General features: G+C 39.4%; 2 protein-coding genes across 3 annotated transcripts; one reads left to right on the top strand and one right to left on the bottom strand.

Moving 5' to 3' along the window:
- Window positions 1-11,111: 11,111 nt before the first annotated feature.
- On the top strand, window positions 11,112-13,789 carry LOC140235839 (uncharacterized). The gene is made up of 2 exons (XM_072315837.1): window positions 11,112-11,282; window positions 11,378-13,789. Exons 1-2 carry the CDS (start codon window positions 11,112-11,114, stop codon window positions 13,787-13,789), a joined length of 2,583 nt encoding a protein of 860 aa, XP_072171938.1.
- Window positions 13,790-24,170: 10,381 nt separating this feature from the next.
- On the bottom strand, window positions 24,171-99,329 carry LOC140235672 (uncharacterized). 2 transcript variants are annotated; one of them, XM_072315690.1, is made up of 19 exons: window positions 98,923-99,329; window positions 93,172-93,615; window positions 91,603-91,701; window positions 78,513-78,626; window positions 76,620-76,727; window positions 69,985-70,107; window positions 69,425-69,505; window positions 67,037-67,123; window positions 60,114-60,412; window positions 59,083-59,291; window positions 53,143-53,413; window positions 47,093-47,506; window positions 44,527-44,784; window positions 40,667-40,804; window positions 39,399-39,657; window positions 35,905-36,180; window positions 33,411-33,638; window positions 30,516-30,647; window positions 24,171-27,194 (listed from the first exon to the last, which is right to left on the bottom strand). In XM_072315690.1, the coding sequence occupies exons 1-19, from the start codon at window positions 99,263-99,265 to the stop codon at window positions 26,845-26,847; spliced, it is 4,233 nt and encodes a 1,410-aa protein (XP_072171791.1). In that variant the 5' UTR covers window positions 99,266-99,329; the 3' UTR covers window positions 24,171-26,844. The 2 variants fall into 2 exon arrangements, with proteins under 2 accessions (XP_072171791.1, XP_072171792.1); XM_072315691.1 differs by lacking the exon at window positions 47,093-47,506.
- Between the last annotated feature and the right edge of the window lie 31,041 nt (window positions 99,330-130,370).

The following is a 130,370-nucleotide window of genomic DNA, read 5'->3' as shown; positions in this document are numbered from 1 at the left end:
CGATAAGTTTGTGAGAAATGAAAACGTAGAACAGATGTGGCATATCTTCAAATGTAGAGTAAAAGAGGTTTGTGATCGTCATGCTCCCTACATCACTATAAAAAGAAAGTCTAAAGGGTCACCATGGATAACGAATGAGTATTTGAGTATAGCATGTGATCGTGATTATTTTAAGCGCAAATATGATAAGCATAAAAGTTTGCATTATTGGGAAAAGTATAGAAATATGAGAAATGCAGCAAATGTTCTGAACAAGAAACTGAAACAAAATTATTATAAAAATTCATGTAATAAGAATTGTGATATGAAATCATCATGGAGAGTATTGAAACAATTGTTGCCTAAAAAAGATTGTAGTTCTGAAATTAAGATTGTTTTGAATAATGAAATTAGAGAAGAGAAAGAAAAAGTCACTGAACTTTTTAATAAAGTTTTTAATAATGAACAAAATGAAATTTTAGGTAATACGGACACCCGAAATTTTAATGCAAATGCATTAAAGACGTTACATCAGACTGAACATGTATTTAACCCTATTCTAACTGGGCTATTTGAGACCAAGTTTTTACTGGGGGGGTCAATTTGACCCCCCCCTTCAGATCTCGGCCGCCGATCGCGCGATCGCCGCAAAATTTTGCCTGAAGATAGAGCCGGATGTCAACTACAAGATTACATGGTCATACAATAGAAAAATGTTGATTTCATATTTTTTAATAAATTAATTATGCAAATTGACGCATGAAATCATATATTCACCTATAACTCCATCAAAAAGACTGAAGGATTATTAAATTTTTGTGTCAGAGTTCCTCAAGACACATCAAACAATTTTCTTGTAAAAAAATAGCGCAATCAAAATCATTTTCTTTTGTCTTTTATTGTTTTGTTAATTTCTTATGTATTTCATTGTTTTTTCGATCTTTTGTTTTCTATTGTTTTTTCGATCTTTTGTTTTCTATTGTTTTTTTGCCAAAATTTGTTGGAGGCACTTTTTCAAGCTTACCTACATTAGAATTGATTTATTTCAATGGTTAAAAGTTGAAATAATCTAATTTATATCAATTAAACAAAAAAACACAGTTTGCATTGGATTTGCACACGAAATCATGAATTCGAGCGGTTTTCGGGTTGACATGCATATGCAAAACATTGCATAACTTCAGAACGGTGTACCCGGACGTCGCAAATTTGGTCTCAAAATATGCGGGAGACTTCAATGAAAAAATTCATGAAACGACGCGGCAAAATCTTTGCGCGTTGCGGAATCGTGGCGCGAAACGTCGAGGGGGGGTCAATTTGACCCCCCCCCCCCAGTTAGAATAGGGTTAAAGGGTGTGTACAGTTCTGGTTGAGGTGAGGATTTAGCTTTTAACGTTTTGCGAGATATTCAGAAACCACTCTATGAGATGGCAAAGAGCATGCAATTCTAAGGGGTATCAAAAGTTTATTTGATGAAAATCGGTTTTGAAATGGCTGAGATATCCAAAAACAAGGGGAAATAAAGAGATCCTAATATGTTGTGGCCTGTCGCCTTTTATTATTATCACTTTTTTGATATCTCAGCCATTTGAAAACCAATTTTCATCAAATAAACGTTGAATCCTTCTTAAAATTACATGCTCTTTCATATTTCATAAGAGGTTTCTCATTATCTCACTTAAGAATGTTCAAAACATGAATCCCCACCTCAACCAGTACTGTACAGTCCCTTTAAGTTTGTTGAACTCAAGGAAGAATTTGTATTAGAGGAACTGTCTCATCTTGATACGTCTAAAGCAGTTGGAGTTGATGACATACCTCCAAGGTTGCTTAGAATAGCTGCTCCTTACATAGCTGGCGCTTTAACAAAGCTGTTTAATTGTTCATTAGAACATGGCTGTTTTCCGAGCGAGTTTAAGATAGCAAAAATAACTCCTATTCACAAAGGAGGAAATCGAATGCAACTAGGTAATTATAGACCCATCTCCGTGCTGCCAATATTGTCCAAAATTCTTGAGAAAGCTGTGCATACGCAATTATATACAGCTGTACATACCTGAACGAACAATCAATGTTAAGCGAATTTCAATCAGGATTTAGACCTGGTCATTCAACTGTCACATGTTTAACCCATATAGTAGAGAAAGTTCTTGACAATATGGACAAAGGCAGAGTCACAGGTGCCGTTTTCCTAGATTTGAAAAGGGCCTTTGATCTTATACCTCATCATTTGATCTTTCAAAAAATGTTATGTTACGGCATTAATGGAGTTGAATTGGCGTGGTTTAAGTCATACTTCTTAAATAGGCAACATTGTACTAGTATACAAGGAACCATGAGTAACTATCAGTGAGATCTGGTGTACCACAAGGTTCCATTTTGGGACCGCTGATATTTTGTTTGTACGTCAATGATATTTGTAATCTAAATCTCCATCCAGAGACAAATATCTCTCTGTATGCAGATGACACGGCATTGTTTAATCAGGCAAAGGATCAACAATCATATGAAAACAATCTGCAAAAAGATTTCAATAATGTAGTTCAATGGTTACAATGCAATGGTATGTGCTTAAATGCAACCAAAAAAAAAAAACAAAACGATACTTTTTGGCTGTAGGAGAAAAACTCAAAATGCTGACATTTCCATCAAATACAATAGCAATCTGTTAGAATCAGTAGATAAAATCAAGTACCTTGGTGTTACGATTGACAAGCATTTACTATGGTCTTCACACATACATGATATCGTAAAAAAAGGTATCAAATACGATTGTTTGTATTTGACGAGTTCAGCATTATTTATCCAAGAGACTTTTAAGAAAGTTATATTACTCGTTGATACTGCCGCATATAGATTATTGTAACTCTAAAGCAAACATCACAAAATTGCAAAAGTTACAAAATAGGTATGCACGATTAACATCACATGCAGATTATTCCACCATACAAAGCAACCTTATCAGTATTTTGAATTGGCAAACAGTGCAACAAAGGATTAAATACCAAGTGTTTGATGGTTTTTAAAATATTGAATAATATAGCCCCAATATATTTGAATTCATGTCTTAGTAAACGACCAGTATATTATTTTACACGATATGCTATTAATAGTCCCTCATTTATTCCAAGATGTAAGACAGATTTTAAGGTTCGCACCTTAGCAGTTACCGGAGCAAAACTGTTCAACAAACTACCGTTATTCGTTCAAAACTGTAAATCTTTGCAGTGTTACGTGTTTTAAACAGCAACTTCGGATTTTATTATTTTTAGCTCACCTGAGCCAAAGGCTCAAGTGAGCTATTGCGATCGACCTTCGTCCGGCGTCCGTTGTCCGTCGTGCGTAAACTTTTTACATTTTCATCTTCTTCTTGAAAACCCCAAGACCAATTTTCATCAAACTTGCCAGGTAGCATCCCTAGGGGGTTAGGAACTCAATTTGTTAAAATGGGCACCATGCCCCACCCAGGGGGCCCCAGGGGGGCCCAAACCCCCCAAAATTAAGGAATCTGTAAAAATCATCTTCTCTAGAACCAGAAGTGATAGAGCTAAGTTAATACTATGAGTTAGTACATTGATGACTGTAGTTTAAAGTTTGTTCATGGCAGAATCAGGGGTGCCCCCCTTGCGACCCAGGGGAGGGGGGTGGGGAGGGGTCCTAATAGGGCTTAAATTGTACATTTTCATCTTGCTCTTGAGAACCCCATGACCCATTTTCACCAAACTTGGCAGGTAGCATCCCTAGGGGGTTAGGATCTCATTTCGTTAAAATGGGCACCATGCCCCACCCAGGGGGGGCCCAAACCCCCCCCCCCAAAAAAAAAAAAAAAAAATGAAGGAATCTTTAAAAATCTTCTCTAGAATTAGAAGTTATAGAGCTAAGATAATACTATGAGTGAGTACATTAATGACTGTAGTTTCAAGTTTGTTCATAGCAGATCCAGGGGTGCCCCTCTTGGGGGTTGGGGGGGGGGGGGCGTGGGAAGGTCCAAATAGGGGCCTGAATTGTACAGTTTCATCTTCTTCCTGAAAACCTCATGATGGATTTTCGTCAAACTTGGCAGGTAGCATCCCTAGGGGGTCAGGATCTCAATTTATCAAAGTGGGCACCATGCCCCACCCAGTGGGCCCCAGGGGGCCCCAATCCCCCCAAATTAAGGAATCTTAAAAAATTTGGGCCCTTATTGTACATTTTCATCTTCTACTTAAGAATGCCTGGTCAAATTTTAGTATAGAGCTGTGAATAATTTAGATTTATAGTGACTGCGTGAAAGGTGAACTTGCGATACTCAGGTGAGCGCTAGACCCGCGGGTCTCTTATTGTTGCTTTAAGGTCCAGGGTAAGGTGGCATGGAAATCACACATACCATATAGGTTATTTCTGTGACCCTGCACGGGAAGGAGTGCGGGTACCTCTTTTGTTTGTTTGTTTGTTTGTTTGTTTATTTATTATACCCCCGCCAAACGAAGTTTGAAGGGGGTATATAGGAATCAGCGGACAGTCGGGCGGTCGGTCCGTTGCAAATCTTGCGTCGCGAACTACTTCCTCAGTTTTCAAGCGATTCCCATAAAACTTGGCACAGATGTGTGCCTTGGGTTGTAGATGTGCAAGACGTATTTTTTGACAGTACCCAAAAGTACGTTGCCATGGTAACGGCATATTATGGGCAAAAATGGGTACAAATCTTGCGTCGCGAACTCCTCCCACAGTTTTTGATCAATTTTTATGAAATTAGGTACAGATGTTCATCTGAATATGTTAATGTGCAAGACACATATTTCTGCAGTGGCAAAAAGTGCATTGCCATGGTAACGGCATGTTATTGGTAAAATATAGGGCAAAATGCTTCATGGCAAAACTGCTTCATCAGTGTTCTTCCAATTCTCAAGGAATTCATATTGAATGTTTGTCTTAGGATATAGGTCAGCATGACACATTTCTTGACAGTGACAAAAAGTATGTTGCCATGGTAACAGCTCACATATTATGAGCCAAAATGATGGAAAATTTTGTGTTGCAAACTACTTCCTCAGTTTTTGCCCAATTTCCATGAAACTTGGTACAGATGTGTGCCTTTGGTTGTAGATGTGCAAGACGCATTTTTTGACAGTACCCGAAAGTACGTTGCCATGGTAACAGCATATTAATGGCAGAAGATCAAGGAAAGATCTTGCGGATTTAACTACTTCCTCAGTTTTCTGACCAAAGCTTATGAAATGTGGCACACACCTTGATCTTGGTGGGAAGATGTGGAAGACGTATTTTTCGGACGTGTCGGAAGCTGCGTTGCCATGGTAACGGCATATAAATGGCAGAAGATCAAGGAAAGATCTTGCGGATTGAACAACTTCCTCTCTATTCGACTGAAGCTCATGAAATGTGGCACACACATTGGTCTTGGTGGGAAGATGTACAAGACATATTTTTTGGACGTGTCGGAAGCTGCGTTGCCATGGTAACGGCATATTAATGGCGGAAGATCAAGGAAAGGTCTTGTGGATTGAACTACTTCCTCAATTTTTGACAAAAGCTTATGAAATGTGGCACACACAATAGTCTTGGTGGGAAGATGTGCAAGACATATTTTTTGGACGTATCGGAAGCTGCGTTGCCATGGTAACGGCATTTAAATGGCAGAAGATCAAGGAAAGATCTTGCGGATTGAACTACTTCCTCTGTATTCGACTGAAGCTCATGAAATGTGGCACACACATTGGTCTTGGAGCGAAGAAGTGCAACGCATATTTTTCGACGTGTCAGAAACTGTGTTGCAATGTTGACAACATTTTAATAGCAATAAATCTGGAAAAACCCTTGCAGATTGAACTACTTCCATCGTGACATCAAATTATTGCAGTAAATCTTGGAAAAATCTTGAGTAGCAGCTCGAGGTACTTTCTCATCTTCTTTCTTAGGTGTTGCCATGGTAATGGTATTTGTTGTCCCCGCCGAACGAGTTCGAGCAGGGGACTATGAAACGGGCTCCGTACGTGTGTGTGTCCGTACGTCCGTGCGTCCGTCCGTGCGTCCGTGTGTGATCAAAATGTTCAATTTGCTACTTCTCTGTCATTTATGAGCCAATTTTGATTCTGTTTGCTTTATATGATAGCACTACATGGGAGCTTTAAAACTTCTACACAGAATTTCAGTTGTGACCTTTGACCTTGACCTTTGACCTATATTGTACATTTTGCTACAAAATGCTACTCCTTCGCCATTTCTAACCCGATTTCGATTCCGTTTGCTTTATATGATGGCACTAGGTGAGGGCTTCAAAACTTCTACACAGAATTTTCACCTTTGACTTCTTTGACCTTTGACCTTGATTTTTGACCTATATTGTACATTTTGCTACAAAATGCTACTCCGCCATTTCTAACCCGATTTCGATTCCATTTGCTTTATGTGATAGTACTAGGTGAGGGCTTCAAAACTTCTACACAGAATTTTGACCTTTGTCTTCTTTGACCTTTGACCTTGATTTTTGACCTATATTGTACATTGGCTACAAAATGCTACTCCTTCGCCATTTCTAACCCAATTTCGATTCCATTTGCTTTATGTGATGGCACTAGGTGAGGGCTTCAAAACTTCTACACAGAAATTTGACCTTTGACTTCTTTGACCTTTGACCTTGATTTTTTACCTATATTGCACATTTTGTTACAAAATGCTACTTCCGGCGGGGACATATATTACGCACCGCGTAATTTCTACTTTTCCTTGTTTTTTGTTTGCTTTTTCCATTCATGTTATGACACCATTCAAGTTATCTGCATCTTCAATGGCAGTTTTCGTATGTTTCCTATTGTTAAAGTATCCATATCTAGCAAAATAAGAACTTTGATTAAAAGAATTCATGAACACTTTGTTTTTTGCTAATTTACCCATTCTGTAAAGGTGCGATCACACATCGCCGGTTTAGATGGCGGTTCATGGCGGTTCTCGAACCGCCGTGAACCGTGTCCCAATGATGGCGGAAAGCACTTTGACTACGTTCTCAACACGTTTTGAACACGGAGCAAACGCGGATTGGCGCGGTAGTAACACGTATCGTCCCGGAAGGTGGAGGAGTCCATACCAAGCCCATGTAGTTGGATGCAATCAGAGCCCTTTCACTTGTCCTCAATGGGTTTCAACTATGAGCGTTTTGCTTTGTTAGGTAAACATAATTTTAAAGAAATTATGAAACGTTGTAACCACCTGTGTTTTACAGATTGATATAAGTGATGCAACAACCAATTACCTTCAAGTTTCAATGTGACTTTTCTCTTTCTCTTTTAATTCTTAAAATAACCGTATTAACTGTCATTAAAAAGACATACCTATCAAAGCAGAATCCAAAATAGTTTCCAAAGTTTCCTGTTCATTTGTAGGTTTATTTATCAAGTGATGTACAAGTATACTTGCTTGTTTCAACATCTCTCTTTTTTTATTCTTTCTTAATTAAGTTTTCACATAATTATTTGGCGTGTTCAATTTAAGATCTTGTTGCTTGTTTATCCATGTTTTCACAAAATTGCTCCTTCTTATCTTTCAGAGCTTCTTGTGAAATATGAGCCTAGGAGAGTTCCTAAATCGTAAGGGGAATCTGTATAGGTTACCCTCGATCCATTACGACAAACTACTATAGATGGCAAACGTGGTTAATGCCGCCCCAGAACTGTGGAACAGCATCCCAAGTGATAGAACATGCAAATTCCATCAATAAGTCCAAAATGTTTTTAAATACTTAACTGTTAAAATAGTAACATAGTGATTGTAGATGATGATTTATGCAACATGTTACTGTTTCTGAAATTACCTTTTCCTGTTTATCTTTTTGTTCCCCCTCTAAAGCGCATAGAGACCTTGCCAAAGGTATTATGCGCTATAGACCGGTAATAATGATGATATAATAATGATATCTTTAACAGCAGTCAATAAAAAAGACATATTATGTACATTATACATTATCAAAGAAGCATATTATAGTGTTTTTTCAAGTTTCAACATTGCTTTTCCCTCTACTCTTTTAAGTTTCACTATATCTGTATCAACATGTCTTACAAAAATGGCATACATAATCACGAAAGCAGAACCTAACATATTTACATTATAAGTCTTCTGTGTGTTTCACACGTTGCTGGCCATCTTAAAAGCTGTTAAGCTTTGATAAAATTATGAACTTACCTTTTAATGTAAATGATGTACTATATTCAACATACCTAACAACTTTTTGAACATTAAACTTTATTTGTTACTGTATATGTGTTAAAGAAGTAAGGAAACTGTAGCATTCAATATATTTGCCCGATCTTGCATTATGGGTTCATCTTTGCGTTTATCTCCATTTTTTACTGCTCCGCCACGAAGTGTCGCCGGAGCCATTATTCTCTTTTAAGTTCATTGTTTCTTTTCGCTTGAAAATTATGGCGGTGTTAATACGGTATTATCACGGATCCTGCGGTGCAAACACGGAGGATGCCGTTCTTAACACGATGAATGGCGATGTGAACACGGTCCATTTCAAACCGCCAAGACCGCCACGAAAAATTAAGCATGTTTAATTTTTCTGGCGGTTCCCCGCGGTTCCCCGCGGTTCTCGGGGTTCATGGCGGATGGGTGACGGATGACCACGGTTTGTGTACGGTGTAAACACGGTCTTTGGCGGAGCACGGCGATTTGCTGAACCGCCATGAACCGCCATCTAAACCGGCGATGTGTGATTGCACCTTTAGATTAAGCAAATTCCACATTTTCAACATTTGCTCATGTTGTCATACAACAAATTTCAAAAACAATTCAGGAGAATAATCACTTGCCCCCTGATGGTACATGCAGATGGTTTGAATAAACCATGCATCCTCGTCGCGGTGTCGGTAACATAATGCATTTATTGTATATCCCTGCTATTTCTTTTGCAATCCACATCTCACCTTCTGGTCTGCCTTTTACTGCACGTGTATTTTGATGTGTATAGCACATGATGAGCACATCTACGTATACACAGAATTAAAGAATGTTGTTGGTGCTAATTGTCATATAGGAACTAGATGCATTATGTCTAAATGGTCAGGTTTTATGTGCATGATGTTCTGTGTTTCACTTAGTTTGGTTTGCAATTTTACTTCAGACTGCTTTTCATTGCATGTTGAAAAATGTTTAGTTTAGCTTCTCTGAAGTAGAAGAGATTTTGAGTTATTATATTTTGAATGTTTCAGGAACCAGGAATGCATTTGTTGTTTCATTTAAATGCCCTCATGGTTCCCCTGAAAGTGACAGTGACCTTGATTTCAGTAATGTTTCGGTTATAGGTAATATTGCTGTGAGGTCGTCATCAATGGACTAGAACAATGCCAAAGAAAAATAAACGGAAGCCAAGCCACAGGACTGTCTGTGTAAGGAAGAAAGAGAACAGTCAAACACAAAGACAATCAAATCTGACCGATAAACAGGATTGGCTGAAAGGTTATACCATTCCAAAGTTAGCATCCAAGCAGAAAGAAAGCACTACCAGTTCAGTGCAAAAAGAAGACACAGAACATTTAATAACAGTGAACTGGACACATGAAACAGACAGAAATGCAAGAGAGATGAACGTTTGAGACGCCAAAAAGGAGACAGAATACGTAAAGAAAACCAACGTAAGGAACCTTGCTACAGATTACAAAGAAACAAAAGGGAACGAGAGACACAGAAAAGGAAACGTGAGTCTTCAGTGTTCCGGATAGCAAGAAATGAAAGAGAGAGAGAACCAAAAAGAAAGAAAAGGGAATCAGCAGATGTCAGACAAAGTAGAAATGAAAGAGAACGAGAGGCACAGAATAGGAAGCGGGAGTCCTCTGACGTCAGGCTAGCAAGAAATGAAAGAGAGAGGGAACCAAAAAGAAAGAAAAGGGAATCAGTAGATGTCAGACAAAGCAGAAATGAAAGAGAACAAAAGGCACAAAAGAGGAAGCGGGAGTCCTCTGAAGTCAGGCTAGCAAGAAATGAAAGAGAGAGGGAACCAAAAAGAAAGAAAAGGGAATCAGTAGATGTCAGACAAAGCAGAAATGAAAGAGAACGAGAAGCACAGAATAGGAAGCGGAAGTCCTCTGAAGTCAGGCTAGCAAGAAATGAAAGAGAGGGGGAACCAAAAAGAAAGAAAAGGGAATCAGTAGATGTCAGACAAAGCAGAAATGAAAGAGAACGAGAAGCACAGAGTAGGAAGCGGGAGTCCTCTGAAGTCAGGCTAGCAAGAAATGAAAGAGAACGAAAGGCACAAAAAAAGAAAAGATGTGATTTTGAAAAATCGGTCATCAACTTTAAAAGAGAAATTAGAAGTGGTCCATGTTTTATTTGCACTATATGCAACAGACTTCTGTATAGAACATCTGTCAAGATATACAAGAGCACTACTTTTCCAGAGTCAAACTTGAGAACAGGCAAAATATCATTTGATGGTAAAGAGTATGTGTGCATGTCCTGTCATCAGTCAGTGAAAGCAAAGAAGATGCCACCACTTGCTGTAGCTAACGGCCTGCAACTGGATGAGATTCCCCAGCAACTAGCAGAGCTCAACTCTCTTGAAAGTGTTTTTGTTGCAAGACGAATCCCATTTATGAAAATACTAGCTCTTCCACGTGGCCGACAAAAAGCAATTCATGGGTGCGTAGTAAATGTTCCCATTGAACCGGAACAGCTGGCATCAGTGTTGCCTCAGGTCCCAACTTCTGAAACCTTCATTACGGTCAAAGTGAAGAGAAAACTGACTTACAGAGGACATGTATTTGCACAAACTGTCCGTCCCAGAAAAGTAAGAAATGCTGTGCGTATCATAAAAGAAGATCTTCAGAATCCCCTGTATGCTGATGTCATAATTAATAATGACTGGATTGATGAAAGTATGCAGCAAAATCAAGGACTGTGGGAATCTCTTACAGGTGAAGGAAATGATTTTTCACCAGACCAACAAAATCAACGTGATACACAGTAAGAAACAGTGGTAGACCCAAGACATGAAGTAGTTACAGGAGAACTTGTCCAGCAGGTTGACAAAGAGCAGGAGGAAAATTTAATCCAGAAAAGTGTTTCTGAAGAAGAAAATCAAAACACAAGAGAAGAAGAAAGTAAAAAGTCTGTAGCCAGTGCTTTTGTTAAGGACAGACGAGATGCAAGAGATTCAGTGTTGGAGAAAGATACCCCTGAAGAAGGAACTGCAGAAGTTGAGCAAGAGGAAGAAGATGAAAGATCCAAGTTTAGTGGACTGCCACTTGACTCTTGTATTCAACCAAAAGACTTTGTTGCAGATGGTCAGACACTACACATTGCACCAGGAGAAGGTAAAAAGCCACAAAGCTTTTTTACTGATACTCATGCAGAAGAGTTGAGTTTCCCTCAATTGTTCCCGAAAGGACGATTTGGGTTTTCATACCAGAGGCAGAAGAAATTGTCACTGAAAAAGTACTTTCAAGCTAGAATATTTAATTGTGACAGAAGATTTGCCCAGAACATTGATTATATCTTCTACGCACAATACAGAGCTGAAGCTCAAGAAGTTGGAGATAGCATTAGTTTGAGTCTACGAAAAGGAAAATCACAAAGTGTCACTGCAGGGGAAGTGAAAGAGAAATGCATTGCGAGAGATGATCTGGGGATCTACTTCCTTCACAAGATCAGAGGATCTCCAGCATATTTCAATAAGCTCTTCTATGATCTTCATGGCATGATCAGACAGCTCGGACCATGCACGTGGTTCATAACTCTCTCCACTGCAGACCTGAAATGGCCAGATTTGGCTCAAGTTATTGCCAAGCAACAAGGTAAAACTGTCACCGATGAAGATGTCAAAGCTTTGTCATGGGAAGAGAAGTGTAGATATCTGCGATCAGACCCTGTTACAGCTGCAAGGCATTTTGACTCGAGGGTTCAACATTTCTTCAAGTATATTCTTATGAACAAGCAACTTAACCCTCTTGGCGAAATAGTGGATTATAAGTACCGAATCGAGTATCAACACAGGGGATCACCACATGTGCACATGCTCGCCTGGGTTAAAAATGCCCCTACTTTTGAGGAGAATGATGAAAATGAAATCAAAGAGTTCATCGAAGGCAAGATGTCCTGTCAATATCCAGACGATGATCCTGAAATGTCTAATCTGCTACACCTCGTACAACGACACACCCACTCACAAGCCTGCAACAAAAATGGGAAGTCATTTCATTTTCCAAGACCACCACTTAATCAAACTGTTGTCTTCAAGCCCCTGGAATCAATACCAACGGAAGGGGAGAAGAAAGTGTTCACTAATGCTTTGACGGCTGTCCTCGATCAGTTGAAAGATGTGAATCAACAAACTACTTTGGATGATGTGCTGAGGAAATGCAATGTCTCTGAAGAAACGTACCTGAAAGCCCTCCACTGGAAACAAACTAAAGGAGGACAACCTGCAGTTCTTCTGAAAAGGACACCATACGAATGCAATGTCAATAACTACAATTTCATGCTAATGAAGAGCTGGGAGGCCAACTTGGATGTACAGTTCGTAACAAATGTATACTCATGTGTCATGTATCTTGCCTCCTATATCTCAAAACCGGAAAAGACATTGGGAGATGTACTAAAAGCAGTGAGTAAAAGTTCTAAGCATCTAGGAACAAAACAAACCATGAAGAATGTGGCACATAAATTCCTGACACATAGGGAAGTGAGTGCCCAAGAAGCCACATACAGACTGCTGTCATTACCTTTGACCCGTGGCTCCAGACAAGTAGTCTTTGTCCCTACTGATCTACCTCAAAACAGAACTCGACTTCTCAAGCCAATGGCTATCATCAACACCATGAATGATGAGGATCCAGATGTGTTCCAGACTGGTCTTGTGGAAAAATATGCTGCTAGACCAGACGAATTGGAGGGCTTGTGTCTGGCAGACTTTGCTGCAAAATACAAGACATACCAACAGAGTAAGGGAAGTGACGAGGAAGATGACCATACTGATGAGAAAGAACGTGACCATCTATCTGCAATCATCAAATTGCAGGATAATATGGGAAATATGAGTAAAAGAGGTACACCAGCCATCATCCGAAGTCATCAGTGGTCCTTAAAGAAACAATCTGAAGAGTACTATCATTCCCAGTTGATGCTGTACTTCCCTTGGCGAAATGAGATACAAGATCTGTTCCAGGATTCATACAAACAGAGCTATGAGGCTAAGTATGAAGACTTGAAAAGGAACAAAGAGATGTATGAACATCATGCTGAAGAACTTGCTGATGTATTGGAAGACATTGAACAAAATGGAATTCCAGAGGACAGTTGGGTGAATGTAGCCCCACAAACTGAACAAGCCAGAATGGAGGAACAAATGGAAGGCAGGCAGACAGATGAAAGTTTACACAATGCATTTGACACAGAAGCTACTAATACTGCTCAAGCTGACACTGGCAGTGTTCCACATGAATATGATGTATCAACAGAGGTTGTCATCCAGGATGAATGGATAAAGATAATCATGTCACTAAATCCCAAACAATATGAGCTGCACAACTTCATTGTAAACTGGTCATCAGCAGTAGCTTTGTCAAGAAAAGAAAAGCCGCTCCATATCTTCCTGACAGGTGGAGCTGGAGTAGGCAAATCCTTCCTCGTCAGAACAATTGTACAGAAAATCAAACGTATGTTTGCAAGAAGTGGGAAAGACAGAGACGGGCACATCTTGGTCTGTGCACCAACAGGCGCAGCTGCGTACAACATAGCCGGGCATACCTGCCATGCAGCCTTTAAACTTCCAATCCAAAAAAGGAAAGATGATGATTACATTCCTCTACTACAGAAAAACTAGCTTCAATGAAAGAAGCTCTTCAAGACACAAAAGTGGTGATAATTGATGAAATATCAATGGTCAGTGCTGACATGTTGCTAACTATACACAGGCAGTTATGTGATGTCATGGGCAGCAATGAACCATTTGGTGGAGTCTCTATTCTGGCCGTTTGAGATTTAATGCAGCTGCCTGCAGTGGCGCAAAGGCCAATTTACATGCCTCCTGATGATGAGATTGCAGCAGTGTATGGTTCCTTTGGACGTCTCATTTCAAAGTCATCGAATTGACAGAAATCCAAAGACAGAAGGATGACCAAGACTTTGCACATCTCCTCAATAGAGTGCGCATTGGAAAGCAAACTGAGAAAGACATTGCTGTCCTGCAATCAAGACAAACCTCCAAATCAGCAACCGAGTACCCTGTGGATGTAACACACATGTTCGTGTCCAATAAAATGAAGGATGAACACAACAGTCGAATGCTGGAAAAACTACCTAGTCAGAAATTTAGCTTCATGGCTGTTGATTCAAAGAGAGATGTACAAACACAGAGAATTGAAACACCACAGTTCTTTCAAAATGCTGGTGGGCTTTCAGCACAATTAACAGTTGGAGTAGGAGCAAGAGTAGTTCTAACGAAGAATATTGATGTTTCTGATGCATCATTCAAACCGAACAAGCGCGCCGGAACACTTCTGGTTTTGGGGGGGCAAAATCTCAACGGGGGCACATTGTGACGATGTGAGATCCTCGGCGCGTGAGCGAAGCGAATGAGCGGGGGGGGGGGGTGGAAAGGGGGATACCCCTCCCCCCCCCCCCCCCCCCCACTGTAGGGAGCTTTTGTAAAACAGGGTACAAAAGTCGCGTTTATAGACCAAATTTCTAAGGAATTAAACATGGTGAAAATAATCAGTGCGAAGGACTGTGATTATCACATACGGGAGTACATAATAATGTGATGGTGTGAGATCCTCGGCGAGGGAGCGAAGTGACCGAGCAGGGGGAGGGTGTGGGAGGGGGGATACCCCCTCCCACGGTGGGGACTTTTTGTAAAAACAGAGTATAAAAGTCGCGTTTATAGAGAATTAAAGCAAATTTCTGGGGAATTAACATGTTGAAAAAATCAGTTGGAAGGACTATGATCATAACATACGGGAGTACATTAATAATGTGATGGTGCGAGATCTTCGGCGAGGGAGCGAAGCGACCGAGCGGGGAGAGGGTGTGGGAGGGGGGATACCCCCTCCCACGGTAGGGACTTTTTGTAAAAACAGAGTATAAAAGTCGCCTTTATAGAACATTTAAAAGCAAATTTCTATGGAATTAACATATTGAAAAAAATCAGTTGGAAGGACCATGATCTTAACATACGGGGGTATATTATGTGATGTTGTGAGATCCTCGTCGAGGGAGCGAAGCGACCGAGCGGGGGAGGGTGTGGGAGGGGGATACCCCCTCGCACGGTAGGGACTTTTTGTAAAAACAGAGTATAAAAGTCGCTTTTATAGAGCGAGCCACTTTCACTTTGCAATTTATCTGAAATGTACTCATTAAAAGCTTAAACGTGATCGCATCGTTCGAACAATGAAAAATATTCTTATACTACTAGAAAGCAAAGAAGAAAATGAATAACATACGGGGGTATATTATGTGATGTTGTGAGATCCTCGTCGAGGGAGCGAAGCGACCGAGCGGGGGAGGGTGTGGGAGGGGGATACCCCCTCCCACGGTAGGGACTTTTTGTAAAAACAGAGTATAAAAGTCGCTTTTATAGAGCGAGCCACTTTCACTTTGCAATTTATCTGAAATGTACTCATTAAAAGCTTAAACGTGATCGCATCGTTCGAACAATGAAAAATATTCTTATACTACTAGAAAGCAAAGAAGAAAATGAATAACATACGGGGGTATATTATGTGATGTTGTGAGATCCTCGTCGAGGGAGCGAAGCGACCGAGCGGGGGAGGGTGTGGGAGGGGGATACCCCCTCCCACGGTAGGGACTTTTTGTAAAAACAGAGTATAAAAGTCGCTTTTATAGAGCGAGCCACTTTCACTTTGCAATTTATCTGAAATGTACTCATTAAAAGCTTAAACGTGATCGCATCGTTCGAACAATGAAAAATATTCTTATACTACTAGAAAGCAAAGAAGAAAATGAAATATGTAAGGTTTACTAAAGGTATGTTTCAGCGGGCACACTCGAGGACACGAGGCTACCATCTATGCACAAAATTTACTCATAAGTTATTATTAGTGTATAGATACAATAATGTATGTTGTTAGTGCACTTTCGCCCCGTTAGGGGCGAAAAATTTTGCATTTTCAGTTAGGAAATTACAACATTTAGACAAGAAATATGCCTTTATTGTTCATTTTGGTCTTTAAATCAGTGATTAATTATTTGTTACAGGGGGCACTTTGGGGGGCAAAAACTCGTTTTGCCCCCCCAACATTTTGTTTGGGGGGGCAAGTGCCACCCCTGCCCCCCCGCTTCCGGCGCCCTTGAAACCGAAGTACATTCTAGTAAAGTTTGATGATGAGAGAGTGGGGAAGAATTGCAGATTTGCTTCAAAGGGAATCTTGCCTGATGAAGATTCAACACCTATTCCAACTGTGGAAGCTCCTGTATACCTGAGCAAAAGATCCTCCACAGTCACTTCAAAAAGAATCCAATTTCCTCTGGCCCTTGCTTGGGGAGTGACTATTCACAAGGAACAGGGGAAGACAGAGGAGTCTGTTGTGGTGTCATGCAGTGGCCGCTTCATGCATGGCCAATTCTACACTGCTATTTGCAGAACAAAAGACATAAGTGGTCTCCATTTCCTAGGTGAATTGACAGCAGACAAGGTGAAGGTAAACAGAGAGTCTCTCAAAGAGATGGAAAGAATTCAAACGGAATCTCCATTTACACCTCAAGTTCCTCTGTACACATCCAAGAATTCAAGAATCCAAGAAGTGTATTTCAAAATGCAGAGTGTGAACATCAATTCAATCAAACCTCATGCTGCCTGCTTCTTTCAAGAAGTCCACGCTCAAGACCAACACATTATGTGCTTTCAAGTAACTTGGCTTACGCCAGAAGATTCAGAGCCTCAGATAAACAATTTCAGTAGTATCCGAAATAAACAAGACAAGCTTCCGGGGACATAGGCATGGTGGTTTACTCATGTACATACGCCATGACCTTAAAGTAGTCAAACACTTCCACAATGAGGACATCAACTTGGAGCACCAAATGGTACTTCTCACTCATGTACAAGATGACAATTTCAGAATTGTAATCATCTCGCTCTACAACAACCCACGAACATCATCACGTTCTTTCATGCGCAACTTTGAAATTCTCCTTCAGAGAGTGCCAGAGAATATTCCAGCTTTCATATGTGGAGATTTCAACATCGACTTATCATGTACAAGAAAATGCAAGACAAACTTGATCAAGCTCACAAGCTACTATATGGATTCCCTCAGTTTGTACACCAGACCACCCACTGTAGAGGAGGAGTTCTTGATCTTCTGTTCATGAATCGATGCTTTCAAGACACTGATGTGCTCAGCATAATACCATCATTCTACTCAGACCACATGACAGTGTCTCTGGCTGTTCCCTTCCTTTCCATGATGCAGAAAATGTAACAGACAATATCAGACTCTTTTGAGAATTTCAACATTGATCATGAAGACAGGACTTTATGTTTGTATGGATTTGGAATTCAACAGTCACAGATAATTTGTCTGATCAAGAAATTTGTCTAATGAATGCTCCTGTGAAGAACCTGAAATTCTTCTGACATTATTAAAGAAAAAAATGGAAGGGAGCAAGAGCCCAGAAGAAAAAACTAAGCATCAAGGCAAAACATAACTATACAGCAAGCTCTGAGAACAAGAATCAAAACTAATTTTGCAAGAGCCCTAGAAAAAATATGAGACACAAGCTCTCAAAATGGTGTCAAGATTTACAGAGATTCAAAGCCAAGCGGATAGAAAGAAGCCACAAGCTTTCAAGAAAACATGAGCTCAAAAGGAGATAACAGGAATCATTAGACAGGCAATAAATGAATCAGGAATCAACTAGAAAGAAATCACCAGAATCAGTACATTGATCATCAAAAGCCACAAACTGCTCCTCAATGTTGAAGCAAAAACTCTGGTAAGATTACAACTTTTTGACGAGTACCAATACACATTAACCTCTGTTATTGCATGTATTCTGTTTTTGAAATAATTATCTCAGTGTGTGTTATGCCATGTCATATACTGTCTTCATGTCTTCATGCCATGTCATATACTGTTTGTGACAAACTTGTCATTTTGATATTTTGCCAATTTTGTGAAAATGTAATCACACATTGTCCACATGTACTTTAGACCAATTAGGAGAATCATGCATTATGGCGGGGGCATACCAGTCGCCTTAGCGACATTTCTAGTTTTGTCTATAGCGGTGCCTTGATCATTTTGATTTACCCGTATTTGCATGTTGAAGGTGACTTCCCCATAGCACTTTGTTTTAGATGTGTGACATTTTTGTTTTGTTTTTAATCTTGCTATTTTATACACGCACATGAATAACTTATTGTACTGTTATTATTGTGTATAACACGCGAGCACGTGTATGTGTGTACGTACAGCGTAGGCGCACAGGTACTCACGGAGGTCTCACCTTCCCGCTTGTGTGTGTGCATCCCCCATACAGGCACGCTATGTATCATGCATGAGTTCGCTCTGCATTTATTGGAAGTGGAGTGTAAGAAAGTATGGGACGATGTATGAGTGAGTGTGTGTGTGTGTGTGTGTGTGCGCGCGCATGTGTGTGTGTACATGTGTGTGTGCGCACGGATGTGTGTGTCCATGTGTGTGTGTCTATGTAAATGTGTGTATGTGTGTGTGTGTGTGTGTGTGTGTGTGTAACGGTATACATGTGTGCGTTAGATTTTCGGGTTGGTGCACCAACGTGTCTGCGCCAAGTGGCCTGCATTGTGTGTGCGTACGTAGGCGTGTGAGTTTGTAATTATTATTATTTTTTTTTGGGGGGGGGGGGGAGGGGGATGGGTTATTTCACTTTTATTCTATGTAAAGAAATATATCTATTGAGATGATTTTATTTCATTTTGATTGTGCTGTATTATGATAAGTATTCATGTGTGTAGATTTTAATGTTTTACTGTTCAATAATGTATGAAGGTTAACTTTGTGTTACGATGAATGTTTAATGTACTTTTATCATGGGCAGGGCTCTCTGGAAGAGCAGGACCTGCTGGTCTTGATGAGACTACCCTGTGGAAATAAAACTGAAATAGATAAATAAAAAAATATCGTTCAATTCTGTAATAACAATTCGTTTTTATAACAATTACTTAAAATGAGCAATTATTCATATTCAGACAGATACAAAGCCAAACTGATCTCTACGAACTTGATTTCATCCTAATTTCAATTTACATTATTGTGTTGGTCTTGTCAGGAAAAGCATAGTCAAGTTTTTAATCAAAAATGAGAACTGAAGTTTGTTGCAGATTTTTCTGCTCTATGATAAAAGAATAGGGCAATAAGGAAAAAAAAAAAATCTTTTTTGATTTTTCCATAAAAAAGCAACAAGTGATGGCATTTAAAGAAATGGTACAGTTTCGGTTGAGGTGATCTAGAATGAGGCTTTTGGATTTGCAACGTTTTCAAATTATGATTTATCTTTTTTTTCTATAGATAACTAGAAACCTCTCATGAAATATGAAAGAGCATAATTGTAAAAGGAATTCAAAGTTTATTTCTTGGAAATCTGTTACACTGCATTAAAATGGCTGAGACATCCGAAACAAGCATATACAATATACTGATTTCTTCATCACAACATTCGCCTGTTATGTGGCATAAGACCCACCACATACAGAGAGATGAAATCGGTAGAGCATCAGCATGGACTAACCACATCAATCAGATAAGCAAAAAAGTAGAAATTACGCGGTGAGTAATATATGTCCCCGCCGAAAGTAGCATTTTGTAGCAAAATGTACAATATAGGTCAAAAATCACGGTCAAAGGTCAAAGAAGTCAAAGGTCAAAATTCTGTGTAGAAGTTTTGAAGCCCTCACCTAGTGCCATCACATAAAGCAAACGGAATCAAAATCAGATTAGAAATGGCGGAGTAGCATTTTGTAGCCAATGTACAATATAGGTCAAAAATCAAGGTCAAGGTCAAAGAAGTCAAAGGTCAAAATTCTGTGGAAAAGTTTTGAAGCCCTCACCTAGTGCCATCACATAAAGCAAATGGAATCGAAATCGGGTTAGAAATGGCGAAGGAGTAGCATTTTGTAGCAAAATGTACAATACAGGTCAAAAATCGAGGTCAAAGGTCACAGAAGTCAAAGGTCAAAACTCTGTGTAGAAGTTTTGGAGCCCTCACCTAGTGCCATCACATAAAGCAAACAGAATCGAAATCAAATCGGGTTAGAAATGGCGAATGAGTAGCATTTCGTAGCCAATGTACAATATAGGTCAAAAATCAAGGTCAAAGGTCAAAGAAGTCAAAGGTCAAAATTCTGTGCACAAGTTTTGAAACCCTCACCTAGTGCCATCACATAAAGCAAATGGAATCAAAATCGGGTTAGAAATGGCGAAGGAGTAGCATTTTGTAGCCAATGTACAATATAGGTCAAAAATCAAGGTCAAAGAAGTCAAAATTCTGTGTAGAAGTTTTGAAGCCATCACCTAGTGCCATCACATAAAGCAAACGGAATCGAAATCGGGTTAGAAATGGCGAAGGAGTAGCATTTTGTAGCAAAATGTACAATATAGGTCAAAAATCAAGGTCAAAGGTCAAAGAAGTCAAAGGTTAAATTCTGTGAAGAAGTTTTAAAGCCCTCACCTAGTGCCATCACATAAAGCAAACAGAATTGAAATCGGGTTAGAAATGGCGAAGGAGTAGCATTTTGTAGCAAAATGTACATTATAGGTCAAAGGTCAAGGTCAAAGGTCACAACTGAAATTCTGTGTAGAAGTTTCAAAGCTCCCATGTAGTGCTATCATATAAAGCAAACAGAATAATGATTGGCTCATAAATTACAGAGAAGTAGCAAACTGAACATTTTGATCACACACGGACGCACACACATACACACACACAGACACACACACACGTACGGAGCCCGTTTCATAGTCCCCTGCTCAAACTCGTTCGGCGGGGACAATAAAGCGATCTGAATAAAAAGTGTGACCCAACTTTTATAAGAATCACTTTGTTTTGCTTGATTTTCCGATATCTCAGCTGTTCTAAAACCAATTCTAATTCTACATTTCAATTCAATAAGCTTTGAATACCTCTTAGACATGAATGCTCTTTAAAATGTTATGGAGCAGTTTCTAAGTACAGTGTATGTCTCAAAAAGTTAGAAGCCGAGTCCCTCACTTCAACTCATACAATACGATCACCTTACAAAGAACCTTCTTCTTCTTAAGTGCCGTCTTCAGTCCGAAGCTTGGCGACTATGGACCTCCAATCTGTTCTGTTCATGGCCGCCTTACTACAATGTACATTGTATGTACATGCGGCCACACTCTTTCCTGTCCACTCCTTTACGTTGTTACACCACACACTGTGCTGGCGTCCTCTGCATCTTCCAAGTCTCCTGCCTTCTATAATCCCTTCCAGTACACTTTTTTGGATGTTCTGATTTCTTTTAACATGGCCAAAATATTTTAGTTTTCTTGAGTTAATGTCTTTCATCAAGGTTTTTGTGACATTCATATTATTATCTAGAACATCTGAACATCTAGAACATCTAGAACATCCCGTCTGACCATGATATGTATGGCCCAGGCGTCTAAATATCCACATCTCGAATGCAGCCAGCCTTTTCATATCGTCCAAGTACAATGTCCATGTTTCACAAAAAAGGAGAGTTGAATGCACGGAACAGTTTACTAGTCTGTGCGACTGTACGATATGAAAAACCAAAATGTGTTTGTCCTAGTGAAATAAGGCATGCGAACTTACATTAATAAAGCTGACCTTAGTTCTTGTGAGGCCGCTAATAGCATCGAATGCCTTTTAGGCATTGTTTCAGTGATCAGTGTTGAAAGAGAGGAAAGAAAGTGCTAACGAGGGCAGTTGGCTCTTTAGGTTGGTTTCCTCCCTAAAAACAAACCAAACAAACTAACTGCATTATCTTCTTTCCTCCAACACGTCATGTTAACTAATGATTGCCGAAAGCTAGAAAACTGGCGTCAGACAAGGAAGGGCATGCAAATTGTATGCATAGATCGACTACGTTACCATAATGCACACTACAGTAATCAGTAAAATAAAATGTACAAAGTGTATGCTGGACGCCACTCTTCCCGGACAGTGATTTTTCTCTCTTCCTCTATAATGATGTGACTTTTGAAAAATGAAAAATAGAAATATCTCATAACTCACATCAAAATATGGTTACAAGTCATGCCAACAAGCAGTGGAAATAAACAGTCTGGCAAGAAGCAAACGACATCATGCATTTGTGTTCCAATCATTGTAGAAAGAAAGCGCCTATTGCCGTTCCAAGGTGGGGTTTTCCTTTTAACGGATGGTACAGTTTTGGTTTGGATTAGGGTTCAAGGTTTCCAACATGTTTGCGTTTGTGTGTGTGTGTGTGTTTTTCCGTGTGAGATCATGACAAACCACTTGTGAAATATGAAACTAAGAACATGTAATTCCTAAAGGAATTCAATACATATCTATTTGATGAAAACTGGTCTCGACATGTTTGTGATATCCAAACAAAGCGAGCCTTATTAAAGTGAAAACTAAGTTCTGGTAAGGGCTTGAGAACCCGTCTGGCACCATTTCATATTTGCTTGCAATATATCGAAAGAGTCTACAAAGAAACTTACCTGGCTGACGCGGTTTGCCGGAATGATGAGTCGTTTTGGAGTATTTTGGGAAAAATAATAAAAGTCGGTAAACCGACTTTTATTCCAGAAGGCTCCAGACTAACTCGGTCTCAGGGAAAACTCGACCCTATTTCAGACAATTTACACACAGTTCGTGATCGCCATGTTCATCAGTACTCTATAATACTACGGGCACCGGCCAAACGAGGCCTTACTGAGCAGACAGGAAAGTGCGTGCTAATCCTGTACAAAACAAATGGACAGCACGCGGTCCTCAAGCCTACTAGCAAAGACGCTTTATAATACGCACATCACCTCAGTTGCTGAGACGCGCGGTCTTTGAAGTTTTTGTTGTTGTTTATCAATTGTCTTTGATTGTTTTTAGAGGTGCTTGAGAGGCGCACACTAATTTTGCATGCGCGCCAAAGAGGTTTTTGATGCGCGTGTTGTAACAACTCGGACCATTACTGCGAGTAGCCAGAACGCTACAATGTAGTTTATACAGGCCGCTCCCGTATGCATAGTACTGTACAATCCAGAGGGAAAACCAGTAGCAGTACAGCTCATCCCGCCGTCAAGCAAAGCGAGGCCGAGTTATCCCCGAGTCCGAGTCTAGCCTGACCCCGTTCGGGTAAGTTCCGAGACTGAAAGTTTTTGGCCAATATATCCCATTTTCGTCCTTACCCATCGAATATCTTGTTATTACAGCGTTATTCCGCACATTTCCTAGGCATACGTTCACATTTTGGAGCAAAATTTGACAACTTTTGCAGGCATACCAGAACTTTGTTTGGGCTTTAAATGCAACAGGCCACGACAAAACAATCGCATTGTTTTATGCTCTCTTAGGATATCCCAGTCATTTCAAAACTGATTTTCATTCAATGAACTTTCAATTCCCCTATAAGCTCTATGGCCCGAATTCACGAAGGTGGTACAAATGAAACCATGGTTTAAACCATAGACAAAAACCATGGAGCGCCAAGTGTCACACGGAATATTTCGTTACAAAATCAGTCATTTTGTCGACAAAATGACCGTTTCGTTAACAAAATTATCATTTCGTGGCTGGAGGAAATGTTAATTTAGTTACAAAATGTTATTTCGTTACAATATAATTATTTCATCGGTGAAATGATTGATTTCGTAACAAAATATTCCATGCGACACTTGGCGCTCCATGGCTTTTGTCCATGGTTTAAACCATGGTTTCATTTGTACCACCTTTGAGAATTCGGGCCTATTAGTCTGACCAGACGCCGTGCGAATTATACAGCGACTGGGCTGTGTATAGTTACGGGTATTAAGCCGTTAAACATTATTTTCAGTCATAACGAAATTCCAGTTACAACAAAGTAAATATTCAGGCTGCAACATTATCCGGTCTATGCTTTGCATTTATTATTTGTTCTGCGTTAATGAAATTTCAGTATATATACTGTAATGAAAGAAAACTGTTTGTTATAACGAGAGTCCACTGTACTATTGTTATACATTTACACACAAAATAAACCACCATTGGCCAATTGGTCGTAGATTATCAAAAAACTGAACAGCTTTATTACACATCATACTCAAAGTTCATGTTGAATATACAATGTATTTAGACATCACTAAAAACAAAAGAAAACAAAACAAAACAAATGATCCGAGTGCATAAGAAGTGTGTGTGAATGTCCTCAAACTAGTTGGTCAATGCAGCTCTATCCCCCTGAACCCTGTCACATGTTCAGGATATTGAAACTTGTTCTACACACTTTTAACACAAAATAATAAAATGCAAACAAATGAAGAGTTTGTTTGCAAAAACCGATAAGTCCATATTTGTCAAATGGAGATATTTGCGATTAAAGGTAAAGAAAAATAAAGAGAATAATAAGAAAATTTTTGCTTCTTTTGACCATAACTTCAAAAATATACCTTTATATGTAGTGACCAATATATCATTTAAAAGGTATTATTTTGTACTTTATGACAGAGACTGTACTTCAAAATCTTCAAAAATGGACTTATCGGTTTTTGCAAACAAGCTCTTCAAATATTGGCAACTATGAAAAAGGAGCGGAAGCTACAGAGGGAACCCATCACTTCTGCATATTAATTAATTGCTATATCAAATCTTCCATTTCAACTGTCTCTAGATAACTAACTCGTGAAGTCTCATGGCATGGTTTTTATGGGTGAATAAAGATAAGTGTTTCTAACAAAAAGAGTTTCCACACACTGGTCGATATCAAGTTCTGAGCTCAGTTCAGTGCCTATAATTGAGCTCTGACACCGAAGGTCACCCTAATGCAAGCAATATTGATCGCAATTATCGATCTCCAACACCATGTGTAATCATCACCCCACCATGAAATCAGTGGGATCGAGCTGGAAATTGTACAGCAAGAAAAAGCGATGGAGCGTAGTTGAATGTTATAATGTACTCAGAGATATGGTTAAGTTGAAGTTTGGTTTAACCCGAACTAGGCCGGGGGGGGGGGGCCTCCGAGGCCCCCGCTCGACGTTTCGCGCAATGTATCACTAACGCGAAAAGCTAATGCCGCGACGTTCCATGACTTTTTTCTTTTGAGTCTCCGGACACTAAAAAGAATATTTACACAAAAAACGCGCCCATTTTGAGCTTTATTTAGTGATTTATACCAAATTGTCTGATTTCATGCATCATTATGCATAAATTAGCATAATTAAGCATAAATAATAACTTTTTAAAAATTTAACTTCGTGGTACTTTAGATTACATCATAGGCAATGTGTGTGCGAATTTTCGTCGCGATCGCCTGGGAGGCCCCCCTAAATAGCCCGGCCTAGTTAGGGTTAAGACACATACAATTTAATGATGATGAAAATTAACACAAATTTCGCTCCTTCTCCACAACACAATCTTCATTTTGCTCGCGGGTTAAGATCTATATATGTCCCAATGGCTGGACTGTTAAGCATAGGTGCCATGGGTGGCCTAGCACTGACCTTACATGTAAAATGTGCATTGTATTTATGTGGGTCTTGCACATACACCAGTTTAGCATCATTGACTCCCACGCCAAACTTGAAATGACAAATACGATAACGTAAATCCCTAGAGGCAAGAATAAGCCAAAGGGGAAAACGCTGATAAATTGCCAACACATACAGTGGAGCTTAGGTCAGCACACATCATTCAACACTGAGCGTAGCAGCAGCAACCGGAATTACATCATAATTATGTGGTCAACCTGGTAACACTGACTGATTTCAGATTAAGGTTCAATTTTAATGCCAGAGTTAGCTCTGAAATAGCACTAGCACTAGCAACGAATTTTAAATCATCCACTGTAACTAAGGTCGATCACAATACGGAGAACTTACATCAGATCCGTTCGAATACACTTGACAAATAATGTCAAATAAAGGGGATACATGTGGATGTTTAAGTTCAATAAGCGGGGAGAACAAAAAGACATATCAAGCATTTAGGGCCTACCTGTGGCCCACTCAAATCTTCTGAAAATCCTTCTGCAAGGCATCATGTGAACTGGGAGCTCATGCATAAGTTGTCCTGAATTATTTGTCTTCTTTTAAGAACGATTGATATGAATTACAGACTTCCCTCAGCTGAGGTGAGTTCAAAATGCATGAAATATTGTTTTTTCGAAACAAACTGACCACATAGGAGAATTGTTCAAATGGATTCACGAATCTCCAAAGGAAGATGCCCAAAGACCAGCCTATGCAGTGTCATACACAGTACAGATTTGACGTGTTAATATGTACCACACATCAATGGACTCAAACAGCCAGGACCGAACATACAGGGACTTTTCCAAGGCAGGGCCTAAAACTGTGATGCATCATTACAATGTACAGCAATGATTGCCTTCCGGCTCGGTGTAGATATTCAAGATGTCGACAATGTCATCCACTAGGGGGAGGGAGCCAAGGCTGATGTTCAAAGATACGGGCAAGAAGCAAGACACTGCGCCCACGATGGGAGACCCAGAAAGGCCATCACATACTCACTGCCCATTTCGGTCAATAAGATTTTGGTCTATGGAAAGATGTGAGAGATTCTCTTAGTCATCCCGCTGCATTAGGCAGTCAGTCTTGAAGGCACTGCTGGTGTCTGGTACGGAACACACAGGTAGCTCCATGCAGCATTTGCCACAGCACGGATCACTGGTGCTTACAGTACATCACTGGGTTTATTTCTTGGCGTCAAAGCCTATTACCTTTCACCGCGGCGCAGTGTGTCTAATCTCCTGGAGAGGGCCTTCAACTTGTGCCCGAGTTTTTGTGGGTCTCTTAAAACCTCCCTGCCATCAAATTCCTCGAACCCCCTGTGCTCTCTGCAGGGCAAGTAGCTGAACAGTGCCGATCCCTGATTTCCGTGGACGAACGACTCGACATCTTTCTTGTACAAAATCTCTGCTCTTTTCCGGCACGGAGTCTTTAGGATGGAGGCAGGCCCATCGCCACTGAACATTTCACCCAAAACATGACCACAAGGGCCACTCACCTTGGCCAACTGCTCTGCATGTTTGTCTGTCACCTTTCCGTAGTAGGACTTCACTGTTCCTGCAAATAATGAAAAGTGAATATACTTTGCTGGGCTAACATGTCGACTACTTCCAAACAGTTATGTTTAATGCAGGGTAGTACAGTCAACTTTGCTTTGGTCAACCTTGCATGATTGTACTAATAATAATATAAATTCATACTGCACCAAATCCCCTCTGTAAAGTCAGTCAAACGTCAAACTCAGGGAAAAAATGCCAATGGTGGTCGCTGTAGAGCAGCGGCCTCTTCGTAAGAGTACTCAAAGCGCATACACACAGTCAAATAATTGCCAAAGTCTAAGGTTTTTTTCGAGTTCTCTTCTCTTTGCTATTATGGCAGGTTTTTTTCCCCCCCTATAGAAAGCATGCAGATGATTATGACTGGTTGAGCTGGCTCCATGGGTGTTTGGTAGGGGTGTTACTCTCATTGAGTGACAGTTTTAGTTATTTATGAATTCATTTTCTTCTCTCTATCTTTCTCTCTTTCTCTCTCTCTCTCTCCCTCTCGCAGTTATCTTTTGTCAATTGTCCAAATATAATGAAGTTAAAATGAAATGTTGTAAGGGAATATGGTTAACATGGAAATTTAAAATTCATACATTGTTCATCAATAACTGTATGCATTTTTATATACAGTAAGGTTTTGATGTCTGCAGCCATTTCAGAGCTGACATACATATGCAATGTATATCATTTTTTTCCTATTTTTTTAGTAAAGTAGAAAATGATTTGATATTTGTGAATACGCAAGATTGGTACAGTAGTTGCACTTATCTTAAATCAACACTTACAAAGAAATAGCTGTGTGTTGTTTTTGTTTTTGTTTTTTTATGTATGCCTTTTAATGAAATTTGTATTTTTTTTTAAATATACATTGTAAGCAGACTGTTTTGGGTGCACCAAGTGGGTTGGGGAGGATGGCCTGAGGGCCCAAGTCATTTAGTTGGCTCATTCCAGACCCGGGCTGCCCAACCTGGTGCACCCTTACCACTCCAGTGTATGTTTTGATTTTGAGAAGTGTAATATGATGCTTGTCTTGAAGGTCGAATAAATTATAATAATAATAACAATAATTATTCTCCTGACTTAAAATTCTGAAAGTTGAAACTATTTCATCAGTCCACATGGACTCAACTTGGATTAAGGGTAACTGTGCATACAAAAGCACTTCAAATTGAAGTTTGATAGTGTCACAAAATTGCCTAGAGCACCCCTCTCACTGTAATGGATCAGTCCAGGGCTGTGTACTGGAGTGTGCACTGGAGTGTGTACCGTACTGAAGGCATAGGTTATGTGTTAAAGTACACAGGTCATGAGTGTGTGTGTGCCTGACCCAGCAGTGTCAGGTCAGTACAAAGTTTAGTGCAAGTGCACTTGTCTTGAGATTGTTTTGAGAACGTTTATTTTATATATATTTTGAAAAATATTTTGTTTATGATAAGTGCAAAAAAAAAATTTAATGTGGTGTCTAAAAATAAAATAATGAATTGTTTGGTGTGAAATATTCGAGTTTTGAATGCAAGGCCAAAAATTATAACAACAACAACAACTTGTCTTGAGAGTGTGCCTGGGGATTGTCATGGGGTGAAGGCTGAATTTTGCCACAGTGCTGTTTTGGATGCAATACTGTTTACTGTACTTCTCTCTCGCTCTGTATTTGAATCGACATACACTGCAGCTGTATTGGAGCTGATCCTCCTTGATTAAACGCACTGGAACGGTATGTACCCTGACTGTTGACTCATTTTCTGATGTCTTGACCTAAATAATAAGTGCATGTAGTGGGTGCTCATTGTTGGTGGCTGCTCTGATGAGCGAGGGTGTGAGGTGACCATGAATGAGTGAACGATGAGCTGAGGTGCCTGCCAGCCATATACTTTGACGAGTATCCCGATTGAGTTGATGAAAATACTCAGTAATAACAAAGAGGCAAATTTGTTAAGGCAAAATAGGAAGCGCTCTTGCACAAGAATTATGTTATGATTTTAAATGAAAACTACCATGAACAAAACTGCTGTTTTGGATACTTGGACGTTTCAGATTTTCATTTCAGAACAACTATTCAAGAAATATAAGCAATATCTGAAAAAAAAAAATAACGAGGTGAGAACTTGGGATTTTGAAAATTAATGAGTATGTGCAGATTCTACAGAAATTTAGCTTTCCAGACTATTCCATTCTCCAACACCAGAATGGTGTTCCCTTAAGCATGGATATGATAGCTCAGCTAATTTGGCATGTATATTGATATTCTGGAATATTTGGATGTAAATGAATCAATCGAGATGTGGTTGATGCTTAAAGCAATGTTTGCCCAATTTTCCAATAAACACAGGTTGCAAATCTTGTTCTGAAATCAGTGCTTTTTATCATATTCCAATGAAAATCTAGCATTTGGAAGTTTATGATTTCCAATCCTGTCCCAAAAGTGCTATGATCAGACGAAGTAAAAAATGATGTCATCAAGCCGTGCTGAGGGGCAAAAACTGTACACGGGAGCCCAATGTCCACACAGGCAAGCACATAAGCATTACATCCCACGTCCCTTGATAGGCAGGCAGGTAAACTATACACTATCGTGCATGTGTGAGAGCTTTATGCTGAATACAGAGTGTCAAAAAGATTCAGGGTTTTTTTTTGCCCCTCTGGCAACTGTCACTTGACAGGGTGCACGTCATGAGACAGACACCCATGAATCATACAGCCCACGAATCATACAACCCACAAATCATACAGCCCATTAGCTCGACACTGAAGTGACAGGGGCCATGGGACCAACACATAAAAGGATGTGTACAGTTCAGGTCGAGGTGAGGATTTAGCTTTTAACGTTTTGCGAGAAATTTAGAAACCACTCTATGAGATGTCAAAGAGCATGCAATTCTAAAGAGTATCAAAAGTTTATATGAAGAAAATCGGTTTTGAAATGGCTGAGATATCCAAAAACAAGGTGAAATAAAGAGATCCTAATAAAGTTGTGGCCTGTCGCCCATTATTATTGTCACTTTTTTGGATATCTCAACCATTTCAAAACCAATTTTCATCAAATGAATGTTGAATCCTTCTTAAAATTACATAATCTTTCATATTTCAAAAGAGGTTTCTCATTATCTCACTTAATAATGTTCAAAACATGAATCCCTTATCTCAACCAGTACTGTACAGTCCCTTTAAGCCCCATGTTGTATCTGTCGAATTGGTGGGCTGTTTTTACCTTGTGACGAACTCATGGGCTGTATGACTCATGGAACTGTTTTCATGTCAATCTCATGGGCTGTATGACTTGTGGGTGTCGGTCTAGTGGGGTGGCACATTTGACATCACGGAACCCCGTCCCTACCTTTGTAGTCCCTGCTGATTTGCTTAGAGACATAGTCCATTCCAAAGTTTCCTTTGCGTCGTCCATTGATGTTTACCACCCTGTTCCAGATCAAGCTCTGAATGATGTTTTTTGGAGCGAATCCTCCGACACCTGAAACACCAAGGAAGACGATGCATGTTATACAACACTGAGAAACAATGCAGCTATCCAATTGGTTGATTGCAAATCATGTGACATTGAGATAAAAGTACCATCACACGCTGTGGCTGTCAGCCATGCAATTTTGTTTGAGCAAAATGGATAACACATGTTTACCATTGCACAGCTCAGATGTTACAATATTTGCCACGCGCACGAAAATAATTACAAGCAAACGCTAGCAAGCGCAAACCTTTGTCACTCATTTATGTAAACAACTTCAACCTATCGGTTTTGTGGACGTGCACATACATACACACATACACTTGACGGCTGATGTGACTATAAACTCACCATTCACAAAAATGGTTGCCATTTTTGTGCTAAACTCACGAATCTGCGGGAACCACGTCCCCTGACGGTCTGAGGTGTTGTATAAAACAAATAGTGTATGGTCTTGACTTGTGCAAAGGAGCAAGATTTCACACTCCGTAAAAGATGAGGAGCACTATTCAACTCAGCTTCACCTCTATATGCTTTGATCTTTCACCTCGTGCAAAATCTTGTACCATCGCACTTGTGACCATTTACTATTCTTTTATACTATTTTAAACATAATCAAAGTCTTGAAAAAATAATCTCTGTCATCTTTATTATGTCAGTTATGAAAATACAGTGCACTTCCATTATAACGACTGTGGCTATAATGAAATTTCCGGTTATAATAAAATTCAGCCTCCAACATTATCCACTCTATGTTTTTTTTTTTTTTTTTTTATATAGTGATCCGAGTATCCTCTCGGATCACCTTCTCTATCTGTACTGATTCTTTGTTTTTCTTCTTCTTTACTTCTCCTCAAAAGTTGTGCAGAGGTTAGCTCAGAAAGTCCCCTGCCTATCAATTTCAAACTTATACCATATATCATGTATGGTGTCCAAAAGACGACAGATCTAGTAAAATCATTGTGATAAGTCGACCGTGATGTCATAGTGATGTCACGGTCGACGGCATTATATTTATTCATTTGTGTGGGTATTACCAAATTTTTACAAAACGTCAGAAAACTGGCAGTGCCAAGGACTTTTTATAACAGGACTCCATTGTTTTAATAATTGCTCACAAAATTCAGCCTTGTTTCTCTGAATTGCTGGCTATTTCATCTGATAAAGTGCACTCTCGTTATAACAGAGTTTTTGGAAATGATGGCTTTCTTTACACCATTATATTGAAATTTCAATACAGCTAAACATAAAAGCCCAGTAGATGATAATGTTTGTGCCTAAATTCTTACTTTGTTGTATCGAGAATTTCATTATACTAGTAACTGTGTCTGTTATAACAGAAGCGCACTGTAACTGAACATGCAAGTACACATACAAAATTTTGAATTCTTTGCATGTTAATATATCACAGGGCAAATCCAGTCCACATATTAGTTGATCTGATAAGAATAAGTAAAATATTATGAGTTAAACACAGTAGAATTTTGATTGAAATCGGATAAAACATAAGGAAATGATGACATTTTGAGATTTTGCAAGTTTTTCAGCAAACAGTTCTTCAACAGCTGATATGAAAAATGCAATGGCAGAGTGAGCATGTCATCCCCTCACAACTTACCATAATACAACCTGTAGTTGAACATATTAAAGTGAAATTTCCCATTTTTCATTCAAACACAATTATGCCCGAGGCTTAAATCGTGGTTTATCTATTAACTGATCTTCACTAATCTATAGTTATTCAACCAGGAATAACATGTTTCAGATTTAAATGACAGAAAAATTGAACTTTCATCAATTTTTTTTTATTTTTTTTTTTTGTAAATGATCAGTGGAAAATTGTGAGGTTATGACATGGTTAGCTCACTCATTTGCTCACTGTTAAAGAACTGTTTTGGAGAAATTGCTAAGACTTCAGAATGTCATAACTTCCTTATTTTTCATCCAATTTCAGTCAAATTTTTACTGCTGACCTCATAAGTTTTTACTCTTTTTCATTAGATAAACTTATATTTTGACTGGATTTCCCCTTTAACCCTAACCAGGATGGGCTTTTTTTGGGTGTTCTGTTGTTGATTCAACCCCCCCCCCCCCCGAGATCTCCGCCGTCGATCGCGCAATCGCCATGAAATTTGGCATGTGCATTACCTGTGGCGTAATCTACCAACTATACAAAAAGAAATGAAATTTTTTGTCATAATAATAAATTATGCTAATATATGCATAAAATCATACATTTTGCTCTAAATCAGAAATTAAAGCTCCTGGAATCCTACTTTTTGGTGAAAACATTCTTTGTAGCATTCCTAACAATGTACTTGAAAAAAAAAAAAATTGGTATCGAAATCAATTTCTAGTGTATTTTGTTTTTTAAATTTCTTATGTATTTACTTGTTTTTTCGACCTTTTGTTTTATCATTTCTTTTCCACAAAATTTGTGACAGAACCTATTTCAAGCATAATTATGCTAAAATTAATTAGTTTCAGCCTATGAAAGTGAAAATAATCATATCTTTATGAATAAGGAAACTCCATTTGCAGAGATTTTATACACAAAAATCATGTTTTTGAGCCATTTTCGGTGTGACAGGCATGTATAAAACATCGTGCAGCGTCGTAACGAAATGGAGTTAAAAGATGCGCGAGACTTGAAAGTAAAAAGTCAGCGAACGGCGCAATCAAAAAGTTTCAGGTGACAGAGCAGTCGCGAAAAATGTCATTGTGTACCCCCTCCCCCCCCCCCCCTTTTATAGAGATTTTTGCTGGACTCACATGCGAGGAAGTAATGTGCATTGGCGAGATAGTCTGGATGCCTTCTTGACCAGAACGACAGGAGGTCAATTTTCCAGTCTTCGACCATGACCGGTCCATTTCCAGTCCGCACAGCGGCTTGTCTGGCCAGATGGCGCAGACCCTCCAGAGTAAGGGCCCTACTGTGGTTCAGCACATGGTCATCGTTCTCGGCATCGAGGGCGCACTCCTCTCCACAGTACCATTTCTCTAAAAAAACAAAACAAAACAAAAATAATTCTACCGTATGTCAAAAAATATTATAATGGGACCCTCTGCAATGATAACTTTAAAAATAGTAAACCAATCGAAATACAATTTCAGGACATGAAACCATACATGTAAGTCATTGCCCACATCTTACAGAAAAGCCAATTCGATTTGCTTCAGTGGTCAAAGAGAAATGAGCAATTTTGTAGAGCATGTCGGGATATCTCTTCCCTCCAAGTTTTGTCTGTTGTGTTCACACACAAATATAGAGCATCCAAGTGCTAAACTTGGAAGAATCAGACTCATGACATGCTGTGACCACTTAACCAAATTGAATGGGGTTTCCTGCAAAATAGAGCTAAGATGTTATATTCTAATACCCAAGAGTAGCATTTAGACAGTTTAATCATATTGGGTGTTATCAATGCAAAAATCTGATCATAATTTTTTGCAGGAACATACTGTATAGTAATTCAGTGAAAAGTGAAATATATTTTACCAAATAGCATCACACAATATCAGGGATTTTTCATATATGGGCAGCTGCACAGGTTGAACAAAGTCTGACATGTATGATACATTTAGTAATATGCTAACAACAAAAGCAAGATAGACCCCGTTTACAGTGCTGGGCCGGGCTCGGCCGCGGCTCGGTCGCGGCCGAGCCCGGCCTCAATTGCGCGGCCGAGCCTCGCAATTTTGTCCGTTTACACTGCTGGGCTCGGCCGCGCTTTTAATTCAAACCTTTCAATATTTTGTCGTAGTGGCGCTCTGCTTGTAAACAAACGCAATTTGGTATAGCCTGGTTTTCAGACCCTTTGCCAACTGGATTCCGTGGCGACAAAGTCGCCGTTCGGGCAAAGGCCTTTGCCGAAGGAAAAATCCTTTGCAGGACAAAACCACCTTAAACTATACTAGTGTTCCACGTTGAGGGGGGTAATATCGTGAATAGCGAAATAGTACGGGGAGAGGGTCTGGAAGCCAGACTAAAATTGGCCGCGCATTTGGCCCAGTTTGCGTTTACACCAAGAAGAGGCCAGGCTCGGCCGCGGCTCGGCTGCGGCCGAGACCACCTCTAGAGTGAGGCCAAATGCGAGGCCAATTTTGGCCTCGCATTTGGCCTTTTGTGCGTTTACACTGAAGCGGGGCTGGGCTCGGCCGCGGCTCGGCCGCGGCCGAGCCTCGCACTGTAAACGGGATCTAATAATATTGACCTTAATGACTAAATGCTGCATTAGCTGTACATTGTATGTACTGTATGTTCCACATTTATTACTACAATCAGTCTTGCTTAAATCACCAGTCTCTATGGAAAAAGAGAGTGGTAAAATGAGCTGCGTGGCGGGGGTCTGCGCTCTCGTGAGTGCTTCTCTAGTTCATATTGCAAAGAGGAGGGTGCATAACCTGATGAAGTGATTCCGCCTCACATCAAACTGGACCCTACGGAAGACCAGCTATTGCTGCTGACTATGGGCTATCCAGTCATCTTCTCAGGTGGCAAAAAGAAATAAAATAAACAAACAAACAAACAAATGAATACATTTATTAACTAGAAAAGCACTCTGAGAGCGCAGACCTCCGCCAAGCAGCTACACTGTACTTTCCACCGATGATCTTGCTCTTCCCAAAGAGATTTTTCTCCTCTCCACCACTGGGGTAAAGCTCTTTGGGCTCCTCCATAGAGATCAGTGATTTCCACCCATAGGTGTACATGCTGAAAAATTGCTTGATTTCCCAATATAGAACCCTTTTATACGTCATAAACCCTCAGCTGCGTGGCACCCCTCGCCCTTGCAGAAACTACAGCACGCACTTTAGTGCGCATTTGAAAACCTCAAAAATGTGCAGCTTGAACTCCCAAGTTCATTGACCCTACCTGTCAAAATATTAAAATCCTTCATAGATTCCCCCCAAATTCACGGATCACTACCAAAATTTTATCATTTGTTACTTGTGTCATTCTCAAACTTTCCTGTAAGTTTCATCCAAATCCGTTCGCTACTTTTTGAGTTACTTTGCACACGGACAAACAAACAAACAATGAAACAAACCAACAGTATTGTGGAATCACCACAATTTTTATATCATGTAATACGATTTTCTGTTTGTAATTTATGTCCGCTTGTATATATATTGAATTGCTGCATAAATAATGATAATAATAATGATAGTAACAAAAATATAACCTCCTTCCTTGGCGGAGGTAATAAAATAAACACACAATGAAACTATAACAGTTATTTACGAGAAGAAGAAAAAAACTCACCTGGTAGCACATCAGTGTCTTGGAGTCCTATACATCCATAGTGATACCATTCATGGCCCCTGCAGTTCTCCTGTTGAGCGCACTGCACCATTCTCGTACCACCTCTTGCATCTTCTTTCCGCTTACACAGACAGTAGGTGTAGCTGGGACTCTTCAAGCATTTGTTGCAGCAGAACCAGTCGTCCTCGGGGGCAGCTGTCAGTTTGGCACAGCTCAGATGATACCACGGCGTGGGGCACATAGCATTGCAGCACACGATCATCTCTTCATCTTTCACTGTGTAGGAAATTCACACAGTACTCTCAGCCTTCATAATTGGGTACCAGTTAATCAGGCACTCTTCCGGATACATAATTGACTTGCAAATTGAAAAACTATTCCAGTTGTGTGTTACATTCACTAGATAATCGGGTAAACAGGGTGGGTAATAAAACGGGTACAAATTTTCCAGATTAACCTGATCTCTTTTTAATGAAACGGATAGGAATTTTCCAGATTCACCCCATCTTTTTTAATATTTTCCCACAGAAAGCCTTTCAGATTTGTGTCAATTAGATTCACTGTGAGGTGCTGGCAGTCAATAGAGAGCTTGAGTTGATGTTTTAAGCAACTAAATGTGTAGTGTATGCGTACGACAGATTTGTTGTATGACTGGTACAAGTACATTGTAGATGCATTTTGGAATGTCATATACAAACCCTTGCACCAGCACTACACACACTACCCAACACACTAACACACAGACACACAAAGTGACACACCAATTGCTATACATTCTACATGTTCCTGTGAACTACAACATACACTGTACATTGCATTGCTAGCTCGTGAGTAATTAACAAGGCAAGTACTAGTGCCATAATGTGTTTTGCCCACAAACATACACCTTTTTTTTTTTGTTCACAAATGGACCTATGGATCAAAAGTTAGTGTCTGAGTCATCAATAAATGCACAGTACATGGGGCCCTAAAAGTTCATTGACTCCTACCTGTGACCTTTGATCTTGGGGTGACCATCAACTCCCCAAGGTACATCTACCATCCAAGTTTGGTCACATATACACTTACGGATCAAAAGTTTTGACCCATAATCGAAACGCGCCCTAAAAACTTAACATTGGGCCCTAAAAGTTCATTGATCCTGCATGTGACCTTTGACCTTGTGGTGGCCATCAACTCTCCGAGGGACATCTACCACCCAAGTTTAGTCACAAACGGACTTATGGATCAAAAGTTATGACCCATAATCAAAATGCGCCCTAAAAACTTAACATTGGGCCCTTAAGTTCACCCCTGCCTGTGACCTTTGACCATGTTATGACCATCAACTCTCCAAGGTACATCTTCCATTCAAGTTTGGTCACAAACACACTTACGGATCAAAAGTTATGGCCAATAATCGAAACGCGCCCTACAAACTTAACATTGGGCCCTAAAAGTTCATTGACTCCTGCCTGTGACCTTTAACCTTGAGGTGACCTTCATACCGGTAAAAGGTAAAACTTTGCATGACCACTCTTCCCTCCAAGTTTGACTAAATTTGAAGCCCAGAGTTCAGAGTTATTCAAGTTTTTATAGCGTTACGGACAGACGACGGACGGACGGACGATGGACGGACAGACGCCGCAGGCGATCCCTTAGTCTCCCCTCACCTCTGGTGGGCTCGACAAAAATGATGAATAAAACATGGACCTACACTGTACTACACACATGGACTATGAACGGGGTCTTTCTTTGATCCGCCCTGCATCACTGTCACATGATAATGTGCATCTAGATGAGTACATTCAGATGTTTGGACAATAATGATTGTGTAATCATTCATTGTCACTGACAAAAGAATTGTTTCTCTCATTTCGGTTTTATTTCGCTGAGGTGCCTTATCAGACTTAAATGCCTTTGGAAAAACGCCAATGATGGGGAGCAGCAAACCTAAAAAAAAAATGACACAAAATGAGTAATTACTGAAGTGGATGCTCGTGGATGCGCAGGTAACATTGCATAATGGTAAACACATACATGTCATCTACCATTACTGTCCAAGTTTACTCTGAAACAATGTGACGAAAATGGGAAAAATTACATTACAAATTACAACCTGCCAAAACACTTACTTTCTCTTGTAAAGTATGTGCATTTCGCAAATGAAATTAACTGAGCGATGATTTCCCAATGTATATTACAACTGCACATGCATTTTTCTTTATGTAAGAGATTTATCATCTTCTGCGCATGTGGTTTTTAGACATTTGAAAGCGCCGTCTTGTTTTTACTCAAGGCTGGCTGTCGGTGATGCACAATAGACGTTTTCACATCAGCCCGATGTTTCGAAATAGCGCACTATTTTCTGACTTGGGAAATAAACCCAATCACGAAATAGCACGCTATTTGATAATGTGAACACAAATCAGCGCGCTAATTGTATCGCTCTGGTCGAGAAAATTTCTCAAGTCCAACTCGGGACATTTCTGAAATAGTGGGATAATTGGTGAACTAGCACGCTATTTGATAATATGAAAACGCCTCAAGAAATGAGCGCAATGCATCCCCTCATGCCTAGCGTGTGTGACCCGATCGATCGAGGCAAACTGCACACAAATCACGAGGAATTTTTTGAGAGGGCACACACATTACTGATGCTGTTTGCACATCCTCAGCTCTCGAATTGGCTTGAAAAAATTTCGGGCTAATTCTCTTCGGGCTGATGTGAATAAGAAATGAAATAGTGCGCTAATTTGCAATCGCGAAAAACATCCAGAGCTTGGATTTTTATCGGGCTGATGTTAAATGCCTAATGAGAAAATAAGGAAAGCATCTTGTGACGCTTTTCACACAAACAGGTGTTTGAATCAATGAGCGATGCATGTCCGTGGCAACAGGGATCTCTAGGCGTTTTCACGTAAGCCTGATAAAAATCCAAGCTCGAGATATTTTTCGTGATCGCAAATTAACGCGCTATTTCATTTCCTATTCACATCAGCCTAAAGAGAATTAGCCCGAAATTTTTTCGAGCTAATTCGACAGCTGAGCATGCGCAAACAGTGTTGGGTATTCCGGTAGAGCGCACGCTTTCGGATCCAACACGCTAGGCATGATGGGACGCATCGTGCTAATTTCTTGAGGTGATATCATATTATCAAATAGAACGCTAGTTCGCTATGTCATCCCGCTATTTCAGAAATTTCCGAGTTGGACTTGAGAAATTTTCTCGATCAGAGCGATACAATTAGTGCGTTATTTCTTGATCAGGTTAATTTCCCAAGTCAGAAAATAGCATGCTATTTCAAAACATCGGGTTGATGTGAAAACGCCTTCTGTCACAATTTTGGATTATCTAATCTGATACACAAATAAATTCAGGTCAGTCTCAATTTCATGCTTTAGGCTGTATTTGAGCATAACTCTCTTATCCAACCAAATATCTCACTTATCCGGATGCCCCCCCCGCCAGTCAACTGAGGTTGAACTGCAATATAGTAGACCATAATTCTTACCGGCTCGGCAGCGACAACACAACACGGCAGCCTCCCTTTCGTTATCTGTGTTATCACTGTAGGCATTCGCTGCAAGCTGTATCGATGACCTTTTCGGCTCATGGTAAACGAAATCCACAACTCGTTGGGCCACAGTTTTGACCCAGAGGAGTTTATCGTGTCTGCTGCCTGTAGCCGGAAAACTGGCAGGGACTTCATGTAGAGATGATGTTCCACAGAATTTCAAGGCACAGAGGAGAGAGTATCCTTCAGTCACAAACTGCGCAGTAAGAAAATCAGTACAAAATATAATAAATATGTGTGTACATTTCATTTCATTTCATTTCATTTCAATTTATTTTCATAGTTCTCACAGATATCACAATAAAGTATATAAATTTGAAAATTATGCAGATCAGAATTTAAAATGGAACCTCACCGGAATGTTCAAAAGCTTGTCTGGTAAAAACACAAGGTCTGCATACATGCGAGTTAAATCATGGTTTAAACATGTTTATTCTTGCGGGCCCTCCAACAAAATTACAAAGAACAACGGTTCATTGAGAATAATTATACAAAGTACAAATCAAGGACAAAAAGTTGTACATGACAATATCCAAACAATGCCACTTCTGTGTGTTATGTGCAAAATGAATGCAACTATTCAATTCAAGTCAATTAAATTCAATTCAAAATTGATTTCATTCTTTCTTTTTTTTTTTGGCAAACACACAAACACATATCACTTTCTTTGGTAATGGACAACCTCAACACACATACATAGGCACACTCAGAGCTCACACTGGTCTCCAAGACACAAAGGACATTGTGATTGTAATGAAGAGCAGGGAGCACTAGAGTGACATTATCCATTGATCTTACAAGTACTACATAACTTACAGTTGTAGGTAAAGTTAAGTCAAGTCAAGAATGAGGTAAGCAAAACTATGTCAAGTAAAGAGTTTACAATAGTGGAACCTTATTGCAAATTCAAAACTGCCCATGCCCAAGGATCAACATACTACTTCATTCAACAACAACAAAGAAATGTTAAAGCTCTTCTATCTCTTTGTTCTGATTACATAACATTCAACTTGGGAAAGTACAATGAATAAGGAGTGCAGTCTGCAAACCCAGACTAGTAGAACACCAGCAAGAAGTTCCAAATCTCTTAAGCATTATGAGATAATGTGACTGTAGTCATACCTGTATCTGAGGCTCTACTAGTCTGGGGTTGCAGACTGTGCTACATGTTTCATACTGTTTACTGCTACTGAGGAAAGTCTTACCTCGTACATATCCCATGCTTCCTGCACATTTTGCAGAACTTCTTTCCGTAAGAAGTTGTAGTTGAACTCATTCTTCAACTGTGCGATTGTCCCTTTTGCAGAAGCGCTTTTTCCATCGAAGAAGACATTGTTTGAGTCCTTGAAGAAGAAAAAATTATATCAGTTATGATTTCTTCTGTGGCAGTAATTTGCATTTCAAATTGTTAGCAGCTGCAATGTTACGAGAAAAAGCCTGTTAAAGACCCTGTGTATAGCTGCCACCTGTCTAACGCGGCCAGCGACCACAAAGATTGTTTCCCGCGGTAGATTTCAACCTGTCTATGGCGGCCACAATCCCAATGGAGCCATAGCCGAGCCGATAATTCAGCGTGTTTTTCTGCTTTGTAGCCGTGCAGACAACGTTCATTGATCGCCACCGCTGCATTCATCCCTCATTCAGTCATGAGAATGCACTACTTAAGCTTTCTTCACGACAATACACATACTAGTATACTGTGCAACAATTTCATATATTATATGGGTTAGTCAAATACTACCAGTTTATTGGCTAAACACAGTCACGTGATGGAGGTACACTCGTTATGCTCGCCCATGGGCGAACATTCTTGGTAATGTTCTCCCATGGGAAAACATTTTCACGTAACAAATGACAGAAGGCCTAGGACCGCGTGCGCATAGTGCATTTGGCTCTGCGCGTATGCGCGACTCAGCGATCGAGTGCGTTGTGCTGCTGGGGGTGGTTGACATGACGTTGATGTATTTGACTAACACATATAATATAACAGATGATGACTTTTGTTGTCGGGAACATGTACCAAGCGTTCAACCCTCATGGTTTGAAATGCTATTTCGGGAGGCTATAAGTCCCTCGACCTTGTCTCGGGACTTATAACCTCCCTCAATAGCATTTCAAACCCTTCGGGTGGAACATTCGGTACCGTTATGTTCCCTCCCCCGCCAGTCATTATCTATATAATATACACTGCCATATGCAAATGCATGAAACACACAGCGTGTGCATACGTACACACTGTACATGTACATGTAAGGACACAACGACGATACATGTACATGTAAGCAATGCACACAAAGTTGAACTACTTGTCTATAGCGGCCACCTATCTATAACAGCCACTTTTTCTGTTTCCCTTGGGTGGCCCCTATAGACAGGTTTGACTGTATTTTTGATGTACAAGGCATCATCATCTATGCATGCAAACAGTGTAGTATGTAACAAAGACAGAATCACAACTTAAATAATGGGCATTGGACCTGGAAAGAAAATTTGTCCATTGCTTCTGGGGAGAATCAAATCAGCAAATTCCTTCATGCTTTGGCTGTTGTTGTTTTAATGATGATATTGCAATCATAACATATTCTTATTCATTTATTCAGTATTCTTTATCCAGGGTAACCCCATCCATGGTTAAACCCTATCTCGACCAGGGATTGGGGGGGGGGGGGGGGGTCAAATTGACCCCGCCCTCGACATTTCACGCAATGATTCTGCAACACGCAAAGATTTTGCCGCACCATTTCATTGCTGTATGCTTTGCAGTCTCCTGCATATTTTGAGACCAATTTTGCGATGTCCGGGTACACTGCTCTGAAGTTAAGCAATGTTTTGCATATAATGCACACAGATAGAACAACAATTAAAATATGGTAAAATTAGTGAGTTTGAAAGAGTTTCAGCACTGCTGTTGGTTGGATACTTCTGTAGGCATCTCAGCAATGCTAGATGTTAGGCAATCTACATGTAATTATAACATCTCATAGATTCACTGATTGAAACACCTTAATAGAATTTTTTTGTGGTGTGGAACTTTGTGTGCATTTCCTGCAACAAGAAACTAGCACAAAAATACAAGGCAATCGCCAAATTGTGTCTCGCCCATTCGCGTACGAGGAATTAATATTTTTTATAACTCCGAGAAGTTAATTGACCTGCTTATGACCTTTGACCTTGTGGTGACCTTCAACACCCTAAGGGACATTTACAATCCAAGTTTGGTCACAAACGGACAAAGGGATCAAAAGTAATGAGCCATAATCGAAACGCGCCATAAAAACTTAACATTGGGCCCTCAAAATTTGTTGACCCCTTTCTGTGACCTTTGACCTTCTGATGACCTTTAACTCCCCAAGGTACATTTACCGTCCAAGTTTGGTCACAAACGGACATAGGGATCAAAAGTTATGAGCCACAATCAAAACGCGCCCTAAAACATAACATTGGGCCCTAAAAGTTTGTTGACCCCTGTCTGTGACCTTTGACCTTGTGACGACCTTCATCTCCCCAAGGGACATCTTCCATCCAAATTTGGTCACAAACGGATAAAAGGAACAAAAGTTATGAGCCATAAACGAAACGCGCCCTAAAACATAACATTGGGCCCTAAAAGTTTGTTGACCCCTGTCTGTGACCTTTGACCTTGTGACGACCTTCATCTCCCCAAGGGACATCTTCCATCCAAATTTGGTCACAAACGGATAAAAGGAACAAAAGTTATGAGCCATAAACGAAATGCGCCCTAAAAACTTAACATTGGGCCCTAAAAGTTCGTTGACCCCTGTCTGTAACCTTTGACCTGGTGGTTACCTTCAACTTCCCAAGAGACATCTACCATCACCCAAGTTTGACTGCCATTGTAGTAACATGTGCTGAGTTACGTGTGATAAGAGTCTTGCAAGTAAACTTTAACGTATGACCTCAAATGACCTTTAACCTTATCATGTGACCTCTTACGGCACCATAACATGAAGAACCCCCAGTGCATCCATCACCCAAGTTTGATTGCCATTGTAGCAACATGCGTCGAGTTACATGTGATAAGAGAGTCTTGCAAGTAAACTTTAACGTATGACCTCAAATGACCTTTGACCTTATCCTGTGACTTCCAACGGCACCATGTCATGAAGGTACCCCCAGTGCATCTATGACCCAAGTTAGGTTGTAATCCAAGCAACTTATGTGAAGTTATTTGTCAAAAGAGAGTCTTGCAGGTAAACTTTAACATAGAAAAGAGAGTCTTGCACATACTCTTTGATATATGACCTCAAATGACCTTTGACATCATCACATGACCTCTGACAACACCATAACATGAAGATACCCCTAGTGCTTCTATCACCCAAGTGTGGATGCCATTGCTGTAACAGTTGCCAAGTTATGCATCATAAGAGAGTCTTGCAGGTAAACTTTTAACATTTGTGACGGACGACGGACGATGGACGGATGACGGACGGACGACGGACGGACTACGGACGACAGACGGACGACGGATGGACGCCATTTGGATCCCTTAGTCTCGCCTTCACCTCCGGTGGGCGAGACAAAAAGCATGCAATTATTTTTGCTTGTTACATTCATTCCTGTTAAATGTCTCAATCCCGAAAAACTAAATACACACAAAATTTTGACACCCAGCCCAGTGCAACAAATCAATTGCCGAAAGTATCCAATTTACCCGAGGTAATTCAATATTCAACAAGGTTTCAATCTCGTGGGAATCCATTTCCATTGTAGAACAGGACTTTACTCTTGCATTACTCTTGCACTTGTTTACTAAATTGCCCAGGTCATTTTATAACTGAAACTTAAGAAAAAGTCCCCAGTACCACCTTGGTAAACACCCATACATAGTAATTCAGCTAAGACTCCTTTTAACGAGGTTTGACTGCAAAATTATCATCACAGTCGTGGGCCAAACAGCTATGCTCACGATCGGGGACCCCACACTCACAAATTCCTATTGCTGAATAAAGATGATGAAAATATTGAATTTAATCTGATGTGCATTTAGGTTCATTCTTCTCCTCTGAAAAGAATGAATGAGTACGCTCTACGTAAAACAAACCTGCAGGAAAAGAATCTCCTTGTCGTATTCCTGGGGCACTGGGATGTACCCGTCCAGACGCTCCTGCCATGTCTCACGGTCCGCTCGCACCCTCTGAGCCTGCAGGACGCCCTTGATGGCCGATTCGTTGCCACTGACGAGGGTCGGATTGGCGCCTCCACCCCTGACGGAGGCAGGGAGGTATTGCTGGAGATGCTCTAATACCGTTTCAATCCCTTGCGTCGTGCCGGGGTTAGTGGGTATGATTCCCAATGTCACCTGGAATGAGAGAGAACTTGACATTGACTCAACAGCAACACGTTTCTCTTCAGACTGCGCAGTAATGTAATATGTTTCTGAAGACCATTATGATGACCTGAGACCATAAAGCTCATTATTACTGAAGGTTTGCTCAAAGGCCACAATGTAGAATGAATTCCACAAAAATCTGTACATGGCACTCTTGATTTATATACTTCATGGTGTGGAGTTATGAAAACTCTCTGGGATGCCCCATGGCCTCTCCACCATAAATATATTCAAATCTACTCAATTAAAGGAGACCTACAAATGATTTCCAGACTTTTAAATTTGAACAAGCATAAATTAGTTTACACTATATACTGAGTATAGAGTTTCAAATTCAATATGATTCGGATGAAGAATATTAACAATTTTGAAATTCATAGCAAATTGCAATGAATGAGGATGATGACATGACAGCCTCACAATAAGAATTCATGAGGTACATGGTACAGGGCTCAAAGGAAGCAAAACAAAGACGGTACCATGCATTACAGATTATACACATGCGACATTGTTAAGCAAGTGGTATCATAATAAAACTACACTGCAACATTTTTGAAATATGTGAGCCTCCTATGTCATCATCGTTCAGCATATTCGTTCAAGGTTCTTCAAAGTACTGATTTCTCTGCTCAAGGACCACGATAAATTTTACAAATTTGTACATGGACCTATCAATATTATGCACATGATGTGAAATTACAAAAATTGTCTGGAATGCCCCTTTAAAGGAAGCCAAAACCCAAAGAGCAATGTGGATTGAACGAAAGCAGCAACGATGGTAGATCACATCAGTGAAAGTTTGAGGAAAATCAGACAACTGATGCAAAAGTTATGAATTTTTGAAGTTTTGGTGTAATGACATCATGATTGTGTGGACATCAATATAAAGAAAATACAAAGGGAATTCTACAAAAGTTCATTGAAATTGACTAACCACTTTCAGAACCAAGGGGGATAATTGCTACCCTTTACAGACATTATGTATGTCAGTATCAAGTTACTGGAATGTGCAATTTTCAAGAAAACTGAATTTTCGTGGAATTCCCTGTGTATTTCCTTCATATTGTTGTCCACACACGACGTCATAAGTACTCTCCTCATCCAACGGTTCCAACACCCAAATTTTAAGAATTCATAACTTTTGCATCTATTGTCTGATTTTCCTCAAACTCTCGCCAATGTGTTCTACTAATGTTGGTGCTTTCACTCAATCCACAGTGCTCTTTGGGTTTTGGTTTCCTTCAATAAACTAGAAATGTCGCTACGGCGACTGGTGTATGCCTCCGCCATAATGCATGGTTCTCCTAATACATGTAGGTCTATAGTACAATGTCTTGACATTGTGTGATGAGTTTCACACAATTGGCAAAATATTAAAATGACAGGTTTGCCACAAATGTGCCGAATGTTCACTTTCCTAGAACTAGGTTCAACTGGATGAATGATTAAAACGTAAGAGTGCAGGTATTTGGGGGAACTGATGATTTTTACTTGACTTTGACCCTTTTATAAGTTTATGCATTGAGTAATTTTCAAGGTATTGAGAAAAAGTATAATTTCAGTATCAAATGGTAAAAGAGTATTATCTAAACCTGGCCTTTGACCTTTGACCCAAAAGTTCCAAAGAGAATCACTGTTAGGTAGAACAATGCATAAATATGTAAGTTTCATGATAATACCTCGAGTTACTTTTGAGATATGAAGGAAGAAGTGCAATTTAGCACCTTCCCTTGACCTTTGACCTTTTGGCAAGAAACTTCCCACAGAATATATATTGGGTTATATATGCATGCATCAAGTAAAAAAAAAAAATCCTTCAGGCATTGCATAAATATAAGGAAAGTAGAGATATTTTGAGGAGTTGACCTTGACCTTTGACCCCCTGACCTTTGACCCATGACCCCCAACTTCCCTAGATAATCACTGCCTATCGGTACATGCATATATACTAAGTTCCATGAAGATACCTTGAACCATTTGCGAGATATGGAGAAAAACATGAAATTTCAACTTTTTCACAAAATAACCTGTGACCTTTGACCTTTGACCCCGTGACCCTAAAATCCAAACAAAGTATTATCCCCCAGGATATTCCCTCATACCAAGTTTGATGCAAAACCACCTCACGGTTCTTGAGATATTGACAAAAACAAAACGGGACGGATGTACGGATGGACGGACGACCCGAAAACATAATGCCTCCGGCCACTTCGTTGGCGGAGGCATAAAAAGGAGCAATCCTGTCGATACATAGCTTGGCCCTAATCACACTCCTTACCAGTTCAGACTTTTGTGACATACAGTCACTCTTCACATGCCCTTGAGCAATGGGAAGGTCACGCGACAGATCCTGTAAGAAAGTCATGTGCCTGCTCATGATGTTGGCCACGACGTCCACGAGGCGCAACCGCTGCCTGTCTAGGACGTCAGGGGCGGGCAGAAACGTGAAGGCGTCCAGAGTCTCGGCCGCATGAGCGGCAGTGGCCACTGTAGAGGTCATCATCCTGTATTGCACGCGGTCCTTGGCAGCGTAACACATGGTTTGTTGCACGAAGAACTTGTTACCCGGCGTCCCTCCCAGGTGTGGCGATTCGGTCTCTTCCAGCACGCGATTGAAGTGCAAGCCAAACGTTGGAGCAGAAATAACAACTCGCTTCTGGTCACCTTTGGTACGAGTATTAGGTATCGCGTCCTGCGTACAGGAATATTTTGCTAAATGTCCATAAATGGTACAAAGGAATTCTACATATCTTTTTTTCTGTTATTACTTTTGTCACAATAGAACTGAGGGAACACAAGATATGTATGACTTCTGAGTCATTGGGAGTGTATTGGACAAAATAATTTAATGGTTCTGAAACAGTTGACAATCATTTTAATCATGATACTGTAATACCAACACTTACTGGCAAGCAAATTCAATTATGTAAAATCTATATTTTTATCACAATCAGGTTTTTTAAAAATTATTATTTGTTTTTTTTTTTATTGTAAGATATTCAAAGAAATGCGGATCTATAATTATTGTATTCGGTTGTTTGGAGATATTCCAGGATACTGTATCAGTGTCCACAGTGTGTAACATTGTAGTAATCTACAGTGTACAATTGTACTTGCAATAGATTAATTACAAATGTGACCATGCATCACAAAACCATAAAAAGTGCTGGCCTGATTTCACACAAAGACTTACAATACTTTGTAGGTGAAATGGATCAACCTCGCCAATTTTTAGTTTTCTTTCATATTTTCTGCAAAAAAATAATCAACTGTGTATTAAGCAAAAGTTGCATTTCTCCCTTGTTAGTACTCAGTTAATCACTTTTCCAAAATGCATGCTTTTTTTGTTTCACAAGTTTCAAGTTTATTTTTCTCCTCATTTGACAACAAAAATAATTCAGGCAGGTAAGAAAAAAACAAACAAACATTTGTACAGAGCACTACATCATTTTTTAAGCATAGAGTCTGCTTTTGTAGTGTTTGCCCTGAACTGAAAATGAATGTCTGCTGAGATTTTGGTGATTTTGTGATGCTGGTTCATAAACAATTGAGAACATATGGCATACATTAAGGGAGTCATGTTTTTTTGCAAATCGCGACTTTCAGACAATTCCGTGAGAAGCTGTATTTGCGATTGTGATGTAAAGTACTTAACAGAGAAATGGACCTGTGCACATAGCATTCACGTCAGGATCAAAATTACAATTTTTGCACGCTTTTTGAACAACTTTACGAATAGCTCCCGACTCGACACATTTTTGGAGAACAGAAAATGAATAATAATGAATAATGAATAACATTTATATAGCTCTTAATACTGATGTTTCTAAGCACATCATATCCGGGAAAAAAAAAAACAAGGCAAGGGCCATAATGTGTCTCGCCCATTCGCGTACAAGAAATTGAATGGGAATGGGATATAACAGATTAAAAAAAGAAAAAAAAAAACAGATAAAAAAAAGATATAAAAGGGTAAAAATTAATGCAGGGCTGCACACTGGCGCCGGTCCGACGGTCAAAGACCGGTAAAAGTCACTGTCGGACCGGTAACTTTTCAGGAAATCCACAAGTTACCGGTCCGACATGACCAGTAAGAAAAAAGCATTGGTGGGGTCAGTAGAAAGAAAAAGAGCAGCCCCGATCAGGAAGAAACAGAAGGCAAGATATCGCACTGTTCAACAAGTTTTACGCAAGTTTTCATTTATGTCTACCGGTGCAATTTGTACAGTAAACATAGTTTTGAGCACTATAGCAGTCGACCAGTTATTCGCGCTCGCTTGCGCATTTGGCGCTGTTCACGCACTGCCATGCAATGCAATACATGCAAAGCATGTATAGAACAGTGTAACTGCTTTTCGTTTGCTTTTGATCGGCGGTCATGCCAGACAAGAAGCATTGATAGAAGCGCACGCATTTCTGAGTCATTTTGCTCCTGATTTTTTAACGCAAGATCAATCCGATCCCGGCTTTGCAGCAGCGCGGCAGTTATGTTAGGGAACTAATTTATTTGTGTTGATTTTTAGAAAAAGTAAAAGACATTTGATATTCAACGATACAGTATCGGGTAAATGGATCTGATTGCGTTTATTTTCATTGTACACAGTCATTTCACAGATTAATATTTTCATTCGTTCAGAATGGTCTCATAATGAAGATAGGCGCAAAAGGATCACGAAATCGGCCCTTCCGTGTACTTTTTAAGAACGCATGCACAAAATGTGAAGAGATAATACTAGGGAGAAAAAAAAAATCATAAAATCATCGCAGTCCCGCTTGTTGTTTGAGGTAGAAATCGTCCGAAAAAGGATCATGAAGTCGACCGGCCGCGTCGTATCTTTCAAAAGCTTATGTACGAAATGCGAAGAGATTATAGAGGAGAGAAAAAAAAATAAGGACACATTTGGTGAGTACATCATAAAAGATTACAGCCGAATAACAATTCATGAAATCAACGCAATCCCGTTGAAATTTGAGGAAATAACGGGCGCAAAAAGGATCTTGATTTCAGTCCTGCATGCCGAGTTGGTTATCAAACACGCATGCACCTAAATGCGACAAGATTATCGGGAGAAAAATATTTTTACCCTTCTGGAGCGTGCATTACAAAAGATTACATCTGAAGTAATTCATGAAATCGCCACAATCCCGCTGATATTTGAGGTAGAAATAGGCGCAAAAAGGATCGTGAATTCGGCCGTGACGAGTACCTTCAAAGAACGCTCGTACGAAATGGGAAAAGATTAGCGGGAGAAAAATAAAGGACACATTTTCACCCCTTTTGGCGTTTGCATCATATAGATTACAGCCGAATAGTAATTCATGAAAATTCGCAATCCCCTTGGAATTTGAGATAACAATAATAGGCGCAAAAAGAATCTCAAATTTGACCCTGCATGCAGTGTATAATTTTGAAAACGTATGCACAGATGCGAAGAAATTATCGGGAGAAAAATAAAGAACGCATTTTCAACCCTTCTGGTGCATGTATCACAAAAGATTACAGACCAAATAATTAATGACATATCGCAATCCCACTGATATTTGATGTAGAAATAGGCGCTAAAAGGATCGTGAATTCGGCCGTGACGTAGATAGGCATGTACGCAATGCGAAGTGATTATTGGGTGAAAAATACAGGGCACATTTTCAACCCCGTTTCGCCCGTGCATCATAAAGATTACAGCCGAATTATAATTCATAAAATCATCGCAATCCCGTTGAAGTTTGAGGAAACGATAGGCGCAAAAGAATCATGATTTTTGGCCGTGTCGTGTATCTTTTAAGAACGCATTTATGAAATGCGAAGAGTTTATCGGGGAAAAATAAAGGACACATTTTCGACACATTTTCAACCCCTTTTGGCGCGTGTATCATAAAAGATTACATCCGAAGTCATACATGAAATCATTGCAATCCTGCTGATATTTGAGGTAGAAATAGGCGCCAAAAGGATCGTGAATTCGGCTGTGTCGTATACCTTTAAAGAACGCATATACGGAATGCGAAGAGATTATGGGGAGAAAAATAAAGAACGCATTTTCAACCAGTATAGCTGGTGCGTGCATCACAAAAGATTACATCCGAAGTAATTCATGAAATCGCCACAATTCGGCTGATATTATTTTGATGTAGAAATAGGCGCTAAAAGGATCTTGAATTCGGCCGTGTCGTATTCGTATTATGTACCAAATGCGAAGAGATTATTGGGAGAAAAATACAGAACACGTTTTCAACCCCTTTTGGCCCGTGCATCATAAAGATTACAGCCGAATGATAATTCATGAAATCATCGCAATCCCGTTGAAGTTTGAGGAAACAATAGGCGCAAAAAGAATCATGATTTTTGGCCGTGTCGTATATCTTTTAAGAACGTATTTACGAAATGCGAAGAGTTTATCGGGGAAAAATAAAGGACACATTTTCAACCCCTTTTTGCGCGTGTATCATAAAAGATAACAGCCGAAGTAATTCATAAAATCATCGCAATCCCGCTGATATTTGAGGTAGAAATAGGCGCAAAAAGGATCGTGAGTTCGGCCGTGTCGTATACCTTCAAAGAACGCATGTACGGAATGCGAAGAGATTATTGGGAGAAAAATAAAGGACGCATTATCAACCATTCTAGCCGGTGCGAGCATCACAAAAAGTTACATCCGAAGTAATTCATGAAATCGCCACAATGCCGCTGATATTTGAGGTAGAAATAGGCGCAAAAAGTATCATGAATTCGGCCGTGTGAAACATCTTTTAAGAACGCACTTATGAAATTCGAAGAGTTTATCGGGAAAAAATAAAGGACACATTTTCAACCCCTTTTGGCGCGTGCATCATAAAAGATTACAGCTGAAGTAATTTATGAAATCGTCACAATCTCGCTGATATTTGGGGTAGAAATAGGCGCAAAACGTATCATGAATTCGGCCATGTGGTACATCTTTTAAGAACGCACTTACGAAATTCGAAGAGTTTATCGGGAAAAAATAAAGGACGCATTTTCAACCCCTTTTGGCGCGTGCATCAGGAAATATTACAGCTGAAGTAATTTATGAAATTGTCACAAACCCGCTGATATTTGAGGTGGAAATGGGCGCAAAAAAGGATTGCGAATTCGGCCCTGCATGTCGTGTACCTTTCAAGAACGCATGCACAAATGTGAATAGATTATCGGGAGAAAAATAAAGAACCCCTTGTAGTGCGTGCATCAGAAAATATCACAGCTAAAATAATTCATTAAATCGTCGCAATCCAACTGACCACCAAAAGCAGGTTACGCAGCAAGTTCGTGCGCCGATGTTTAGAAAAAGTCACAAACGCATTTGACACAATCTGAATTTGTTCATTATCATTTTAAACTGTAATTCACAAACAAACATTCTATTTTTTCCTATTTATTTTTTATTTCTTGTGCAATATATAATGCAAGTTTTCCAAAAGATATTAATCTGTAAAATGTACATGGGTGGGGGGGGGGGGGGGGGGAACGTCCATAAAAAAAAAAACAACAAGAAAATGAGTTTGCAAGTCATTTAATGTTTTTTCAGGTTGTCGTTGTTGACCGGTAAATTTTCTGTTCGGACCGGTAAAAAATGGTGAAACGGGGCATTTACCGGTCCGACAGAGACAGGTTGGACCGGCAGAAAAAATGGGTTAGTGTGCAGCCCTGATTAATGGCAAAAAAGAAATGTGCCATAAATACTTAACATTGGGCGTTGACCCCGGCCCGTTACCTTTGACCTTGTGATGACCATCCATTCCCCAAGGGACATCTACCATACAAGTTTGGTCACAAACGGACCTAGCGCTATGGATCAAAAGTTATGACCCATAATAGAAACGCACCATAAAAACTTAACATTGGGCTCTACAAGTTTGTTGACCCATGCTTGTGACCATTGACCTTGTGGTGACCATCCACTCCCCAAAGGACATCTACCATCCAAGATTGGTCACAAATAGAGTTATGGATCAAAAGTTATGACCCATAATAGAAACGCGCCACAAAAACTTAACATTGAGCCCTAAAGTTCATTGACCTCTGCCTGTGAGCTTTGACCTTGAGATGACCTTCATATATGATAAAATGTGAAACTTTGTATGACCCCTCTTACTTCAAAGTTTGATTGCAATTGAAGCCCAGAGTAAAGAGTTATTGAAGTTTTTGTGGTGTTACGGACAGACGACGGACAGAGGGACGGACGGACGATGGACAGACGGACAGACAGACGACGGACAGACAGACGCCACAGGCAATCCCTTGGTCTCCCCTCACCTCCAGTGGGCTCGACAAAAAAACCTCACGAAATATAAAGTGTGTGTAAAGTACATCACCTCAAACGTCTTTTTCCATTCCTTTAGTTTCTCGTCATGGTTTTCTGTAAGCGATTCCACGTAAGCGGTTGCAGTAGCTATGCACAAGGTGATGCCGCTGTGATTCAGCATACGGAACACCTTGGTCGACGCGCCTTGCCGCCACAGCTCAAAGCCCATACACGTCTGCACAAACTTGAAAATGCGAGGACGATTCGTGAACAGACCAATGGCCACCATCTGCCCCAGTCGGCGATTAAGATAGGCCTGAGCCTCTTTATCAGTCATATCCCTTGGTAGAGAAATGATTACAAAGGATTTAATAATAATAATAATAATAATAATAATAATAATAATAATAACAATAATAATAATTATAATATTAATAATGATAATAACACTACTACTACTACTACTAATAATAATAATAATAATGATAATAATAATAACAATAATAATAATTATAATAATAATAACAGACATTTGTATAGAGCACCTTTTCCACTGGATACAAAGTGCTATGACATGTCATCCCTGGTCACCACAGGAGATAGAATATATACAAAATACAGTACCAGGCAGCGACAGTCCAAGTCCAGTGCACATAGGGACATCAAAATAAATAGTCTTCCAAGTTTTGTTTGAAATGATCAAGTGTTCGTGGTGACCTGAGAAGAGGAGGGAGCTTATTCCACAGCCTAGGAGCAGAAGAAGAGAAAGCTGCATTGCCAGCTAGTTTTTTTTTGTGTGTGGTTGAGTATTAAAGGTAACGGATGATGAAAGAGTGCGCCTAGGGTGAGAGCGTTGCTGAATGTCCCAGACACTTAAAGGTCACCCAAATACGTGACTGTGCATCACATATATGCAACATAAAATCATAAGCCCAGTTTGTCAGGACTCAAAATTAAGTGAAACATGGGGATGTTTCATCAACGTTTGTCAGCACAGACAAGTTGTCAGCACTGACAATCACCATGGTAACAACTTCTTTTACGAGACTTAGAAGAAAATGACAATCTGCCGTCCAGTACCAAAAAGATAGCGTTACATTATCAAGATCATGACTGGCAACAAAATCTGCAATGACAAACTTTAAATCCCCATAATTCTGTCAAAACCCACATCATTTTCTCCACATTTGCAAGAATTGTACAGAAAGGTACCCAAAATGAGGAAAAGGTTTTAAAGTTGGGGTTCACAATTTCATTCTTGAGCAAACAGCCCACTCACACTGCAGAAAACATCGAAATCTCTCCAATCCTTGTCAGGGACGTTTTCTGTTTAATAGGGGTGAGCTAAAGGACAAGGTTCATAAAACTTATGCTGTACATTCAAAACCCATGTCATTTTCACGAAACTTGACCAAATTGTAGAGGAAGTCTTTATACTAATTCCAGAAAAACAATTAAAAGTGGGGGGTTATGTGCTCGTTTTTGATCTAGCAGTGCCCCCATGCGACATATGTGACCCGCTACAACAAAAGGATCCTAAAGTCGCTGACAGCCGAGCCCAGAAAATCGAGTTTGAAGTCACATCATCAAAATTGGTCAAAGCCATCGGATTTCTGTTTTTTGCATAATTTTGTAGTCTTAATGTTTTGTTCATCATCTGCCGAAGTTTCAAAGCTAAATGATCAAAGGAAAGGAAAGAAATCAGCGTTTTTCTGGGTCATGATTTTCCGACTTTCAATATAAGAGAAACGTGTCCAAAGATTTGGATTTAGCGTTGCAACTTGACTCCGCCCCTACAAACGAGGGAGTGATCTTATTGGTCAGTGCATGGCATCCTGATTACCGATTGGTCGCGCATGGACCGCTGGCGCTAATCTTCAATGAACATGGCGGAGGTCGCTATTGTCATTGTCAGGAGGTCTTTTATTGTCAGGCAGTGAAAACTATCTTGCCTCCCCTTGACCATGAGAACGTTGGAAGGACAACTTTGAAGGCATTTATCTCGAAACTCTGATTTCCTCAACCACTTGACATGCGCTGATAAAATTGTCGATATCTCCGCAACTGAGTACTTTTATGGGTTGTGCTATGTATGAAATTAAAGCAGAAGAGTACAGGAATTATGTCATGCCATTTTCAGAAAATTGTCCTCCCCTGACTTTCGGATCCTTTTGTTGTAGCAGGTCACATATTATCGTAAGACCCCAAAATCTGGTCAGGAACATACGCAGAGATGCCCAGAAAGGGTGGTTTCATCAATCTCACGCTGTAACCAGTTATATTCAAAACCCATGTCATTTTCACATAACTTGACCAGATTGTAGAACCAGATTGTAGAAGAAGGCTTACTTATTCAAGAAAAACAATCAAAAGTGGGGGTGCATGTGCTCGTTTTTGTGCTAGCAGCGCCCCCATTAGACATATACGTGTATATCATCGTAAGTCCCCCCAATCTGGTCAGGAACCTATGCAGGGATGCCCTGACAGGGTGGGTTCATAAACCTCTTACATGCTGTACATTCAAAGCCCATGTCATTTTCTGAAACTTGACCAAATTGTAGAAGGCTTACTAATTCCAGAAAAACAATAAAAAGTGTATGAGTGTGTGAGTGTGTGTGTGTGTGTGTGTGTGTGTGGGGGGGGGGGGGGGGGGTCATGTGCTCGTTTTTGTGCTGGCAGCACCCCCCCATATGATAGAAATCATCCCAGGACCCCCAAATCTGGTTACAAACCTATCGTGGGTGCCCTGATATTACGTAGGTGTGGTTCATGAATGTCATGCTGTACATTCAAAGCCCATGTCATTTTTAAGAAACTTTATCAATTTGTAGAAGAAGGGTTACTTATGCAGATCTGTCGATCAGTGTTGTGCCACCATGGCCATGAGGTCTTGGACCGCTGAACTTTGCATAGAATGTACAGATTGTAACGCGTACAGTCAGCATACCGAGCCGAGCGAGGTCGCCCAGCGCGGCCACTGTGGGGAGCTGTCAGGTATCCGTACATACCACACTCTAGCTCGATCTACTAGCAGCTGCTCAGCTCAGCTAGCTCAGCTCATCACTCCTGCGTGCGCTTCTACGCTCGTTGTTACGACACTGTGTTACGACCCCTGCCTGTGACCTTTGACCTTGTGGTGACCATAAACTCCCCAAGGTACATCTACCATGCAAGTTTGGTCACAAATAGACTTGTGGATCAAAAGTTATGGTCCATAATCGCAACGCGCCCTAAAAACTAAAAGGGGCAGTCCGGACGATTATCAGCCGTTTCTCGTGTAAGGAACAATATTTCATGAACCTGTTACCCTTTTCCCGACGAGAAAAGACGATCAGATACATTTACTATGATTTTTTTTTTAAATAAGGTAATTCTTCATGTTCGAATCCGTCGCGAGCAGCCCTTCATACTATCTGAAACTTACGCTATGCGTATGGGGCTGCTGGTTGCAGTTACGCCGCTGATGGGGAGTATGACGAGGCTGCATCGAGTAGTATTTGAAGTTTTGACGACAAACCTGTCAATTAAAATATTGGAGAGCCATCTTGCGCACCTTTCCTGCTCATTTTATGGGTTTGGAATGGCAAAAAAAGTCTTCTTCTGGCCATCGCCCAGTTTATCACAACACCCAAACGCTTCACACATCGGCATTTTCAATTGTGAATCCGCTGCGTGGCCGGAACCACGCGGAACGCCACCGCTTGCTCGGCCCGTATCGCCGTTGCTCAAGCAGGGCTCCCCAAGCCAGCTGACGCTCCGAACAAAAAGTAATGTGATGCTAATACGTCACGCTGTCACATGATCTTTCTTGCCGGCGTACAGAAATTGAACAGTTACGATTCAAAATTTTTAGTGATGCTTAAAAATCGCTTGTGACGAGTTGGGAGGGTATTTTTCAATGAAACTTAGTCGTTATGGTCCTTGATTTATGTAGATTATGGTGAAATTTATTCAAAATTGTCCAGACTTCTCCTTTCACATTGGGCCCTAAGAGTTCATTGACCCCTGCCTGTGACCTTTGTCCATGTGGTGACCATCAACTCCCCGAGGGACATCTACCACCTAAGTTTAGTCACAAACGGACTTATGGATCAAAAGTTATGACCCATAATCGAAACGCACCCTAAAAACTTAACATTGGGCCCTAAAAGTTCATTGACCCCTGCCTGTGACCTTTGACCTTGTGGTGACCATCAAATCCCCAAGGTACATATCGTCGCTGGGGTGACAAGACCTCGTATCTCAAAAATGTCAAAATTTTTTTTTTTAGCTTAATGGTCAAATAATGGGTCAAGTGATGTCCTGGCCAAATCCTAACTGTCTTACTCCAAAAATGAAGCCACCATGACATGTCAAAGAGAAGGCTTTTCCATTCACTATAGTGCTTTGGCCGCCATGTTTTTTCGCTCTCCTGAACATTTGACAATTTTGAGATACGAGGTTTTGTCACCCCAGCGACGATATACCATCCAAGTTTGGTCACAAATACACTTATGAATCAAAAGTGATGGCCCATAATAAAAACGCACCCTAAAAAACTTAAAGGGGAAGTCGGGACGATTATCAGCCGTTTCCCGTGTAAAGAATGTACACGACCGTCGTGTATTTCATGAACCCGTTACCCTTTTCCCGACGTGAAAAGACGATCAGATACATCTACTATGATTTTTTTTTTTTAAAATAAGGTAATTCTTCATGTTCGAATCTGTTTGACCCCTGCCTGTGACCTTTAACCTTGAGGTGACCTTCATACTTGGTAAAAGGTTAAACTTTGTATGTCCACTCTTCCCTCCAAGTTTGATTCAAATTGAAGCCCAGAGTACAGAGTTATTCAAGTTTTTATAGCGTTACGGACAGACGACGGACGGACAGAGGGACAGACGCCGCAGGCGATCACTCAGTCTCCCCTCACCTCTGATGGGCTCGACAACTAGCATCTGTGAGCACTGTAATTTAATAACTTCAGCAGGCATTTTCTGTTTTCATAGAATGACATAATTCCATATGACTTTTGTTCTTTTTTTTTCTCTCTCTGCATAGAGGAGTTTTGTCAGGTGAAAAATTTTCTTAGGGCTGGCCAGCATGGAACAAATACAGTAGTAGCAATGCAGCATATTGTGACCACAAAAATCACCTTCTATCAAAGACAATGACACACATGAAAATAACAACAGGGGAACATCCAATCGGTAGGTTCACATCAAACAAAATATAATGCCACTTTACATATATTCGACGAAAGAAAAATGACTTTTTTGTGTACTTGTTTTTTTATTTGCTCTCCACATTGTCTATGACCTCTGCTACGCCATAGATACTGTATTTGTGACCCCCTACAACAAAAGGATCCTAAAGTCGCTGATGGGTGTCCCGACAAAAATCGAGTTTGAAGTCGCATCATCTAAATTGATCAAACAACTGGATTTTTTTTTGGCATAATTTTGCAATCTTATGTTTTGTCTACCATCTGCCAAATTTCGAAGCTGAATAATTAAGGAAAGGCAAGAAATCAGCATTTTTTCTGGGCCATGATTTTCCTGCTTTCAACGCAACAGAAACATGTCCATAGACTTGGATTTGGCACCGTAGCTAGACTTCGCCCCTAGCACTGAGGGAGTGATCTTATTGGTCAGCGTGTGGCATCCTGATTACCCATTGGTAGTGCATAGACCGCTAGCGCTGAGCGTGAATGAACATCGCGGAGGTCGCTAGGAGCATACCTTCTACTTATACTGTCAAACAGTGAAAACTGTCTCGCCTCCCCTTGATCATGATAGCGTCAGAAGGAAAACTTTGAAGGCGTTTTTCTTGAAACTCTGATTTCCAAAACCACTTGACATGCGTTCATGGATATCTCCGCAACCGAGTACTTTTACGGGATGTGCAATGTACATAAAATCAAAGCAGAAGAGTAAGGGAATAATGTCATGCCATTTTCAGAAAATTGTCCTCCCCTGCCTTTTGGATCCATTTGTTGTAGCGGGTCACATTTACATATTGTAAGTCATACCTTTTTGCGCCTATCTTGCCTTTCAGTCTCCCCATGTGCTCCTTGATTCGTTCGGTAGATGGCAATATGGCTGAAATGCAGCCAAATGTGATCGGCATGTCTTTCTCCGTTTCATCAACGAGTTCATCCCAACGGAAATCTTTAACATTTCCCATTGAAAATGGCTGACTGTAACGACTTTTGTGTTCCTTGGACCTCATAGCTTTCACCTCGAATAAAACAAGCAGAATTACAATCAAAAGGCGAGGCAAAAAATCAGCTACATTATCTAATGAACGCCGACCTGGTGGGTCTTGAAAAAAATTGGATGAAATACATTCATATACAAGAGTACCAACATTGAAGCATGTTTAAGCAAAAACCAATTCAGAACTAAAAGGCATTAATGTTTCTCCTCTTTAGAGAAGTGTGTGACTAATTTGAAGAAAAAAAAAAGTCATAGTATAAATGAGTTTGCTGTCAATACATGCAAATCATTTTCATAATCATAAGAGAGTTCTAGAACATGACAAAAATGATCAGCCTATCAAGGTTGTTCTGACTTCAGCTGTTTGGAGAGGAGTGGAAATTGAAAGAAAATGTGTAATAATACCATTGTGGGCATATTGTCATACTGATGACACATGCAAATTTGTAAAACTTCACAGACTTTGTAAAGGGATGGTACAGTATTGGCAGAGATGAGAATTGGGCTTTTAACTTTTTGCTAGATACCAAGAAAATGCTTATGATATACAGTGTAGTACAGAGCATACCATTTCACGAAGAATTCAAAGTTTATTTGATGTTTGAAATGACTGAAACATCCAAAAACAAAGTAAAACAAAGCGATCATAATAAAGTATGGGTCCCACACTTTATTAGAATCACTCTTTTTGGGATGTATATCTCAGCCATTTCAAAAACAATTTTTATCAAATAAACGTTGAATTCCTCATAGAATTACGTGTTCTTAAATATATCATAAGAGGTTTCTCATTATTTCACCACACAAAAGGTCTCAACCAAAACTGGAAGATCCCTTTAAATACCTCCTTCCGGATCATTTCCTGTGCCACGGCCAATAGCGCCTTCTTTGCCTGTGGAGACTCCTCACATAACTTTTTGAACGCGAGTCGATATTTTGACGCCTCGATGTAATCTATGGCTGTTTCTTTCATACTTTTAGGTTGGGGCAGAGGCCGATAGACAACTTCATCGTCCTCGGAGTGTTCATTCGGAAGAGATGATGAGAATGGAATGCTTCTCTCCAGATTGGCGTCTTCTCCATTTTTCAGGAGGCGTGACGGTGTTGTAAGACCTCTGCTCTCTAAAGCGTTTTTGCCACCACCTTTCAAAGAGGAATCAGAGTTTGAAGTGTACACAGGTATGTTGGCAATGATATGCTGTATTCATGGAATATTTTGCAAGGTTTTCATCATCCACAAATTCTGCGAATCAGGTGCAATTCATAAAATTAAAGACACAGTAACAACTAGAAATGTCGCTTAAAGGCGACTGGTATGCCTCCGCCACAATGCATGATTCTCCTAATAGGTCTACTTCATAACGCCTATAGAAGTTGACAGCGGATAACGTGAATGTCGGACTAGATGGACGCTGCTAATGTGAGCTCCTGGAATTTTCTCCTGACTACCTTACAACTAGAAATGTCGCTTAAAGGCGACTGGTATGCCTCCGCCACAATGCATGATTCTCCTAATAGGTCTACTTCATAACGCCTATAGAAGTTGACAGCGGATAACGTGAATGTCGGACTAGATGGACGCTGCTAATGTGAGCTCCTGGAATTTTCTCCTGACTACCTTTTTCGCTACCATTTCATGATGTGCTGTAGCAACAAACTGCATTATAACAAGGAAAAGTAGAAATTACGCAGTGCGTAATATATGTCCCCGCCGGAAGTAGCATTTTGTAGCAAAATGTACAATATAGGTAAAAAATCAAGGTCAAAGGTCAAAGAAGTCAAAGGTCAAAATTCTGTGTAGAAGTTTTGAAGCGCTCACCTAGTGCCATCACATAAAGCAAACGGAATTGAAATCGGGTTAGAAATGGCGAAGGAGTAGCATTTTGTAGCAAAATGTACAACAAAATATAGGTCAAAAATTAAGGTCAAAGGTCAAAGAAGTCAAAGGTCAAAATTCTGTGTAGAAGTTTTGAAGCCCTCACCTAGTGCCATCACATAAAGCAAACGGAATCGAAATCAGGTTAGAAATGGCGAAGGAGTAGCATTTTGTAGCAAAATGTACAATATAGGTCAAAGGTCAAGGTCAAAGGTCACGACTGAAATTCTGTGTAGAAGTTTCAAAGCTCCCATGTAGTGCTATCATATAAAGCAAACAGAATCAAAATTGGCTCATAAATGACAGAGAAGTAGCAAATTGAAGATTTTGATCACACACGGACGCACACATGGACGGACGGACACACGGATGGACTCACGGACGGACGGACACACGGACACACACACGTACGGAGCCTGTTTCATAGTCCCCTGCTCGAACTCGTTCGGCGGGGACAATTAACCTGCAAATATCATCATTCAGAAAAGGACCAGTTATCAATATGAATACCCGCGCAAAAATTGGAAATAAAACTGGTAAATCTGGAGGACGAAATGCCCCCTTGAGTGACACTTCAGTTGACACAATCAGTGACAGCGAAGCCGCCTCATACCCGGAACTCGACCATGCGTCTTCAGTCTCGGACACGCCCGCGGCGCCATCTAATAGCGACCTGGCTGTCCTGATAACCAGTATGAAAACGGCTACTGAAGCAAACAACGCGCAGCTCAATTCGAAGCTCTACTATCTGACGTTTACGCTCTGAAATCCGAAATGTCTGGTATCAAAAAAAACTGCTAACAAGTTGGAAAACTTTGCTACTGATACCTCAAATCGGATTGGAGATATTGAAAGCAACCGAATCCCTGAAGTGATAAAAAAAACTGGAGAAAGTCGAAGACGAACTGGATGAGAAGCTCACACTTTTTGAAATCCACAAACGTAAACTGAATCTCCTAATCTACGGGAAACCCAACTCCACATGGGAGGATGTCTATGGTGAGTGCTTCTCTACTTTTGCTACGCTACTAAAAATTCCGGTGGAAGAAGCTATGCGCACCATACCCCTCATCAATGCCCACAGGCTTCCCAGGAGGGCCCCTGCTGGGAACACCGGAGCTGACAACAAGTCTGACCCCATTATTGTTCGTTTTGGCCGTATGCAGGATCCCGACAGGATTCTACGCGCTTTTCAACAACATCCACGCCAAGCAGCTTCCACTTCGCACGCCACGGACCCCACCATCACTATCCATACGGACCTCCCGCCAGCCATGAAGCGGGAACGTGGCAGGCTTGCTACCATTGCCTACAAGCTAAGGAAAGAACGCGGCAACTTGGCAAACAGGATAATAGTTAGTGGCACGCGAGTTATTTTGCAGACCAGAAGCATCAGTAGCCCCAATGGCCCACTGTCGGCATGGAACGCCTGGCAGGAAACACCACAGTAAACTGCTTTACAAGTAAGAAATTGAATAGGTAAAGCACTGATATATACAAAATGTCTACTTTTGAATAGGCCTACATGCTGATTTGAGCTGATATGCGTCCTTGTATAATTCAGATAAAGTGGTTTTTTTTTTTTTTTCGGTTTTATGTACTGACAATATACAGAATTGAAGTAACAGTAAATTTGACTCTCAAAATAAAACAATTGCATGTGGTGTTCCACAAGGGAGTTTATTAGGCCCACTGTTATTCATTATTTATATCAATGATTTTCATAGATCCTCGGAGAAACTATCTCTCATATTATTCGCGGATGATTCTAACCTTTTCTTTTCCCACCCAGACCCAAATATCTTAACAAGAACAGTAAATGAAGAATTGAAAAAGGTTATACAATGGATATATGCAAATAAATTGTCACTAAACATTCAAAAAACAAAATATATGCTTTTTAGTAACTCTTTAGATAGCCTCCCAGGAAATATAACATTTGATACTACTCCCCTAGAAGAAGTTTCTTCCTTTAAATTTCTTGGTGTTTGTGTTGATAACAAGCTTTCATGGAGGAATCATATTAATAACAGGGGTAAAATTATTTCACTTAATATTGGCGTCATGAACAGATTAAAATATTATCTTCCTTCATCTGCATTATTAACCCTTTATTCTAGTTTGATATTACCTTATTCAAACTATGGGAATCTTGCTTGGGGTAATACATATCAGATATTACTAGATAAACTGTTTTTATTGCAAAAGAAAGCGCTCAAAATTGTTTTTAATCTACATACCCGAGAACATACAGATGCTTTGTTTTTTGACCATAAAATACTAAAAATAAAAGATTTGAATGTGTTCCAACTTGGCCAGTTTATGTTTAATTATAACAGTAATTTATTACCTAAAACATTTCATGACTTATTTCATCGAAACAGTCAAGTACATAACTATCCCACGCGACGATCCGATGAATTTCATCTTCCACTAATGAGAACCACACATGCCCAAAGTACATTTGTTTATACCGGACCCAAACTTTGGAATAATCTAGATAATAGTTTCCCCCAATAGATTCCCCCAAATTCGTCACATTTAAATACAAATTCAGAAAACGTCTCTCTACTTATAATTCTAGATAATTCAAATTGTTTTAAATCAAGCTTGAGCTTTCACCTGTCCTCATGTCGCAGCACTTGGCGTGTTCTGTATGCAGACCTCTCTTCTTTCTTCTCTCCTCTTCCTTTCCTGTCTTTTGTTCTTTGTAGACTTGTATTGTTACAGTCTTCTCTCCTCTCGGTACTGTCTCGCGTCTTATATGTGTGTGGCTAATGTGCGTACGAGTGTGTTGTCCTTGTCATATTTTCCCGGTACACGTGGTTCAGTGAACAGCGTCCGGGCATTAGCATTGATATTTTATTCATATTTTTTTTTTCCCGACCTGCGTATCTCAATATAACTACATGTATATTTTTACAAATGATTTAGATAATCTATATCAAACATAATAGCTATATAAAACCCTCGAATAATATATCATTTACTCATTATTTATCTAGCGATCCACGTCCCACAAGCTTTGCTTTTTAGTGGATCACTATTTTCCATAATCGACTCTATTTCCGCTTGCCCACGAAGTATGTATTGTTCCTCCTAATTATCGTGTATATATATATATATATATATATATATATATATATATATATATATATATATATATATAAATATATGTTGTTATATAATTTATCTTGGATATTACATGAATCTTTTGCAAATGTTTGAACAATATCATTTCATGACATGTATACTTGTACTATGTTTTGATTTTCGTTGATTGAAAATAAACTATGATTGAATTGAATTGAATTGAATTGAAAAAAAAAATAGTACATGTGGACAATGTGTGATTTCATTTTCACATAATTGGCAAAATATTAAAATTTGTTACAAATGTGTTGAATGTTCACCTTCCTTGACCTAGGTTTAATTGGATGAATAGGAGAGCATGTATTTGGGGATTTAAGGACTTTAACTTGACTTTGCCCATTCATAAGTTTATGCATTGAGTAATTTTCAAGGTACGGAGAAAAAGTGCTACACATTTCTGTATTGAAAAGTACATTGTTACCATTTTCATCTGGCCTTTGACCCTAAAATTCATAGGATAATCACGGTCAGGCAGAACATGCATAAAAATGTAGATAGTTTCAAGACAACTTGAGCCACTTCTGAGATATGGAGGAAAAAGTTAGTTCAGCACTTCCCCTTGATCTTTGACCTTTTGTCCTTTAAGGCAAAAAAAAAAAGAAAAGAAAAAAAAAAGTTTCCAGAGAATCTCTATCAGGTCATACATGCATACACCAAGTGTAAAAAAAATAATTCTGCTGACATTGCATAAATATGAGGGAAATAGTAAAATGTTGAAGAAGAGTTGCCCTTGACCTTTGACCCCATGAACCCTAAATTCTCTAGATAATCACTGCCAGTCAGTACATGTATATATACTATGTTCCATGAAAAGTTATGGAGAAAAAAGTGATATTGTTACTTAACCTTTTGACCTTTGACCTCATGACCCCAAATTTCCACCAGAGAATCTTAATTGGGTAATACATGTATATACCAGGTTTTAAGAAAATATCTTCAGGCATTGCATAGATAGGGTGGAAATAATGACATTTTCTGTATTTGACCTTGTCCATTTGACCTTGAGCATGTGCACCCAAAAGTTAATAGGCACAACTTCACCCCCTAATACACATACATGCTAAGTTTCATCAGGATACCTCAAAAGGTTTTTTAGTTACGCTGTCCACAAAATTCTTTACGGACGGAAGGACGGACGGAAGGACGGATGGAAAGACGGATGGATGGACCGACAACCCGAAAACATAATGCCTCTGGCACCACTTCGTGGCAGAGGCATAAAAATAATGACTCTGATCCAGATATGAATGTGACGCACAAGTATATATTTCTCCATTCAGTACAGTAATCCAGGATCGCGAAATTAAGTAATTGCAAAATCATTGCAAAGTCCCGATTCGTGAAAATTTAGACTTGTGAAATATGGCTAATATGGTGTACAGTTATATATTCACCTACGAATTGTCCAGGGCTGAGACAAAAAGTTTTGCTGTATTTTTTTTCTCTCTTTGCTGACCCCTCTTCCCTCAGTCCAGAGTAAAGAGTTATTGAAGTTTTTGTAGCGTTACGGACAGACGACGGACAGACGGACGGACGGACGACGGACGGACAGACGCCGCAGGCGATCTGGTGGGTTCCACAAAAATGTGCCTGTTTTGAGCTTCACTTAATGATTTATACCAAATTGTCTGATTTCAGGCATCATTATGCATATATCAGCAAAATTTAGCATAAATGATAATTTATCTTTTTTTAAATTAAATTCATTGTACTTTAGATATACTTCAAAGGCAATGTCTGTGCCTACATTGGAAACTCGAAATAACGAGATGGTCGGGACCAAGTCATTATCCTCGTTATAGCCGATAGGCATAAAAGAAAGCATAACATAAAGACATTAATTGTGTGCACATGTGGGACTACCCATTATCTTTCAATCAATACTGATAACTTGATAATTTGTGTGAGGGAATCACTCACCTTTATGGGTAAGAAGATGTTTTTTGCCAATGAAATCCAATATCAAGAATGTGTTTCTTATTGATTGTAGATGTTTGAATTTGTAAATTTATATAGCTTGCGAGTGTGTCAAGATCGTCTGTGGATAGGTATGAGGTTATGGTATGGGTTGTGTTGTGTGTGGAATATGGTCTGCACAATGCTGTGTGTGTATGTGACACATTCTGTATGTACAGTATGACTGCGTGTGTGTGAAGATGGGGAATTCCCTACGTAGAAAGCCAATCACAGCATCAGATTGCCTCACACCTGCTAAACGTCATGATGATGTCATGTATACATATGGCCGTCCCACCACATTTTCTGCATGTATCAGTGTGCGCGCACACACACACATACACCTACAACATGCGGTGCTAGCTGGAGTGCACTGAAGAAAATATGTGTGTAAAAGACAGTTTTTGGCGCATCCATCGAGCTTTACAATCTCGGAAGGTGATAGCACAGGCGAAGTAAAGCTTTACCTGAAGACATTTTGCTTTACCTTGCTATAACAGGTTTGATTGGCTATGTTTTCCTTTGTTTGGAAGTCACAAAATTTATCTTGTTGTAGCAGTTATTTCGTTTTAGCCGATCTCGCTATAAGAGTAGCATTTTACATAGACTTGTGTGGAAGGAAATTTGGGATTGGGAAAATTTCCTCGTAATAACCGATATCTCGTTATACCGAGTTTCCCCTGTATTTTCGTTGCGATTGCGCAGTCGAAGGCCGAGATCTGGAGGGGGGCCTGGGAGCCCCCCCCCCCCCCGACCTGTGTCTCAAGTACGAATAAGAATACCTGGTGTCAAAACTTGCTTTCGTCGCCTCGCAGATGGAGTTGTAGTTGAGTCACTTTTGGTATTCTCCTGGGGCGCTTTATCACCACCTTAAATGGAAGAAAGTTCAAGTTAGAGTACTTTCGGAAATTAGGTGGTAATGTGATTACATTAAAAACAAGACAAACATAAAAGCTGCAAGACTTTCACAGCTTCTTGCCAACATTCATCCATTTTCTGCCTTTGATCATCTCTTTATTCAATAATGTCAAACACATGTATAAACGGAACTGGTCTCTCATAGCTTTATAGATTATTACATATGTATCGATTTAATTGCAGACAATGTCTGAAATTTCCTTTCTTTGAAGAAAATCAACTCCTTGAGTCATGATGCCAACTTCAAGTAGGGTTGACGGTACAATGGTGCGGTATTCGTGAACACTGGGAAGTGGTTCATTTTCGGCTCAGTATGGTACGAGTTGCTCTAAAGGGATCATAGAATTTTGGTTGAGACCAAACTTCAGGTTTCTCTCATTCCTTGGTGAGATGATGTGAAGCCTCTTGTAAACTATAAAAGAGCATGTAATTTCAAGAGGAATTTAACATTTATTTAAAGAAAATTGGTTTTGAAATAGCTAAGATATCCAAAAACAGCAATACTAAAAAAGAGATGTGACCCACATTTTATGAGGATCACTTTGTTTTTACTTTGTTTTTGGATGCTTCAGCCATTCCGAAACTCATTTCCATCGAAAAAACTTTGCATTCCTCTTAAAACGGTAGGCTCTGTACTATTTTGTAAGTAGTTTCTTGGTATCTCCCTCTTTAACCCTATTCCAACTGGGGGGGTGGGGAGTCAAATTGACCCCCCCCCCTCGACATTTCGCGCCACGATTCCGCAACGCGCAAAGATTTTGCCGCGTCGTTTCATGACTTTCTTCATTAAAGTCTCTCGCATATTTTGAGACCAAATATGCGACGTCCGGGTACACCGTTCTGAAGTCACGCAATGTTTTGCATATGCATGTCAACCCAAAAACAGCTCAAATTCATGATTTCGTGTGCAAATCCAATGCAAATTGTGTTCTTTTGTTTAATTGATATAAATTAGATTTAACCCTAAAGGGGCCGGGCTTTTTTGGCTATGCTCAGACCGGGGGGGGGCGGATTCCGCCCCCCCCGAGATCTCGGCCATCGGTGGTGCGATCGCGATGAAATTTTGCATGCGTGAGACCCGCGTCATAATCTACAAGATTGTATTATAATATTTTTTGAAACAATCAATTTCTAATTTTAATTAATTAATTATGCAAATTAAGCTCAAGGTGATATTTTAGCTTAATTAAAAGCATTGAGAGTCTAATTTTTGATCTGTAAATCTGTTTTAGCATATTCAACAATTGTACATCACAAAAACTTCCAAAACTCATTTCAATTCTTATGTATTTTATTGTTTTCAGAATTTCTTATGTATTTCTTTGTTTTTCAACTTTTGTTTTTCTTTGTTTTTTCATTGGAAATTGTCACTGACCACTTTTCTACCATAATTAGCACAAAATTAATCATTGAAAGTGATTAATTGTAAAAATAATCAGGTTTTTATGCCTTTCATGACAGAGCACTGTTTTCCATAGGAAATGTACACAAAATCACAAAATTGTGCCCGTTTTGGAGCGACATTCCGTTACAAAAATGGGCGTGGCTTCGCAAAAGTATGCGCGGACGTTGCAAATTTGGTCTCAAAAGTTGCGCGAGACTTGAACGAAGAAAGTCACGAAGCCTCGCGATGAGGCCTTCTCGCGTTACAGAATTATAGCGCGAAACGTCGAGGGGGGGGCGGATTCCGCCCCCCCCGGCCCTTTTAGGGTTAAACTTTTGAATATCAAAATTAATCAATTCTAATGTAGATAAGCAAGAAATAGTGCCTGCAACAAATTTTGGCCAAAAAACAAGAGAAAAACAAAAGGTCGAAAAACAACAAAATACATAAGAAATTAACAAAACAATAAAAAACAAAAGAAACTAATTTTGAATACGCTATTTTTTTACAAGAAATTGTTTGATGTGTCTTGAGGAACTCTGACACGAAAATTTAGCAATCCCTCATTATTTTTGATGTAGTCATAGGTGAAAATATGATTTCATGCATAAATTTGCATAATTAATTTATTAACAAATATGAAATCAACATTTTCTATTGTATTACCATGTAATCTTGTAGTTGACATCTGGCTCTATGTTCAGGCAAAATTTTGCGGCGATTGCACGATCGGCGGCTGAGATCTGGGGGGGGGGGGTCAAATTGACCCCCCAGTAAAAACTTGGTCTCAAATAGCCCAGTTAGAATAGGGTTAAGAGAGTGCTGGAACACACCCCTACATTGCCCCCACATTTCCAATGTTTCTAACCTGTGTTTGAAGCAGAATTTTGCTTCATCTGTGAGGTCCAACGCTTGACAAGCGGCAAAGTGGATGGTGCCTTTCCACCATCTGTGTACGTGGAAGAAAAGTCATGTTAGAATTGTCATTTGACAATAATAAATATATAATGTACTCTTAAATGAATCCCACAAGGACTGGAACAATCATCCCCCAGCATTCCCACTGATTCCCACTGATTAATTACTAGTTATCCCCTTTAAATGAAACCCAATATTTGTATCATGAAGAATTTAGCCTTCTCCTCTTTCTACTTCTATCACAGCTCGTTACTATTGCACCATAAAAATGTACATATTGAGCAATATCATTTCTATTTCTATCCTTGACATTATTCCTTGTCTCATCAGTGCCAATAATCTTATATTCTTTAAAATTATTTCATTATGCATGGGTTACATTACGATATTTTATTGTTTTTAAATATTGGAAATGAGCACAAATGCCAAGGGAACAAATTACAGAGAGAATTTGAGAACACAGAAATTCACATAAGTCTGATGCACACTTAAATTTCTGGTTTTTACAACCTGTGTCTGGAGCACGCGGAAGAGTACGTTGTGTCATGACGGACTGCTTCCGTCGCTTTGGGGAGAGAATAGTCGGGAGGGTTGGTTTGCGTTTGGTTGTCCCCTGGGGTACTTTATCACCACCTTTCGAGAAAGAAAATACAATTCAGAGTAATTATGAAAAATGGGCGATGGAGATATATAAAACAAAGATGAATATATAGCCAAAATTTGAATCATTAATATCCTTCTATTGCCTTTAATACCATAACAGCTAGCTTCATCTGCATACTACACCGTGCTCATTGTTATTTGTCATTTACAATGTACATTGCTAATGCTTTTCTTTCTTTCCTTAATCATAATACTAAAAACTTTAAATGATAACAATCATTTTGAGGCATGAAACTTTCGCAAAATTGCCACTGGCATTCAAAGCATCGAGTACTCCAGAGTGATTGTGTGCTATTTTTTTTCATGAATAAAAAACGAGATGAACAAAAACTCAAAATTTGAATTGTTCCAGCCTTCTACTGCTTCTCATACTTAAAAAAAATCCCCCCCCCCCAGAGAAAAGCCCTGTTAAAGACAATGTGTATACTTGTCTGTCTAATGCGGCCAGCGGCCACAAATTTTGTTTCCCGTAGTAGCTTTTAACCTGTCAGAAGCGGCCAATGAGCTGATAATTCAGCGCGTTTTTCTGCTTTTAGTAGCTGTGCCAGTCATTCATTGGCAACGTTCAGTGATCGCAATCGCTGCATTCATCGCTCATTAAGTATCAAGCTTTCTCCAAGACTGTACACGTGCTACTGTGCGACAATAATTGTATTACGTAATGTCTTATGCAAACTGTCTCAGAGGGTAGCATATTTCTCGTGGTTAGGCAGCTTTCCACACAAAAGAAATTTCAAAGAAATTCCTTTCCTTGCATATGTGTATAAATAGAGTGAGAGGAAGGTGCGAGACCATCATTTCTTTGTGTGCAGGCAGACTTTCATCATGTCTTCTTCCGACGATAACGACACACGCTTACGAGCCGGAAAGCCGACGACGGGGGTCGAGGAGCAATTAGCCAGTCAGGCCGCGGAGATACATCGGCTTTCGGATGCCCTCTCACGGCTTTCCGGCGAACACAGCCGCAGTGCTCAGCACGCGATGACCCCGAGCCCTAGGGCCGGAGACGACATTAGTGTTTTCGCAGAAGACACGTCCATCACAGCAGGCCTCCGTGGCGAGGCTGCCCCTTCGCTCCCGGGAGAGCGTTACGACCCATTGGAGTCGCTGCTTTCCGCTTTGTCCCCCAACCCTCGAGGGGACGTAGATTTGGAGATGGACAGCGAAATGTACACAGAGGGAAAAGACCTGGGTCCCCCTCTATTCGAGAAATTGGCCGACAGGCTGACAAAGTCAATGACCATGCCCCCCGAAAAGACGGCTTTGGAACGCATTGGGGAAAGATATAAAACGCCCTCCAATGCCCCCGCGGCAAGCGCCCCGCGAGTGGACCCGGAAATATGGAGTACTCTACCGGGCCGCGTTAGGGCAACTCAAAAGCTGCAGCGACAAGTCGTAAAAGGGGCGCTGCCCTACAGCCTTATTCTAGAGGAATTAAACGGCATCTCAAAGGGGGAAAAAGTTCTGGATATCGAAAGACTGAAAAGTCTGGCTTTGGACGGCCTTACCCTCTAGGGATACGCTGTTTATGAGCTCAGCATGAGGAGGAGAGAGGATCTTAAAGGGGGTATCGCGCCGCGATACCGTGGACTGTGTAGTAGGAATACACCCCTCGCGGACACCCTTTTCGGGAGCAATTTGTCGGCCACTATGAGAAAGGTATCAGACGCCTACAACGTGGGCCAGAGGGTCCAAACGACCAGGCCTCCCCGCAGCTGTCAGACGACAGCTGGGGACAGACGACGCCCCTTCAGGGAAACGTACCCATATTTCATCCCCCAGCGTCGCTACCAGACCCGTCCAGCACAGCATCAGGCTTGGCCGGGGCGAAGCTTTGCTAGTGCCACAGTGTCCCGCCCTCCCACACATCCGGGGCCTCCACCCAAGACTCACTTTCATCCCCGCCTCAAGCCTTCTGGCGAGTCAAAAAACTAGTAAGTCCCCCCTTCAAGCGGGGCGGTTATCGTTCTTCAGAGAGGCATGGTCTCAAATCACTTCAGATTCTTGGGTTTTAAACGCCATTTCGGGTTACAGAATCGATTTCACTGCAGTCCCAACGTTCAAATTCGTTCCCGGGACGCTTCCCTTCTCCCAAAATGAAAGGGATGCTATAAGTAATGAAGTTTGCACTCTGCTTTTAAAAGGTGCAATACGAGAAATTGATAAGCAGGAGTGCGCATTCGTTTCATCTATTTTCGTCATCCCAAAAAAGTCGGGAGATTTGAGACCTGTAATAAATCTGAAAAACCTTAACCGCTTTGTCAAGTATGAACATTTCAAAATGGAAACTTTCAAGCTTGTTTCAGAAGTAATTACTGAAGGTGATTTTCTGACTTCTATTGATCTAAAAGACGCTTATTTTTCCATTCCAATTCACCAATCTCAGCATAAATATTTAGCATTTAGCTGGAATGACAAATTCTTTTGCTTTCAGTGTCTTCCATTCGGTCTCAGCTCGGCTCCAAGGGTCTTCACCAAAGTCATGAAACCCGTTATAGCAACTATCCGTGCTAAAGGAATTCGAGCCCTTATTTATTTAGACGACCTTCTCATTCTTTCATGTTCCGAAAAGGAAAGTCTTGAGCATACAAACTTTGTAAGGGAGCTATTGGAATCCCTTGGGTTTATCATAAATCAAGAAAAGTCTTGCTTTCAGCCAAGACATACGGCTATTTACTTAGGTTTCGTAATTGATTCATTATCCATGCATTACAGCATTCCCGCTGATAAAGTACAGAAACTTCACGGCTCCGCCGTATCCCTCCTGAAAAATAGTAAAGTCACTATTAGAAGCTTGGCGCATTTCATTGGTCTTATTGTTTCTATTTTCGGCGCCTATCAACTCGGTAGGCTACATTACCGCCAGTTGGAATATGCTAAAATCCAGGCACTTCGAGAATCGAACAATAACTTTGCCTCTTCTTGCATACTTAACACACCTGCCAGGGCAGAAATTCAGTGGTGGCTCGCACAGCCTGTGCACTCCTTTGTTTCCCCCATCCATAGACCCAACCCATCTGTCACGATCTCTACAGACGCCAGTACACAAGGTTGGGGTGCATTGCGTCATTCAGATAACTCCTTTTCACAAGATCACTGGGCAGAGGAAGATCGAAATTTACATATCAATGAGCTCGAGTTGCTGGCCGTTGAACGGGCCTTGCCTGATTTATGCACTGACTGCTTCAATGAACATATTCACGTTCTGTGCGACAACAGCACAGCTGTTAGTTACTTAAACAAGATGGGAGGATGTGTACCTCGGCTAAACATAATAGCCAATAATATTTGGGAATGGTGCATTAAGAGAAACAACTGGTTATCTGCCCATCACATTTCGGGTATTCATAATTCGTTGGCGGATTCATTATCTCGCAGAGATCTTAATAAGGAGTTACACCTTTCGCCATGCATCTTTTCTTCTCTCATTAAACAGCTACCATTTCAACCTTGTATTGATTTGTTTGCGTCACGATTTACCCACCAATTGCCAGTCTATGCATCATGGAAGGCGGATCCGAAGGCGTACGTCATAGACGCCTTCTCGATTTCATGGGAAAATTTAACTCCATACCTTTTCCCCCCATTTTGTCTGATTTGCAGAACCCTTCAGAAATTAAGAACCGATCGAACACCGTATGCCATCCTGATAGCGCCAATATGGCGAGTGCAACCATGGTACCCCACGCTACTCAATATGGTCATCGCCCCGCCCTTGCTCCTCCCAGCGGATTGTCTGGTAACCCCCCCTTCCCGACCCTAACCTAACTCTACGCCTGGCCGCGTGGATTATCTCATCGGCAGAATGCAGTCAAACGGACTTTCTCAAGTCGCTACCGACCTCATCGCACACTCATGGCGGGAGCGAACGAATAAGCAATACGAATCGGCATGGCAACGATGGTTACGCTGGTGTTGTAAAGAATCATTTGATCCCTATTCACCGTCTATAAGTGATGTTGTAAATTTCTTAGCTCACCAATGCTCAACTGGGAAATCGTACGCTACCATAAATTCATATCGCTCCGCTCTTTCATCTGCCTTTCCTCCTTTCGATGGTCATAATGTGGGTAAACATCCGCTTGTTTTGAGACTTATGAAAGGCATTTTTAATACAAACCCTCCAAAACCACGATACCAAAAAACGTGGGATGTTGCGTCTGTCCTTAAGTACATTTGTTCCTTACCCGACAACAAGGACTTGACTCTTCCTTTGTTAACCCGAAAGTTGGTGGCACTAATGGCACTAACCTCCGCACAATGCACACAAACGCTTATGTGCTTGTCTGTAACATCTCTCCATCTTGAAGAAAATAAAGCCTCTTTCAAGATTTCAGATTTACTCAAGACTACTTCTAAATCAAACTTTGCCGACCAAACTTTGACGCTCTCATCATTTGGTCAAAATTCTAAATTATGTGTAGTCAAAACGCTAAGAGAGTATTTGGATCGCACTAAGTCTTTGCGTACAGATGAGAGACTTTTTGTATCAACAATAAAACCACATAAAGGAATCACTTCAACTACTCTAGCTCGATGGATGAAAACAGTCCTTCGGGATTCAGGCATTGATACATCAGTCTTTAAGGCCCATAGTTTCCGCGGCGCCTCGACAAGTTGTGCTCTGGCCCACGGAGTTTCGCTACATGAAATCTTGAAAACGGCAAATTGGTCTCGAGCCGAGACGTTCAGAAAATATTACCACAAACCTATTAGTGACTCTACGTTCGCAAATGCGGTCCTCAATTCTGTAAACTGAAAACATCAAAAGAGCCCTGATATATGATGGCCTAACAAGGCTTGATAACGTAATAGGGCTATCTTTCACATTTCTGTGTGATCCTAATGATAGATCCGACGATTTCGGATGGTTGATTAATTTCCTTTGTAAAGCTTACATAGCATCTAATAGGGTACAAGTTAAACATCCTACAAGGCGTAGGAAACTTCTAGGTTTCATTTAATTGTACATTAATGGTATAGACCCAGCACAACTTTATAGATGTATAGCAGAAATGATTTGTATTCCTTAATCATCCTTTGATTTGTGTCATGCGTATGACGCTCCAGACGGCGATTTGCACGAAGAACTCAACAATTTATCGTTGATGAGAAAAGGGATAAATAGTTTGTTTACAACCGGCACTTCATATGAATGATGACCTGATATGTATGTTTGGTTCTGGAAGTTTACTTTCCTTGACATTAAAGAAATGGAACAAGTGGACAAATACTCGTGTTTGTTTAATTCATCGTCATCGTATAGTTTGGCAAAAATAGCTTCTGCGGCTCACCTTGAACATGCTACCCTCTGAGACAGTTTGCATAAGACATTACGTAATACAATTCCAAAATTATGCAAGTAAATTATGAAGTATAATTAGAATTGTATTAGTAATGTTGAAATGCAAAGTCGAAGAGGGTCCCTCCCTTGAGAAGCTTCGGCTCCTCTACAAAGTCAATGCCCTCCCCGAACAACAACTTCTGCCACAGAAGCCATTTTTCTTATCCATTTCGCTCAGACACGGGAGCTAAGCCCCTGATCATTACTTATTATGAACATGTATGTCATTCACACTGTCTTGTGGAGAGCGACGAATGTATAGCTCGTACGTTAATTAACGTGGCCATGGTCGAATGGTGATGAGATTTTGTGATCGATGTGTTGCGAAGTGTTTTTCAACTTGCGTGATCGGTGAGCTGCAGACGTTTGTTGTGTGCATAGTTCACCCTTTGGGGGTGACAACACTGATACACAGCTATCACTTCTTTAAATGGATGGTCTCGCACCTTCCTCTCACTCTATTTATACACATATGCAAGGAAAGGAATTTCTTTGAAATTTCTTTTGTGTGGAAAGCTGCCTAACCACGAGAAATATGCTACCCTCTTCGACTTTGCATTTCAACATTACTAATACACTTCTAATTATTCTTCATAATTTACTTGCATAATTTTGGAATTATATCAAGAACACCGGCATTGTTCAATGCATAAAACACACATGTGCATACGTATACGCATACATGCACATGTACAATGTACGTACCCGGTACTTATAGATGTATAGAACGATGATACATATGCACTTGTAGGCAATGCACACGAAGTTGGAAAACCTGTCTATAACGGCCACCTGTATAACTCATACAATTGTAACGGCCACTTTTTTTGTTTCCCTTGGGTGGCCGCTATAGACAGGTTTGACTGTACTATGATTTGATCATTGTTATTTGTTATCTATATTGTTAATACTGCTTTTCATTCATTGCTAGACTCGAGTATTATTTATGTGTTTATTTTACCATCAAGCGCAGTGTTTATAATAACTATTAATGATGACAATCCTTTCGAGGCATGCAACTTTGGCAAATTGCCACTGGCATTCAATGCATTGAGTAGACCAGAGCTTTTGCGTGCTATTTTCAGTCATAAATCTTGGCAAAACTTTTGCTGAAATTTTGGGTTTTACAGTATCCAACCTGAGACTGGACCATGAGGAAGAAGATTTGGGGAGTCGTAACGCTTCAGTATCTCTCTGGCTGAAATTGTGAATGAGACACGTTTCTTCTGGCGAGCTCTATCACTGCCTGAAACAGAAGAAAATTCAAGTCAGATTAGATATGAAAAATATGATACATCCCGAAATACTTCAAATCGAATGTGGTGAACATTGGAAATTTGTGACAACAAAATAAAAACAATTAAGTATGCACTCGGTTTCTCTTTCATTCTGAGACTGGCTACATAAACTCCTTTACAGCAACGATGAATTTCATCAAACCATTATTTATGAAGAGTCACACAAAGCATTATAATATACAAGATTTCATATTGATAAAATTTCAGAGATTGAAGTAGGATTTCAGTATTAAATAGTAGTGAAATAGAAATGGATTATGGATAATGGATTATTTGAAACGTTGTAATGAAATTAACTCAAAAAACACATGGCATCAATTCAATATTTATCCATTCTGTTTCGGAACAACTTGTGCCCAAAAACAGTCGATAAGGTTTCATGGATCTAATATTTGGAACTCCGGAATTCCAGAAAATCTTAAAAAGCTGCCTCTGAACAATTTCAAGAAAAAATTTTGATATGCTCTTGCCTTCTCCTCATTTTAGTCAAAATAGGAAATTTGAATTACATTTTTTTAGTAAGTATTTTACATGAGCTGCAATCGGCAATGTCTTCTCGTACTATTTCCACGTATTTTTGTAGTCTCATTCTATACCTCGTTCTGTTTTGTTTGCTTTGCTTCATGTGATGTTATTTGTTTTGTCCTCTGTCTTAGTATGTTTTATTCTCTCCATGTTTCCTTGATGTTATTGGTAATTTCTGTTAATTTTAATTTCGTGCTTGTTTAAATAAGTTTCATTCTCTCTGTGCTCATTTTATCATTTGATATTTTAATGTTTGAATCGCAATATGTGCATGATTTGTTTTTGAGGGTACATTCTATTTTAACAAGCCTCTGGCTTTCTCAGAACTGTACCTGCTACATTTTGTAAACATCTTATATCGAAACGATTTTTATTACTGAATAAATGTATGAATTGAATTGAAATGAAGAGGCTTCTCAAGTGGCTTATGGCTAAGTAGATGTCTCTGTCTCCGGTTCACTGGGGGGGGGGGGGGGGGGTACATGAAAAAGCCCTCTTATGCTCATCATTTCAATAACCATTTAACATCACAATGTCTTGCACAAGTGTGCCTGCCCAGGGTGGGCACAACTCTCTCCATAGCAATTACATAATCCTTTTAGCAACTGAAAATTCCATACATGTAATGGTCTATTATTCAATGAAAAGTACAGTAATATTACTTTCATATCAATAACTTTCTAAATTATGCAAGATAGATCAATGCATGTTAATTTACATCTATTTTAAATTATGTTAATTTGAAAGCCTCTTTAATATAAAGACTTTACCAAGAGACTTGTGGGTCACAGAAATAATTCTGATATTCCTTTGTTGACCTCCAATGTTTTTCAACTTATCCAATTATATATTCAACACTGTATATATAAACAATAAAAACAGTGAGGCATAAAACCACAAAGAAAACATCAGACAGTTTCAGGCAATTCATCTACTATATGGGTACTGGCATAATTTTCCAGATCTTTTGATTTATTATCTATCTTTCGATTTATCATTTATTTATTTATTTATCTATTTATCTATTTATTTCCAATTTATTCATTCACTTATTTACTTATCTATTTACTTATTTATTCATTTATCTATTTAATCATTCATTCATTCATTCATTCATTCATTCATTCATTCATTCATTCATTTATTTATTTATTTATTTATTCATTTATTCATAACTTTCATGCAAGCTGGGCATTAGAGTATCTAACCTTGGTCAGGGCCATGAGGCAGAGGACCCACAAGCAGGTATTTCTTCTTTTGCGCTGTGGCTGCAGTAGAAGATGAGGCACCTTTGTTCTTCTCCTGGGGCGCTTTATCACCACCTTCAAAAGAAAGAAAATTCAAGTTACAGGGCTTAGGGAAAATGGACAAAGATGCACTCGTATAAAAAAACAAGGTAAATGTAAAAGTTATGATCCGATTATCTGTCCAAATAAGGTGTCCCCTCCCATCCTCCCGCAAGGATAACTTATGAAACTTGAAAAAATGAAACCCCAAATTTGAATCACTATTGATTTCCACTTTTACTACATCTCTGTTCGCTTGGCTTCAAATTTTGAGACAGGAAACTTTTGCAAATTGCAGCCTATTTTCTTTTTTGCTGCATGAAAATTCCACAAATCGTCACTGGCATTCAATACACTGTTCAGAATTGCGCACATTTTGCTTCCACTACTCTGGACTCCTTGAGCAATTTGTGAAAGTTTCATCAACGCAAATTTTCTCCAAAGTAATATTCAGCATTTATACCACAAAAATAAATTTCTAAAAAAATTCTAGAGGACTCCTACTCTAACATTAATGAGTAGATCCTGAAAGATCATCTCTCCAAAGTTTGTGTTTTTATCCACCGTGTATAACAGTAATTTCACTCTGCTACCTGACCATACAGTGGACCTCCACGTTAAGAAGTCCTTATCAAGACCAGCAAATTCCATATTGCTAATTTAAATTACAATTTTTGTTTATATTAACTGTGTTCTTTGTATTGGGAATGCACAGTATTGTAATAGCTAGTTACAACTGAATACTAAATCTTGATTAGGAAATATTTTTTATTGCTTTTAAATACAGTGCTCTCTGCTTTAATGGGCTATTTTTTACATGATTTCCGCTTTAGTGGACTATTTCTTTACATGATTAAGCCTAAAAGGCCCATGAGGGGAGAGGGAGGGGTGGAATCTGTCTCCCCCCCCCCTTGACATTTCCTGCAATACATTGTATTTGTGCAGCATGAGGCCTTGTCCCGAGTCTTCTAGATCTCCTTTTTTTAAGTCTCATGCTAACTTTTGAGACCAAATGTGCAACATCCGCATGGACCGTTTTTGTAACAAATGTCACCCCAAAATGGGCACAATTTTGTGATTTTGCATACATTTTCTTTGAAAAAATGTGTGCTGTTATTAAAGTCATAGAAACCTCATAATTTTGACTATTTGTCATTTTGAATGATTATTTCTTTGCTATGTATGGTGAAAAATTGGTCAGTGACAATTTCGAAAAGAAAAAAACAAAACAAAAGCTGAAAAACAGTGAAATAGATAACTAAATTTTGACTCTCTATGATTTTGCTTAGTGTTAAACTTGATAGAACAATATCTTGGATATTTTATTTCCAAAATGAATTAATCTAAATTTAACATTGACACTGACAACAAATCTCAAGTTACAATCTTGTATATCATAGTGTCGATGTCGAGTGTTCCAAATTTATCTATTTTGTTCATTCCACGTTTACAACAACTTTACATGATAACTTATCTTTTTGAGACATAAAACTTTCACAAACTGTCACTGGTATTCAACGTATTGAGTAGACAACTAAGCTATTTCCGTGCTATTAACTTTCACAAAACCTGGCTCCTTGTGAAATTCGCAAAGGTTTCATGCATGCTAAAATTTTTGGTCTTGCAGTATCTAACCTGCGATTGTGGCAGGAGGAAGAGGGCCTTGCGTCGGAAGCCCTTTCTGTTGCTCTGTGGATGGCGTTGTGGATGAGTCATCAGTGGTCTTCTCCTGGGGTGCTTTATCTTTATCTAAAACATAAGAAAATTCAATATATAGAGTACCAGGTAGCATAAGGAAAATAATATGATATGATATAATACAAGGCAAGTACCAAATTGTGTCTCGCCCATTCGCGTACAAGAAATCAATACTTTTCTAACTCCCAGAAGTTCATTGACCCACCTATGACCTTTGACCTTGTGGTGACCTTCAACTTCCCAAGGGACATTTACCATCCAAGTTTGGTCACAAACGTACAAAGCAATCAAAAGTTCAGAGCCATAGTCGAAACACGCCATAAAAACTTAACAATGGGCCCTAAAAATTTGTTGACCCCTTTCTGTGACCTTTGACCTTGTCATGACCTTCACCTCCCCAAGTGACATCTACCATCCAAGTTTGGTCACAAACGGACAAAGGGATCAAAAGTTATGAGCCATAATCAAAATGCACCATAAAAACTTAACATTGGGCCCTAAAATTTCGTTGACCCCTGTCTGTGACCTTTGACCTTAAGGTAACCTTCAACTTCCCAAGGGACATCTACCATCTAAGTTTGGTCACATACAGACAGATACATCAAAAGTTACAAGCCATAAACGAAACGTGCCCTAAAAACTTAACATTGGGCCCTAAAGTTCATTGACCTCTGCCTGTGCCCTTTGACCTTGAGGTGCCCTTAATGTTTGATACAATGTGTAACTTTGTATTTATACTCTTCCCTCCAAGTTTGATTGAAATTGAAATCCTCAGTAGAGAGTTATTCAAGTTTTTGTAGCGTTACGGACAGACGACGGACGGACGGCTGACGGACGGACGACGGACGGACAGACGCCACAGGCGATCCCTTAGTCTCCCCACACCTCAGGTGGGCTTGACAAAAATGGAGTAAAACAGAATGCAACTATACATGAGACCATACATCACAAAACGAACAAAAAGTCACACCCCTTGATTTCACGCGAGTACTCAAAAAAGGTGAAACTGGTCAACAAAGTCAATATTGGGATTTTCATAGTTTGTGGAAGAGCTACCTTTCTTCTACATTATTCTTTACTTTGGGATCATGGGAAAGTGCATTTTAAGCAGTTTTTCGAGTAATGAGATCAGGTACAGTATGTCTTTAGAGGCCCCTCTTCATTTCCTAACACTACCAACACTATTCGCGATGCTTTGACAGTGAAAACGCCGTCCTTTACTTGTGGTTTCGTTGTGATTTAGTCGTGCAAAAGTCGTGCTTTTGCACTTACATATTGTCCCCGTGGTTTTGCCGTGATTGCGTTGTGATTAGGTGGTGAACGAGTTGTGAAAATGTGCTGGAATCGATGTGAAATTACCGTGGATTAGTAGTTGTTACGTCGTGAAAAAGTCGTGCTTTTCGGGCAGAACAGTCACCGACATCCTGCCTCGCCCCCTCGCCGGCTAGAGTGACTCTTTTGTTATGCAGCGTGAAAATCGAACAAAAGACACATGCTATTCATGGTGATAATCCGCCGATTGTTACATCGGCTTTTGTCGGCAGCTCTTGGGCTCCAAAACCACGACTTTTTCACTACTAGTTCACGGCCGAAGAACGATCAAATCATGCTGTTTCAGTGCTTCTGGAGCGTTGCAAAGTTTGATAATCCGCTGATGATCTTGGTTCCAGCACCTTGTTTATCCATTTCGATACAACAAACGAAGCTCTACTTGCGTTGTTCATGTCGTTTGTAACAGTATAGTATGGTTTCGTCGATCGACGCGAGCACCTAGAATAGCATGAAAAGACATGCAACGAAGCATGTGTATTCGTCTTCGTAAATCCCTGTGTTCGTCTTCGTAAATCCCTGCGTTCGCTACCACATTAATTACGACAAATCGCATGTTTATGTACGTTACCATGCAGGTTCCTCAATGCGTTATATCACGGCAGGCGCGTACCACGTGTCGTGTTTACCAAGACCATAATATTAAAGAAGTGCAAGATGCCTGAGCGTGACGTGAGACATGTCGTTTAATATTCATTCAGCTTCTAATTTTATCGTATCGTCCTTATTTCTACATCGGTATTGAAAGCCTAAAACAAACAAAATTGTATTAAAAGCAATCATCCAATTTTACTATTATTTTAGCACCTTACGGAGCCGAATGTTGCCGTTAATCATTTTCAAATGTAAAAGCAAAGAACCGACATTCATTTTAGCATCTTACGGAGCTGAATATTATCCTTAGGCCCTATTCATTTCCGAACGTGAAAGTAAACATCCGCTATTTATGTTAGCACCTAACTGAACCGATAGATACCGTTAATCATTTCCAAATGTAAAAGCAACAATGTGTTATTTATTTTAGCATCGTACGGAGCAGAATATTACCGTTATTCATTTCCAGATTTAAGAGCAAACATCCAACATTTATTTCATTATCGCATGGAGCCGAATGCTATTGCTGTCCACTTCCGAAAGTGAAATGAATAATCTGACAATTGTTTAGCATCGTATATACGGAGCCGAATGTTACTGTTTTCATTTTTGAACGTCAAAGCAAACATCAGGCATTATTTTCCCATGCAACGCAACTAAATGTTACTGTTATTCATTTCGAAATGCTATAGCAAAATATCTGACATATTTCAGCATCGTATATTGCAGAATGTCACTGCTATTCACTTCCAAACGAATGTAGGCCTAAAAGCAATCATCTGATATTTATTTTGGCATCTTCCGGAGCGAATGTTATTGCTCTTTACTTTCGAAAGTAAAATCAAACACCCGACATTTATTTAATCATTGTACGGAGTTGAATATTATTGGTATGCATTTCCGAACGTTAAAGGGATCTTTCGATATTTATTCTAGCATCTTCCGGAGCTGAATGTTATTGCTATTTACTTTCGAACGTAGAAGTAAGCATCCGGCATTTATTTTATCATCATACGGAGTTTAATATTATTGTTATTCATTTCCGAACGTCAAAGGGATCATTCGACATTTACTTTAGCATCTTCCGGAGCTGAATGTTATTGCTATTTACTTTCGAACGTATAAAAGCAAACATCCGGCATCTATTTCATCATCGTATCCGGAGTTGAATATCATTCTTATTTATTTCCGAACGGCAACGCAAACATTCGACATTTATTTCAGCATCTTCCGAAGCCGAATGTTAAGAATCCTTTTCATTTCCGAACGCAAAATCAAATATCTGACATTAATTTTAGCACCGTACGGGGCCGAATCTTACCGTTATTCATTTCAAAAAGTATAAGCAAACATCCAACACTTGTTTTAGTATCATACGGAGTCGAATATTCCCGTTATTTATTTCCAAAGTTAAAAGCAAACATCTGACATTTTTTTTTTTTTTTTTAGCATCTTACGGAGCTGATTGTTACCGCTGTTCATTTTCAAAAGTATAGGCAAACATCCGACTTTTTTTAGTGGCCCGATCGGGCCACCAAAATCTTAATTTCTGAAATTTTAGGGGCCCGACGTGTGTTTTTGGTGGCCCGGGCCACCGTTAGTGTCGAGCCCTATGACGTTGAACATTTTTTTAATGCTTTTGATGATGATAATGATAGATCGAGGGCGCTTGTGATAATGATGAAGACGAGGTGTTACGATAATGACAGTGATATATTCGGCCCCTATACAGCGTGCAAATGCGGACGAAACTTCCACGCAGAGCAGTGGCAAACTGAAAGTCTCTTGCGATTTCTCTTTCAGATATAGAACCTTGTTGATAAAACAGCCTACAGACAGAACAATTTCCGTAGTTTAAATCATGAAGCTTAAAACGCTGATATGGATATTCTCTTAAAGAAAATTATATATCTGCTCAAGAATCAGAAGTGCTAAGAAGTTGCCGCTCATTTCATCCAATCATTAAACTTTTATCGAGCGGGATATCGTGAACTATGTCATAATTATGTACAGTATAATACGCAGGGCGAGTGATTGTGTCTTGGCCCGTTCAAAATATGACGGAGTATTGTTACAAACAACATATTATACGACATAATATACTGCACGCGGAAATAACTAAGCGGCACTCGTTAGTGATTATAGCAACATTCCGTATCATTAACAGCAATATTACGATTCAGTGCAAGGTAAATTATCGTAATTACGGCATCATGAATTCCGTTATCAACAATAATGCAATTCTGTCCTTAACAAAATTTGATAGAATTAATACGGGATAATCTTCATGTATATTATTCTTTGTGGATAGATCAGATTTTAAGTGCCCATGCATGTCCAGTCAAGTAATTTTCATTCAAGTTGTATTCACGAATTCACAGTTTACGTCGATATAAAACAAATTTTCAATCAGTTGTAATGAAAACAATACGAGGCAAGAATTTCATTTATTGATATTTTCGAGTAATATAAACAACATGATCATGACAATGCAAAACCCATACGATCTCACGTTTTACCGAATTGCATGTAATAAACTGCTTACGAGATTAAAGGGAGTTAAATTTTGAACTGTGAAATTACTCTGAATACTACTTCGAGGATTTGGTGATCAACAGTAAATAACTGTTAGTCGTTTTCTGACGACGAAGTGTACTATAATGTCCATGTTACCTTACATCGAACCAGGGAGGTGGAAAAGATCCATCTCCAAACCGACCCATTATATCGGCACAGCTCGGTCATCGTTGGTCATGCATGCGCAGCTCAGCGACTCAATGCCGTTCCACCTATTGATATCATCATCAAGCACAAAAGCTTCCAGCCGCAAGGAGTTAATGAATATCCGGGTCATTGTTAAACAACCCACGATAGGGCAGGGAGCACCTTGGCTTTTATGTCAAGAAACAGTTTGTATACGTTTGTAATTAAATGCAAACAAAATAGAAAAAAAGAACATCAGGCTTTACAAATCGGGGTTGGCCCCTATAATTATCTATGAACAGTTCTTTTTATTAGTGACCCGACTGATGTGACCTCTATGGTAAGAGCTTAATTTAAGAGAGTACCTATGGTAATTGTTACTTATCTACGCGGTTTTTTATTCATATAGCGTAAGCAACATCTGGCGGAAACTCCATGTAACGATTGCATTATTTTTTGGGGGTGGGGGTGGGGGTTAATCATACCCTCGTATGAAACAGTGTCCAAAGATACATGTAACAGGTATAGGCACTATATCCATATTTACGTGTGCGGGAGGGGAAGAGCACGTAATCGAGGGAGAGCTGGAGCATAATAGAGAGCACAGAGCTTGTGACAGACCATCACGGGTGCATTTGTATTTTAGATATGATATTCAACACCATTTTTATGGAATTCATCATGTACACATTTTTTTTTTTTTTTTTTTTTTAGAAAATGTAAGAAATTTAATACTCTGGGGCAGTGGGCATGGCTATAATAAAATCGTGATTTTTCTGTCACCTCGTGAGTCCCGTGCGCGTCTGTCACTGTGTAAGAACTTTGATGATCAAAGGTGCGAGGAAAGTTTGTATCGAGATCTGAATTTCAACGATCTAATTCACACTTTGTTACAATATTTTTATTCTTTTTCAAAAAAAAAAAAAACAAGAAAAAGAAAATGTGTACTGATCGATCGGGGAACAATGAGAATGGCTACAACCACCTTCTGATGGACGTGTGCGTCTTTCACTGTAACCAACTTTATGTGAGTGAAGAGAAGTCTATAATGTGTGGAGAAGGGGGTGTCCCCCTCTCACACGGGGGAGCTTTTGCATTTTTAGAAATGAAATACAACAATCTGGTATAGACACTTGGTGGAATATTTGAAATATTTTCTAACGATGTTTAATATTCTGAAGAGGTTGGCAGGAAGCCTACAATGTCTTCTTATACACGCATACAAATTAGCAGGTTACAAAACTCGGGAGATTGTAATCCGCTAGCAAACTTTTTCGCACGTAAGAAAGACACACGACACAAATATTGGCGCGAACAGCATGCTAAACCCAAGAAATCTTGCTGCCCCGCGGTGACTTGTGAACGGTCGACCAAACTGCGTTCTTGTTTTTTATTCCATCATTAAAAAGAACGTTTCAACGGCATACGCTCCACACCACTGTGAGGCACAAGAACGATAGTTTAAACTGTATCGATTTATCGATAAGCAATTAGCAGGTTACATTTGTTCTTATAAATGGTTTTTAAAAAGAAATATTACTCAGTTGCCTTGGAAATTCCCGAAATTATTGTCTGAGTATAGAGCAAGTTTGAAGGTTCACGACGAACGAACGCTCTCAGGCATGCATGCATCATGATTAACATGTGAAGCTCATGAAATAAACCTTCTCGACGGTTATTACATTTCAGACTTCGAAGAAAGAAATGGCAGAAGAATACACGCCCTGTCTAGTAGTATGCGCGCATTCCTTACGTGCCAAACATGATAAACAAGACACACCGCCAGTTCATGAACTTTAGTTTCTGAGGGCCGTGGGAAAGGCAATGAATTAATATTCGAGAAATTAAACTACAATGTATTAAACGAACGCTAACAGTATTCTGATTGTTTGTTTCCCACCCCCTCTCTCTCCCTCTTTCTCTTTGTGCGTGACAAGAGAAACGAAATTTAAGTTTGTACTAGTATTCCATCGACTCATGAGAGTAGTATACTTCGGAAATATAGGCCTACAGACCCCATATTGGAAGTGAATAAAAAGGCTGTGCTGAAATTCTTATCCATGCAGGCATAATCAGTGTGAATACTAGTCATCTTTTAAATGATTTGTGATCGACACTAAGTTACCCGTCGCGTCGATCTCGTCCGGTCTTCTCATCCATGTGGAAGGAGTTTAAGGTTCACGCCAGTGCCGTATAATAAAGAGAGTCTGGCCAACTGCTAATTTGGACGCCATGTCGATACCGCGCGTATTACACGTAACAGGGTTAGCGTGTACGCTCAGACGTAACGAAATAACCAAACCAAAGAGGTCGTAAACACAGAGTTCTGTGGTCGTATACAAGTGGGCACTGCATTATGAGCGCACTTTAGTAACGACATGGCGCCTGTAGATCATGGGACCAGCTTTTGACCAATCACAGGCTTCAAAACACATAAGCCAAAAAACGAGATGGCCACTCTCTTTATACGGCCCTGCATGGTTCACGCCAGAGTATCAGGTGCACGCATCACTTTGTACAAGTGCTCTGCGCACCTGCACTGACTGCTCACTGGTAGTGCGGACGCACGTGGATGCATGGCAACGCATTACTCTCATGGACTCGTGTTAGCTACAATGTATGTAGTGTGGCGTGGTAGGGTACATTGATAGAGGTTTACTCGAAAGTAGTTTGTGACAGTCATTCGGATTCCGCCACACGGCATGGGAGAAATGAGATGTTTATCTGAATTTTGAATACCCTCATGACAAAATACGGACGATCACGCTTCCTACATAATTTAAATGTTGATAACTCTCGCTGTACATCAACATTTATCAAGTGGCATAACTATACACAGCCCAGTCGTAGTAAAAATCACATTCGTGCGCTTCTATACTCTTTCGTAAAAACACGGCGTCCGATCGGGGCTAACATGCCAATGACCTTGATCAGGGCTCCACACTAACTTTCTGGTGGCCCGAAAGAAAAATCAAGAAAAACTTAAGAAAAACTACATCGGTCCTACTACAAAGAAAAACAAATATCAAATATTACTGAAGTGCGTCATGTCGAAAATCAATGAATAGAACATTCAATCATCTTACTGTTATTCTGAGTTCTAAGATTTAGCAAATAGGCTTATAGATTATTATGAATGTTATTGCAATTTACTTTCGAACATAAAAGCAAACATCAGACATTTAGTTTATGGGTGCTGTTATTCCGAAGAATAGTTAATCAGAAAATGAAATTCGGAACAACGCCGGGAACCTTGGGAATAACGAATCTTCGGACCGAAGAGCCTTCAACGAACCTTCGGAATAACGAGCTGTAATCTATTTAACAAATCATCGTACGGAGTTGAATATTATTGTTATTCATTTCCAAACGTCAAAGGGATCATTCGACATTTCTTTTAGCATCTTCCGGAGCTGAATGTTATTGCTATTTAATTTCGAACGGAAAAGCAAACATCCGGCATATATTTTATCATCGTACGGAGTTGAATACTATATTGTTATTCATTCCGTACGTCAAAGCAATTAAACATGAAACGTTAATTTTACCATCGAATGCATCTAAATGTTACTGTTATTCATTTCGAAATTTAAAAGCAAACATCCGAAAGTTATCTTAGCTTCGTACGGAGCAGAATATTACTGCTATTCACTTTCCAACGTAAAAGCAATCGTCATGACATTATTTTATTTTAACATCTTCCGGAGCCGCTATCTACTTTCGAAAGTAAAAGCAAGCATCCGACATTTTAATCATCGTACGGAGTTGAATATTGGTTTTTCATCTCCGAACGTGAAAGTAATCATTCGACATTTACTTTAGCATCATCCGGAGCTGAATGTTATTGTTATTTATTTTCGAACGTAAAGGCAAATATTATATCCGGCATTTATTTTATCATCGTACGGAGTTGAAAGTTATTATCCCTTACCGAAAGTCAAAGCAACCATTCGACATTATTTTATTTCAGCATCTTCCGGAGCCGAATGTTATCCTTATTCATTTCCGAACGCAAAATCAAATACTAGTATCTGACATTAATTTCAGCACCGTACGGAGCTGAATCTTACCGTTATTCATTTTCAAAAGTATGAGCAAAGATCCGACATTCATTTTTGTATCATACGGAGTCGAATATTACCGTTATTCATTGCCAAAATTGAAAGCAAACATCTGACATTTATTTCAGCATCTTCCGGAGCTGAATGTTATTGTTATTGACTTTCGAACGTAAAGGCAAATATCATATCCGGCATTTATTTTATCATCGTACGGAGTTGAAAGTTATCATTATCCCTTACCGAAAGTCAAAGCAACCATTCGACATTATTTTATTTCAGCATCTTCCGGAGCCGAATGTTATCCTTATTCATTTCCGAACGCAAAATCAAATAGTATAGTATCTGACATTAATTTCAGCACCGTACGGAGCTGAATCTTACCGTTATTCATTTTCAAAAGTATGAGCAAAGATCCGACATTCATTTTTGTATCATACGGAGTCGAATATTACCGTTATTCATTGCCAAAATTGAAAGCAAACATCTGACATTTATTTCAGCATCTTCCGGAGCTGAATGTTATTGTTATTGACTTTCGAACGTAAAAGCAAATATCTGGCATTTATTTTGTCATCGTACGGAGTTGAACATTGTCGTTATTTATTTCCGAAAGTCAAAGCAAACATTCGACATTATTTTATTTCAGCATCTTCCGGAGCCGAATGTTATCCTTATTCATTTCCGAACGCAAAATCAAATACTAGTATCTGACGTTAATTTCAGCACCGTACGGAGCTGACCGTTATTCATTTCCAAAAGTACAATGTATGAGCAAAGATCCGACATTCATTATTGTATCATACGGAGTCGAATATTACCGTTATTCATTGCCAAAAATAAAGCAAACATCTGACATTTATTTTAGCATCTTACGGAGCCGATTGTTACCGCTCTTCATTTCCAAAAGTAAAGGCAAACATCCGACCTTTTTTGGTGGCCCGATCGGGCCATCAAAATCTTCATTTCTGAAATTTTGGACCACCGGGCCACCGTTAGTGTCAAGCCCTGCCTTGATACATCGGAATATTCGGTAAGTCATTTTCAGTACCATTGATGTTCTAGACATTTTCGTTACGGCGACAGGAACGGATTACAAACTCCATCGAAGTGAAATTTGGAGTGGAAATCGATGCAGAAAGGGAGAGTTTACAGATGTTTTGAGTGAGGCAGGGTGTTTACTGTTTCTCCGATTTTACTGAGTTCACGCTTTGCGTTGACATTGCGTTCACGGAGGTCTTATAAAACGTCTTTACGTAAAATACAAATGATTTTGTTGCACATTTTACCATGTAATTTGCGACGGAAAATAAGCGATCGATTAGATGCATGTTTTCAGAATATACCTAGAGTCTGATCATGCACTTTCGCTAAAGTTTATATCTTTTTTTTCCGTCCTCACTAAATGTGCACTTCGCAGTCGAAGCGATTATCGTGTGCCCGGGCGGCAAAGCGCGATGAACTGAGGGAATTCAAACAATGTAGTAATCTAACGGTAAGCTATGGTAGTAATCTAATCCACGCGACTATAGAAATTTGCGGACGGCTTGCTGCGCTATAACAAAAGCTTTCGAGAGTCCGATCAAGACACCCTCGCCAGAACTGTGCTTTTGTTCCGATTGTTACATTTTCTAAAGAGGGCGAACAAAGATCTATTAACATGACAAAGGGGCTACCTCATTATCTACCTCATCGATTTCACAGCGATATCACAATAAAACCACGACTTTTTCACGACGAAAGCACAACCATAGGACGACTAAATCACGGTGTAAGGACGGCGTTTCCACTGTCAAAGCATCGCGAATAGTGTTGGTAGTGTAACAACCCTTTGCACACTCTTCACTTCCAAGTCTAGTAAAACTTTTTTCCTATATAAGGGATAATGCTAATGCTTTGAAAGTTGGCACTAATCATGACCAGATTAATTTCACCTTAATCTGATTACATGTATCTCTTCATTGTTACAGCTCCAGTGGTTTACATCCTGTTTTTTGTCCCATTCATCGCACAGCTAGCACAGTTTGGTGAAATTAAGCACTTGAATAGACCCTGTAACTTCAGGGCCTCTTTTCTCGGTTCACACTTTTCCAGAGTGTGTGCTTTTTTGCCAATATTAAGATATGTTAGGAGACTCCATTTAAATTGAGCTACCTAATCATTTTACAGCTTGAATATATAGTCTGCTCTTTCAGAATCTGCCCTTTACTAAAAATCCATGTATGGCAAGTTTTTGTTGGTTTTGATGGTCGCAAGTTGCCAAGTGGCATTTAATGCAATGAGTAGAGAAGAGCATTTGCGTGCTTTTTACTATCGCAAGTCTTGGCTCCTTGCAAAATTTGCAAAAGTTTCAGGCATCCTAAAATTTCCTGTTGTAGAATACTGTATATGTCAAATATTTCATGAGGTTTTCACTTTTGTGAATTTGTCAAGTCAGGTGCAATTCGCGGAATTTAAGACACGTGAAAATATTGACTCTGATCCCGATGTGAATGTGATGTACGCCTGTACATTTCTCCGTTCAGAACAAGATTCCACAATTGCGAATCTAACCACTCGCGAAATAGTCGGGAATTCCCCAATCGCGAAAATTTAGACTCGCGAAATTTATGACGTTTACAGTATCTCACCTGAGACTGGAGCATGAAGAACAGGACCTTGAATCTGACTCTTCTTCTTCTGGCCCTTTGTCCTTGTGTGGCCTTCGACACTTCTCTGGGGCGGTGTAGCTTTATCATACAAAGAAGAAAATTCAATGAATAGTACATGTAGTACTTACCAGGTAGTACAGAAACAACATCGCAAATACGGATGGACAAAAAAGGTACAGATTCTGTGCCTAAATAAGGTTTTTCCCCCCTCCCCCTCCCTCAAATAGTATACAGTTGTATATGTAACTCTTGATTATTTTAGAAGAAAATAACACCAAAAATTTGAATATTGATGATAGCAATGATATCAGTATAATAATGATAATAATGATAATAATGATAATAATAAAAATAATTACAATCGTCATTATTAATATTATCATTATCATTATTATTACTACCATCATTATCATTATCATTATTATTATTATCATTATTATAATCATTTGAAATTGTACTGCTCAGAAACTGATTCCATTTAATACATCCATTACATGTATATGCTCAAGGTGCAACCATGTGTGCAAGATGCAAATTACATTCAGGTAGCAGGTGTACATATTTAGGGAAAGAAAACAAGGTGAAACAGGGACAATGAAATTGCAGGATCGCAGGATTCTTCACTACCCATTTTATAAAATTGCACGGCTGACAGTAACAGTGTGTAATGACACTTCTGTCCTGAGGGAGAAAGATTTGCAGTGACACCATGTGTATGTACAGTATACAAGGAGTCCTTAACCAGATCATTGTTTGGCAGAAGAGCCTAGAAAGAAGAGAGTTGAAGAGGGAAGCGACGTATGGAGGTTGTAAGGAGGGAAAAAAGTGAAGAGTGGGGGACAGTAATGGGCTAGAAGTTGAAGTTGCACTAGTGGAGACGGTAGAGAAAGGAACAGAGAGAGTGGTAAGGAAGAATAGAGTGAGAATCAAGTAAGATGTTTGGACATCGTTAAGAGGAAGATGAAATAGAAGGGAAGAGGAAGAGGGAGAAATTGAATGTTGGAAAATCATGGAGATAGGAGAGAGAAGTGAAGATTCATGAAACCAAGAGAAGAACACAGTCGGCGAACAATGTGGACTATGGAATGCGGAATCAATGAAGAAAGGATGAATGATCCCGCGAAGGAAAGGCAAGTCAAAGAGAGATGAGACTATGTTGAGAGAAGGGAGAGAGAGAGTGCAACTTCAACTTCTAGCCCATTACTGTCCCTACTCTTCACTTTTTTCCCTCCTCACAACCCCCATATGTCGCTTCCCTCTTCAATTCTCCTCTTTCTAGGCTCTTCTGCCAAACAATGATTCGATTACGGACTACATACACATGGTGTCACCACAAATCTTTCTCCCTCATTTACTTCACCATGCAAACCTTCAAACAACAAATAACTTCTGTCCTATCTGCATACATGTTGTGATGATCAACCAATCGGATAGCTACATCATGATTTGGGAAATGAAAATCTTACTATGGGGCTGGGGTTTATTATAACAGAAAGTGCTTGCATGTACTCCTAGATTGTTTCACACATTTCAAACATGGTATCTAACCTTTCTTTGGATCACAAGGACGAAGAACTGGTACTAGCACCCACTGCCAATTCTTTGGAGGTGGCCCAACCGTTGAGACGTCTTTGCTATAGTGTAGCTCAGGAAGCTGAATGGCACTCTCAGCTGGTGGAGTGTCACCTTCAGTGCTTTCCTCGGGCACGTCAGTGTTTGCTGGTGGAGTAGCCGATGTGTTGTCTTCAATAATTTCCTCTACGTCATCTTCAATAATTTCCTCTACGTCATCTTCACTAATTTCCTCTACGTCATCTTCCATAATTTCCTCTACGTCGTCTTCAATTATTTCCTCGGGTACGTCAGTCTCTGCTGGAGGAGTAGCCAATGTGTCATCTTCACTCCCTTCCTCAGGCACTTCAGTCTCTGGCTCTGCTGGAGCAGTAGCCAATGTGTCATTGTCGGTCCTTTCCTCGGGCACATCAGCACCATCTTAAAATGGAAGAAAATTGAGAAGATAAATTCTCTAGATACAGCACAGGGGAAATAATGTTGAAGACCGTGTCATTACAAAATGAATGCATGAAAGCCAATTGTACACGAATTACTAAAGAATCAGACACTCCGAACCCCAAGCCCCTTCTGATCTGGAGATTCTCCCGTCTGACTCTGAATCCACCCTAGCAAACTGGAGTCTCCTCTCCTGGTTAGTGGTGGTCCAACTTGATGGGCAGCAAGTCCCTTGCTCGGTCAGGGTTGATGGATGCTTTCTTATAAAGTCTCAATGCTCATGCTACATGTATCTCAGCCTTTTTCTTTTCTTTCTTTTTTTTTAGACATTATACTTGAGTGACCCGCACCTCGTCATAGTTAATGTTTGCGCATATTTGAATCACATTTCGCCACTGAAATTCTCTGAAATCCAACTCACATACAGGAAAAATGCTGAAAATTCCAATTATGGAATCACAAGTTCACTGATCGATAACAAAAATTTGCAGCTATCGTCGTCAAACGCTAACGATGCGGAATAGTTGTGCGCAAAGGAAGGGGCCTGTAACTCGTCACCAGTGCTCCCATAGACTTAGCACGTAAAAGACGTAAGTGGGGAAAACCGTGATGTTCCCATAGATACGTACGTGAAAGATGCGTGCCAGTGACTTATAACATGTATTCCTATACCCTATTAAAATGTCAGATTTTCGCGAAAAACTGTTCGGTTTTCACCACAATTTGCTTGGTTGTGGTAGCCTTGCCAAGTTTCAAGCGTACCGAACACAGTCCCGGGCATGAATTTTTGTTTAGTGCGCTCAAAACAATTTTAAGCAGGGCGACGGTATTCGGGCCCCTGACAAGGTGCAGGCACCTCACTATACAGTCTAGACCATACTCTACAATGGCAGTAGGGGCCTACATTGTAAGTAATATTAATTCAAAGATTCAATTTGGCTTAAATTAGACTTCAATTAATAACTTTAAGCACATTCTATTCTATTCATCTTATTAGTTTACTAGTATTTTCATGCATGCATTGGCTGGAGATCTCCCAGGAGAGTTGGACTCTCTGCAGCTCCCAGGGGCCTAACGACGTTAACAACTTATACATGTAGTGGCCTAGACCCTAGCTAACGTTAACGTTAGATGTTCCATAATTATCTACTAAATTATAAAATGGGTTCAAGAATGCAGGCAATTGGAAGCGCTGAAATGAGTCACGTGTGCGTGCATTATTTTCTTACTAACATGCACCGCCGTGCAAAAAAGCGTATAGTCACTGACGTCACAATGTTTACACTAGCAGTACGTGCACACTCAATCAGTTGTTATACAACTATCGTTAAAAGTGTGTCGCGCGCGCGCTACTACTATACGCGCTGTCAATCCTGTATGCAGGGCTCGACACTAACTTTTTTGTTTGATGGCCCGATGGGGCCGCCAAAATCCTCAATTTCACATTTTTGGTGGCCCGAGAGACCAATTTGGTGGCCCCGAAAAAAAAAAACAATAAAAATGCATTAAAGTCCTGTTTTTTTTAATGAGTCAAATATCTAAGTTTTATCCAGTCATAGTAAGAATTGGAAGTTGGACATACATCTACTCATAAATAAACCTCAACAAACTCGCAACACTCACTCTCAGGCACTCATTCAGTCCTTTTAATCCATCTTTTAAACAAATATAACTGCTAATTTCCGGCGCAAAAAGTTACAAATTGTCGTCCTTTTAAAAAAATTTTGGTGGCCCGAGGCGGGCCACCAAATTTGCCCTTTTTTAAAATTTGGTGGCCCGACTTTCAATTTTGGTGGCCCTGGGCCACCGGGCCACCGTTAGTGTCGAGCCCTGCTGTATGTAATGTAAACAACTTCTAACAAATACTAGTTCGGGCTGCCAGCCGGCCTTTCTTGTGCATTTACATGTGGCGTATACCACATACCGGTACGTATACGTACAGTAGGGTATACTTGAGTACTTATTAACTTATATGTGCGGGATTTCCGAGTGCGACGTGCGTAAATGTTTGGGACGAACATCTTCGGACATCTCGACTTTTGAGCGAGTGCTACATGTAGCTGACTGGTATTGACCAACAAAAAAGTACATGAAAAATGCGGTTAGTTTTCGACCCATATCTTTATAAATCAAGTACAGTTGAACCTCTCGTATCCGGACAAGTCGGGACCGGGGCTCATCCGGATAAGGGATTTGGCCGGATACGGGAGACTCAATGCTTTATACATGTACATATACATACACATGTACTGATGTAGCCCATTGTAGTACCACATGTAGTAATGTGTATACTGCAACCTTTTCATTGTTACATTTGGGGATGTTTCGGGATGTTGAAATGTCTGAAGGTAAGCAATTTGGAAGGAAGTTTGATGTAATGTATGTTAATCATATTGGAAGTAATATGTAATTCATGTGTGTTTGGGTAGGAGTTCTCAAGGAGTTGGGAATCCCCCTTTCTTCCCGTAATTACTTTAAAAAAAATCACGGCGAGATTGCGTCCGGATAATAGAGAGATCCGGATAAAGGGAGGCCGGATAATAGAGGTTCAACTGTAATACACAGGTTTGAGATGGTGACGTTAGTGGAGATGCAGCTCACTGGAGTCTCGGGTATTTACAATGTCTGGATGTGCTGGATGCGTGATGTGATGTGACGTCCAACCGCGGGATGATTCCAGGAAAGCGCCAAAACTGGCAAAAATTAGGGGACGGCGCGGAATTGACAAAGGAAGTGAACTCGTCATACCTACAAAGTTATTAGTTTGCTAACAAACTGGAGTACCCACCTACTCTATCACTCAGTGTGGAATAGTAATTAGGAATATATATACATGTATGCACAAGATCAGATTAGTACTGATTTCATTTTTGTCGTATACGAATTTGTGTAAATAGATGTCAGACTTCAGCTTCACGAGGCTGATTCGCGCGCGGAGATGTGCGAGCCGCAGAAAAAAGCACCGAAAATATTTTGACGGATCAGGCCGCTAGGTGCGGCAGTCTGGCCTTGTGCGAACACGCTGGCACTTGTGTTTTGATGGGCGCTCTGCATCGGTTGATTAAAACTCGATTTTTGAAGAAAAAAACAGACAGGATTTTTTCTTCCATGAAAATCACTGTGTAAAGTTGCGACAATTTATACGTCAGATGTGAAATGAAAAAGAAGTGAATAGGGGTCCTCTTGAGGTCTTTCCCCAGGGTCCGTATGACTAGCACTGTTAAAGATAATAAAAAGTTTTGGTACCTCAAAAATTTCCTTGTCTTAGTTTGTGTTTCAGATTAAAGTACCTTTCATATAACGAACACTGTGAGACTTACTCGCCCCAAAGTGCTCTCATGTCTTAGTAATCATGCAATTAACTGCGACCAGCAGCCCCATACACATAGCGACCAGCAGTCCCATACGGATAGCGTAATCGGGCTTCGCATTGTAGCATTCAGGGTCATGACAGATTTAGTATCGCGGGATAAATGTTAACTTAAAATCCCAAAAATTCTTCAATTTGAAGACTTACCAATTAAGGTGAAGTATTGAAAACAGGCTTCGGGCAACGTTTGGTTCTGCCTATAGTCCCTTTCTGTTCGAATTGATGACTGAATGTGACTCGGCCGAGAGGACCTTGGGAGAGCTACATACACCATGAACACTGAATACTACAGCCAGTACATGTGAACACATCACATGCGCACAAATTTCAAATCCCATATCAACGGATAAGATGTTTGTGTGCGCATGAGCTGGTCGTAGTAGTCAGTGTATGCATCGGTCCATGGTGTACAGTAGCTCTCCCAAGGTCCTCTCGACCGAGTCACATTCAGTCATCAATTCGAAAAGAAAGGGACTATTGGCAGAACTGAACAACTAGCAGAACCAAACGTTGTTCGAAGCCTGTTTTCAATACTTTAACTTAATTGGTAAGTCTTCAAATCGAAGAAATTTTGGGATTTTAAATTGACATTTACCCGCGATACTAATTCTGTCATGATCCTGAATGTTACAATGCGAAGCCCCATTACGCTATGCGTATGGGGCTGCTGGTCCCAGTTAGCTATGCGTACAAAACTACAATGGGCTGCACGCTGCTGGTCGCAGTCAGTGGTTTTGTACAATATTTATCGCACTGTACAGCGACGGCTCTGGTACGAAACCATTATTGCATGATTACTAAGACATGAGAGCACTTTGGGGCGAGTAATTCTCACAGACAACGTACTTTAACATGAAATACAAACCAAGACGAGGAAATTCAGGGAAACTTTTGAGGTACCAAAACTTTTTATTTAACGTTAGAGGAATCTCCGGGGTCCTCATGAGGCGGCCGCGGCCGGGCAGTCCCCTTAACGCTAGCGTTAGTCTTAACAGTTAAGGGGGAGCGCGAGCGGTCCTCATGAGCGGGTTTCCCGGGCCGATAGATTTCATTTTGTGGAAAATTACTTGAGTTGAATAAATATTGCCCAAAAAATGTAAGTGTCCGAAAATTGGGGTTTTACTCTAGAGGTCTAACATTTGTGGAAGGAAGCCCCCCCCCCCCCACCGCCGTGCTTACCTACCGATGAATGCCACCCAAATGGGGCTACACCTTGAACCTTGAATGAGAACTCTCCCCAAAGCGAAGACGCTGTCCTGGAGGCGTGTTTTTTTTAGACGGCACAGATTGGGGAAACTAAAAATCTATTGAGGACCCTATCCCTAAACCTAACCCTAATCCTAATCCTAACCCTAACCATCAAACCCTAACCCTAACCCTAACCCCAACCCTAACCATAACCATAACCAAAAACCCTAACCCAACGTTTTTCCCATAGGTTTAACACGCGCCATGCCCCAATCTGTGCCGTCTTAAAAAAAAAACGCGTCCTGGAGAGGGCTGTGCTGTGCGCAACACACAACACGCAGTGCTATGCACTGGTGGGACTGTGACCTCTGTGTACACGGAGATCCCACGCCGCCCCCCCCCCCCCCCCAAACACTATGACGTTAACCGTGTACACGGAGCGTCCCGGGGTTAAATTCACGAGTACTAAACGCTATACGTTGTACTAGTAATTAGGCAATTTATTTAGTACGGGCACGCAGTGGTGTAACTATACACAGCCTAACCCCATCGCGGGGCGCTGTAACACAGTAACAGTAACCTTTACGGTACGTATTTGTCCGTATGGGGTCGCGGTTATGCGGTTATACACAGCCCAGTCGCTGTTGAACATGGTACGTCGCATAGCGTAACAGTGTCTGGTTAGGCTAGCAGTGGTGGGGCCTATTTCACGAGTATGCCCAGAACCTCACCATTTGCCGGATTTGGCTTTGCCGTTGCCTTTGCCTCTCGTTTTGGTCTCGGATTTCCCGCTTTCAGAATCCTCACTAAACTCCTCTTTTTGTTGAGCCCTCTGGTGGACTTCGCAGGGCGTGTGTTGGACACCAGAAATTTGTAGCATGTTCTGCATATGAAGGAGGAAGGTTTATAAAGTGCCGGCTTTCCAAACACAGTCGTCCAGGTGTTTTCCGATGTAATTCTTGCCACTCGAAACCTGTTCCACCCCTTGTCTTTTCGAGTGAACGGTTGCCTACAATATACACACAAATCCCTCGACATCCCCGTACTACAGTTTACACACAAATCCCTCCCCATACTCGGTTTCACAGTAAAAGCTCTTCGAATTTGGTAGTTCTACTAGACAAATGACGCACGTTGGTCATCGCATCACAGCAGCAGACGGCTTCACCAGACAGCTCAAGACACGCACAAATGACAAATATAGGTCGCGCGCGCTCACTAAATTGGATCAAAGTGTAACTCGGTGCCTAGGCTTCTGAAAATGTGTCTTGCATATAGAGCGCCACCTGTGGTTTTGGATAAGTTTATAGGCCAGGGGGAGGGGCGCACCGGGCGTCCCGCCCCCTCTTAATTTCCAAAGCGAAAAAGTATAGCTACAAACGGCAGTTTTTTGATTGCAAAATGTCAAAATTTTCAAGCTCGCTGGCTCCGCTCGCTGGCATTGAGTCGCAATGCCATTCTCCTGAAGTTGCTGCCAGTAATTGCCGGCAGCTCCACCCGGTGCGCCCCCCCCCCTTACTGAAAAAAAAAAAAAAAAATATTATACAGATATTGACTTACCAGAGGTGGAATATAACATCTGAGATCCTCGCGGGAAGTTATATTTTTGTCGAGGATTATTATATTTTTCCGAAGCGCGTAGCGCTGAGGAAAAATATAGTATTCCGAGACAAAAATATAACTTCCCAAGGGAAATTAAATGTTATATTCCTACCGAAGGAAAAAGTCAATATCTGTTATATTATATGACCTACAGTACAAGAAATAAACTGCTGTATAGGCCCTAAAGCAAAACGACTAGGTCTAGAAACACTACTCCTTTTCGCAGTCATATTCATGAACGCGCGTACCGCATGACAACAGTGCGCTAGTGCCAGTGGTATTCAATCGAGCCACAAGTAACCTTTTGATACGTAGATCTAACTCCGATGGCTTTCAACGATCACGTAGGCCTAACGGGAATTCGTTCTTCCGTGGAGTACGACCATTGTACGTGGAGTACGACCAACAGTCGTTAATCAATCGTACGTAGGGCCTAGTTTCGTAGCGGTAGAGCCAGATTTTGTAATGAGAGATGTAAAAATTGTAGAAGACTAGACCAAATGCCGCTTTTGGTCTGGGTAAAGCAAGCTTGTTGACATAACATTTGTTTGTGGTGATGTATGAGAATGTGAACTTTCTGATAATGTATTGTAGGGCCTAATCTCTTCTGCCTGCGGTCACTGGTACAAGAGCTTTTTAGACTACGGACCTGGCCCTGGTCCAGGTCCTGCGCTAGTACAAGTAGCATAAAAACTTACTCAGTTCAGGCTCTGGAGTCTTGAGTCTGGTAATGTAATGGGAAATCCTTTGGCTTTCCTGTCACGACTGTCTAACATTGATTGGAGTAGGAGGCTCTGGTATAGCTATCAGGACAACAATTCTTTCTCTCTCACAAGCGAAGGGCAGCTGCTCATCAAAGCTGCCATGCCAGTTTGACGAAAACAAATCAGTTGCAATTTCGTAATTCGCGCTTGCAGTGTACTAGCGTGTGTCAGTGTGATGCTCATTTGATACCGCTAGCGCATTCTGTAAACGTAAGTGGTATGGTGCGTGTGGTCGGTCGACCGGTACGGTCACGATTACATTCGTAAGTATGTGTGTGTGTGCAAAGCGTCTCTGTGTATGTTGCGCGCATCATAACAATTGATTTTTGATTACCTCACCCCTCCAGATATAACGCCATTTGTTTAACGTAGTCGCTGTTATATTCCATGATTGTACGTAATTTACGTCATGTTATGAAATATAACGCTTCTCATCCTTGTGAACATGGTCACGTGACAGCATTTTGACCAATCACACATTGGTATCTATATAGGTCATATAATATATATATATATATATACATAGATACAAACGGCAGTTTTTTGACTGTAAAATGTCACAATTTTCAAGCTCGCTCGCTCCGCTCGCTCGCATTTAAATTCTCCTGATATTGCTGCTAGTAATTGCAGGCAGTTGCGCCCGGTGCGCCCCCCTTAATTTCGAAAGCAAAAAAGATAGCTTCAAACGGCAGTTTTGGGACTGTAAAATGTCAAAATTTTCAAGCTCGCTCGCATTTAATCTTTGTGCAATTTTTTATTCCCCTCATGTTACGGCAGTTGCGCCCAGTGCGCCCCCCCCCCCTTAATTTCCAAAGCGAAAAAATATAGCTACAAACGGCAGTTTTTCTACTGTAAAATGTCAAAATTTTCAAGCTCGCTCGAATTGAATTGTTATGCAATTCACCTGATGTTGCTGCCAGTAATTGCCAGCAGTTGCGCCCGGTGACACGCGCCGATACCACCCCCCCCCCTTTTTTTCCAAAAACAAAAAACAAAAATATGACTAAGAACGGCAGTTTTTGAACTGTAAAATGTAAAATTTTCAAGCTCGCTCGCATTTAATCGTTATGCAATTCACCTGATGTTGCTGCCAGTAATTGCCAGCAGTTCCGCCCGGTGCGCCCCCTCCCTAAATTTCCAAAGCGAAAAAAATATGGCTAAGAACGGCAGTCTTTGGACTGTAAAATGTGAAATTTTCAAGCTCGCTCTCTTCGCTCGCTCGCATTTAATCGTTATGCAATTCACCTGATGTTGCTGCCAGTAATGGCCAGCAGTTCCGCCCGGTGCGCCCCACTCCCTTGATTTCCAAAGCGAAAAAAATACTGCTAAGAACGGCAGCTTTTGGACTGTAAAATGAAAATTTTCAAGCTCGCTCGCTCCGCTCGCTCGCATGTAATCATTATGCTCTCCTGATATTGCTGCCAGTAATTGCTAGGAGTTGCGCCCGATGCGCCCCCTTAAATTCGAAAGCGAAAAAATATAGCAACAAACGGCAGGTGTTTTTTTTTTTTTTTTACTTTAAATTGTCAAAATATTCAAGCTCGCTAGCTCAGCTCGCTCGCATTTAATTGTTATGCCTTTCTCCTGATGTTGCTGCCAGTAATTGCTGGCAGTTGCGCCCTCCCCCTTTATTTCCAAAGCGAAAAATATAGCTCAAAATGGTAGTTTTTTTACTGTAAAATGTCAAAATTTTCAAGCTCGCTGTCTTCGCTTACTCGCATTTAGTCATTATGCCATTCACCTGATGTTGCTGCCAGTATAATTGCCAGCAGTTGCGCCCGGTGCGCCCCCCTTAATAAGCAAAAAATATGGCTACAAAACGGCAATTTGGGGACTGTAAAATGTCAAAATTTTAAAGCTCGCTCGCCCCGCTCGCTCGCATGTAATCGTTAAGCCATTCTCCCGATATTGCTGCCAGTAATTTTGTCGTTTCACACCGTCATTCCATAATCCATTTAGGGGGACAACCCCCTCCCACAACCCCCCCCCCCCCCCTTGCTCGTTCCGCTTGTTCGGGCTCGGTCGCGTTCATGACATCAGTGTAAGAATTATTACTAGCAGTTTATTTGAATTATACCATTTATAGGCAAATTGTTCAAAAACAATTTACTTCAAAATGTACTGATACCTTAAACAAGTGGGACTGTTTCAAGTCGATAAAACACGCAAAATGCATGCATCAAATTGCACCATTTACAACATCAAAATGCAAAAAGTACTCACCGTGGGAGGGGGACACTCCTTCCCATCCTCCCCCTCGCTCACTCCTCTCGCTCTTGCTTGGCCGCGTTCATGATATTCAGTGTAAATATTAAAACAGGATGTTTATTTGGATGATACTATTTTATAGGCAAATTGTTCGATATTAATTTACATCAAAATATACTGCTTTACTTTAAACAAGTGGGACTGTTTCAAGTCGATAAAACAAGCAAAACATGCATCAAATCCCCCTCGCTCTCTCCGCTTGCTAGGGATCGGTCGCGTTCATGACATCATTGTAAGAATCAATACAAGAAGTTTATTGAAATGATATAGTTTATATAGGCACATTGTTCAACAACAAATTCCATCAGATTTATACTGCTACCTTAAACAAGTGGGACTGTTTCAAGTCGATAAAAACACGCAAAAAGCCTGCATCAAACTATTGCACCATTTACAACATCAAAATGCAAAAGTTCTCACCATGGGAAGGGGGGACAACAGGCACTTCCACACCCTCCCCCTCCCCTTGCTCGCTCCCTCGCATAAACACCCCCCCCCCCCCCCAGATGAAATCCTAGCTACGCCGGTGCCTTTTCCCCGCTAGGTTTACCTAAAAAACAGTAAAAGTGTAGGGATTGAGAGCTTCCTATATTCCAAATGTCTGTCAAAAAAAAAAAAAAATCTCGTTACATTAGGGTCAAAACGCACCCTCCTTGAAAAAAAAAAAAGCTGGTGACGCCCCTGATGCACATTCATTCTTTTTTTCCTTTAAATCATGTACATAGTAATCTGATATTTTCTGAGATTTCGCTGAACGCTGAAAATGATTTTGATTCATAATTTATAGCAAAATATGCTGAAGAAAAATTAATCTTACAAACAAAATAAGAAATACATGATGAAAAAAAAAACTCGTAATTGTTCTATTTATCGTTGATTTTGCTCTTTTTTCTTCATTTTGTTCTTTTTCTTTTAATGTATCAAACCTATAGCTCATGTCTGCATCCCCCTTCCTATTATATTCTGAAGTACAGGCATCTTGTCCTAATTATTGTCCGTGCTCGTATGTCTCGAGATGTGGTGTGCTGCGTTGTATAGTAACTATTTTCATTCCTTAGTTCTTTGTGCAAAAAAAAAAAGAAGTTTGTTTCCTTTCTTTTCCTCTCTCCAGTTGCCCTCTAATCTATTTCTTTAGAAAGGTTATACTCTGAGGAGTACATTGTACATGTCAAGCTATTGCTTTCTAGTGAACTCCTACTCATTAAGTGTTATTAATCTGTAATAGTTTGACATGAATTTTGTTATTTCGTTGGTGACAAGGTAAGGTCCTTTGCCTTTAGGTAGTTTGTATTCTTTAAAGATTTCATTTATATCATGTTGAAGAACAAGTGAATTCAATTGAATTGAACTGAAATGAACGTGCTTGATGATGACAAATGTATTATTTATCATGATTTTGATACCGCTAGTTTGCAGGCACACACCCTTGTTGGTCGAAAATGAGTCTGCACCACAGGACCATGATCAGTGGCACTGAGCCTCTCTCCCATGGGAGATTGGCACAACGAAATGTGTGCTCGACCGCTGCATACGCATCGCTCTGACACATTTTCAGAAGCCTAGGCATCGAGTTACACTTTAAGACCGGGGGGTGCTGTTAGCGCGATCCTTATTTCGATCCTAGGAGCGCGCGTAGGACAGAAACCCTTAGGACAGGCAAAATCGGTATGCTGTAAAATCTACTTGATACTGAAATTACTTTTTGAACGAAATATCTATCGCTCACCATGGCTCATGAAAATGCACACGACGCTTAATAATATAGGCATGAACAACCTGTGGAACACGTGTGAAGCTACAAGTCGTGAATGGATCAAAGCATCGGTAGAGCGCCGACTCGTTGATATACACAAACAAAATTTGTCGTCCACTATCTTTGATAATTCACAAACCAAGACTTATCGTATATTCAAACAATCACTAAATTCTGATATTGAGAATTATTTGATTGAACTCCCGAAGAGAGATAGAATTATTCTTTGTAGGTTTAGGTGTTCAAACCATCACTTACCAATTGTTTCTGGGAGATACACAGATACTCCCAGGAACATGAGGATCTGTAGTCTTTGTGATATGAATACACTAGGTGACGAATTTCATTATCTATTTGAATGCCCTGTTTTCGACAACGATAGGCAATTATATCTTTAAAAATATTTTGTTACTAGACCCAATACGTTGAAAATGGAACAAATGTTTAACTCCTGCAATCCTAGAACACGTTCTAATTTTGTCATAAAATAATGATTTTTTTTTTTCAAGAACTCATAGAAAACTTATGGTAAACATTGTTACTATAATGTTAATTTCCTGTCTGATTTGTCATTTTCGAATATCAATTTTCCGCATTGTATCATCATTTACTGGTGCCAACCAGGACCATCCCTGTTTTTGCATTGTTTTATTATTTTTTCTTGTACAGTTATGTTACAGATTTAGTTATTTGGTTATTTGGTTAATTGCATAGCATTATACAACTTTTTTTTTCTTTCTTTTTTTTCTCCAGTAGATTTATGTACCTTCATTGTACTTTTTCATAATTATTATTATTTTTTTGTTTGTTTGTTTGTTTGTTTGTTTGTTTGTTTTTTGGTCGATATGTAATCTCAAATGTATAATTCACATGGTTATTTCCAATACCCTGATTGGGTGACATGAGATAAATAAAATTGTCATTGTCAATTGTCATTGTCAATAAAACTGTCAATTGTCATTGTCAATTGTCATTGTCATTGTCAATTGTCATTGTCATTGTAAGCCTGTCCTAAGCCTATCCTAGGACAGTCATTTATGAATAATGAATATTAATGACGAAAGACAGGACACGCCCGACGCAGTATCTATAAGCCAATCATCTGGCTAATTTTACGCAATGCGCGCCCAAGATCTACATTGCTCAAGAGTGCGCTTCACGCAGCTCTGTGCGAGGAGCTAAAAATGTATTGTCAATCTACTAGTAATTATACAGTTAAGAATACAATTTTGATTATCAAAGCTTTAGCACGCACTTAGCCCACCATAATAAATGTGACCTTACGAGTTCCATTAATTTGCATTTAAAGTTTTTGCAGAAATTAGCTCAAATTTTGAACTTTTGGAGGATGTTGGGGTAAACAGGGATATCATCACTGCATGCCAAACTTCGCCCTTGATTCAAAGTTATTACCTTGATTTTCTTAATTGAATATAAAGAATAATAATAACAATAGAATATAAAGAATAATAATAATAGAAGCAAATAGATGCAAACAATAGATGCAAATTTTGGGGCAAATTATTTGTATAGGGCCCCATTTCTCTCTCTCTTTCTCTTCTTTCGATCTTTAAAATAACAACAACAACAATAGATGCACACACCCACACACACATGCACTCACATTATTCTATGATCGATATGCTTGTAATAATAATGTCTTGCTTATAGTTACTGTTTGTCCCACTTAAACCAAACCAATGTTCCACTTCTCCCAGGAAAAAAAAAATGATAACACAAATACGACGCTTATAGGAATATAGCGTAGCAACCCGTTATGTGGCTAGCATCAAAAGTCTTTTGGTCCGATACATGTGTGCCCCATTCTAAATATCAGAAAGTTATTCGAGAAACTTTATCAAATCACAATTTTTGTCCCACTTAATTCACCCTGCTAGCTCTCCCCTATCTTTATGGTAGTATAGACTTACATGCAGGGCAATAATAACAGAATAAATAAAGGAGATAACTGATAGATTAAACAAAGATATAAACATAGAGCTACTATAGCTCCATGATATCCTTGTATAAACACGTAAGTTCACTACATTTTGAAAAAAAAAAAAAATGTTAACCCATGCACGAATGGACTGTTAGGTCACCGGCTTGCGTCACACACTACGTACGTCTTGTACGTAATGTGTGCGTATGGATCGTTAGTAGAGCAGATAAGCCCTCAAAATCATGTGAATTGTGCAAAATTTGACTTAAGCATGAAACTTTCACCAGTGTTAGTACATACCATAAGATTTATTTTAAGATCGGGAGGTAAGTCTGATTTGACCTCTGATGACCTCCAGAGATCAATGTACTTTAGATATCAGAATATCGATGTTTTTAGACATTTGCAAATGATATATGTGGTTATGTTGCACTAAACATGCATTTATACCACAGAGAAATCATTTCCAGATTCAACAGAGCACTGACAGGTTTTTACATTTGACCTCTGATGACCTCCAGAGGTCAATGAACTTTAAATATCAAAATATCGATGTTTTTAGACATTTGTGAATGATATATGCGGTTATGATTCACTAAACATGCATCTATACGTCAGGGAAACCATTTTCTGATTCCACAGAGCATTGACAGGTTTTAACCTTTGACCTCTGATGACCTTTGGAGGTCAATGACCTCAAAATATTAAATTGATCTGTGATGTCATTGGTTAATGGTAACCATTGTTAAGATGTACAAAACAAGCATATCTGTCTTACAATGAAATTGTCTTCATATTCTAAAGAGCATTGACAGGTTTCTACCTTTGACCTCTGATGACCTTGATAGGTCAATGACCTCAGAATATCAGAATATTTCAGTATGACATCATTGGTGAAAGGTCAAACATGGTAAGGATGTACAAAACAAGCATATCTGGCCCATTCTCAGTAAAAGTGTGTAAATACGGAATTTTGGTGTCGCCGACATTCCATGACAGTTTGCGGTTCCCTGAAACGTATTAGATACTATCTAAATGTTTATAATATATCACGAGGACATTATTTGTTAAAAATAAACACGATCAAATGCCGTTGTCTGCCTTTTTGTATAAAATTTTGCTGTTAAACTTCGTTAAGACCCCCAAAACGCAGTGTCGCCGGCTATTTTAGAAATATGTTTTCTTGCTCCTCTCCGTCCACAAACACACTTTCCAAATATCATTTGCATGGACGATGAGCATATCATATGTGCTAATCACAATACTCGAAAAGTTCCAAAATTTTTATTGACTTCTTTTTTTATAGCCTTTTGAAACCTGTCGCCAAATTCACCGCCAGATACGTTACCAGTTTCTTTAGTGTTACAGCATTGCGAAAATAACAAGACTATGCAATGACCCTGTGTATATGAAACCCTGAGGATATACCTCATACATTGCAAGTACTTAGATTTTTTCGTGCGACAGCTTTTTATTGAGAATACGGTACAATGTTTGACATATCGGTTTTCTACATGTTTATTTAGACAGAAACGTTACATACATTTCATGCCACCCACTGCGACAGATATTGCAATGTCAGACAAATTGTATATTACACAATACTCCTCGGAATGACGCATCGATTCAACGTTAAAGTTCAGTACAAGTGAGAAATATTCGGTAGATATCGCTCTCAAAAAAACATGATCGACCATATACGTTACCACAGATACGTTACCCCAGATACGTGACCGAATTTTGCTCATTGGTCTTGTGCTTCGAGGGGATCAAATCTGGTCAAAATTCATCCCTACACATTACATGCTTCGTTTTGTTGGACCTCAGGATTATATTCTTACACCAAAGGACAGGGAGGTGAAAAAGAGCAACACTTCCACATGATTTTTAGGTGATCCGAGTATCCTCTCGGATCACCTTCTGTATCTGTACGGATTCTTTGTTGGTTCTTCTTCTTTATTTCTGGACAAAAGTTGTGTATCTACGTAGTCAGAAAGTACTCAGAGTATCAACTTCAAACTCATACCATATATGTATCATGTCCCAAAGACGACAAATTTTATAAAATCATAGTGATCAGTAGACCGTGACGTCACTATGACGTCATTATATGAAAACACATTTTCACTCCTATCTCATTAATGGAATGGAATTTTTCAATGAAATTTACGTCACATATAGTTCAAGTCAAGCGCATTCTACTCATATAATCAAAATTCATATTTTCTCTTAAAACGTGCGCGTACGCGCGCGTTGAAATATTTGTATGCTCAAATCGAGCTCAATTTTTTTTTGCACACGTTTCAGACCAATCGGAGCATTTTTTGAAAAATTGAAAAAATTGGACGGACGCGTACGCGCGCGCACATATACGCACGCACAGCTCTTATGCAATAGAAATTTCCCATTTTTTCACATTTATCGGATGCCTATAATGTCAAGGAATATTTCTACCAAGTTTCAAGTCGATCCGACTCAATATGACGTCACACGGGCCCGTCAAAGTTGAAATTCCGCGCGCGCGTCAATGGTGATATACAGTGCAACAATGCAAAAAAACCGCCAATTTTGAATCCGATTTTACTCGTCAGGATGGACGGTGCCCCCCCATTTTTTTTACATATTCTGAAAGCTGATGAGTTGTACATGTCATTTCATGGGTTGGCGATGCTGGAAAAATGATGAAAAGATATCAAATTTCTTAATAAAATAAAAAAAGTAAATTTTCAAAATGACGTCATCGAATTTTAAGTTCACTCAAGCATATCTCACTTATTCTTTTGTTGATTTTCATCCAAATTTCAATATGTTGTAGCTTATCAAATGGTCTTTCAGTCATATAATAACAACATTTTGATTGGATGACGGCATCACCTCGTAAAAAGGGATTGAATGTAACATTGTCAAATTTGACCAGTTTACGTGTTATCTCTATGGGAGTGCAGTTTTTCTGGAAATGAAAACTGACATGACTATCTTTATCGAGCACTAGCTCACTTATGCTTCGGTGAATTTCTCCCATATTTTAGTATGTTGTAGCTGAGACTTTGGGCTATCGTAAGTGTGCCCTTCGTTTTTTCATACGGAGTCGGCATCACGTCAAAAAACTTGGTTGAAATTAAAGCTTATCTTCGATGTATTGAAATATTTCTTCCTTTCTGCAACTTTCTTTGCAATAACTCAAGAAAAACATACCCTATCACCACCATATTTTGCACATGTTTAGTTCATGTCACGTACATTATTTCACAAAATGACAACTACTTGATCAGACACCATCTTGGGTATGTATATTAGGGTCAAAGGTCATAGATGTTTTATCCTGTATCTTGGTGAATACATGTCCTATCTTTCCCATATTTTGCACACGTAAAGACCATGTTACAAGGATCATTTCACAAAATAACCATTTTTGGCTTAGAGGTCATCTTGTCTGTGCAAAGTGGGGTCAAAGGTCATATGTACTTCTTCCTGTATCTTCGTTATGACTTGTTATCTTTATGGGAGGTAAATTTTTCTAGATGTGAAAATTGACCTGATTGTCTTTATCGACGACTAGCTCACTTACCCTTCGGTGAATTTCTCCAGATTTTAGTATGTTGTAGCCAATTTAATACTCTTTAAGTTTTGTTCAATCAAAGTTTTAATCGGATGATGTCTTCACCTCGTGAAAATGGATATAATGTAACCTTGTCAAATTTAACCAGTTTACGTGTTATCTCTATGGGAGGGAATTTTTCTGGAAATGAAAATTGACATGACGGTCTTTATCGAGCACTAGCTCACTTACTCTTCGGTGAATTTCTCCCAGATTTTAGTATGTTGTAGCTGAGACTTTGAGCTGTCGTCAAGGTTTTCTCTATTTTTTCATACGACGCCGAGATCACGTCAAAAAACTTGGTTGAAATCAAACTTATCTTCGATGTATTGAGATATTTCTTTCTGCAACTTTCTCTGCAACAACTCAAGAAAAACACCCCCTATCATCCCCATATTTTGCACATGTTTAGTTCATGTCACGTACATTATTTCATAAAATAACAACTACTTGATCAGACGTCATCTTGGGTATGCAAATTAGGGTCAAAGGTCATAAATGTATCATCTTGTATCTTGGTGAATACATGTCTTATCTTTTCCATATTTTGCACACGTAAAGACCATGTTACAAGGATCATTTCACAAAATAACCACTTTTTGCTCAGATGCCATCTTGGCTGTGCAAAGTGGGGTCAAAGGTCATATGTACTTCATTTTGTATCTTCGTTATAGTGTATACGGAATTTGGTACCAAAGATGGCAGACCTGACTCCCTTTTCTAAATGAGAATCCAAACATCACACGGCCAATGTTCCTAAACACAGATGAAACCTGTATGGTCATGCCTATATTGGGATCAGAACTCAAATCATTGATTTTCGAAAAGATCGGATCACCTAATTTGTCAGTGTTGACAAATTCCAAGTCTAGTTAGGTGATCCGAGTATCCTCTCGGATCACCTTCTGTATCTGTACTGATTCTTTATTAGGTGATCCGAGTATCCTCTCGGATCACCTTCTGTATCTGTACGGATTCTTTGTTAGGTGATCCGAGTATCCTCTCGGATCACCTATTGTATCTGTACGGATTCTTTCTTCTTCTTTATTTCTTTCTCCTCAAATGTTGTGCAGAGGTTAACTCAAAAAGTCATTCACCTATCACTTCTAAACTGATACCATATGTGTATCACGTCACAAGGACGACAGATCTAATGTATCACTGTGATCAGTCAACCATGACGTCACTATGACGTCATTATCTGAAATCACGTTCACTTTCGTATTTCATTAATGGAATGGAATTTCTCAATGAAATTTACATATCATATAGTTCAAGTCAAGCTCTATTGCTATATTTCATAAAATTTAGTCACATTCATAGTAAACGAGCGCGTACGCGCGCGTTGAAATTTTAGCATGCTCCAATCGAGCTCAAAATTTTTTTGCACACGTTTCAGGTCATTTGGAGTATTTCAGAAAAAATCGACGGACGCGTACGCGCGCGCGCATATACGCACGCACAGCTCATATGCAATAGAAATTTCCCATTTTTTCACACGTATCGGATGTCTGAAATGTCAAGGAATGTTTCTACCAAGTTTCAAGTCAATCCGACTCAATATGACGTCATACGGGCCCGTCAAAGTTGAAATTCCGCGCGCGCGTCAATGGCGATATACAGTGCAACAATGCCAAAAAACCGCCAAATTTAAATCCGATTTTACTCGTCAGGATGGACGGTGACCCCCCATTTTCTTTACATATTTTGAAAGCTGATGAGTTGTACATATCATTTCATGGGTTGGCGATACTGAAAAAAATGATTAAAAGATATCAAATTTCTTAAAAAAGTAAAAAAGTAAATTTTCAAAATGACGTCATCAAAATTCAAGTTCACTCGAGCGTATCTCACTTATCCTTTGCCGATTTTCACCTAACTTTCAGTATGTTGTAGCTTATTTAATGTTCTTTCATATTTATAATTACAAAGTTTTGATTGGATGACGTCATCACCTCGTAAAAATGGATTGAAAGTATCCTTGTAAAATTTGACCAGTTTACGTGTTATCTCTATGGGAGAGCAGTTTTTCTGGAAGTGAAAATTGATATGACTATCTTTTTCGAGCACTATCTCACTTATGCTTCGGTGAATTTTTCCCAGATTTTAATATGTTGTAGCTGAGACTTTGGGCTATCGTAACTGTGCCCTTCGTTTTTTCATACGATGTCGGGATCACGTCAAAAAACTTACTTGAAATTAAAGTTTATCTTCGATGTATTGAAATATTTCTTTCTTTTTGCAACGTTATGTGCAATAACTCAAGAAAAACATACCCTATCACCACCATATTTTGCACATGTTTAGTTCATGTTACGTACATTATTTCATAAAATAACAATGACTTGATCAGACGCCATCTTGGGTATGTAAATTAGGGTCAAAGGTCATAGATGTTTCATCCTGTATCTTGGTGAATACATGTCCTATCTTTCCCATATTTTGCACACGTAAAGACCATGATACAGGAATCATTTCATAAAATAACCACTTTTTGCTCAGATGCCATCTTGTCTGTGCAAAGTGGGGTCAAAGGTCATATGTACTTCTTTTTCTATTTTCGCTATGACGTGTTATCTCTATGGGAGGGAATTTTTTAGATGTGAAAATTGACATGACTCTCTTTATCGAGCACTATCTTACTTATGCTTCGGTGAATTTCTCTCAGATTTTAGTATGTTGTAGCTGAGACTTTGCACTATCAGGACTCGAATCATTGATTAAAAAAGAAATCGGATCACCTTAATTTGTCAGTGATTACAAATTACAATCTCTAGTTTTTCTTCTTCTTTATTTCTCCTCAAAAGTTGTGCAGAGGTTAGCTCAGAAAGTGCAATGCCTATCAATTTCAAAATTATACCATGTATGCATCATGTCCCAAAGACGACAAATCTAATGTATCACTGTGATCAGTCGACCGTGACGTCACTATGACGTCATTATATGAAAACACATTCTCAATCATATCTCATTAATGGAAAAGAATTTTTCAATGAAATTTACGTCACATATATTTCAAGTTATGCGAATTCTGCTCATGTTCTCAAAATTCATATTTTCTCTTAAAACGTGCGCGTACGCGCGCGTTAAAATATTTGTATGCTCCAATCGAGCTCAAATTTTTTTTGCACACGTTTCAGACCATTTGGAGCATTTTTTGAAAAATTGAAAAAATCGGACGGACGCGTACGCGCGCGCACATATGCGCACACACAGCTCATATGCAATTGAAATTTCCCGTTTTTTCACACGGATCGGATGTCTGAAATGTCAAGGAATATTTATACCAAGTTTCAAGTCAATCCGACTCAATATGACGTCATACGGGCCCGTCAAAGTTGAAATTCCGCGCGCGCGTCAATGGCGATATACAGTGCAACTATGCCAAAAAACTGCCAATTTTAAATCCGATTTTACTCGTCAGGATGGACGGTGACCCCCCATTTTCTTTACATATTTTGAAAGCTGATGAGTTGTACATGTCATTTCATGGGGTGGTAATGCTGACAAAATGATTAAAAGATAGCAAATTTCTTAATAAAGTAAAAAAAGTGAATTTTCAAAATGACGTCATCAAATTTCAAGTTTATTCGAGCATATCTCACTAGTCCTTTGTCAATTTTCACCCAGATTTCAGTATGTTGTAGCTTATTTAATGTTCTTACAAACATAAAATAACAAAAATTTGATTGGATAACGGTATCACCTCGTAAAAATGGATTGAAAGTAATCTTGTCAAATTTGACCAGTTTACGTGTTATCTCTATGGGAGTGCAGTTTTTCTGGAAATGAAAATTGACATGACTATCTTTATCGAGCACTAGCTCATTTACCCTTCGATAAATTTCTCCCAGATTTTAATATGTTGTAGCTGAGACTTTACGCTACCGTAAGTGTGCCCTTCATTTTTTCATACGCTGTCGGGATCACGTCAAAATTTTTGGTTGAAATTCAGGCTTATCTTCGATGTGTTGAGATATTTCTTTCTTTCTGCAACTTTCTTTGCAATAACTCAAGAAAAACGGCCTCTATCACTTCCATATTTTGGACATGTTAAGTTCATGTCACGTAAATCATTTCATAAAATAACAACTACTTGATCAGACATCATCTTGGGTATGTAAATTAGGGTCAAAGGTCATAAGTGTTTCATCCTGTATCTTAGTGAATACATGTTCTATCTTTCCCATATTTTGCACACGCAAAGACCGTATTACAAGGATCATTTCACAAAATAACTACTTTTTACTCAGATGCCATCTTGTCTGTGCAAATTGAGGTCAAAGGTCATATGTACTTCTTTTTGTAACTTCGTTATGACGTGTTATCTCTATGGGAGGGAATTTTTTTAAATGTGAAAATTGACATGATTGTCTTTATCGAGCACTAGCTCACTTGACCTTCGGTGAATTTCTCCCAGATTTTAATATGTTGTAGCTGAGACTTTACGCTACCGATAATGTGCCCTTCGTTTTTTCATACGTTGTCGGCATCACGATAAAAAACTTGGTTGAAATTAACGCTTATCTTCTATGTATTGAGGTATTTCTTTCTTTCTGCAACTTTCTTTGCAATAACTCAAGAAAAACACGCCCTATCACCCCCATATTTTGCACATGTTTAGTTCATGTCACGTACATTATTTGATGAAATAACAACTACTAGATCGGACATCATCTTGGATATGTAAATTAGGGTCAAAGGTCATAAATGTTTCATCTTGCATCTTGGTGAATACCTGCCTTATCTTTCCCATATTTTACACACGTATAGACGATGTCGCGAGAATCATTTCACAAAATAACCACTATTTCATCAGATGCAATCTTGGGAGTGCAAAGGTGGGTCAAAGGTCATATGTACTTGTTGCTGTTTCTTCGTTATAGTGTATGCAGAATTTGGTACCAAACATGGCAAATATGACTCCCTTTGCTGAATGAGAATGCAAACATCACACGGCCAATGTCTCTAAACACAGATGGAACTTGTATGGTCATGCCTATTGCAATAAGGACTCGAATCATTGATTAAAAAAAATCGGATCACCTTAATTTGTCAGTGATGACAAATTACAATCTCTAGTTCTTTTTGCGTCAGTGTCTCATAACTTTCTGCCAAGTTTTCCCACAGATACGTTACCACATAATCAAAATGCTGAAAAAAAAATGTAAATGTTTTGACAAACAAATCGTCGTGTGCTCACAAACTCAAAAGTTCTATTCTATAAAACCCAGCCGCTTTCATATTCTATGCAACAACTTTTAACGTTTATTTTACGAGACGAAGCTATGATTCAGCATATCAGTTTTTTGCTTTTCAGATTTAGCAGATACGTTACGTATTATTCTGGGCATTCACGGTGACAAATAATGTTATGTAAAACAAAGTGTTCATAAAACAATTCTGCATAGAATGACGCTTCCATAAAAGATCAAAGTTATGTTCAAATGAAGAATATTGAGTGGAAATTGCTCTGTAACTTCACCGACGGATTCATTTACGGTACGCCAGATAGGTTACCTAAATTTGAAAGAGTAAAAAATAGTTTATGAAAAGCTTCCGAGAAAAGTTTCAGTGTTCTGTTGCATATTTATTCTAGTGTTTTTCAACATATGAAGAACTACTCAAGATTCATTGATAAGTTGAAAAATTATTTATTCATGTTCATTAAAAGGGGTAAGCCAAATACGTTACCATAGATCAAACAACGTTTTAGTATGTATCGAGTTTATAGAGACTGTACCTACTTCCTTCTAAGTGCCTGCAAAAATATATATTTTTTAAACCTTATTTGCATTATCCATCAAAACTTCATGAATATTTATAGTTTGATGGATAAATACATTCAGACGTAAGATGAGAATATTCTGTGAATGAAGAACTCAGCTCTCAAATTTAGGGCTCTTTTCCACTACATTTCATAGTTTAGATATTACGTACAATCACATGTTTAAAATGGTTAATTTGGGCTTACATCTTTCATTTTTACATCAATTCATATGGTAAATAATTAAACAGATGATATTTGTTACTACATACACAACTAAAATTATTAGTCATATTTTACCAGATACGTTACCTAAGGCAATTCGATTTTTTTCAATAGTTATTTCCCTGGGAAAGCAATTCATATTTGTTTCCTGTGCAAATTCCAGATCGGGTCGTTCCCTTTGCATGATTTGTGGCATTCGAAACTTTATTTGTAAGCGAAGTTTGTTAAAAATGTAAAGTGAATCTTAAGGTTATATTTCATTTCAGCAATAAACATATTTCAACCTACCACACAGAAATAATTTCGACCAATTAGCAAGGGATGACAACGTCTTTACCTCTTGAAAAAAACCCAATATCTTTAGGGGGGACAGATGGCTTTTCCTGAACAGAAATTGGATCAAAACAATGAATTTAATTCAAAGTTAGGAGTCCATTACAACACGTAAATTTGCGGTAACGTATCTGATTGGCGATTAAAAATCATATATGATGCTCTATTTTAATTCATTTTTACTCAATGAATGGCCATCATTTAGAATGTTCCACTTTTTGTTTCGTATTTGACAGGTTTTGAAGTTACCAAAAACACATCTTTGAATGTATTACTTTGTGGTTGATTTTTCGGTTTTACTCACATGGAATTGAACGCTTAATCTGAGAATGGCCCATCTGTGTACAATGACATCGTCTTCATATCCCAAGGCACACCCAGACGAGTTTCTGCCTTTGACCTCTGATGATCTCGAGAGGTCAAAGACCTCAAAGTATCAGAATAGTTTGGCATCATCAATGGTAAACATGATGATGTTTTAGAGAGCACTCGTAGGCCCTGTTTATTAACGAGCCATTACCGTTCACCTATGAAAATCACACAAGGTCAAATACCTCGAATGAAATGTGAGGATGTTAATATTGATATTGCGATAGTTAATAGTTAATAATTGTTTATAATGTAGGGCTTACAAACCATGCATTTCTGTTACCAAAAAAGTGGCTACTCATTCCGCAGAACTTTTCAGGTAATTATCTAAGTCGGGTATGTGCACAGAGCAAGGGGTGTCGATCTGTTTTCACGTGGGGGGGGGGGGGGACTTGGAAAATATGTAAAAGCATAAGTTCATGGTGCAAAGGAATGAAGCGGAGGGGGAGGGGGAGGATGTGGGTGGGGGATTGGATTTTTGCAGGTTTAGACCTGAAATCAGTGATTCAGTGTAGCTCTTGTTTAATGTGTGCGTCATCACTTATACGGAAGTTGATGGGGTGTGGGCGCATCTCACCTACCCTCCTCCCAAAGACGAAGTTTTTTTTTTTTTTTTTCTAAGAATCTGATGCATACGTTTTGGGGAATATTTAGAAAATTATGGATCACCAAGGTGTACCAAGTCTACATGGATGGGAACCCAGCAAGCGCAGCGTTGGCGAGGGTAGGGTATTCCACTCCCATTCGACAGAGCTCTTGTATTTTGAGAAATGAGATTCAACGACATGGCACACAGGCACTTTTGAAGGAATACCTCGAAATTTGTATCAAAAAGGTGTAGTAAGTCAGCCATCTATGGAGGAAGACCAATCGACAGAAGGATGTGGGTGGAGGTATCCCCCTCCCACATTATGGAGCTTTTGCATTCTTTTGTTTGCAATTCAATGATCTCGTGCCACTCTTGGTTGAACTACCATTTTGAAAAAAAAAGTCCATACCCAAATGTGTAGCCATAATCAATGCATGGAGGAGAGGTTGATACAGCGAGAGGAGGGTGTGAAAGGGGCTGTCCCCCAATCCTTCCCATGCGAGGGAGCCTTTGCAGTAAGAATAGAAATGTAAAAAAAAAAATCTAGTATACACATTTATGATGGAATATTTGGGAAATTATTAGTAAAAGGAGTGTACCAAATCTAAGGGTAGAAACCGAGGAGGGATTGTTAATTGAAAGATACACTACCCCCTCCAACAAGAGGGATTTTCTTTAATATGTCGGAACTGAAATTAAAGATCTAGTACATACTTTGTGATGATATAGAACAAAAATGGGACAAAAGCACTGAGCGTATATGGAAGGGGACATAACGAAAGATAGTGTGGGGGAGGGGGTATGCAAAGGAGATTCTGCCCTTTAATCTGGTGCATACTATAGCTAAAATGTTCAGTGACAATTCATTTTCTGTCAGAAAAGTGAAGAAAAAAATCTCAATCTCAGGAAATACTTAGAGGCAAAGTTTTATGTCCCCACCATTCCCCCTCCCATATTTTCTCGGGAGGCGGGGCAAATGCCTCTTGCCCTCCAAAATGAACAATCGTGCATATATAGGAAAGCCTTTTCATCTTTGGAATTCAAATAAAAATATCTCTAAAAAAACATTTTTCATAGAATAAGGGAAATTATCATTCCCCAAATTATGTTATATCTGTGGAAGGAACCAAGCAGGGGGAAGGAGTCTATCGAAAGGAGATATCCCCTCTCACAGAAGGGAGATTTTGCATTTCAGAATTAAATTTTAACAATCCGATGCACACTTAAAGTGAAAAACTTAAGCAGTTTTCTGTCTAAAAAGCAAAAAACAAAAAACAACAACAAAACATAGTCCACATCTCAGAATTTAATTGGGTGGGGGTCAACTATCTCTGCCACCACCCCACCCCTCCTCCAAACTAATGCCCCGGTATGTGCATGTGTTTTATTCCACTTGTTGAAAAGAAGAGAGAGTTTTAAGAAACAATATTGTTCAGTGGTCGCTATCCCAGTCAAGTAAATTGTTTATCAATAAGGTGATTTCCTTCACCTGTATACCTTAAGATGATGTAGGCCTGGTATTTGCCTTGCACGTTATTACATCTATTTCTTTTTTAGTATTCTCGTTTATATTTTGATGTGAACGTTGTTTACTTTGCCACGATTTTATTTGTACAGAGAAAAAAATAATCCAAGACTGAAAATGAAACTGATACAATATTTAATGATTGACATGATGCACATATTGTGTATTTCTACAGCAATAAAAGTGAGCAATTCAAAAGGCGTGTACTCATTTCAATTCAAAGTTCAATTCAAAGTTTATTTCATTTTTCGACAAAACATATAAGTTGCACTTCTTTTGACAACAGAGAATAAGGTAAACATAACATTATGTATCGAAAAGAATATAAAACAATTGAGGAGGACCACATAGTAATTATACATTATAGTAAAAAAAACAAAAAAAAAAACAGAAGTGATCGAAATATAGTACATGTATAACTTTGCTTAAAGTGCGAAAAATGGAGAGACCCACTAAAAAGACAGAGCTTGTAGAATGTGGGCCCCGCTGGAATAATAACGTCAATGGAAAAATTAATTAAAGCATTATAAATACTATAGGAGAGGGGAAAAAAAGAGGAAGAAGTCTGGAAGCCCACTGAGAACTAGAATCACAGATAAATACACTTACTATTACAGACGTGAACAACATAGGACAAGACTAGGCAACAAAACAACAACTGGAGAAAAGGCTGTACGGGACAAAACGGGATGGACAAGACTAACAGACGCGAAAAAACATGAAACAAGACTAGACAGCAAAACAACTACTGAAGAAAAGGCTGTACGGGACAAAACGGAATGGAAACGATGAACAAATAGAAGACAAAATAGCAAACGAAAATGCACAAGAGAGAGAGACAGCGATCTTCGACAGAAGTGTATCAAGGGACACAGAAAAATGGATGTGGAGGGGAAAAAAGTGATTGTAGCGTCTGAAAGGAGAAAAGCAAGGAATTGAAGGGACGTGAGAACAGGAATAAGACAGACATTTATCATTATTGTTCATGTCTTTGACTCTTTTGGCGAAAGCGTGGATAGCAGCAGACATCCAAAAGATTAGAATTTATTCTTCAAAGAGGAAAGAGTAAGTCTGTATGTGAGAGAGAAGGCCAAATGGCTAGTTGAGTCCTGGAAAGTCATACGACTGCAATAGAAAGGACTTCAGTCTCCTCTTGAAAGAATGTATGGATGGGGCGTTTTTTATATCTTGATTCAGAGAATTCCAATAATTTGGGCCGATATAAATAAGTGTATTTTTAGCAAGAATCGTGCGTAAGAGGGGTAAGTGAAATTCATTGGAACGCCTAGTGGGATATTCATGAAATGATTGGTTTTTTAGGAACATGGAATTAAAAATAGACGGAAGCAAATTGTTACAATACTTATACATAAATTGGCCTAAGTTATACAAAAACAAATCTTTAATTTTTAAGAGCTTATTGGAGGTAAACAATGTGTTTGTATGAGAACGTACAGGGGAATGGCAGATAATGCGGAGGGCTTTCTTTTGCAAGAGGGACACTCTTTCAAATAAATTCTGATGCGTGTTGCCCCATACTAAAACTCCATAATTCAAATGAGGCAATATTAACGACGAATATAACATAAGTAATGTTTTTTGAGGAATATGAAATTTCAATCTATTAATAACACCTGTATTACGCGATATTATATTACAAATATTATCAACATGTGATTTCCAGGAAAGTTTATCATCTACAATGACCCCCAAGAATTTAATATTTGATACTCTTTGTAGATGAGAATCATCTAAAACTATATTAGTGTTTAAACTATCAACAGTATTGCTAAAAATCATATATTTCGTTTTTTGAGCATTAAGTGATAACTTATTAGCTCTAACCCAATTTGTCACTTTATTCAATTCAATGTTAATTTTGTGAACAAGAAAATCAATATCATTATGGGCAAAAAATACGTTAGTATCATCTGCAAAATGAATAAAAGAGAGATCATCAGATACACGACAAAAATCATTGATATAAATAATGAACAATAACGGCCCTAAAAGACTTCCCTGTGGGACGCCACATTTGACTTCTCTGATATCTGAATCATTGTTTTTAATTGTTACAAATTGTTTTCTATCGAACAAATAACTCTTGAACCACTCCAAGGCCTTCCCACGTACTCCATAATGCGATAATTTATAAAGTAAAATGTCATGATTGATGGTGTCGAAGGCCTTGGAGAAGTCCAAGAAAATACTAACTAAATGAGAGTGATTATCGATGGCATGAACTACTCTATCAACGAAATATAAAAGAGCATGCGAAGTACTATGTTTCTCACGAAAACCAAACTGATAGTTCGTAAAAACTTCATGTACCTTCAAAAAATTGCTCATTCTCCTATAAATAAGTTTTTCTAAAACCTTAGAAAGTGAAGACAATAATGAAATTGGGCGGTAATTACTGACTTCAAGTTTATCACCTTTCTTAAATATTGGTATTACTTTAGCCAATTTCATTTTATCCGGAAACACACCGTTGAGGATTGACAAATTGAATATATGAACAAGTGGATCAGCAATCGAGGAAATAACACCCTTAAGTATGAAATTATCTATCTCATCATAACCAGAACTTCGTTTGTTCTCAAAACAGGAAACTATATCAATAATTTCAAATCTATTAGTTGGTGTCAAAAATATGGAATCAGAGTTGCGCTGACCTAAAAATTCAGTAAAATGAGTTTCTGTTGCAGGAATAGTTTGAGCATAATTTTCACCTATTTTTGAAAAATAGGAATTGAACATATTTGCCATATGATGAGAATCATTAATCACTTCATCATTCACTTTAATTTTATCAATGTCAGAGTGTTTACTCGGAACATTCATGGCCTGTTTCAGAATTTTCCAAGTATTTTTCATATCAAACCTATATCTCGAGAATTGCTTGAAGTAATATCTTTTCTTTTCAGAACGTAAAATCATTGTCAGAGTATTTTTGTATGATGTATATCTATTTTTCGATCGCTCAGTTTTTTCCAACTTATACTTATAATACAAACGATTTTTCCTATTAATTGAACGAAGGATTGATTTTGAGATCCAAGGTAATCTGGGTGTTTTTTTATAGTCTGTTCTATTTTTTTGTTTTGGAATTACATCATCTAAATGATGATTAAATATTTCCATGAAATTATGAAAAGATATATTGATATCATCGCTGCCAAACACTCCTGACCAGTCAGCATTCTCGAGAGCCACATCAAAACTAGCTAGCTTTTCGGGTGAAACTCTACGACTAAACAAAGGAAGTGACAGAGGTTTAATATAAGATGATGTTTTAAGAGTAAAATAAGTCATTATTGGAAAATGATCAGTCATGTCTGAAAGAATTATGAAAGAATCGGGGAGGGGTAAAACATTACAAAAAAAGTTGTCAATGAGGGTGGCAGAACGATCTGTAGTACGTGTGGGTTTGGAGATAAGCGGGAGAAAGGATGAGGATAGAAGTGTGTGAATAAAATCACTAGAGATATTGTCATGCTCAGACTTCAGCAAATCAATATTAAAATCGCCGAGCAAAAAGCAATCCTTATTTCGGAAAACATGTGAATTTACCAAATCTGAGTAATACGTTAAAAAATCATTGGCGTTTGAGTTAGGAGGTCTGTATACAATGCCTACCATAAGATTTCTACATCCTGGGATGAGAATTTCTATGAACAAAGATTCAACAACATTGTCCATTCTAGAAATACCTTCATGGACAATAGTTTCAAAGCAACATGATATATACAATGCCACACCCCCACCATTCTTATCAGGCCTATTATTAACAAATAAATCGTAACCATCGATTGCAAAAGAATTTCCTGCATTGGAAGTCAACCATGTCTCACTTAATCCGATAACCGATAACGACTGACTTTCATCCGATTCTAATAAAAACTTTAAATCATCAAAATGTTTATTCAAACTCCTTATATTTAAGTGTAATAAAGAAAACGTGTCCTCAGAGAAGTTGTGAATGATATCTTTGTATTGATTCACTGTGATATAATTGCACAACATATTTTGAGTGGGATCATTACTAAAATCATGAGGCAATTCACTAGCTGCTGTATTCAGGCTTTCGGTGACAAAATCATCATAAAGGGTGGGTCGTGTGTTGGTTAGCCAGCTAGCAGGGTCAGAGTCTAAACTGGTGTTCCTAAACAATTCAAATAAATCATCATTCGATACCGAATTAAAAGGAGCATTAAGAAAATTAGCCATGGTTAAAGATGCAAGACGAGATTACAAAAGTCTGCGATATCAGCAAGACTAGGATATCGTAGATAAGTAGATGGTACAAGAAAATGACCAGTCGCCAGAAAGAGGCAAAACACTGGAGTAATCTATAAGCATAAACGACGTCAAAATCACGATAAGCAGAAGATCGCTGCGGAGAAGAAAGTGAGACGAGAAAAAGCAGAATGAGGTAAGTGAGAATGTACAGAGGCATTAACAGAGAGTGACATAGAACACACACAACACAATAACAAGAACAAATCAAGTGTCTCTGTGGGCTTCCGGGGCAAAAATACACAGAAGCAAATGGCGGAAGCAAATGGCAGAAGAGTAACATAATACATAATCATGGCGTTTACTCTACTGACGAGTTTGTAGAAGATATCAAATTATATATACACCTTTTGGTATACTTTTGTTCGACAATATAGGAAGAAGAAAGTCAAAAGGAGCGGAACCAGTGTAAAAAATAGTTCAGAGTCTGTACCGCTGTTGTATGGACATCAAATAATGCATGGCTATTGAAGGAAACTCATTCAACCATTAATATACATGATCAGGGAGATGTGACTATTAACGAACAAAATGAAAAGGTAGCGCTACAAGGGCGCCAAAATAACATCTGACTAATGATAAGTGTGTCGACTTGGCGAGCTGTGCGGCCATCAGGCATGTCAGGCAAGTACAATAGTCGGACAAAACAAGTACATTTAAATGTAAGCAGGTGCTCGTAATACTATAGAGATATCATGACAGCATAGAATGTGGACAAACAACAGTTCAAATGCATGAGCATAGATTAGCATTACCAAGTTGAGATTGGATAATATGTCAGGTCGGTGAACCTATTCTGTGTTATAGGGTGGTTACTGCACAATGAATTATCATTGCAATGCCTTGTGGCAAGTCACAGTCATTTTCTTTTTTATGTTATTGTTGAACTTGGAAATAACTTATTCTGTGGAATAACTTGGAAATAACCTATTCTGTGTTATAGGGTGGTTACTGCACAATGAATTATCATTGCAATGCCTTGTGGCAAGTCACAGTCATTTTCTTTTTTATGTTATTGTTGAACTTGGAAATAAACTTTACACTCAAATAACATAATAGTTCACAGAACGCAAGAGTGTTGTCTACATTTTTTTTTTCTTCTTAATAAACTTAAAAGGATGCGATAAATTGGCCAATACCATTTTTTACTTGAAAAAAATAGGAAAAACAACAAAATTCTAATGGATTTAGCAGAGTCCTCGCCGCTCTGATGATAAATAATGGGTGATGCGTATTTTACATTTCCTATCATAGCAACACATGGCCGGTATCAGACCATGTGATGAAATCGCGCCACGAGTGGCTCCGAAATGAAAACAACAACAGATTATAATGAATAGTGCCAGATAGCTTAGACACATCTTCTACGTGTTGTTGACCATCCACTAACAACGTGATAAATTGCATAATATAATTGCACTAAAAAAGGCGACAAAATAACAGCTGACTTCTAAATACCGGTCGTCTCAGTGGACTGAGCAACCAATTCAGGCATTTAAGGTGAGTAGCCGGCATGGCCTGTTAGACCAGTATATGCGTTAATATGTGAGCAGGTGCTCGCAATGCGACAGAGAATCATAGCAGCATAAAAATGTGGGCAAACAGCAGTTCAAATGCATGAAGCGCAGATAAACAGTAAATGAAAAGATTGGATAATGTGCCAGGTCGGTGAACCAAGCCTGTTAAATGGTTACTGCTCATGTAAGCTCAAACAGATTTTCTGAGTGTTGTTAACCCTACACAAACAATGTGATATATTGTATTAAAAAGGTGCCAAAAATAACAGCTGATTACTAAATACCGGTCGTCTGAACTGAGCGACTAATTCAGGCATGTCAGGCAAGTAGCCGGCCAAAACCAGTATACATTTACATGACGAAGCAGGTGCTCCTGATTCGAACAGAAGATCATAACAGCATAAAATGTAGACAATAGCATTTCAAGGTGCAAGAAGCATAAATAAAGAGTGAATGTTGAGATTGGATAGTATGATAGGTCGGTGAACCTATCCAGTAGGGTGGTTACTGCTAATGAACCATCAGTGGAATACCTTATATACAAATCATAATTTTTTTTTCTCCAAAAATTTAAACATAGAAATAAACTTTCAACACTGACAATGACAGTCATAGTGGTTCAGAGAACGCAAGAGTGTTGTCTTAAACATATATTTTTACGGCATTAACGGCAGGAGGCACGTCGGCCAATACATGTACCATCTTTCCTTTAATAACTTTGATATTCAAAAAAAGTTTTTGAATAATTTCAGCAGAGTCTTTGCAGCTCTGGCAAATTGATGATGAATAAAGCGTATAAAACGTTATCAACCATATAACAGTGCATGACCAGTTACAAACTACTTAGTATGTGACAATATTGCGCCACAAGCGGCTCCGAAGAGAAAACAACACAGACTAACTATCAACTCAGTAGGCAGAGCAGCCAATTCAAATTACAAAATCAGTTAGTACCATGTGTCTGGCACTTATATATACAGTGAAATCCAATATTTGGGCACGTGGTCATATCACAGAAAAGAAAGTTATAATACACAATTTTATATCCTTTTTAAATGACTTTAAAGAAAAATTAACAGAACCCGTGCCGCTATTGCATATAGCGGCGGATAACATCTTTAATTGCGCTTAAAGCATTTTCCAACGTTAATGTATTTGACCAGCCACGAATCGTGTGACAAAAGTAAGTGGTGTCAAAATGGCAACGACTATAGACCTTTGTATGTCAGCTAAGTGAGCTGAGCGGCCAATTCGTTACCAGGGTATTAGGAATACAACAGGTGCAAACCAGTACATTTATATACGAGCATGCAGAGACAGAAAAGAAGAAAAAAAAAAACATATCCGTATCGTAAAAACGTGAGCTTTTAAACGTCAGTTCGAAAGCATGAAGAAGAAGAGGAGAAAAAAAGCAAGCAATAAGAAGGGGGAACAACATTCCAGTAGTTTCATTAAAAAAAAAAAAAAAAAAAAAAAAAAAACTTTCCAATCATTAGTGTACATGCATATAGGCATAAAACAAGTTCATGAGACTAAATCTCGCTGCAAGTGGCGCCAAAATGATAATGATAGATTGTATGTCAACTCGGCGAGCTGAGCAGCCATCTTAGGTCACAGACTGCATAGGGGAGTTTATAGTCGGTCAAAACCGGTATGTGGGCAGGTGTATGCTCATTTGCGAAAGAAATATTTGTAACTTTATCAGAACGTGAACAAACAGCATGCTTAATGCACAGTTTAGCATATACGTCAAGACTGTAATATTGAATAATAGGTCAGGATGGCTGGTAGCCTGAGCCGAAAGCACTATTATTTGAAATATCCGGTTTGCAAATAAAAAAAAAAAAAAATAAAAAATGTAGGTTACCTCAATTTCGGGTAGATATATATATATATATTTTTTTTTTTTTGGAGGGGGGAGGAAGGGGGAGGAGATTCTTTATGTAATTATGAAGCACACAATAATTACAAAGAGTATGTGACCTGCATGTATTTATACATGTTTTGTCACAGTTCAGTGCAGTATGAACGTTACAATTTGCCACACATGAGAAAAAGAAACAAATATGGCAGTGCCACCTAAAAAATGAAAGTTTGTTGACTGAAGTGGAAGCGTATGCGGATATGCATAATATGCAAAACAAAGACGTAGATCACACAACATCCCATTGGTATGATGCTACTACAATGACCACACTCAGCATTGAAAAAATAAGGAAAGGCTCGTAGCTATTAGCGGAGTGATGTGGTCCATACGAACATAATATTGATGGTGTTGACAGAAAAGTATTTCTGCAAATAAAATCGGGAGAAAATCGAAGGGTTGTATAGGGATATGGACTGAGGAGTGAATTGATAGCAAATCATTGAGTGTAGGACTTTGCCATGTTTTAGGGCAATAACAACGCTGTAGAAATGTAGATTTATATGACCCCTGTAATAAGCTGCAGATTGAATGATCTGATAAAGGGAAAGTCGTTTAATATAACCGACTGATATGCGGCACTTTTTTTTTTTTTTTTTTTTTTTTTTAGTTGGCCGGAGTATGAATCAGTAAAAGTCTATGAGCAGAAAGGCAAAATGATACTCCGCTTCATGGAAATGTTTTTTTGTTTTTGTTTTGTTGTTGTTTTCTTTTTTTTGGCCAATGTATACATCGATACAGTCAATGAGCAAAAATAGCAAAATGATACTCAGCTTTATATCAGAACACTTAATGACTGTTCTATTCCAATATACATTTATTAAAGTAATATCATTTATGAACGTAATGATAATTTACTGTGCAATTAACCCTTGTCATGCACAGTTTCGGAGAAACGAGGGATTCGATTTTTTTTTTGTTTTGTCAGAAAAGAAAAAAAAAATAAAAATGGTAGTTGTAAGTTAGCATACATACTTGCAGAGAACAATTCATCAATCTCTACAATTACATCTAATTGTTTGCTATTAATGCCAGGAACGTTTTTTTTTTTTTTGTCCCTTGATGAACAAATTCAAAGTTATTATAATCTACAGATTCAATTCGTGATACAAGACAACAGAGTTGTATCTATAAACATAGTAAAAGAAGACGAGAGCTGGACATTGACAATAGATGCAAAAGTGCTAACCTGTTCTTTTCCCTTGCAATATTAATGCATTTTCTTTTTACTTTCCTGACTCACTGTAGGTCGACCAAGGATCTGGACGTCCCTCGTCTTGCTTTTTCCTAGTTTGCAGGATGACCTTGGTTTTGTTAATGATGATTCTGGTGGAGACTTTCTGCTGCTGTCGAAGTTTGTACGCGATGGCTGCGAGCCTTCCTCTTTCTCGCTTCATACTTGGGGGTAGATCAGAACGGATCGTGATCCGTTCGTTGGAGACTTTGGTGGCGCCAGGTGCAGCAGCTCTGGGTGCGGCAGCTCTCGGCGGGTCCTCGCGCTGTACCGGCCTCTCGAAAGCTCGGAGGACTCTATCACGGTCCACCATACGGCTGAATCGGACAATGATGGGGTCCGGGGGGTTGTTCGCTCGGTCACTCTGGTTTTCCCTGGGATTCCTCGCACGAGGCACTCGGTGAGCGTTGGTAAGAGGTATTTTCTCCGCCTGGTCCCGGGAAACCCCAAGGAGGTTTGCGAGGACAGTGTAGACTTCTTCGTAGACATTTTCGTTGCTTTGTGGGGTGACGCCGTATATGAGTAGATTTAGTTTCCGGTTGTGAATCTCGTAGAGCAGCATTTTCTCTTCCATATCATATCGTACTTTGTCTATTTCTTTTCTCAGGTTGGGCAACTTACTATCTTCAACTTCGGCGATCCTGTCCGAGGTGTCAGCTACGCTGTGCTCCATTTCTGCAATGTTCTTTTTGACTTCGGCTAGGTCTCTCTTGAAGGAAACCACTTCCGAAAGGACAGTGTCCATTTTTGTTGTGATAGTTTCTTTCAGATCAGTCATCATGGACATAAGCTCCCGTATGGACGGTTCGCTCTGGTCCTGCGCAGCCTGCTGGGCGGAGCCGCTAGGAATGCTGGGTTCCTTGGGCCGCACGGAGGGATCTGGCGATTCATCACGAGAAGACGCCCCAGTCGCACTTCCTTCAGTTTCGATTTCATTTGGCTTGGTTTTTGAACGTGATTTATTTCCAGTTTGTTTTCGAAGATTGAAGTCTCTTTTTTCCTTGTCACGTTCAGATAACATTCTCGGTAGAGATGTGAAAAAGTAAGGTGTATATGATTTCCGGGGAAGTAAAAGTCGAGAGCACGCCAGAACTACGTCCGTTCACTCCGCCATTCAACGTCACAATGAACATTAGCGATGATCCTCTGACCTCTGGAGGATATTGAAAGATATGCATCAAAATGTAAGAATATTGATGTCTGGTCTCATTGGTTTGTAATGGCCTGCTGCTTATGAAATAATAATTATATTTTAAAAAAATGCATTTTGTGTGTGTGTGTGTGTGTGTGTGTGTGTGTGTGTCCAAAATTGTATGCAGAGTATTCCACACACAGTTCAATTTTGACTTCCATCTAGGACAATGAGCGGTTACTTTTTTCTCAACTACACTGTAATATCAAAATCTATTGAAAAAACACGGTGGCGGCTGGGTCTAACACATTATCATTCCTTTTCGTTGGAGATCCATGCCGAATGGTCAAAACAAACATAAAAAATAGATTCAGGCCTAATTGTTATAACAAAACTATCCTCATATACCCAACCCAACCATCTATGCCCAGACAATGTAAACCACCCCATGGACTTACTTGGAGCTTTAGAATATCCTTTGTCAACAGAGAGAGACATCCACACCTTTGCAGTGCCGACTAAGATCTGCCATGGAACCGATTGGTATTGGCTCTGCATCATTGACAGCAGATCTCGTTTCCTATTCTCCTTCTTCTTCTTCTTCTTCTTCTTCTTCTTCTTCATTATACTGTGTAATCTTGTAATATTCTGCCATGGAGCCTTTTCTTAATTTGTTAAAGAAGGTATCCAAAGAGCTATATGAAGCAAAAAACAACAAACAAATGCAAAAACAAAAAGAGAGACATATGTATCTTTAATAACAGAGCTGAATATTGAGTATCTCTCTCCTGAAGTGTTTCAAAGAGATACAAGAGACAGTGGCCGAGAGTAGCCGCCACCTTTTGTGGGAGTAGGCCTACTTTGTGTTCTTGCAAATGATGCCTGAAATTTTTGGTCATTTGCCCTTTTTGAAGAATGCAGCAATAGAGCCACAACTTCCTGCGGAGTGGATATTGTGGGGTTCTTGATGCAGAACATCATCGCTGAATTTGCCTGAGCTGTACTTTCTTACAGGGATTGCCATTTTAGTTTTGTTTTGTTTTGCTTTGTTTTGTTTTTCAAGTGTGGCTGTAACACTGCTTGTTTTGCATATGATGGTCATTGCAGCTAAAGAGTGCATATCTTCTCTGGATCATTCCAAACTTCATGATGTTTCAGCTGGGTGAATGGATCCCAGATGATGCATGCATATTCCAGGACAGTCCTGAGCGGCACGGAGTAGCAAAACACCTGAACTTTATGATACTCGTATCTTCGTCTGGAGAGAGTCTTTGGTTGAAGTATAACCTTTTTAAGCTGCTGTGGCGATTTGATTCCAGCTGAGCCTCCTATTGGAAC

Source organism: Diadema setosum, chromosome 12 (genome assembly GCF_964275005.1).
Source record: "Diadema setosum chromosome 12, eeDiaSeto1, whole genome shotgun sequence".
NCBI lineage: Eukaryota > Metazoa > Echinodermata > Echinoidea > Diadematoida > Diadematidae > Diadema > Diadema setosum.
This window is presented reverse-complemented; position numbering and strand designations above follow the sequence as displayed.

Coding starts and splice junctions, on each gene's coding strand:
- LOC140235839 (XM_072315837.1), top strand. CDS start 11,112: ATGCAAGAGATTCAGTGTTGGAGAAAGATACCCCTGAAGAAGGAACTG. Junction 11,283..11,377: donor ACACATTGCACCAGGAGAAG/GTAAAAAGCCAC, acceptor TTTTCATACCAG/AGGCAGAAGAAATTGTCACT.
- LOC140235672 (XM_072315690.1), bottom strand. CDS start 99,265: ATGGGGAGGGATTTGTGTGTAAACTGTAGTACGGGGATGTCGAGGGAT. Junction 69,506..69,984: donor TCCGCGTGCTCCAGACACAG/GTTGTAAAAACC, acceptor CCACGTACACAG/ATGGTGGAAAGGCACCATCC. Junction 39,658..40,666: donor AAGCATGGGATATGTACGAG/GTAAGACTTTCC, acceptor CTTACTGCGCAG/TTTGTGACTGAAGGATACTC.